Below are 106935 nucleotides of genomic sequence, written 5' to 3'. Positions count from 1 at the left end.
ACATCAGTGCCTGATCCTCCCGGAAGAGAAGGGAAGTTAAAGGCTGGGAATGCAGAAATTGGGCAGATGAGTGGTGTTACACCATCAAATGTGTTTGTGTTGCTGGAGAAGGCATCTGTAGGTGAAGGGATGAGTTGCTGCAGCATTCCGGTTGTGACAGCAAACTTTACACAGACTGTTAATCACCCACTTGGGAAGGAAGGAGCTCGATGCCATCCTGATTCTGATACCAGAAATCAAGAGTAAAACGATTCTGTGTGCTGAAGATGAGAATTATCACAAACCCATGGAACAGCCAAAGAGAAATTATCCCTACTTGCTGTTTAAGGGATTTGTTTTTATTTTGTAGCTAAGTCCTCAAGTGATGTTTTCAGTCTTGTCTCTATTTGTTTAAAAGTGCGTTAGCAGTAAATCAAGGTGCATTTCCCCTGTAGGGTTTCCTGTATGTCAAAGCCATGTTAATTCTCTTTGATTTTCTTCCCCTAGCCCCAGCCATTGCTGCAGATCCTTCCTCTCTTTGTCCCTTCGGACATCAAAGGCTCGCAAGGGGACAGCCCTGGCGGGAAGCTCCTCCCTGCTCATTAGGCTCCATAAAACAGGAACTCACCTTGGCTAGCTGTGCTGGGGTCCCATCCTCATCCCGCTCACTCTTGACACTGGATCTCGGAAGGAAGGGCTTGTGCTTGCTTCAGGAAATCAGACCTGCTTTTGAACTGGACTGTTTTGGCTCCCCTTGTAAGAACTCTGGTGGCTCTCTTGGCCCTGCAAGCTCCTCGACGTCACAGTACATGGAAAGATGCAAGCTTTACCAGGTAAGTGAAGGACTCCTTCTCTTTTCTGCTGCACGGAAAGATCCGAGACTCACGCCAGCAAGGGAGCAGGAGCTCCTGAAGGGCTTCCCAGCATTTACAGAAGAGTGCATGAGGCTGGAGAGGATTTAAAAACTGGTTTTTTCATGGGAGTAGATGAAAAGTTGTGCATTGGAATGTTTTTTGAGAGCCTTAGAAATTCTTTTGTAAGATAGCAGAGATTTGCTCACAACTGTGCCCAAATCTCCCTTACCCACATCACCTTGGGTAGTGTGACCCTTCAGCTGAAGGCTGGAGGTGGTGTTTGTGGATTGTCTGCAAAGGACTGGCTTCTTCAGGTTGAAGGCCACAGAAAGTTTGGAAATATTTGTCATATTTTTAATAACAGGTCTGATTCAAACTCTCTGGTTTGGATTTTTTTTTCCTATTTCCTATTTCCTATGCCCTTTGAAAGCATGAACCCCAGCCAGGCATAGCCGACTCCTTCCAGGTTCACTCAGCACAGGGTTTTTGTGATTTCCTTAGGGTTTCACTGTGTTTTCCTTCAGTCCATCTCACAGCACGCTGTTAATCTCTCCTGTGTGGAGCATGATTGCGTTGGGCGCAGTGACTGAGATGCCTTGGGACACTGAGGGCCAAGGTGCTGCATTTGTCAGTGCAGCTGAACCCTAAATTTACTCTGGGGTTTTACTCTATATCAGAAAAAAATAAAACTTGGACCAGTTTATAGGCACATCAGAGGTGACTGGGCAGTCTCAGCTTCCTTTCTCTTTCTCTGCAAGATGTTGTCTCATTCATGAGCAAAATCCATGTGCAGTGGTTTAGATGATTTCCACCTTTGCTGCTGTTTGGGTTTTTTTGCTGTGTTGATCTGATTCATGCTGATTTCTGCCACATGAATTTTAAGTTGAAAAACAAAAGAGCAGCAATGAAAAAACTATAGATTGCATTATGGTATTATCATGTTAAATATTCCAAATATTGCCGTATTCACCTCATTTTCTTACTGGGTTGCTTCTGGTGTGTTCAGTCCTACAGCAGAAATGTTCCAGGTGATGACTGGATGCACTCAGAGATTAAGCGATTGCATTTGTAGAAACATCATACTTTTGTTATTGCCAAAAAACTTTCTGTATCTGAAAAATGAGGCTCCCTCCAGAGGGTTGGGGTGTTTCTACTGACATTGAGAAGATCAGAGAACGTGGGAGGAGTTTTTTGCTTGTTTGCAAGATGAATTTATTAGAAAGCTTTGTATGTTGATGTGCATTCCTCCCTGGTGGACGCTGGATAGCTGCAAGTGTTGGGCTTCACTTGGATGATAACAGCAACAAATGTAATAAGAACTGATTTTAGTCAAGGTAAACATAGCTTTTTCCTGTATTGGAGTTTTCCCAGTATTGCAAATCCTATCCTACGCATTTTGGAAAGCCTGCAACAAATTTTTCTGACATTTTAACATTGTCTCAGTAATGGAAAGTTAATTGAGGAGCTGCTTTAGGTGAGGCAATTGTCCTCCAGCATCTTCTATCCAGAGATCTTCCTCCTAAAACTATTAAATTGTCTCACATTTGTCCTCCTTTCCTTTCTGTCCCCAAGATGACAATAAGATATGTATGGCTCATTCTAGATACAGTAATGTAGCACAGGCTACTCCTGTTGGTATAAGGACCTTCAAATCAAGCACAGACTTAATGGAAGATCTCTTAATTTTCAATGCCTTTGCCATAGCAGCTTCCTGCCTCTCAGCCTCATCTAGACATAAAGAACGTGTTTCTGAAGGGGCCACGTGTGGTGTTACCAACACAATGAGAATGGGAATATTTTTTAACAAGTAAAACTAGAACTGCTGGAAAAGGTTTAAATCTCTTTTGGATAGTAATGGTTTTAAAACCAAGTTGCTCAGAAGGGGAAGCCATGGACCTACAGCTCACACAAGTTCCATTCAGTGCTTGGACACTCTGCCCAAACCTCTCCGTGCCGTAATTCCAACACTCAGGGATCTTTGTGGGAGGGTGAGTGCATGAGCCCTACCATCAGTTACACAGGCACGAGCTAGGAGGGAAACAAAAATCCAAACAAAATTCACAAACAAAATCCCAAGTGGATCCTACGAATGGATCCATCACTGCAGGGGTGGATCCGACAGCAGCTGGGTGGATCCGTTCACCAGCTCACACCATTGCTGGGCTCCAGGTCCTCGTGCAGACTGTTCATGTCCTGCTTTTCAGCCTCAGCCTGTGCACACAAAACCTGCACGGTAAAAGGCATCAACTACATTTTAAAACCTTAGCTGCAACATTTATTGTCCCTGTCTCCTGCAGCATTGTGCTCCCACAGGTGCGTTGTGGATTCATTTTAGTAAAAAACCAGATTATAACATCTGCCTTTGATTTTTAATTCACTGTTGATTGAACTCCTTTCACTTCAATTCCTCTCGACTTCACTGGAAATCTCCCCTCACTAAAGACTCCTGAGATCTGCCTTGTAGTCTCTTTTAATGGCATTGGAATTTGCTTAAAGAAATGTTAATTCGAAAACTCATTTGGGGAAGAAGTGAGCATCTGTCTAGCTAATCAAAACCTGTTTGCATTTATTTGTGACTGGATGGCTCCTGTGGGAAATCAGCCCAATTTTATTGTAACTCCTTTTGATACATGTGCTGCACTGAGCTACCAAATGCATGTCTCATGGCAGCTTTCATGTCTTTGCAAGAGGATATGGGGGAAGCTTTAGTAAGAAGATGTTAACAGGCTAATCTTGGTGAGCAAACTAGGTGTCACTTCTTGGCCAGTTCATTAATGTTGGATCAAAGCAGAAAAAAGGGTAGAGGATTTTTTTTTAATGCCTAAAGACCTTCACAAACAGACAAAATTACGTTTTAATGTTTTCTTCTTCTTAATCCTGAGGGAAGAACGACTTAGACTTGTATTGGGTTGTTTTGGTGGAAAGATATCACTTTGTGAAAAAAGGTCATTTCTCTGAAAATAGTTGTCTACTTTTTGTGAATGCTCTTTTGAAGGCATTAGTCAGGAGAGCTTTAACAAGGTGAAAATTCCCTTCTTTTTCTGCTATGCTCTGAATAAGATCTGATCAGGTTGAGAGGCAGAAAAATCTGCCTTTTAAACAAGCAGCTGTGCCTGGCTGCTAATGCACCAGCCAGAGGGGTCCTGCTGGCCCTGACCTGCTGCTGTGGGTGCCCTGCAGAGCAGGCTTCTCATCCCTCCTCAGGGCACTGTTCCTAAAGCCCTGCTGGGTCTGAACTCAGCCCACCAGAGCTGTCCTGGCTCACATTCAGACCTGAAATGGAACTTTTCAGTACGGCAGCAGCAATCTTGCCTGCATTGCAATGTTGCTGGGAGCACCTCCTGGAGGTTTTAAGGAGGTTTTTAATCCAAACAGCTGTACAGAGGTGGTTGGTACCGTCAGCACCAAAGGCAGCTCCTCCAGGATGCTGCTCCCTTTCCTCCTCCATGGACCCACAGCTGGTCCTGTGCCTCCAAGAGGAAGAGCACACAGATTGCAGCATTACCATGGTGTGTTACTGAAGAGACACCTTCCACCCCTCTACAGGCTCCTCAGTGGTTCCCATCTGCACTCCCAGTTCAGACCAGCCATTCTCTTTTCAGAACATAGTCTATCCATAGTCTATCTCTGCCACCTCCTTTTCCGGCCTTCCTTACATTTAGGAGTCTTGTCTGTCTCATCTTTGTCTTCCGGGGGGATTTTTCACCTCTGCTACCACCTACTTGCCATTTTTCCTGATTGCCCACTGGTGCTCTTAAAATCTTCCCAGTCCTTTCAGCTTTCATTGTATTCTCTTGATAAATTGTTTTGTGTAACCCCGCTCATACCAGAGCAGTGGATTGTGGCTACCTGCCAGTGTGGGTTTTGTAACCCTGGAATTTAGGTTGAGTTGGTACAACACACAGATCCTTACAAAAGGATCTACCAGCTAAAACCAAACCTGTTGCAAAAGGCTCCCTGCCTCTGAGCCTACTGAGTAACAAAAATCCTTTGAAGAGCAGTACCAGTTTTTAGGAGGTTTGTTGTGGCACAGGCTGCCCAGAGCCGAGGGTCAGTTCCCCCCTGTCTGTCTCATTTCTCCTTCCAGACGTGAAAGCGCCGTGTGAGGCCCTTCCCTCCCCCAGCCTGGAGCCCTTCCCACAGAGCTCCATCGTGGTCACCCTTGAGGACATGGGGCTCTGGATGAAGTTTCACCAGATAGGAACTGAGATGATCATCACCAAATCTGGCAGGTAATGGGCACAGGGCAGCTGCCTTCACACATCAAACCCCTCCAAGCTGTTGTCAAAGTCTCCAGGTGCTCATTTTTCAAATGATGGTCCTTAAAGTGTTTTCTAGCCAGTTACGCTGATCTCCCTGATCCTGTCAGAAGAATTGCACTTTAAGGGTGTCATAGAAGTCCAAACTGTGAAGTGCAAAAGGTCACTTGTGGGGCTGATGTGCTGAGAAAACTCCTGTACCATTATCTCACCACTTAACACTGGTGTCCTCCCTGTCACTTTGAGGTTGCTCTGGGAAGTGCCCTGGGCTCCCTCTGCCTGGGTCACAGGCAGCAGCAGTTGAGCAGTAAATGCTTGGGTTTGAGTCTGTGTTTGCAGACAAGAGTGTGGCCCAGACTGTAACAATCTGTGTGTGCAGACTCCACTGAAGTATAAATGAGTCATGTATTGTGGAGCTTGCAGTGAAAGAAGATGGAATTGTGAAGCTGTAAAGTATTGTGTCAACGCTGCTGTGAGCTGGAATAATCCCTTTGGGTAGGGAGGTAGCTGTCAAAGCTTTTTTGCAGAGTCAGAAGTTAAAAGTAGTGGCAGGGAGTATGGGAACAGAAAGCTGGGTGTGCTCTTAGACGTTTTCTACCCACGCTAAGATTTAATCCATCCTCCAGGGCTGTGAGAGCTGCAGCAGGCCAAGAACTATGTACAACCTCCAAATAGTTCAAGTTTCCCACTGTTGTGTTGGAGGAATTGGAAGAACAAAAGCAGTAACAGCGTCAGGCCCTCAGTGACTGCTGCCCTGTTAGTAGTGTTTATCCCAGCTAAACCCACAGGACTGGACAGTCCATCAGTGAGATGGGCAAATGGTCAGTGGCTGGCTGGAGAAATACTGCTCCCAGCGCTTTGCACAGTAGTGAGTGAATGTGACATGCTCCTTGATCATTAACAGCCACTTTACAGAGAAACCTTTATACTCTGTTTTTCATTTCTCCTTCAGACGAATGTTTCCTCAATGCAAAATCAAAGTCTCTGGCTTAATCCCATATGCCAAGTACCTCATGCTGGTAGATTTTGTGCCAATGGATAACTTCAGGTACAAGGTAAGTACTTTAAATAACAGAATTTATGCCGTCCTTTCATCTTTGTTTGAAATAGATTAATCTTTATGCTTCACTTGTCACACTGATAAATAAATTCTCTTTGGATGAAGTTCAGAAGTAATTGATGGATTTTATGCCTCTCTGGAGTTATTTGTCAGTTTTGCTTGGGGAGCAGCTGGAAAGGTAACTGATTTTCATTGTAAGCAGTACAGTTTTAATCATGATTAATGTCAGACTTTTCTGGCAGCCATTGGGAGAAAGGGAGGAAAAATGAGGCCTAAACTTGGAGCTGATTTGGTAACATGATCATGGCTCGTAAGAGAAAATCTGCTACTTGTGCTTCAGAGGAGTGCACTGAATTGGCAGTGAAGCAAACTTGCTGGGGCTTTTCTGTACTGAAAGCATTTTTTTTCAGCTCCAGAATTGTGTCTTTCCCTTCACAGTGGAATAAAGATCAGTGGGAAGTTGCTGGAAAAGCAGAGCCCCAGCTCCCTTGCCGCACCTATGTCCACCCCGATTCCCCAGCTCCTGGCAGCCACTGGATGAAAGAACCTGTCTCCTTCCAGAAACTGAAGCTCACTAACAACACTCTGGATCAACACGGGCATGTAGGTTGTGCTGTGCTCTCTTGGAATTCACTGCAGACAAACTTTGTGGGAAATAAGCAGGATTTGTGAGAAATTAGATGATGTAAAGATTAAAACATATCCAAGTGTTCTTTCTTCCTCCCTGAGCCCAGCCCTTGTGCCCTCTCGGCTCCCTGCTAGGGAAGGTGTGGGTCTGTGCTGTCACTGCAGGGGCTTGGTGGGGACACCAATGCCAGCAGGAGTCGCTGGTTGAACTGGGTGTGCTGGGAGCCTCCACAGGGGATCTGCAGGGTGCTGGCAGTGGTGGCACATGGAAACCTTGTCCTTTGTCTGTCGCAGATCATCCTGCACTCCATGCACCGCTACAAGCCGCGCTTCCACATCGTGCAGGCAGACGACCTCTTCAGCGTCCGCTGGAGCATCTTCCAGGTGTTCAGCTTCCCTGAGACTGTCTTCATCTCTGTCACTGCCTACCAGAACGAGCAGGTACGGTGTGCAGGCTGCTCCTGGCACGCTGGGAAGTGCACACTGTGAAATTCCTGTGAAGGAAGGTGCCTCCTTCCTATCTGCTTGTCCTGGGCACCTGTGGGGGAGAGTGGGAGGAAATAGGCTCATTGTGGTTCCTGTGGAAAACATCTCTGCCATGAGATGAGTCATGCACTGTGATGGTATTGAGTGCACTGTCAGTGACACAGAACTCTAAATGCAGTAAAAAATATGGCTGCAGGTCCAGATACAGGTCCTCACCCTGTGTATTTCCCTAGTCAGATGAATCCCCAAATCCCTGCTGACCCTGGCAAGATCACTTCTCTCTGTGGATCAGCTCCTGATCAGTGATGGGGGCTGCCGGGAGAGCTGAGATACTGTGGCAAGGCCATGTCCAAAACCCTCACACAGTTTATCTGTTGTGATAAATACTGATGTGAAGGTCTTGGAACAGTGAAGAACCCAACCAGTCATTGTGATGCTGAGTCTTGTTCCTTTCATTTAAAGATTACAAAGCTCAAGATTGACAACAATCCATTTGCTAAAGGTTTCCGTGAACATGGGAAGAACACTCGAAGGTAAACTTTTTCATTTTAATTTCTTTATAGCTTCATTTTAACTTCTTTATAGCTGCAGTTCACTTGTGAATTTTACCCAAGGTCTTTGAGCAGAACTGTACCAGCCTGCTCTGCTGAGCCTGCTGCATTGTGCACACTGCATTTCCCTCTATCTGGGACTGATGTCCCTCTGTGCAGCCTCTTCTCAAGAGACTTGGGGAGTGGGAGGTGACAATTCCTACAGAAATGTGGGAGGTGTGACAAATTTGAGACCTGCACTCCCTTGCACATTGGAGCTAGACTGGAGTCTGACATGTGAATAGCAGTGATAACAGGAGCCCACAGCAGACCATTTGGTCTCTTGGAGATCAGATTGATTCTGACATTTGGAGGCTCCCTTGTCTCCTTTTCCTGTGGGTGGAGAAGTGTCTCTTCCAGTGGGAGATTTTGTCTGCAAGAGGGAAGATGGATACCAGTACCAGTGAGATTCTTCTGCTTGGTCTGAGGGCAGCCAGTGGATGAGATGGAAAATATCTTAAATTGCAACCCCAGACTGGCAATAGAGAAGGAAAAAATGGAGGGTTTTTTCCAAGCAGAAAATGTTACAAAAATATCTGAGATTTTGTTTTGTGTTATTTTATGCCTAAAAAGAAAAAACCTCCTAAAAAAAAATCCTGATGAAAAAAGGCCAAAGCTGACTCTTTTTTACTTAAACTTTAAAAATGCTATCGATTTTCTTTCTTCTCCTAATAGCATCCCTGCCTATATATCTAGGCAAAAATCTTACATCAAAGCTACTCCCACATCTTCTTTCCAGGGAAGGACGAGCCAAATGCCAGAAGTCCAGTCCAGCCAAGAGCCAGAAGAGGAAGCTGCCTGAGGAAAAGGAGCCTGCTGCTGAGGAACGTGGTAATATTGATCCCAACAAACCCAGAGGGTGATATTCAGAAAGTTTTTTAAGCTAAATCATTCCTTGCTCCAGCTCATGGTGCTGCTTGCCAGTAGCACAGCTAAGGAGAGAGGACAGGGCAGGACTGAGCACCACAGTATGTGGGCAGAAAAGAGCTGGCAGGGGCTATTCCCTTGAGACAGAAGGACTGCAGGAGGTGGGAGTGTTTCCTTGCCCCATCCTGTGATTACTGCAACTGCCAATAGACCATGGGGAGCTTTGCCTCCCTCTTCCCCTTTCTCATTCGTTTCCATTCTTTCTTTTCCTTGCTTTGAGTCAGATTTTGAGAAGGATGAGAATGTGGATGTGAAGGAAGAGAGTAACCCTGTGGTGGTGAGCAGTGGATATCCCTTCTGGGGCTCAGAGCAGAGCAGCAGCCAGGCCTTCCCTGCAGCCTCACCAGTGCCTGCTGACCAGAGGGAGGCTCTGCCCAGAGAGCAGCAAGTGCCAACGCCGTCCTACCAAACGTATCGGTGAGTCCTGCCTTCTGCTCCAAAGCCACACTTCAATTGTGGATTCCTCTTCTGCTGCTGGGTATTTCCGAAGAGAAACAGCCAGTTTGGAATAGGAGGAGGATGCCTTTCTGTTGGACATCACATGTGGTTGAGAGATGGTAGATTAGCATGGACATTTCTCTTCTAGTTCAAACCCACTGGTTCTGGGCATGCTTGTGTCTTTGTAATATTCTTTATTTCCCTGTCCCAAAAGGCTCTCCCAGCCAGCTCTGTGTACTACAGAGCTTGCCTGTCCTTTGGAGGAAGTGTGTGAGGAGTGACAAGACTCCAGTGATTTCTCCTTCCTCATTGCAAAACTGGGTGCGAGTGAGCCCAGACCAGAACTTAGCCAGAACTAAGGTAGTCTGGACTCACCTTCTCTGGCATTTCATTTTTCTGTGAGTGTGACAGTGAGGCCTGGCGTAAAATCCACAGTAACAGTAAGATGAAGCAGTAGGCTTCAGTAGCAGGGGAAGAGCTTGCCCTGCCTTTCCCCAGGGCATCTTTGTGGGTTTTCCATGGTTTTTCACTCTGGTAGGTCTGACTCGCTCTTCTCTCTTGGGCCCAGGTTCCACGAAGCTGGGGACAGCCAGCAGCTTCCCAGCCGCGATGCCGCCACCCTGAACGATTTCCGGGCAAGGTGCCACGCCTTGGATCTCGCCATGGTGCCCGAGCACGACTCCAAACAGCTCCCAGAGGGCTTCACCAACCTGCCCCCACTGCCCCCACCTCTGCCTCCTCCCCAGGACTACACGGGAGTGGTGAACATGGCTCTGGACTCTGTGGGGAAAGCCGGGCCGCGGGCGCCCGTGTACGCTCCCTACGGCAGCGAGCAGGGCCTGGGCCAGTGGGTGGTGCCTTCCCACAGCCAGTACAGAGCAATGAGCTACTCGGCCTTCTCCACGGAGTACAACACACAGGGAACTCCAGGACATGCCCACGGCACCGTGGCAGAGTGGAGCCAGTACCCTCTGTTCCCCTACGCCTGCTGGTGAATGGGGAGGACCCTTCCCAGTGAAAAACTGAGAGAAAATTGTAAATGAGATTGAACTTGCTCTGGGGTGTTGGACTTGTGAAGCTTTGCCTACACTAGGCAGAGGTATTGCTGCAAGAAGTAGCATGGGACACCTTCACTTCCCTGTCTCCTTGCACACCAACCCTCACCATATTTCACAAGCAGTGCTTAAACTGGTGGCTGCCCCAGCCTTGTCACTGTGGGTCAGGCTCAATGTGTTCTGCAGTGGTTTTTGTTCCCAGCAGGAGTAGGAAACCACAGGTTTGCAAGAACAGTATTTAAAGAGCTGCTGAACTCACAGTCACAGTGTTGGCACCTCGCATTTGGCAGTTCCAAACATTCCTTCCTCCTGGGACTTGGTGCAAGGAGATAGAGGCTGAGGACTTCCAGTAAGCCATCCATGTGGCCAAAAAGCTGTAGAAAATATTGCAAAGACAAGCGAAGCAAGCAATCCTGGTGAACTTTGAGCAGCTTCCTCAGTTAGTATAGTCAAAGTAAAGCTAGAGTTTTGCCTTTCTTCCAGCAGCAGATGAGAGTAAAATGCACAGCAAGGTGCGTCTGGAGCACAGAAGTGGGTCGTGCAGGAAGGGGAGAGTTTGTTCCATGCAGGAGGAGTAGCAGCAAGGCTGTGTGTGGTGTCTTCCTGTCCCTGTGCCCATCCCTCCTCTGTCAGCCCTAGATTCGAGGTCAGTGAAATGCTCTTCATTCTGTGGAGGTGGAGGGAGGTTGTTCATGGAATGTGGGGGGCTCCTCTGGGGCTTTCCAAGGTTGTCAGAAGCAGGGCCATGAACAGCAGTGTTCCTGTGTCACTTCAGCCTCTTCCTTTAGAGGGAAAGGAAATTTTCCACTGTGAACTTACTCCTTCTCCTGCTCCCTGCCTCCCCTGGAGAATATAATTTATAGTTGTGTTCCTGCTCTGTGAGTGTGTGAAGTCATCTCACCGCTGTTTGGGAGCCTGTAGGGATCTGCCCATGTTCAGTTAGCAGAGTGGTTCCACCTCCCTCCTCTCTGCTCCCATCCTGGGCAGGGGCAGCCTGTGCACTGCCATGCAAGCAGGGATTCTGTTCATCTTCCTAGAAGGGGAAGGCCTCCCTGTTTGCCCAAGTGCAGATGGCCCTGGCTCTGGGGACGTGGTGAACAGACTCATTGCTTCTCAGGGAGGATAGACATGTTCGTAGGTGTTATTTAGGGAATGTTTTCATGTCACACTGATAGCTGCCGTGTGGCCTCTGCAGCCATCAGCAGACACTGGGGTGTGTCATTTAGCCTGTGTGCCAGCTGGTTTTCTGTGGGCACACACGTGTGAGTGTGAGTGTGTATTGTAGCAAGATGTTGTCTCTGAGCAGACCTGGGCAGGTTTGTGCCCAGCGCCTCAGGCCCCCTGTGCAGGGACACTGGGAAAGACTTGCACCACATTTTTGGGGCACCAGCTCCTCACTGTGCATCTGCATAGTGGGTAGGGATCCCACAGTGGGGATGTTGAGCCGTGTTGTTATTGTTAAAATTACTGTGAAAAGTAGCCCTGTAAATTTGTGGACTCAACCACAATGACTGTTTCCTTATTTAAACTGTATATTGCTAACTGCTTTTGTACCACAGTTATGATATGTAGAGAGCATCTGAGTACTTCCCCTGGGCTTCCCAGGATGTGAGGACGTGCAGCATTGAAATAAAGGTCAGGCTTTGCCACAGTACATGTACATAATGCCCTGTGAGCCTCCCTCTGATGGCACCCCGGCCAGCAGTGATTTGTACCTGCTGTGCATGACACACACGTGGATGTGAGCAACTCACTTAAAAAGAAAGCTGGCTGGGAAAATAAAATGTGGACCAAGTTTTTTTTAATGCCAAAATATCGTGATTTCCTGCTGTCCAAATACCAGCTGTGTAAAGGCAGGTCAGCTGTAAGAGACTGTCTCTGGCCATTAGTAGTTAATTTTGCCACCACTGCCCTTCACATCTTGGAAAAGAGATGAGCAGAATGGCTGGGAAGCTGAGTGAGTGCCTTGAGCACCAGGGGCAGGGACCCGAGGGGGTGTTTTGTGCAGGATCACTGCCAGCAGCATGCCCACAGGAGAGAGAATGCATCCCCCACAGGCTACCTGGTTGGATCTGTTTCTTTATCTTTGTAGCTGGGATGTGTTTCCCTGTCACAGAGCGCTAATGAGGATGAAAAGCTGCAGTGAGCACGAGTAACTGAGGACAGCTGGGCAGCACTGGGGAATTCCTGTGAAAATACGAGTGCAATGCTGTTCCTTTCAAACCTCTGCGGTGCCAGTGCAGGTGCTGCTGCCCCCTGGGCCTGTCGGTAGAGCTGGTTTGGCAGACGGCTCTGCGCTGGGATAAAAGATTCAGCCTTGTGCCTAGGACGAGCCATCAATTACTCATCAGCCTTCTGGTGCAGCAGGGCTGCGTGCCCTTCTCCAGTGAATCATCCAGCTTGCTGGAGAACTACCTATCCTTTCCCTCTGATTAGAGGCTGCCTCGGCTCGTTTGGGAAGCCTTTGGAGATTTTGCCTGTAGGTGTGCTCCGGACTCTGCTCCCGCCCCCTCCCTTTGCAGTTCCCACTGCCTTGTTTTCTTCAGCTGTGGCATTTAAAGTCTGTGTGAGCTCGACTGCAATGCTGGTTTTGCACGCATGTGAGATAATGTAATGCCTCTGACAGCTTCAATAAAAGGAAATGAAACGTGTGGAAGTCAGGCCATTAAGACTAATAAAATAAACTCAAAAGTGTAGGTTTTGTGCATCTTTCTCAAGCACAACGTGCTCTGCTTTAGTCATCTTACCTGGGGCCAGTTTGTACATGCATGACACGCTGTTGATCTCAGCAGTCATTGTTCTCCAGCGTGTTCAGTGAGCCTCAGGTTATCTGCTCACACTGCTAGATGTGACTCAGGCTCTTGCACCAATTCTTTGGAGAAAATTGTTTATTTTCTCTGTGATTTCTGCTCCTCTCCTGCAGAGAAGTGACATAAGCAGAAGGGCAAATTGACTATAGATGGGATGTAGGTAGATTTCCTATGAGAAATCAAGATCTTGATTTCTTTTGGTTTCTCCTACTGATTTTTTGCAGCCTTAAGCCCTGTCTGACACTGCTTCAACGCAGATGGGAATGGCAGAAGAATGCTTTCTTGCCGATGGTGCAGTTTTTCGCCAGGCAGCTGCAGGCAGCAGTTTCCCTGCCCACAGCCCTGCGGGTACACGGCGAGCTGCCCCGGCCTGGCCCAGGGCCGGCCTCTGCTCTTGGACCGGCGCTGCCTCTGCAGAAGCAACTTCCCCCTGGTTTCACTAAGAGCTTTTCTCATTTCCAGGAGCTGCAGGGACAAGGATGTGCCGGGCTGGTGCAAACCCAGCTCTGAGACAGCTCCCCAGGCCGAGCGAGCCGCGGCCCCAGCGAGCCCTCAGCGTGTGGGGCGGGGCAGGGCCTGCCCGGCCCGCGGGGCTCCGGGCGGCCCCGGGGGCTCCTCCGGGGATCCCGGGGAGCAGCATTTCCGTGCCCAGCTGGGCCGGGGCTCTTGAAACACCTGGTGCTGGGCTCCGGGCTTGCTTTGGCCTGACCCCACTGCCCCGGTGGGAGCTCTGGTCAGCCTAAGTACGGGCTCATTTAAAGGCGATCCTAGCAAGCTGCGCAAAACCCCTTCCAGGAATAACAACATTCTTTCAAGTCAAATGGGGTTTTATTGCAGAGCTTAAATTCCACTTAATTCCCGAGCCCTAGGGTGGGATCCATGCGGAGCCTCTTAGCAGGGGGCAGGCAGCATTTGCTTGGAGCAACAAGCGGTTCTGGTCACCCGCCGTGAGCAGCCGGAGCGGCTCCGAGCCTCCTCCCCGCCGCCCGGAGCGGCTCCGAGCCTCCTCCCCGCCGCCCGGAGCGGCTCCGAGCCTCCTCCCCGCCGCCCGGAGCGGCTCCGAGCCTCCTCCCCGCCGCCCGGAGCGGCTCCGAGCCTCCTCCCCGCCGCCCGGAGCGGCTCCGAGCCTCCTCCCCGCCGCCCTCCGAGCCTCCTCCCCGCCGCCCGGAGCGGCTCCGAGCCTCCTCCCCGCCGCCCGGAGCGGCTCCGAGCCACAACCCCGCCGCCCGGAGCGGCTCCGAGCCTCCTCCCCGCCGCCCGGAGCGGCTCCGAGCCTCCTCCCCGCCGCCCGGAGCGGCTCCGAGCCTCCTCCCCGCCGCCCGGAGCGGCTCCGAGCCACAACCCCGCCGCCCGGAGCTGGCCGGAGCTGCCCGCGCCGCCGGCCCCTCTGCCCCCTCCTCAGCCGCTACATTTGCGGCTGCCGGTTCTTCATGCACCTGCCTGCCCTCGGCCTCCAGGTACTCAGTGAGTGGCCAAGAGCAAAGAGAGAGGGATTAAACTGTGCCGGGCCGGCTGGGGAATGGAGGCCCTTCTCTGAGGTGGTGGAGGTGGCCTGCTCTGTGTCCCTCAGCCGCCCTGGGCACAGCCGTTCTCAGAGACAGGACCTTGCTGCAGTCGGTGGCTGCGAGCGGGGCCTGTGCTGTCCCCGGGCTCTGTTCCCAGCCCTCTGCTGCTGGCCTGGCTCCCCCCTCCTCCAGGGTAAGCTGCTTTTTACTCTTCTGCCTTGCAGAGCTGTAGTGAGGCCTGAATGTTCTTTCTGGACATTACAGCAGGAGGAACAGGGAGAGGCTTACAGGACACAGTGAAGGAAGTGGGAAGGGTGTTTCTCCCCCACAGCACGACACGCACATCCCAGAACAAACCCAGAAGAGTTCTTGAGATCTGGGCCTGAGCAGAGGTGTCAGACAAAATTTTAACCGAGGGTGAAGCAAACCTTTGATGCAGGGTTGAGAAGAGGTGCTGCAGCTGTGCTGAGCAATGTTGCTGTTCAGCTTAGTTTAGTGTTATTCCTTTTTTGTTTTTCCAAGTCGTGTGAGTTTGTTTTATGACCTGAAGCACTTTGCTGTGGGGTGCTGGATTGCCTCTGACACTTCTCTAATACTCAATTTCTTTTCTTTGAACATGCAGGTGTACAACTACTGTGTTCCTGCCCAGACAGCGCCCTGCTTGGTGAGTGTAATGGATAGATTTAATTTTAATCTCCTACAGTTCTTTGGGGACATGCTGAGATTTCTATTTCCTCCTCCTCCTCTTATTTTTACTGAAGAGGGTAAATTATGTGCCTCCCTAAAGCAGAGTGGGCAGCCAGGACGGGCACTCCCATCAGTCATGCACCAGGCATAAAGCACTGCTCACTCTCAGTATCTCTGCTCCTGCTGTACAAATATCACTGTACATGTGAAACAGCAGCTGCTCACAGGAGAGACTCCCTGAGTGCTGGCACTGCCACTCCAGCTGCCACCTGTGGGGTGGCAGGGCACGGGCACCTGTGATCCCTGTGACATCCTTGCTGGGAGATGGTGCATTAAGGGTAATCTGCAGGGAAGTGCTGTGCACAGGAGGCAGGGATGAGTCAGGCGTGATTCCTGTCACGCCGCAGGGTCTGTCCCCATGCTGAGCAGCCAGCCCTCTGCTCGCCCACAATCTGCTTTGGGCTCTGCTTTGCCGTCCAGAAGGGGCTCAGTGGAGACGGAGCTCTCCAGAGCAGCTCAGGCTCTGCCCAGCAGCATTTGGGTGAGGAGGAAATGGAATTGCTTCAGTAAGCTGTCAGCCCTCCAGGGATGAAGGCAGTGAACTAGAGCAGTGGAGGGGATGTGATCAAACCCACTGTTCACCAAAAGGATGTGCTGAGCACTGCACTGACACAGGCTGAGTGACGCTAATGCGCTCCCTATAGAGCCCCTGGGGACAGCAGGGCATTTTGTGGATCCTGGATGAGAAAGCTGGGCCAGGACAGCGGTGTTCTGCCCCCCAGGCTGGGCTGGCGCTCCTGGGGCTGCCGCATGTTCCCCATCCTGCCCGTATGGCTGTTAATGGCCTTGTCCTGCCTCCATCCTCAGGGAATAATTGCCTCACACTTGAGCAAATGTGCTCGGTGTTTGAAAGGAGTCTATCGATTTGTGCGTATTCCTGAAAGCCTCCCAGGGCCCTGTTCCCTTTGAAGTGTAAAAGCATCTGTCTGTCTCTGCTTCTCCAGCAGTCTCCCGCTCCATTTGCATCTCCTCTCTGCTGCCCAGGAATCCATCCCTGGCCCCATGCCGTGCTCCGGTTTGGGCTGCTGGGAGGGCTCCCTGCCACGGGAAGACGGGACTTGGACACAAAGGTGCAAAGCTTCAGTCTAGCGAGGGGGTTGAGCTCAGCCTGCAGCTGGGGTACTCAGGATGGAGCTGTTCCTGGAGGCCACTTTCCAGTAGCCAAACTGGGAATGTTCTTGTCGGGTATTCATCTGTGGTGGGTGTGTAAATTAGGAAGGAGAGGAAGTAGCACTTCCCTTCCCATGCCAGACAGCACTGGTTGGTAAGGAAGAAGGTCAGACCTGGACTGCCTTGGATAATTCACCATGTGGGAGCTGAATTGCACACGAATGACCAGAACCCTTGATGGTTCTCTGATGTGCATTTGAACAAATAGTATTGAAAAGTCCCTGGTCTGTGTGTGGGAATTCAGCCTGTGATTCTCCCCGTCCCACCTCCCCTGGACGATGGGACTGGCCCTGGATGGGCTGCTTGTCCCTGCCAGGGCATTTTCATGGAGACACAACCTTACAGGGGTAGCTGTATTTCTGGAGCTAGGACTCAGAGCTCTGACACTCCTTGGTGGTGAGAGCACAGTGCAGATAACTCCGGGCTGGAATTGCAGGGGCTGCCTGTAGCCCTGCCATGCAGCACCTCCCAGATGGTGTGCTGGGTTTCCTATTTCAAGGGGGCCCCAGCGGAGCAGCCATGGCACCTCGCTGCTGGAGGCAGTAAATGGGCTCCCATCTGGTTTTAATGATCAGTAGCACTTTGGTGCTTGTTTATTCCCATGTTTTATGCTTCAGCAATAAAATACTGCTTCAGTTTGTTCAATCCATCCTGGTGCTGGATGCAGATGAGTTCACAGCCTCTGACAAAGAGGTCCCAGCAGTATACAGGATGTTGTCTGTTTTGGGGTTTTTTTTAGACAGCTGGCCAGAATCAGATGATGTAGTGGGTCTTGAAATACAAACATCAGTGGACAGTACAGAAGGCGGGGCATACAGTTCATCATGTCTAGCAAAGAAATTATGTCCTTAGATTAAAGGTTCTGGAGCTGGAACTGTCTGCTGTTCTAACAGCCACAGAGCTCTGGTGTGGAGACTGAATAAGTTAGTCCCAACTTTAAACTGGGTACTCAAGGAGATTTTAGTCCCAAAGGCTGCCTGTGGCAGTCACTGAGTTGCAGCACTGTGCTTTAGCCATCCCACCACAACCCTGCTGTGGCTGAAGCACTGGCAGGGCACATCTCACCATGGGCACACACCAGCTCTGTGACAGGTTCCTGGTGCCACCATGCTTGGGGCAGCTACTAGCTGGGAGCTGTACAAAATTCTCAATGCAGTCATCTATTAAATTAATCTAAGGGGGCAACTGTCTGTGAGGGGCTGTGGGGCTTCTTCCTGTCCCCAGCACACACATGTTCCCTGGCTGCTGTGCCCAGGAGTGGGGAGCAGTCTGCCGGCAGCTCTGGCCCTGAGGGGATTGTTCTCTGAAGGGACAGGCTGTAACACCCAGCACATCTCTGGCACTCAGTTTCTGGGGTCCTGAATCAGTTCTGCTAAAGCCAGTTACAGCTTTTCAGCACCTCTGTTGCAGGGGAGGTGGGGACACTAAGGTAAAGAGATTAAAGACAGTAAACCACAAGGGGAGAAATGGGCTTTTTGTCTCCCTTCTGACTTTCATGGAGACTTGGAAATATTTTGCTTTCCCATCTAACATTCATCTTCTACCCTAATGGTGGAGAAACAGTCTTCTCCACTTTATTTCCCGACTGTATGCTCCTTGGAGGATCTTTAACTCTTACCTCCAAAGAGCATTGATTTTCTGCAGAGACCCTTTTTCCCAACTGTTTGTCAAGGCTTGGAGATTTAGGTGGCAACTAAAGAGAGAAGGATTTTAACAAACTAATTAACCTCCCTCCAAGTCATTCAGGGTCTGTTCCCTTGGTGCCACTGATGTTGCATTTGTGCTAATTTCCCTTGGAAGGTCTAATGTAGGGGGAGCGATTAAAGGAGGCTTTTCTTGGGCAGTTTTTACACAGCAGGAAGAGGGAAGGTGGCAGTGGCTGCTCTGTTTGGTTATTGCTGTCCCCAGGGTCATCCACGCAGCCCCTGCTGGAGGCAGAGCCCAGCTCCCTGCTCTAGGAGCACTTGGAGTGCACCACCAAAACTGGCCAGGCCCAGCAAGGCAGAGCAGTGCCTCAAACCTCACCAGTACCCTCTGAAATGGGGCTCTGCTTACACCAAATGTGTCACCCCAGCTTCCCAAACAACATGGGCTGTCAGTGTAGAGGGGAGGATCTTCCACAGAGCTGAGAGGGTTTTGCCATCACAGTGTCAGAAGGGCTCTCTGCTCCTCCGGCTTTCAACTGCAAATGAAGCAAATGGCAAAGCATTGACAAAGGACCTCCCTGGCCCCTGCCCTGGCCCAGAGCTGGGTCCAGCCTCACGGCCCTGGACACGTGCTGATGGTGTCAGATCTCCTGGAATCAGGGCAGAGCTGTGTCATGGTGCCCTGGAAAAAGGAAACCCTGATTCTTACAGATGCTCCTAAGAGCCTTGTGCTGCTGGAATCAGGTGAGGCTCTGGGTGGCAGGAGACAAGCAAAAGCAGGCGTGGGGGCACCGTGCTCATCCTCATGCTGCTCCCAGGCTGAAAGTGGGGATGATGTGGAGAAATAACGCTGTGATTCCTGGGATGTATGACTGGGACAGCTTGTGACCTGTGGCACGAACTCCTCGAGTCCAGACTATAAAGCACTTCACAGGCCTGTCCCAATTGCCTGGCCTATTAGTTTTATGGAGGGGCCTATTGTAAGGATGCAGTTGGTCTCCTTTTGCCACGGTAATGAAAATACAACCACGGTGGGGAGAGAGAGACCCTGGCAGGGAGGCAGCAGGGAGCTTCCCTGTGTTTGGGCGTTGGGCTCACAACCCTGTGGGCTCCCAGGGTCCCCGGGTATCTGTCGGTGCCACCGTGGGTGCACTTTGGCAAGGAGAGCCTTTGACCCCTGGCCCAGCCGGGCCTTCCTCGGGGCACCCCGAGCAGAGGAGGAGGCTGGAGCCGGGCATGCACAGGCAGGGGCACAGTGCCACCCAGTGACTGCGTGTGACCTGCGAGGGGACAGCCAGGGCAGCCTGCAGGGGGGATGCTGCAAAGGTGCTGAGGCCTGGAAGCTGCAGCAAGGGTATCCCAGGGCAGGGTGGAGAACAGAAAGCCAAGAAACCATCTACGTTGTTGCTTTGTGGTTGCAGTGCACAAAGGGCAAAGCTCTGGGGCTGCTGTGCTGTGTCTGGAATGAGGGTTCTGCATGATTTACTCAGCTGCTGACAGATGCCAAGTGTTGGGCAAGTTGGGGCTGAAGCAGTTCACGTTTTAGGAGGGACTTGGCAGCAAAACAAGGGGAGGAGAGGTGGTTACCTGGGACGAGCTGCTCTCCATGGGGAGGATGTGTCTGCTTTGAGAAGTGCAGGTGGCTCTGGGGCAGCACTTCTGGTCCCAGAGAGACAAGGCTGTGGCAGGGACTGCCTTGGAGCCCCTCAGCCTCTGCCAGGAAGGGACCCCTTGTGCCTTGAGCAGCAGGTGGCAGCCACGTGTGGTGGATTTGTGAGGGTAATGCAAGACCTTTCCTCCCTTCTGCCCAAACCCTGCCTGCATTCCTTGCTAGGTCAAGCCCTGTGTCTTGTGTTCCCAGGCTGGAACAAGCATCACCAGGCAGCCTGAATGGTGGGGGAGAGGGAAAGGAGCCAGGCACAACGGGACACGGTGCCGGCATCTCCCGAGGTGGCTCCTCAGGAAATCACTGGCCCAAGCAATGCCCTGGTCTGCTTCCAGCAGGGACTGTCTCTTGGAGAGGCACAGCCTGGCTCTATTCTGGGTGATGACTGCAGAGCACTTGGAGAATTTGGCAGCAGGGAAGGGTGTTAAATCAGCCTGTCCTTCTCCAGGTACATCGTCTCCACCCCCTCCATTTTCCACAGCTGTTCCAATGTTGCGATGCCATGGGGCTGCGGGGCTGCAGCGTGGGCTGAAATCAGGGCACTGCAGCCAGGCAGGCGTGAGCCCTGCATGGCTGATGGATGCAAGCCCCACATCTTTACTGGCCTGCACGCACTTTCTGTTCCTAGGCTGCTCTCCAATTTGTCTTTATTTTTGTCTATTTAAATTTGCCAGTGTTGATCCCACAAACACCACTGTAGAGGTCTGTGGGCTTCTGCTGCTGTACAGCACAAAGCCTTGATGGAAATCCAGCACCAGCTGGAGAGCTGTTTCCACCCCATCACCCACCTCTGCCTTGATCAGATGGTCACTAGTATGGTGAGGGTGGATCACTGAGCCTCATACAGGCAGGAGCTGCTACTTGGAGGAACCTTTCTGTCACTGCTGGCATACATCTTGCAGTTTGGGATGGTTTTGGCCAGAGATTTCCAGTGGTGCTGCTTATTCTGCATGTGGTGGTCAGAGCTGTGTTAGTGCATCCAGCAGAATCCCAGACCTGAGTTAATTTTAGCTTTTCTGTTTCAGACTCCTGCTGATGTGTCCCGTGTCCAGGCCAAGGTGCTATTTCTTGCAGGGAAATGATCTTTGTTAATTTTAGATCTCGTTCTCCAAAGTGCCGAGTAGGCACAGCTATTCCAGGTAGTCGGGCACAGCGGGAGCTGTTCGGTCTTTGTGGGATGTGGCTCTTCCTTACACAACGAGGGCCAAGCCTGATGAATTACATTTCCTTTGTGCCCTGCAGAGCAGGAGGCTGATGCTCAGCAGGGATCCAGCCCAGAGCTGTGTATCGGTCGTCACTGCAGACTCAGAGCCAGAGCACCAGCTGCGATACCTGGAAAGAGAAAAGCTCTTTCTCTCCAAGGTCAGTGGATTAATTGTATCACTGGCCACAAGAAGAGGGGAAAAGAACAGTCTAACATAACAGAAATGGATTCAGCAGGTAGGTGTCCCCATGACAGCCCCTGAACCACATAATCCTGATCAAGGTAGTAAAGTAGCAGAATACATTAAAACTGTGGTAATTGAGTCTAGAAATTCAGGGGGTCATTACTTCCTAGTAATGAAAAATAGGCAAGTTTGATTTTTATATTTTTTATGACAAGGATAGCAGCAGTGCACTCGTAAGGCCTGGTTGGGTTTGTCACTTCTGTCAGGAGCATCCCTGGGGATCTCCAGGTTGGCTGCTGACTGGTGGTGGGCTGAACAGGAGTTGAGTGCCAAGAGTTTCAAACCAGCTCCTGTTGTTCACTTATGTCAGTCCCTTCTGTCTGTTCAAACCAGCATCCTCTCCTTGGACTTGCCACTCCCCCCAGATCAGTTAGATTTTGGGTGCAGGGGCAGCTGGGGGAAGGCAAAGCAGCATGTCCAGCACCGCCCTTGTACCCCTGCTGCCCTCTGACAGCCCAGCGAGGGCTGCTCCTGCCTGAGGCTCTGGAGAGGATTCTGGATAGCCCACACTGGGAATCAGTGCAGTGGAGGGGGATTAACAGTCCCTTGGGATCCACACTTTCACCTCAGCTTTAGTGGTAAGTTTCTAGACCGAATGCTAGTACCAGATTCCTCAGCGCTGACTTTCAGCTGCCCTTTGTTGGACCAGCCAGGACGAAGCAGGAGCCATTTCCCCGCGGATAGCCCAGATTTAGCTCTGATCCCAATTGTCTGCTGTGCCAGCGGCGGGTTAGACTAATAACTCGTGCAGGGAGGGTTCTGGTTACAAAATGCCTGGAATGAAGCAAGCAGGTGCTGGGAAGGTTAACTGAGGGGAGCACTGCGGTAATTCCCCATTGCCTCCCATTGCCTCGGCAGCAGTGGGATGGATCTTCCGCAGGTGAGGCTGCAGCGAGGGGCTGCCGGTCCCCGGTGAGCACCGGCACAGCACGGAGCAGGGGTGGCTCAGATTTTAGCTCCCGAGGTTGGGGCAGCCTGGTCAGGAGCCCCGTGAAGCACACGGGCTCAGGCACGGCGGTGGGCGCTGGGTGCCCAGGCTGCTGCCGGGGAGGGCGGGCAGCGGGAGCAGTGCGGGCAGAGCCCGACTCAGGGTGGGCACACAGCACTCGGTGTTAGTGAATCACAACCATCGGTGCCGCTGCGGCTCTCGGCAAGCCCTCAGGGCCTGCATTTCAGAGCAGGAGCTCACTCTGGGACAGCTGTGATGGTTTCTCTCCCGCTGCCGGCCCGTCCCGCCGGGACAGCGGCCCCGCTGCGCAGGGCTCAGCTGTTGGCACAGCGACCGCCGGTCTGCAGCTCGGGGGATGGAGGCTTCTGAAATTGGAACTGCTTTACCTTCCCCTGCTGAGCTGGGACTGGTGGTTCAACAGCTGCTACAGGAGCAGCTGACCTGTGCTCTAAAAAAAAGGCAGAGGGGACAATAGGGGGGGATAAAAATCAGTACGGTTGCTCCAAGGTGAGTGTGGACCTCAGGAGCTTTCATCTGCACAGTCCACACAATGGAGAATCATGTAGAAACAGAACAGTGTTCTGCTGTGGCTGCAGTTTTGGTGTATTTCCAACTGGTGTAAGCTCCAACACACACCTCTGGGTATGTCTAAATGGGGGTTTGTCATCATACTGGTTTAGAAATAAAACCTCTTAAGTAAATGAGTGACAAACTGATGAACCCACCAGACCCCAGCTTGCACTGAAAACTGGAGGCCTGTTGTTGGGACTGAAGGAACTGAACGACTTCAGATTTGCACTGGTGAAAGCCTGAATGCAGGTAAGACAAAATAAACCCACCTTGAGTTACTGCTTGCTTCTTGCTACCTTTTACTTTTTGCCTTTTAGCCCAAAACAGGATTACCAAGCCCACTGAATGTATCTGACCTATTCTCACCTTTAAAACACAACTGGTTTTCTCCAAAACATAACTTGCCAAATGTGACTATTTGATGATAAGACACTGTGTAGAGTTGACTATGAATGTTTATTAACATCACATGGAGATCTGTACTCCAGAGAAGACAAACACGAGGCTGTTACCATTTCTACAGAGTCCAGGGAAGCAATGTAAGCTTTGTAGGCTTCTCCTTTGCAGCAGTTGGGTGCCTGATGTTCTTCTCAAGTTTTCCTCCTACACAGGATCAGCTCAAGCATCAACACCTTGTTAATGATTTAACTGAAAACACCCTTTAAGTTTAGTTAGGTTACTATTGACCTGGATTGACTAAAAAGGCAGAAGATGACCAGGATGGGGGTTCTGACTTCCAGTCACAGACGGTTCTGATGTTCTGCACCAGCCCCTCGTGGCAGGGGCCAGAGCTGCAGTCCCTGCTCTCCAGTGCCTGCAGCACAGGTCGCACCTTAGTTACTCAACCAATAAGTGAAATTCAAACCATTGCATAAACCAGTCATTCTTACAAGCACAGTCAAGAGCATCACAGTAAACAAAGGTCACGATTTCCAGAGATCCTCAGAAGCCTGGGCCAAAGAGCACAATAAATGCAGTGGTGGAAGAGCACGGACGTGTCGGGCATCAGGGCAGAGGAGACAGCAGTGATCTGTATCACTGGAGATGCATCGTTTCATGTGAACCTCCAGAGCAGCATGGTCTGAGAAGAGGCACGAGGATGGAACAGGAGAGTATCACTCAGCCTGGCAACAGCGTTTTCTCCTGCTTAATTCTTTCTTTGATTCTGGCAAACTTCAGTTGACACTCTCTGTTCACCCACAGACCGGGGCACTGTAAGGACAGGGTAAGGGCTTCAACACTCTGCTGTTACTGTCAAGGTTTTCAGACTAAAGATGACAAATAATACTGTAAGTTGAGGCAAGTTTTATTTATACTGTACAAACAGGGCATTGGGGAAAAAACACAGTGGCTTGATGTTGGGACCAGTTCTATGAATTAAGTGGAGTAAGAAATTAAAAAGGCACTAATCTTAAGAAAAGACACTCCGTATCTTCTAAGAATATAATTCATTTAATACTGTTAATCTTATAGCACAAAAAATAAAACAAGCTATGATCCCCAAAATAAATTTTAAAAGCTTACACTTAATATTATTGCCTGAAGATCATGGTCTTTAAATTACATATTGTGTTTAAAAGTTTACACAGTGAAGACTGTCTCAAATACAAGGCCACCTTTCCCACTGTGATAATTGTATCCTTGTCCCAAAATACACTTTAACACAAATAAACAGAAAATGACAACTATACAGGAACACTTTCACTGGTCCCAAAAGGCAGTCTTTTAGGCAGGTCACGCTTTCAAATGCAGGTATCAAGGAAAATGCTTGAAAACTGGACTAGAAAACAAAGGCAGCCCACTCATTCCCAGGATGTTAATACAATATAAAAAATTACAGGCACATGAAATGGCACAAAGAATGCTGTTTTTCCCTTTACAAAAATAACACTCAGGCTCTTCAGAGCCTCAACCCAAACAGGATATTCCCTTTTGTTTATTCTTTCCCAATTTGTAAACAATCATGAATTAAATAAGCGCTTATCCAGTGATGGACACTGATTAAAACAGTTTTCATTTAAACTTTCAGACTGGTCAGAGGCTTCAATGTCTATATACACATGTACACAGCAGGAGGAAGCCAAGCCTTTCGTGATCGTTGACTGTGGCACCAGGTCATTACCCCAGCTCCTAGTTCCAAAGCAAGGACAACTTTAATGGTGCATAGATTGAAGCCATCACTTGTAGGCTCTCATGCTTCGTGTCAGGTTACCTTACACGCCCAAGAACATTTACATTGATAGATTATCACTCAGATTCAAGAGGTTTCATAAAACGACAGCACACGTGTAAGCAAGCGACAAGCGACTGAGAATCCAGAGTCCTTCAAAGAGAAACACACACTGATCCAATGCCAGTGGGCAGCAGTCTTTATATGAAAATACTTGTCTCATAGTAAAATAGCCAAGACACGTTTTGAAGCAAGGTTACAATCAGCTTAGGCTGGTCAGTGTGCTACATTGAAGCCACATTTTACATACCTGAACCACATCACTGCTACTTGGAGAAACACTGCTCATTCACCGCCTAAAACCAGGTTCACAGAAACTCCAGAATTCTCGTCTTGGCATCAGATACCACTACACACAAATTTTGCATAGTTTTGAAGGTAAAATACTTTGCTTTTCTGCAGTATTGGAACATAATTAAACCTAAAACAACGTTTGTGTTCAAAGCGTAGACATTATTCAATGAGGGGATGAGTCAAGATGTTTATTTCAGTAAAAAAAAACAGGTTAAAAGTTATGTTCAAGATCTCAAATGTCACAGTATTTATTTACCACGCAAAGGAAGAATTCTACAATCAGTCTTCTGAAGAGCTGCCTGTAACTAGGTCAGGACTGAAATAAGATTTCTCTGCAGCAGACTGAGTTAGTGCAGTTTGTATTCAGAAGATGACTTTCAGTAGTACAATCTGTGTAGTAAATGTGCAGGTATTGTTGGGGCACAGGAAAAGCATGACCTTCTTTAGTTAAGAGAACTGCATAGCTTTTCTTTGCAAAACAAAATGTCAATGCCTATTGTCAAGAATTACAGCACCAAACACTTCAGTCAATGCTACTCTACTTCACAGTTAATTTGGTAGTAAAATGCTGTACAAGAACTTCCAGACTGTCAGCCACTTGATCAATACGACAGAAAACAGTTAATAGATGAACAGAGAGACTTCTTTAAAACCTGGCATTTTGAATGTCTGCTTGAGAATGCCATTTCTGCAGTTCTTCAGTGCCTTCCAACTCAGGATCTCATGGCACTCCCACATGAACTACTAACAACGTGCTTTTATTAGGATCAAGCAACACAAATCAACAAGAAAACATGCTGGAACTTAAGACAATGGTTATATCATTAGACATTTGTAAGATCTGATGACATTCTGCAGGTGTTTGAAGTTTCTTGTTTTGCTACAACCAAGAGCCTTCCGAAGTTGAAAAATGGGAGCTGCTGTTTTCCTGCCAGCTTCCACACTGGACATCTGCCTTACCCAGGCTGTCTGAAAAGGGAAGTTTTGTAGCTGTATCTTTGCAGACATGTATCCTGTTAATTCAGCATTCCATCATTTTGAAAAGAGCATTCCAGTTCACCTACAGCACGCACTTGAAGAAGGTGGCCCAGGACTGCACTGTGCCTGCGCTTTCCTGTGCTGCCCCCGGCTGAGGCTCAGCACGGCGGGGCAGGAGCGGCGCTCGCTCCCTGCTGCAGCCACACCCCGGCAGGACAGGACGGGGACAGCAGGAGAGAGGAGCTGCACTGACCACACTCCTCTGTGCCTCCTGCAGCCCCAGCACACGGGAACCCAGGCAGCTGCACCAATTGACATTTTCTAGAGGATAACGGGAGAGGGAGGGAGCTGGGTCACACATAAACCACAGCCAATGCCTTAGGAAGGGTAAAAAAAAAGATGGCAGCATGCAGAGGACTTGGGATACAAGCAAGGAAAAGGAATGGAGGGGAAAAAGAAGATGAAAGCAGCTCTGGCAGAGAAGCACAGCAATCCAGACATCTGGTAAACAGGTAATGTGTTTGAAAAGGAGCTTTATGAGCTGGGGCTGGCATGGCTAGGAAACTTTGGAGAGAGCAGGGAGCCTGCAGAGAAATGGATATAAAAGGTCTTTAAATGTTTAAATAAGAGGATTTTATCAGGATTTACCAAGTTCTGCTGTCCCACTCCTGCCTCTCATGGCAATCTGACCTATCTACCAAGTAACAGCTTGATGACAAGCACTTCTGTATTAGTAAAACCACACTTTCAACACTGCATAAGAGCAGTATGCAGACCAGGCCAAAGTGTTTCCCCTTAAAGCTCACTTTCTACAGTTAGTACTTGCAAAAATCAACAGAAATGCATTAAATATGTCAAAACCAAGTTACAAGTATCAACCCCTCCTAGGTTTCCTTATAAATAAATGCATCAGGTTCGATGCACCTCAATCAATGGTTATTTGCATTTAACACACACTGTTTCAGGAAGGTCAACAACAAGCTTAAGAGTAACAGAAAAGAGCAGTGTCTAATACAACTGCCTAGAATACATAAGCTCCAATTATTGTCCTTTACAGAAACCATCATTTAAAATGTACTACCTTAGGACAGGTTGCTTCAAAACTAAAACTTCTTCAGTTCTAAAATTGCATTTTTGTTGTTGCTTTTTGTTGGACAGTAACAGACAAGTTGCATGTTTGACCTAAGATTAGGGCTCTTCCTACAGAGCAAACCAGAAAAAGTCCACAGAAGTCTCAATGGGAAAGGTTTTTTCCCAGACCTCTCTGCTATATTCCGGTTCAGTCTTCTCCAGCTTAAGGCCCAATAAAGTTTTAGAAGTGAAACTAAATTCTGGATGACGCAACTACGGTCTGAAGGTCAGGCAGTGACTTCAGTTGTACGTATTCCAAATGTATAGTAACAGAACTGTCAAACTGCAGCAAGCTGGAAAATGGGCAATGCTAGCAATGTGCCATTAAGTCATCTTCCCACCTCAAACAATGCTAATGATAGCCAGGAAAATGAAGCAGCAGTGTAAATCGGGCAGAGGGAGTCACTCGTTCTCATCTGGGTTTTGAGGGTCAAATATTTTGACATGTGTGAAGGGGAAGAGCCCTTTTCGACCGTTGACTTCTCCTTCCCACTGACCGTTTATATTCATCCTTGTGACCTTCACAATATCTCCAACCTGTGGAATTAGAAACAAAAACAGCCTTATCACACACAGGATTCTCACCTCTGATATAAACACAAATCAAATGAGGAACAACACAAACAAGCCCATCATAGGGAAAGAAATCTTGCCCTCTTCTTGGCAGAAGGCTTAACTGAAAAGTTACTTTTAGTGAACTACAATACCAACACTTTATTGCTAAACATAATAATGTTGTCTGTGCCCTGGGACTCTTAATTACAGACATATTTATAAAGATGACTGAATGACACCTCTTTTTACAGGAGAGCTTACAGCTTCATGCAACAGTATCTTTAACTTAGATATAAATTCACATCAGTAAAGCTACCATCGGTGATGAGTCACAACATCCTTTCCAAACAGCACAGTAGTGGGACTGGTTTTAGCAGCAGCTGACTTAAAAGAAATGTACTTTTATAATGAGAGATTCCTAAGGTAAAGAAACCATTACTTGAAGCTCTAATTCTGATGATCACAGTCTAAGATCTAATCACTTCTGTAATTTCTAAAACAATGGTACACTTCCAAAGTTGGGAAATGCTATCTCAAACTTTTTTCTTTCATAGTAGATGTAGATTCTAAGTTTATTTGTGGTTTTCACATCCACTTCCTGTCCAAGCATTTGAAGCAGGAATGATGACAGGTCAGGCCTTTCCTACCATAACTGTTCTCTTCCTATCTGGCACTGAAAAATGAGAAAAGTCTAAAATATGATCAAGCAAGAAACAACAGCCCAAATGATGATAAATTATACTCTCACCGCTCAACACCTGTATTTAATGCGGATTAGCACAATTTACAAAGTGAAATATCCAAATTGACAAGAAGCATTCAAGACAAGCTAAATTCTCCTTCTCCCTGAGATGCTTCTGGAGAGCTGAGCACGTGGTCTGTTACAGCAGCTCTAACTCTCCCCCTCCCTTCCTGTTTTCTTATTTGACTCTATGTGGTAACTACAGTAAATATTAGAAAAGTGACATTAGCAGCTAAAAACTAATTTCACAAAAAGTAGAACCAGCCTATGACCAATGCCCAACAGCTCATAAGCTTCTTTCCCAAACTAGGTCCAAGCTCTTTGTAGCTGAGTCTAAGTTATTAAACTATTGCTGTGAAATGCAAAGAAAACTAGCTTTAATCTTTTTTAAGGAAAAACCAGACATTGATACAGAATGTAAAGCTATTTGTCTACATTTTCTAAATAGGATTAAAATACAGACCAGATGCAGATAGGCCCTTGGCAAACATCCTTAAACAGGTGAGACCTGTGTATTTATGTTAAAGAAAACCAGAGTTTTCCTGAGTTTACAAAATGATGTGCAAGTCACTAGATGATCTGAAGCCCATTTAAACCAGTTACCATTACTGTAACAGATATTTTTGAAGATCACACAGAAGCAAGAGCCTTAAAAGTGAAATTTAAGATATTATAATAAACTCATTAACAGTTAGTCACTCAGTGTTATGTCTCTTAAAATAAAATTCGTCAAACTTTGAAACTATTCTCAGAAATTTAAGCCTTATGTGTTGCTGTCTTCCCTACTTTTCTGCACCACTTTGGTTGTCTGTGTCCTGTCTGCTGCCCATATTTGAGACTGTCTCACTTGGAACAATTGTAACCTTCTGCTTTTGAGAGAGGAGAAACCCCTTTGAACTCCCTTAAGTTCTCAGGATGTAACTGAGACCATCTTACTTTCTTAAATGGACATTTTTATATGTGCTGTTCCTAAGCTCAAACATGAAGGCAGCACACAGAGTGAAGCAGTTAAACCCTGCATGTACACACAGCATCCACCCGACTGCTCTTCATCTCTCCAGGGCCTGCTGCAGCATGCTCTAATTGTGTATTTGCTAAAAAGCACAATTTGTCAGACTTCTCACTTAAGAAAGCTTTAAATAGTAACAAGATGACCTAAACAGGAACCTGGCAAATGTCTCTTTAGGAAAAGGCTGATAACATCTATAAATACTCAGTGTTACACTGTTACATTTAAATAACTCTTGAAGACAGATCTAAGTTCCAAATTCTAGACCCAGCTTGAGGAAGCTGCAGCCAACGTCACAGCAGCTTAAAGCTAATAAGTTTCATTTTCACTCCACCACAAACCAAACCCACTCTCAAACCCTTTAATCTTAAAAACTCCTTTGACTCAAAAACATGGACCTGCATTTTTTCAGAGTTTGATACTGCAATTCTGTTCATGTGCTGTAGAGATGAATCCATGATTCATTCTGAAGCTCTGGAACAGATAATTCTTCAACTTGGTTCTGAAAGACCTCATAATGTGAATAGGTTTGGAAATCTTGCTTCAGCTGAGTGAAAAGAATATTTAAAATATGTCTCCTGTTGCATTGCAACAAACTACACTGTAGATGATGGATGCAAAATGTCCTTTATGCTGCTGGGTGGGCAAAGCATCTGCCACTAAAGGGAGCTGGCTGACAGAAGCTACTAAAACATATCCCATATGCCAAGAACCACTGGAATTGTAAAATAATCTGCAATAACTTTCTAATATTTTTGAGAGGGCTTTATTTTAAATGAAAGCTGCTGAATATCCTCTTGTGCTACATTATTTTAAAAATGTAGTTTCCCTGAGAAGACTAAATTAAACAACATGTTGAAATAAGAGTTTTGGTGCAGGAACCTTGATTTCATGCTAGACTAACACATGGATCTTATCTTAAAGACCTTAATTTCAAAAATGTCTACAAAAACCTGGTCAACTAGTCCCTCTATGTATTTTTCCCCCAAGTAAAAGCATTATTTCATAAATGCCTTTTAAAGCACATATAACATGGTCAGCTGAGGTGCAATCTCCCACTAAAACTATTTAACACACTATTTTTTTCAGAGAATGTTTTAAGCCAGTCAGAAGAATTGTCTTATGATTTGGCACAGGACAGAGTCAGGAGACCTGGTTCCATTCTCATCTCTGCCTCAAACTTCCTGCATGACTCTGGACAGCTCATAGCCCTTATCTACGGATGAGGAGAACACTTCCTTACACTCAGCATCTCTCAGATAAGTGAATTCAGTTGTGAAGCACACCAGCATGGCTGGAATGAAGTATCACTGCTGAAATGAGTAATACTTCTGAAATGCAGCCATTTGGTTACACCCAAATGATAAAAATCAGAATGTATTTTAGATAGCATCTTTCATTATATCCTTGTTAGAGCATGAATTCAAAGCCCTGGGGAAACACAAGCTATGGAACATGCCAGTCAGAAAGTTACTTCATTCACTCTAGACTTTTCCATACCTGTCTTCCATTTGAAGCTGATTCATACTCTGCAAAATGTTTCCTGCAAGCCATTTTAGTCAGCCAATTCAATGAGTTTTACAGATATTCCAATTGTATGTTAATAGTTCTATGGCTGATAAAGTTCTGTAATATAGGTTTAAGGAGATAAAAATGCATTAAAATTCTAAATCATCGTTTTAGCCCACTGGGTCAGTGCTATAGAAAACACTGCTCTCTGGAATCTACAGGGTGTTGAATCTCAGTCATTATCCTAATTAATGCCAGCTCACCTTCTCTGGCAACACTAACATTAATACCAAAACCAAAGCAGTTGTTCAGGCCAGCTGCCTGTCTGGAGAGGAACAGACAAGGTCCAACACTGAGAAAATGCCTGATACCCCACTGTCCCCAAAGTGAGGATACACAGGAGAGGCAGAGCTCAGCCACTCCACAAACAGGACAAAAGGACACTGAGGGAGCTGGTGCTGGATGTATTGGAAGATCCAGGAAAGCACCAGGCTGAAAGCTCAGCTTCATTATCCTTCACTTCTGATGTGCTGGGCCAGAACACAGCTGATGCCCAAACCAGAGAATCAAACAGTTCAGAGGAAAAGCCTCATCCATTCTTGAGGCATGAAAGGAGCTTCAAGGGCAACACAGAAATGTGGAAGTGCTGGATGCAACTAATCTGGCCTCACCTAGGAACAGAGTAAAACAAAGGAACTTTGCATTTCACCAAGAGCCAGGGTAGGGGCTGCAGCACCAAAAAAGTGCTGCTTGTCATTACATGGTGGTAGCCTGTCCCCTTCAGATTCAGCCTCTGTCATGACTGTACAGGATTTGGAGAGTTCACTTTCAGTTCAACAGTTATAGCATCTAAAGATAAAGATCCCTGATCAACAACTCACACTACACAAATACAGGATCAATACTTTGCTTAAAATCCAGACTTTGTGGGTTAGATGCATTTTAATGTTTAACACAGCAAGGCTAAGTTTCCTTGGCTTAAGAAAAACACAATGCTTGTTGTCTACTGAAAGAAGTAGCCTACTTTCCTAATTAAGAAAGTTCTACTTCTAGCACATTTTGGCCTACTTGTCTCAACTTTCCTTTGAAGAGGGAAAAAGTTAACTGTAACCTAATTGTAACAAGCTCAAGAGAAATACTGTAAGTCAGTTATATAATTATGGTGGATGGATATTTATTTCACCAAAACATTTCAGTGACAGGTTAACTCTGTACTAGCAAACATACACATGTATGATTGCTACATCACAAAAAGATAAACTACTTAACACTATGATGCTGGCACGAGTTTATAAAAAGCCAACACTAGAATAAAAACTTTTAAAAATATAGTGCAATTCTTGTTTAAAAAGAAAAAATGAATCTTTGATTCTATAGCACTGTCAAGTTAAGTCTGGAGACAAACTCTAGAACCACTGCTGCTTCAAAATTAACTGTGACACTGATTAGGGCACTGGTGATATATGTAACAATCATTTTTTAAACACAACAGGTATAAATCTGGTGGCTGCTGCTGGTCTCCCATTGTCTGGGTCTTTACCCTATTTCATTTAGAAGTGAATATAGAATTTGTTGTTCATGTCCTGGTTAGAGCTTGTCAGTTTGAAACAAGGCCTCATTAGCACACTATTGCTAACAGACTGGCTGTAGATTTACCACGAGGTTTTAAAGACTGGGAAAATTTCAGGTAGACTTTGCTGCTCTGTATCACAGTAACAGTGCCAAAGAGTCTCTGCTCTTATCAAATCCATCACCTTCTTAAAGTGTAAGTCCTTTGACCACGGGCTTGCCCTCCTATTTTCCCACAGTAATCAGCAGGATTGAAGAGTGAACAGCAATGCCTGGCCCTGTGGTGCAGAGTTTTGGTCCCAACAAGCACAGGACACTGTAACCCTGTCCTTCATAGCCTTCCTCTGCAGCACAGAAAGGAAGGAAATCGCTTCTTGGCTGGAGGTACACAAATAAAGAAACAGACCTGGTTGTTCAGCCTGTCGGTTAAGGGTTGGGTTTGGTGGTTTTTATTTTCTAGCTTGCTTGTTTAGTGGTTTGGGGTTGTTAAGGCACTAGGCATAAAATTCTACACGTATTAGTAATGAAGTTAGTTGTAGTGAGAAGCTACGGAGTTCCATCTGTAGAATTTAATGTTCATTAAAAACATTAAATCTGAACTGCCAAAGTAACTCAACAGACAAGAGCATATGTAAATCTTAGAAATACATGTAATTTATTGTCAGCTTTACAACCTGTTCCCTGCTGCAGGGAGATGCACAAAATTACATGTACCACCAGCTGTAAGCTTTGAGATAGTGTGTATACTTGCAACTACCATTTTAGCCTATAAATGGATTATAATTTAATTTTTTATTTTAAAGAATAAAGGTGGAGTATATAAGCAATAGGACTGAGTCAACACTTATGCATTAGTAACTTCAATAACACAAATATAGTTACCCAGAGAGGTTGTTAACTCCCCTGGATCCCTGGCAGTGTCCAAGGCCACGTCTGACAGGGCTTGGAGCAACCTGGGGTAGTGGAAGGTGGCCCATGGCAGGGGGTGGAATGAGATGAGCTCTAAGGTCCTTTCCAAACAAACCATTCTATGATTCTATATAATGCTAAACAAACTTAGTCCAGCAAATATAAATGCCCTATTGACTAGTGTCCTACAGAAATAAAATTGTAGTTGCTCTTAAATTGTCACACTTTTAAATTCACCAGTTGAACCCTTCATCTTTATCCAACCTCTCAGATCTTGCTTCAGATTTTCTATAGAAGAGTCACTTGGTCACTTACATTTTTCATGTAAGAAATTAAAAAAACAAAACAAATAAACTTGCTTACAAAACAAACATCTCTGTAACAGGCTATAAATTTTTACCTTTTCTTAAAGAAAAATTCTGTCAGCTTCTATAAACAATAGAGTACAGTGGAAACACTGGGCTTGCAGGCAGGGAGCTTGTCCCATTTACAAGCTGAACCAAGAAGAATGACATTGCTCCACTTAAAAGGAAGTCGAGCAGATTACTATGCCATGGCTTTATTTACTCCAGATGCTATTCTCTTCCTTTTAAGTCCTGTCTGTGTGCTGACCACACAAGGCTACAGCAGCAAACAGATATTTTGCTTTCATGTTGCTTTATCAGTTTAAAAGAGGTTGCACAATCATAAACCATGTAATTACACTCACAAGGTGTTTTACCTGTACACACTGAACTGCCACTTAGGGTACACCTATATTGAGGTGGGGAACAGTCAAATAATATTTTTATGAAAGACCACCATTAACTTTCTTCCCCAAAACAATCCCATAACCTGTTTTTTGTCTAACACTACTTTCAGTGGTCTTACAAAACAGAAGTTTCAAATGGTTCTGTTTATTTAGTACAGCCCTCACAAGGGTGGGATTAAATATTTTATCAGGGTCCTGCAGGTGTTTGGCCAACTAAAGGAAAGTCATTAAAAGAAGTTGAATCATTTTTTCCTTTAAGAATAGCCCATGTGACCAAAAAATACTGCTCTAATGAAGTTGCCAAAGTTCCCTATGCGTGGATAGATAGGGAGAAGCTGCAGTCTCTGATTTCAATGAAAATGTAGAGCAGTCCCCAGAATTCTGCTTCTAAAGCCTCTTGAGAAGCCACAGCGTGGATGAGGTACACTTGAAAAGAAAACAGACTGCATGGGCAGACAGAATATGCCAGTGCTGAGAGACACAAAAACACGAGGCAGTAAGTGCTTAGAGCATGAGAAGAATCTCTCAAACAAAACTTCAGCAATTTGGAGGTTCAAACCAAGTCAAACCTGTTTGTTGGCCAGAGAATTAATCCTCCTGGTATCCTAGAGCAGCTGAACTGATGGGGTTAACTAGGTCACTTAAAGGGCAACTCAGAAAAGTCTGTATGTAAGGACCAAACCTTCCAAGTGGTTCTGCTACCCTGCAGCAATGCAAGCTCCCTGAAGTAATGCCATGACACATTGGTAACATAACAAAATCAATCGCTTGCCTCGCTTTGCTTTCAGAAGCATGAGCAGTTTTGGCAGGAATCTTCTGTACAGTGCAGTTGGCAGTGAATTTGCACTTTGTTCTATGATAATTTTCACACACTGTTCACAAATAACAAGCTGCTGGATTTCACAAGACAAAGAAATTCCAGTGATTCACATTTGACTTTTAACCCTGGAAGAGTAACACCTGTAGGAGTCTTACAAATACAGGAGTAAAACCATTAGGGTGAACACTCTGAATAATGGGAAGTCACAAATATAACCTTCCAAATCTCAGTCAAAAGTATCAGCCATGGGTAACAGCTTTAAATGGCAAAGTAACTGAGCAAAAACAACAGGAAATGTTCGAAAGTATTTTAAAAACCTTTATTATTTTACTTGCTAAAATGTTATTGCTTCCTATGCTTGTTTGCTTGCATTTGTTCCTGGAAGTATTGCAGCATGCTCAAATTTCACTTTTTCCAGGTGAGACATTTTCGAATTACAGGTTAACTATCCTTCAGTATCATCTAAATGTAAAAAAAAAGAAAATCTTAGTCTTCTAGATACAGCTTTGACAAACTTCTTCCAATCAATCACTTACTCCAGTTAAACTAGAAGTATCATATGAATTCTTTACTATGTACAGAATAATGCTCTAAAGTTTTATAAGAATAAAATTAAAAATGCAATAACAAGCACAGGAACTTGCAGCACTTTAGAGGTTACACTACACTTCTCACCCTCAAGTTTTGGTGTTCTCAAATTCCACTTCTGAAAACCAAAGTAAAAGAGACTAGAGATATTTCTGATATATTCTGCCCAGATTTCAGCTCTCACCACAAGATCTTCAAGTGCATCTCACAGCTGAAGATGAGAAACACTAGGTGTTATCAGCCAGCAATCTTTACCTTTCTCTGAAGGATGCCACTGCCAGTTCTTAGCCTGGAACTCTACAATGATTAATGAAACATCTCTTTCCTTCCTCAAGATTAGGTGGAGAAGCAAAGCCATCCTCTCACTAGCATGTACACTCTGCTACCCTTGTAATATTTGCACAGTTGAACAAGCAAGAGGGGCAGGAAAACACAGGTCCTAAAGTTACTTACTAGCTTTCTTTTCTCAAAGGAAGTGGTGTAGATGAAGCAATTCTTGTGGATGTTTCTTCAGAATGTAACCTAACTTCTCAGTCCCTTGACATAAACAAGCAGACTCCACATGAAGTCATCCACACCAAGTTCATAACAATTTTTAGTTTCTTCTTTCACAAGGCAATTGAAAAGTCTGAGACTGAGGAAAAACTTACCTCTAATGCCAGCGCAGTCTTGTCATAAGCACAGGGTACTCTCTTTTGGATAGCTTTGGCATAGACTGGTCCATTCTGTGTGGATGGCAGAGGGCTGATCACTGCTCCAGGCGTGCTGGATACTGAGGGAAGGGGAGTTGCGGTCTGAGGCTGAGCGTAAGCATGGGCAGGCTCTGGAATCCCGTAACTGTTGGAATTCCTGTTTCCATGCTTGCCAACAGAAGATCTGACTACCTTTTCTACGTAAGGAACAGGAATCATCCCAATCCGACCTTCCTTGTTTCTGGCACTCCACCACTGTTCTTCTGGCTTCTCTACAATCACCAGGATCTCGCCCTTTTTAAACGGAAGATCCTCGGCATCGTTGCCAGGGAAGTCATAGAGAGTCCGGACGTACTCCGCGTTTTCATCTGCACTGGACAGGGCAGGGGCAGGCCCAGATCCCATCGGTGGGCTTGGATACCTGGGATTGGACAGAAGTAAGAGCTGTTGGTTTGTATTTCCAGGAACAAAGCTAAGTACCACGTTTGCAGCAGCAACATGAATTAGAGAAGAGTTACTGACTTGGATTTGTAACAAAAGTATTGGCTTGGTAGCACTGTGAGGCATTTCATGAGTAACTGACACACTCAAATAATTACTTAAATATCCAGAGTAGCATCCCCAGAAACCCAAAATAATCTATCATGGGATGCAGAAAACTGAGAAGAATAATGCAAAATCTTCATCCACCTGTTCTGGATTGTTGTGAAGATCTTAGAGTCAAATTAATTCTATAGCCTAAGTTTTTACAGTAATACTACAGAAAACCAAACTATTTGGGTGATTGAGGTGGAAGGGCAAGACATAAAAATGTAGCTGTGAATCTCTCCAAGAGTCCCCCACCACCTCTACAGTCATCCAAATAATTTTGTTTATAATTTCAGCATCCACTTCTAAAGAATTTGTAACTAAATGCTAGACTTGAAACACTGTAGACAAAAAAGGGAACAAAAGTAAGACGGTATGACATCTTCATAAAGACAGGATGAAATACTTGCATCCACTGATAAGAAGGAACTAAGTGGGGGGGGGAAACAAACCTTCTAGAAATATTCCTTTGCCTATTAACCATATTATCTTTAATGTATTTACAGAATTGTTTGTTATTATGTCCATCATTTGACAAATACAGTCACTTTGTTGTCTGTGACAATATATAAGATTGTCCATCAAATGAGAATGCTTTCAGTATTTTCATCATAAATATTACACATTTTGTTCACAGCAGCTGTCAAAAATCCTTAATGGATATAGGCCACAGCAGATACTTATTACCTAAGCTATGAGAGCAAGAATGCATGTCATTAGCCTACTTCAATCCTCTTTTGCTACTTGCAAAATACGATGGAAGTCAAATCCCTGTGATTTTTGCAAGACATACCAGAAGAAGAGAAAGCAGCAGGTTAGGTCCCATCTGTCTCTGTGCTGAGAGAACAATATGCAACCAAAACCTTGAAATAAAGTAGTACTAAAATGTTCACAGAACATTTCACACAGAACTCCTAACAAATAGCAAATGTGCAAGTGCACTCAGCTCTGAGTTCTCAAGTGTTTTGAGAAAGCCAAGTCAGTCATAAATGATAAAGAACAAGTTTTTGCATCCCAAAAGGTTCAAGAGTATCCAGGTTGGAGAACAGAGATAAGCATGAAGATTGCTTCAGCATAAGACTTTTTTTCTTCCCAACCCTCCACAAGTTTAAGCATGCACATAACACTGGGCAGCTCCATCTAAGCATTCCTGCAATGGTGAAAACCATTTTTTGTTCATCTACCCATCTCTCTAGCCACAATCACTCCCAAAAAGACTGCCAGCAGCTCGATGAGCTCCTGAAGGTTGTGCTTTCTGTCACATCCTGTCCATCACTTGACAGTTTTTCAGAATGACTTTTGAGCAATAGAGTTTTTCAACTTGACAAGCTGTTGTCAATCTCTGACAAGTGACTGACTGTCATTAAGTACTGGTCTATGCCAAGGTTCAGTTGTGATTATAAACCTCAAAGTTATTCTTCCCTCCTAAGCACTTGCTAATCTGCAAAACATAATAAGATATTGAAATGAAGAATTCATTAGTGAACCAATTTATATATTTTTTTCATTTGTCACTACTTTTCTCTTATGTAATTTCATTTCATTCTATCCAGGAAGCCCAAAAGCTTTGACAAAAGATACTGAGAAAGGCTTTATTAATTAGAAGGAATATGTTCTAGGGTTCTTCATGAGCAGTTCACTGATGCATGTTGCAGGTACGTCCCATGCTGGGACCAGGACAAAGAAGGAGTTCATAGCCAAGTCACATTTTCCCATCCTCCTAGAACAGCATTTCTCAGTAAAGTGTATGGTATATGCAGATACAGATGAACAGTGACATCAGCAAAGCGTGAGAAATAAGTGGTTTACTTTTTTTTTTTGGTGCAGAAATGCCACTCTAGAACTCAGGAAAATGCTGCCCTAGAATGTATTAATGCTGACTTAAGGGGAAGCAGTCTAATCACATAAAAGGCAGTTCTGTTGTAATCAGTGTGGGTGCAGGGTAGACAGCAAACTAAGCTCAGAGGCTGTACTTCAAACACGGAGAAGACTGATGAACCAGCTTCCCAACCATCCTCGGAACGGAGAGACAATACCAGAGGAAAAGGGTAACACAAAAAGGGTGACGTGCGACCACACCCTCTTGCAAGGCAGCTACAGCCCGTGGTAGAGGTACATGAGATCTTCACACACAAGGTCAGCACAGGGACCGTGGATGACCTGACTGGAAGAGCAACACTTTCAATTGCCAGAGAGACCCACAGCGTTAAGGAGGCCCAGAGTTAGAAACGAATGTTTCCTTAGTGTTTCCTAATGATTCATAGCATCTACATCCACTGCCAGGCTCCCGGAGCCGCCCGGCTGCACTGTGACACCTTTACGAGTCTCACCCCCCGCGCACTCGGAGCAAAGGTGGCGGTGGGTGTGGCGGGGGCGGGGGCCACTCACCTGGGCGCGGGCTCGATCAGCGTGGTGGTGTCCAGGTAGTGGATCTTGTAGAACTCCAGCAGCGCGGGCAGGTGCTCGAACTCCTGGTCGCCGATCTTAAAGCGGCGGTTGGGCAGGGAGTTGATGATGTAGTGGGAGACGCGGGAGTTCTCGGACACCGACAGGACGTAGTCCCCCGGGCAGGTGGACGAGTCCCGCACCAGGAACATGCCGTGCCGCTGGCCCTGCAGCCGCGTCTGCGCCTCCGCCCGGGACACCGGGCCCACGTACCAGCTGGAGCGGTCCGACGAATCGAAACGAGCGGCGGAGGACATGGCTCCGGGCGGGGAAGGAAAGGGAGGAAGGAAGGTGAGGAGCCCGAAGGCCCAGGCGGAGGAAGAGACCCGGAGAAGAGGAGGCCTGGGCAGAGAGGCCTGGGAGGCGCAGCGGGCTGGGGGCGAGGGGGAAGCGGCTCGTGCCTACTCCAGGAGAAAGGAAACCCAGGAAAAGGGGGATAAGGGAGAAGGAAGCTCTGTGCCGCTGGACGCGAAGGGCCGAGCAGCGGCTGGGGTGGGGCTGGCCAGACGCGGCGCGCAGGGCCCCCGAGTCTCCCTCAGCGGCGGGGTGTGCAGGGCATCCTTCCCGCCTCTCTCAGGCCTGCGGCGGGCCCGGCCAGGCGGGTGACGAAGAGCAGCGGCGGCCGGCACGGACGGGCGGCCCGAGGAAGCGGCGAGCGGAGCCGGCTCGGGGCGGGACGGGCGGCAGAAGCGCGGGCGCCGCGTCCTCCCGCGGGTTCCTCCCCTCGCGAGCAGCGCTCCAAAATGGCCGCCGCCGGGCCGCGCGAGCGCTCCCGACACCGCCCCGCGCACGCGCCATGGCGGCGGCGGCAGCGCGCGCCCGCGCCCGCCTCAGGGGCCGGGCAGAGGCGGCGGCGGGTCTGGGCCTGGGCCGGGTGTGCGTGCCCCGGTGTCCCGGTGTCCCGGTGCCCCGGTGTCCCTCCCGGTGCCCCGTCCTGGCGTCCAGGGGAGCGGGAGAGCCGCCCTTTCCCCATTTCTCCGCGAGAGTCACTCAAGCCGTCCCCGGCGCACCCCGCTCGGTGCGGTGAGTGAGTCAGGGGGCGCCTGCCGCATCCCCTCACAGCGTAGGGCTGCCTCGCTGCTGCAGGCGCGCTTTGACGCGAGTCACCCCCCCAGAAACTCCCCAGCCCTTGGCCTTAAGGTGTCTGAGGGGGACCTTCCATCTTCTCCCCGTTCCTCTCGGCACGTTCTCCCTCCTGGGTGCCGCCCACCCCCAGGCTTTGCCCCCCGGTGCCCCGGGACTGCCCCGGGCCGCTCTCACTGCTCCTGGATCTGAGGAGCGCCAGCACCCTCACCCCAGGCGGTTTGCACACAGACACCACCTCCCCTGAGGTTTTGCTGGTTTTTACTAGTTAATTAATTTTCTTTTAAGGAACAAAACGCCCCGCTGTGATAATCATCTCTGATCTCGAGATAACTTCCTACGTGCTCTAAGGGGCCGTTTCCTGCCTCTTCATAGCCTGGCTCCCAGATAACGGGGTCAAAGCCCTGGCTGGCCCAGGCGGGAGGGACGATGGTGTCGCAGCCGCTGAGGAGGAAGGAAGCCCCGGAAAGGACTGAGCAGGGCTCGGGGGCAGCGCTTGGCACATGGTGCGGATGAGCTGTTTGAATTTGAGAGGGATGTTGGCGCCCAGACAGGCACCGAGCCGTGACTCACGTCCCGGGCCGGCAGCGGCCCTCGGCCTGCCCAGCCGCGGCGGGCAAGGGCGCGGCACAATAACTGCGCTGGCTCCCCGGACGTGCTAGAAACCCCTGCAAACGGTGTGATTTTAGCTCGGACTAGTGACTTTCTTTAATTTGTGCTTTTGCTTTTTATTTTGCTTCAGGGCTGGCAACGTGAAATGAAGCAGCGCTTGAAAGAAAAAGAAAAAAAAAAGGCCAGTTCAAATGGAGAAATAGATTTAAGATGTCTGTCTTGAAGCGCTTAACTGGACTGTTGTGCAGTGTTATTCCAGCTTTGCTGTCGTTCTTTCATGCTCTGCCTTTTCCAAAGGCTCAGTCATTACACAGTCATCTTTTTCCTCTTTGTTCCTTATCCTGGGTTGGCAGCCAGTGCCAGCTGAGGTGTCTGGATTGGAACACACGGGCTGTGTCTCTGCAGACATTCAGCAGAGTTCAGACCGTCTTAAATGAAAGATTTCTCCAGTTTTAGGCAAAATCATCCAGGAAAAGTCTCATCATTAAGATGAAAGTATCTTAAAGCAGTCCCTGAATCTATGCACAGGTATCATTTTACCAGCTGCTGACATACAGCCATCTCCTGGGTGGAAAACAACAGCTGTTAGTCATGTACAGCATCACTGGCAAAACAGTGACCTAGAGATGAATAATTACATCTGAAAATTCCATCCATGCAAAAAAAAAAAATCATCCATTACTAGGAAAGCTTACTTAGCTGTACCTCTGATCCATTCCTACTGGTTTAAGTGCTTGTATCTGCCAATAAGAGCCACTTTTAAACACCTGTACACAGGCTACAATAGAATATAAAGGTTTTGATGTTTTCTTGTGTCATTTGAACAGTTCTGGCTTGTTTTCTGTTTGACCATGGCCAAAATACAGATTAAAAGATAGCACTTGGACTTGCAATAGCATGCTAAATAACATTTAAAAATAATTACAAAAGCTGTAAGTTAGCAGCAGATTTAGTAACATATAGTATATAAAAATGAAATTAAAATTCCTGCTGCTTCATTTGATTGAATTACAATTTTTGTTAAAAATCAAATATACATAGTGATTTTACCTCCATTTTGTACAGATAATACTAGAATATTGAAAGAGTTGGAACATGTCAGAAATAAGTAGTATTGATTATAAACCAGTTTTTGTGCAGTGCTGCATGGGGCTGGGCTGCTGCTGGAGAGACAACACACCCATCTTCCCATCCAGACAGGATCCTAAGGCATGGAGAGGTTTTCAGTTTGGAAGGAACTTTCAGATTAGGTGTTCTGAACTTGTATCTCTGCAGGCTGTGTGCATCCTTCAAGTCATTCCCTCCTCAGTTTTGGTAACTGTGGTTAAACTGAACCACATATTTTAGGAAAAAGATCCCTTTTCATCATCAATGTTTGCTGATAAGACTGGGCTTCATCTTCCTAGACTACAGAAAATCATCTCAGGTTTATTACATCCCTACAAATGCATTTGGTTTAGGAAGAATGGATGAATGTTTGGTACCACTTTACCTTTTTAGTACCTATAAATCTCTTTATGGTCTGACTTTACCTGTTGCCAGCTGACACCCTCAGAGCATGGCCAGCTGCAACACAGTGGAGGAGTGGGGAGCTCAAAAGTGCATCAGCTGCCCATGAAATAAAAACTCAGTTGGCAGAATATTCCCTTGAGAAGGCCCTGGTGCCTCTTTCCCTGTGCCCAGATGTTCCTTCTTCCTTTCACCAGAAGCTTTTGATCTCATCAGCTGGGCTGAGTGCCAAATAAATTGTACATGTAGCTCATCCCTAAGCAAGGAGAAGTAAATTTCTGTCAAGGGTACAGAATAAGAATCCTTATTTTGTTTCCAATCAAGTACTGGGTATGCTTCCAATGCAAAATTAATGACCCTAATTTAAACTATGAGGAAAATGAGAAAGGATATGTTGGATTTGGAAGGAGGCAGCTGGAGAAGAAATACAGTAGTGAAAGCAAAACTGAAGCAATCACAATCACTTCTGCAAATGGGGAAGCCTGAAATACTGCAGGATACAAGTCCACTAATTACAAATCTGGCAAATATGCCTGTACAGCTTTACCTCTGTGCTGGCAGGAAATAGGAAAATAGATCATCAAGAAACCTAATTACTATTCTTCTGGACTTCCTAATGAATCAGCAGTTTAAGTGTTGGTATTTTGATCACTCAGTTCTGGAAGAGCTGTTTGATTGTTCTCTCACAGACCAGAAATAACTTAAAACTTTCTTAGTTCATTGTCCATCTGTCCACAATGTCTTGTTTTATACTGGCTCAGAGAGCTTAATGTAAAGAAAAAAAAAAAAAAGCCTTTTACTGTCAGATACAAGACTGAAATATTTAGGACACCAGAGAATTTATAAATTAAAAAAAATACAGAATCAGCTAGAAATCCCTATGAGTACGTGTTTCTCTTGAGGTAACAAAGCTTAAGTGGGCTCGTGAAAGTTCAGTTCCTGAAGCATCATTCTTGATAGGAAAAACAATAATAATTAATTATTGTATCAACCTGTAATTCCTGTAATTTGTTTACATAGGTAACAGTAGTGAACAAGAAGTGCTTTATGTCTGCTGAGTAAGAGAAAATTGGCATTTTTAAAGTGAAGCAATTTTATTATTATTTAGCCTGTGTGCTGGTTTGAAAAAATGACCTGGTCTGGCCTAAAATGAGCTCCTGCTAAAAAAATTATTATGATGGTTTGAGCTAAACTCTGTGATTTTTTAGCTAAATGAAATACATGCAAGTAAGACAGTGCATTCTGTAACTTCTAACAGTCACATTTTGCTCAAATGTAAAGAAATTTTGGGGCTGAAACAAATAAGTTTTATCTTTATCAAATGTTACCTGCCCTTAAGCTTAGTTCTTGTAACTTAGGGTTATTATACCAATAAGTAAAAAAGGAGAAAAATAATGTAGTGCTAAGGTAGATGATCATCTGCTTTAAGTAATTTCCTTGCAACTGCATTCTAAGCTTTATATTCATCAGCTTTGCACAGCATCCAACTGCAACATCTAGTGAATAATGCAATCACAAAATTGCATATGCTGATAAATGGAATAATGGATGAGCTCTCTAGAAATCAGTATTCAAACACAGGAGTGACAGGTAGAAACTGGAGCCCCCCAAAATTTTTTCTCAAGATGTTTTTTTGGCTCATTAATTACTCATGCATGTCTCCTATTCTCCTATGTAATCTAAGAATTAGCCTCTCATGTTGGTTATTTGTAACAGTGAGTAATACCCTCTAGTGGTACACATAGGAAAAGGAGCTAGACAAAGAATGAGGATTTATTTTTCATTGTTTAAGAGGCTAAGTAAGATTTCCTCTAAATAACATTAATAACCCTATATCTTTGCATAACACGGCATCACTGGTCTGTCTAGAGGTGCTGGTTAAAATGGAAAATGCACTGCACTGAGTTAGATGTCTGTTAGTTAGAAACAGCTGTTTCTTTGCAGAGGAAACAAATTGGAAGTCTGGAAGGAGTGGTTCTAGTGATACCCAAGCCAGAGAGGTATATCCTTACATCTGAAGGCTACATTTCATTCCTACACATTACAAGTTACTCTGTAGGCAAAAAAGGAATATTTATCAGTGTCTAGTATTGCAGTGTAATAAAGTCTGTATTTCCAGACCCTGTGTGCAGTCCAGAGTTCACTATCAAAAAATCTTTTCGGAAAAAGCGCATTATCAGGGTTTCCTGCAGGTACTGTCTTTTGTTTTATTTGCCAGTTGGCAAAGATTCAGAGATGTTAAAATTGACAGTGCTGAAGAATAAATTCCAGCAAATGCTCCTCTTACCAAGAAAAAGCTATTGAACTTACTCAAACAAATGTGCAAATACTCTTGAATCTTTTTCCAGAAGCCCAGTCTACTAGAGCAGAGTAATCTAGTTCTGTTTTGAAATCATCTGTGCCTCCATAAACAGAATATGCCCAAGTAGGGGGAATATGCAGGAACTTGCTGAATTTCTCTGAAGCAGCACATCCATGTGCAGTATTTGTCACAATGTCACTTGACTAGTCCCATGTCATTCTGTCACTGGGTTTGCCTTTCTGCAACCCCGTTATTTCTGTAAGATTTAAAAGCTTTTGGTAGTTTTTCAGGATTTTCTGGTGGCACTGATTATTCCACCCTTCCAAGAGGAAGGATCTCTCACTGTTCAGCATCACACTGGTTCAGATTTTAAATCAGCTTCTAACCTGATGATAAGCAAGGTGGTAATCAGGAACCAATTATTTTATGGCCCCATGAAGGAAGGATTTATTGTGCCTTATCTTTCTCAGCTGTAGTTCCTGGCATTAGTTCAGCTACTGCAGGGTCTTGGACCAGTGTAATCTTCTATACTTCTTGTTATCTCATTATTTTTTTTCTCTTGCCAATCTCTGTTCTCTTTATTCTCTTCTAAAGCATCTAATAAAAGAATGAAAAAGCTGCCCATCTCCCAGGCTGGAGTAACTCTGCCAATACTGCTATAGGATATAATGAACATTTCAGCCACCACATCACTGTTAATAAAACAGAGACAGCAGTTAAAAAAGTTCTGACAAGAATTTATTAATTTATGTTTGAGAACAAATGTGTCTGACAGTGGAACGATGAGATTGCCATATTCTGTACAGAGAGATTTTTCTAGAAATCTTCTTTCCACTGTGTTGACAGAGCTTGCAGTATAGAAGTTCAGGAGTGGGTGTCAATTCACAGACTCTCAGCCAGTTACAAGGATGGCTGCATGCCCAGATGAGATGAAGGTTCAGACTTGCTACTGTTCCTGTTTCTGTATGTTCACTCTTGCTGAAAAACTAATCAAGCTGTCTGACACCTGGCACAGGAGGGCAGCACTAGGTGTTACCTTCCTGTATTGAGCTGGCTAAGAAGTTTTATTACCGAAAAGAAAAGGAAAAAAAAATCTCAACAAGCTATTTCGAGCTAAAAGCTGGAAGGAAAGAAGCTAGTCAAGCTGAGCCTTCTGTGCTTTTTTTCTGTCCATGCTGAAGGCTGAGAAAAGCCTCCTTCAAAGTACAAGAACCTCTATACAACTGGGGGAAATGGCAGTTGTGTGGTTACTTTAAAAACGCTGCTTTTGGCAGGTGGGCAGGGACTGGCTGTAAGTGCATTTTGTGCACAACACTTGCAGATGGGTAGATATTGACTGTGAATGGCATTTTGTGCGGAACACTTATTTTTAAAACCTTTAAATACTTTTATGTATATAAGAAAGACATATAAAATCTCTCTAGTACTTTCCCCAAGCCTTAATTTCCTCATCCACTGGCAAAAAAGAAATAAAATAAAGTTTTCTAATCTTCACTCGAGTTGTCAAATTCCTCCCAGTCTGATACGCTCATAACTTCTGACGGAAAGTCAAGATGATGCTTCATTCTGTCTGCGTGCCATTCTGAGAGCCACTTCTCTGTCTCCATTAAAATAGCCCTGGGCAACGTGAGGACACAGGCAGCCATCCCAGAAATGTCATCCTCCAGCTGGGGTCCCTCCTCCCAGCAGTCTCTCTCTGCATCATAAATGTGGACGTAGTCCATGCGGATTCCCCTGTTGTGGGATCTGCCTCCCAAGACGTAGATCCTGTTGTCTAAGACCGCGATGCCTGGCTCGCCGTGTCCTGCAGGAAGTGGACAGACATTTGTCCACTGATCAGTGCTTGGCTTGTAGCAGGCAACCTGTAAGCAAAAAGGAAAAGAGAGAAGCCAAAGCTAAACTTGTATCCTAGTGACACAGTCTGGCCATAACGTAAACTGTTTAGGAAGGAATATCATCAGTCTCTTGACAGTGTGTTGATAATGGAGACAGCATATGACGATCTAATACAACTACAGTGCTCAGCAGAAAATTGTCCATAGCTGCCACATAGCTTTGAAATCACAAGTCCTGACCCTGCTGCTGGAGTAACAGCTGTATGTCATTCCAAAAATGTATACAAAACTGAAAGAGATGGGGACACGTGCTAATATTAGCCCAGACATAATGCACCTGTTTGCACTAGAGAAAAATGCTGCAACATACAAATACGACAGATCTGCTAGGCTGCCTCTGTGCCATATGTTGAAGAGTTTTAGATTTCATTGGGTACCTACTTGGCTAACTGCTTTCATTTGTAGGCACCTTCTTAACATTCAGATACACTCTTCAGCTAGATTTAATTCTGCCATCTCCACTGGCTCTATAAAAACAGTTACATTTTGTGTCTTCTTTTCAAGTTTCTAGCAGTTCTAGGAGCTGGAATAAGGTTCAAGAGAATTCTCTCCAGATGATCCTTACCATCAGATACTGTACATTTTAATTGCATTATACAGTTGCCATCCAGCATATCCTTAACAGCTCTGCCCTGCAATTACACATTGGTAATTCAAAAGTTCTCCACTTAGAAAAAATGCATGTAAAGACAGCATAAAGTAAATTTAACTGATGTGCTACTTACTGGGCATACACATGCCAATAGAGTTATCCATCAGAGATGTTTCAAAATTGGTAAGAATTCCAAGTGTTTTAAAGCTTTGTGGGCGAGACAAAGTGTTCAAGACAGACAACAGTAAATAAATCATTGCCAGTTCTGCAGGCAAGTGGGGAGAGCTCATCCAGCAGCCACTGCTGGGCAGTTTGATTTGCATAGCAGGAGAAAGACACGACATCACAGTGCCAGCGTCCATAAGGAACCAAGGAAGGACGGAGGTGTGGCGTGGTCTCACCTGGTGAACGTCCCTCCTGTAGCCAGAGTCGTTGTTGCTCCCCCCGATGACGTAGAGCTGTCCCAGCAGTGCGGCCATGCCGTGCCACGCCCGTCGCACCGGGCCATCGGCCAGCACGTCCCAGCGGTCAGTCCTGGGGTCGTAGCACTGCAGCTCCTTCAGGTAATCCTCTCCTCTCCTCCCACACGTGATGTACATCTTCCCGTCCAGCGCCGCGCCCGCGTGCGCGTACACCTGCACACCACACCGGCCGCAAAGCAACAGCCTGAGCTCGGGGTTTGGGTGTCTCTCCCAGTTTGGAAGCAGGGAATAGACATGAAGGGAGTGACATGCTTCATGGGTTATGCAGAGATCAAAATCAGAAAGGATTTTCTTATGGACAGTTCTTTCTGAGATATTAAAATTGTGAATTTCTGAATGAAACACACTACAATGTCTAAAGCTTCCAGAACTGCAGCATTCTCTGTCTTTATTGTTCCTGGATTAGAAGATCATTCATACTATAACTTTACTGCTTAATCTACTTGGAAGCCTTTTTACTGGTGATTTTTCTTATACAAGCAGTGTTATCAGGAATGCAAATTATTCTACTTAGTAGCAGTCAATTCAGGCTTTTTATATTTTCAGCACTGACACACATTTATTATTTGTTTTAATAATAGTTTTAAAGATTAACACAATAAAGGCAAAATCAGCAAGAAACTGGAAAAATAAGCATTTAACTGGAAAATGTGATTTACATATGCTATTATTTTATTTTCTTGTCATCCATTTAATTCATATAGAGACTTTACTGCTTTCCATCTGAATATCAGCAAATTAAAAGTTACACCAGCAAAAAACATCTAGCAAGGTTAAATCAGGAATTGGGGAACTGTAGCAGTGTGTGTGTGGCTAATGCACTCCTTACCTCCTTCTTCAGAGGTGTCACATATTCCCAAGTGTTGGTTTTAGGGTCATACCTCTCCACTTCCCTCAGGTCTTCATGGTAATCTCGGCCTGCCACGGCATAAATATAGTTGTCCACGACACAAACACTGAGGTCAGCGTGCTCCTGCTGCAGGGACTGGATCTGGAACCATCTGTTGTGTCGTGGGTCATACCTTGGAAAAGAATGTAAAAGAAATGGGATCAAAGAGAGTTACTCCTCCAGCCACAGTCACTGCTGGAATACCAGGCAGCTCCATGGGTGTGGGTTACTGCACTGTCTTCAGCTGAAATTGAGCTAATCTGTAAGTGATGTGAAATTTGGCTCTGTCAGCATTTTATTATCAGCAAAGATGTTATATTATATTTATAGAAGGCGTACTTTAGCTGACACAATCATGCCATAAAAGCCTAGGTTTTCCATTATCTTGTACACTGCTCTCGGGTTACATATCACAATCTCTGTTTGCACAAAGCCATTCTACAAGATAACACCGTCTAAAAATAGCACAAAGACTGAATCTGGGTTTTCAAGAATACAAGAAGGGCATAAATATGTGCTGGGTTCTTTGATTCCTGTCCCCAAATATCTGCTGCTCAAAGTGAATCTCATGATTCACTTTCATGTCAAACTACCTCTCTCATCTGGAAATTTTAGTTACAGAGAAAACTGGTTGAGAATTCAAACTATGCATGCCATACAATAAGAGCAACTCAGCTAAGATTGTAAAAATGAGGACAAAATGAAAGCAAAAGGGTTTATATCTGTTTTTGCAATGTAATGGGCATGAAACCTGATCCTTCCTCCTCCTGTTTCTCCTGTCACACAGTAATATAAAAGGATTCTGGAATGCTACTATTGTGCACACAGATTTTTGAAAATCTGTTGATAATAGCATTTTATTTAAAATCCTTTTCTATTGGAACAAAAACTACACATAGAAGACTTCAGAAAATGCTAGTTAGAGAACATAGATAACCTAGAGTTCAGGCTCATTACTGCTTCCCACACCTTTAATACTTCCCTCCTCCAACAAAGCAGAAAGTAGCACGAGTAATACTCTTGAATGAGCAGCTGTTTCTGCACTGTCAGGCTTGGCTTGGTCTCCTAAGCACTGCTGGGAGCTTCCTGTAACTATGAAGCTCATTTCTTGAGTTTTCTTTCAATGAGACTCCTGCTCAGTTCCTCATCTTTTGGCTGGCAAGTGTACAGACTGTACTGGCTTACTGACTCAGAAATGGACAACAGGGTGGCAATAAAATTAATAGCAGGATTATCCTTATCTTACCTCCAACACCTTGACTCTGCTCGAAAACCACTTACATTGTTGTCTCCACCAATTAAATATACAAAATTATTGAGAACAGCAATCCCTTGGTTGGACATTCTGGGGGCTAGTGCAGCAGTAAAGTGCCTCCACTCCCCCAACAAGGGGTTCAGGTACTTGGCTTGATCACTGAGGACAATGGATGGAGTAGAATGCATCCCTCCAAATCCCACCACACACTTGAACTCTGATCTCAGCTGTGTCTGGGAGCTCTGAAGCATTGGCTGAAGACATTCATTCTTGTGGTACATTAATGCATCTGCAACTGTATCTTTTAAAGGACATGGACTTAATTTGTCATGAAGCCTTTGCAGGATCTGGGGTTCCATCAGAGGAAAACGAACTGTCTCAAGTAGCTTAAGGGGCTCCATCAGGGAGACCTGATCTGTCTCCAGTTCCTCTGGAGAATAGTGATAAAAAAGTGCTCCATCATAGACTTCAAACTCATAGTTAACCTCCAAACGGTTGCTGCTGAGAAGGGAGTAGACCTTCTGCAGGGGTAGCTGTCGGTACACTTGTGTCCTTGAAAAAGCTGTAAAGTTCTTCAAAATGTACGAGTCCAGCTGCTCACTCAAATGCCTCAGGTCATAGTGGTCAGCCAGTCTGTACACGTCAAGGATGTTCTCTTCATCTACCCAGGACATGAGGAAATCACAACAGAACTTAATGACTTCTGGAATCTGCAAGAGAGAGATTTTTCATTTCAGACACTGCCTGCCCCACACTTGAGAGACAGGGGACTGAACCTGGGATGACTGTAAGGAAATTGTCCACGAAATGGCTGCTCTCCTCACAGTCTGACCAGGGTCACTTCTGCCCTATTCACATTTCCCCAGAGAAAGAGAACTCAGTGTGGCTGTGTAGATGAATACAGTACAGCTCTTCTAGCCATGCTGTACTGCAGGACTGAGTTTGGCTTTAGGTGCAGCACAAGACACTTGGGACACTGGGCAGCCAGGTTGCCTGCTCTGCAGCCTGCCCAGGAGCAGCCAGAAAAACAGAGGACATGCTGATTACAGTCACTCTGTGTTTGTTTTTTCAGAGCACTAGAGACATACTATATATATCAAAGATTGTAACAAATACATCACTCAGGAGCATAGAAAGCCATCGGAAAGATGAATATTTAATATTGCCTTCTGAACACAATTTGAAGTTGTATCTAGCAGGAGGAACTGCTGGCAAACAAAGAACAAAGTGCTGTCCAGGAGCCCCTCTGCTAATAAAGTGTGGAAAAACCAACCAAAGCAAGCACTCACAAAGTTTAAGGTTTAGTACTAAAGCCTTGTGCAGCAGTTAGCTGAGGGGAAATTAGAGAAACAAACTTGTCTTAAAAGCACATGAACCCTGCACTTAGTGCAAACCATAGTGGCAGGATTTCCTGTAGTGACGGGGTCAGGAGAGGTCATGTGCCTGTGGATTCGCTTGGGGAAGACCCTGAGCAGCACAACAATTTCTGAGCAGCAAACCCTATTCTTTACTGTAGGCCAGGGATATTCTGCTTCAGGGAAGCTTTCATTAGCAGAAACTTAGTTTCATTAGCATCAGTGAAACTCAATGTCACATAAAATACTCCTCTAGATGAAATGGGTAATGTTTTAAGTAATGAAACCACTGGCACAAATGAGATGTGCAAGTATCCATTCATTGTTCTTACCCTTCCACAGTTCCAAAGGATACAGCATCCCAGAAATCCTTCTTATCATGCCCGTGCTCCTGCTCACCTCTTAACCCTCCCTCTAACCAGATATCCATGTTTTCTGTTTCTTTCATCGTTGCTTTTGTTTCTTGTTTCTTTTTTGTCACTTCTCCCAGTATCTCACCTGAAGTTGACAGGCTGCAGCTAAGGTTTCCTGTACAGTGTTCACACTGAGTTCCAGCTCAGAAGTGTAAATGAAGTTCAAGATTTTACACATTGCATTGTAGGAGATGCCATGAATATGAACTTCTTCTTGTTCCATCTCTCTCAATCCTCCTGCAAACATTCCTCTGCAAAACAGACAATGGCACATGCTATGGCAGATTTGCATTGAAGCTATTTCCAGTTTGCTCATCTTATGTTGTCCTGGGAACATAAAAAATACTCAGAAATACAAAAAACCTAGCTAGACACTTTTATATTATTATCTCTTCTCCAAGTTAAGAGTACAGGCCTTCAGGACCTACAAAAGTAACTCTTTATTGTGTAGGAAAACAGTAGGGACAACCTAGAAGGCACAGTTCATAGGTGGACTTAAATACAGACCCAGTACATACGGATTGTCAATGGTCAAAGGCAGATACTCTGGGTCTGGGCAAAGAGGAAACACAGAGGAACTTGGGCCAGTGGGAATTTTTTTCAAAGGCAGAGCAGTTCTTCCTTCAGTTAGAAGTTTGTCTGGATTGACTTGGGTGTTTGCTCTATGCAAACAAAGAAAGTGCTAATCAAAGTGGCTGGGGACTGCCTGGTTTAATGGCCAGCGAGTCACCCTACAGGCACACAACAGTGACCCACCTCCAGAGAGCTTTTGTGCATTATGAAATGATCACCACAACAGGCAAAGTCTTACAATGCTAAGAATATATGAAAAGCCACTTAGAGTGCACTTAAGCTGAAGACACCAGTTCAGATAGTCTCTCCTCTTTATAAACCTCCAAGTACCACAGTGACTTTAGTGGAGGTAAGCTCAGTGTGCAGGAACAAGAGCTTTATTTCTGCAGAAAAACAACAGAGAGATGAATAAAGCCACAGTCAGTATTTTGAAACAGCCTCAGCTCCATCTTACAGGTCTGATTTTAGACTCAGGAGTATGCCCAGCCAGAAGATGTGGGTGTCACAGTTTTGCCTGAGAGTGAGACAGTGCTTGTGTCTGAGGTTACCTGAAGTAGTCGCAGGACGCGGCCAGAAGGATGCGATGAGCCTCGATGGGTTTGTCCTCCACTACCAGAACCACATCGAAGAGGATGCTGCTGTCCCGGAGAGACAGCAGGCCGCTGAGCAGCGCCTGCGAGTGCTCTGCACTGCGGTAAGTGTTGCTGCTGCGCTGCTGCACGGACGGCTCCAGGGGGGCTTTGTGTGCCTGAGTCAGCTCCTGATCCTCCGCCATCCCAGGCAGAAATGCTCAGCCACCACTGCAGCAGAATGAAATCTGTGAGGCAACAGAATCGGCAAAGGTTTGTGCCTTTTGCTTTACAAACGCTCCTCTGACCCTTGCCTGTCACAGAAATAAAGCAGCTCTTCAGTCAGTGGAGAGACAGCTCTATCCTGAACAAATTATTCCAAATTATACTGAAAACAGACAATGGACATCAGCACACCAAAGTGGCAGAACAAGGATTTTCAAAAAAACAGTTATTGTGACTCCTGGGTTTTCAGACTAGTATCAGAGTACGTGTCACATGGGTATTTTTTTTCTTAGCAAGAGTTTCACTTCCCAATCCATTACCAACCCCCTCGTTTCTTTTGTATTTCCATTCTGCGTCATCTGCAACAAAAAATGGAGCAAATTTTTGCCAAATTCCAAATTGCCTAATATTCTCAGGTAACTTTTCTGCAATGTAAACTGCACCTTCCATCTTTCTCTTAATATTTTACCACAGAATCAGAAAGCTCTCCCCTCTCCCTGTGTTTGCTTTTTCCATTTTCTGTAGCTGAGCACATTTCCAACCGTAATTGTGCACAATACTGTATGAAACTGCAGGCTTCAAAGTGAGTTTCTTTATTTTGGCAACTTCAAGCTAGCATGGACAACTACTTCCACTCCCCTGTGAGTCCCTGCAGAGGAGGAATTTCCTCCAGAATGGGCACTGTCCAAGGCTATCCTGTACCTTTTTCTGGGGCTGCCACTGACACATGGGGAAGGTCCCCTATGGCCCACTGGGAAGCACCTGTAAAAAGCTATCTGGAAGTGATTGTGTTTCATATCTATGGTTAAGCAATCAAAATGTGATGAGTCTTCTTCTACCATCCTGTAATTTATCCTGTCCATTGTCTTTGAAGAATGTCAGAAGTTGTAGCAGTCAGAGCTTATAGACTCAATCCAGCTGTCAGAGCACATTAAGAAAACACCCCCCATTAGCAAAAGGAAGTAAGTGGGCTGACATGGCTGCTAACACATTTGTAAGATCCTCTCTTCAGCAGCCTGGGAAACAGCTTAGTGCCACAAGGGACAGTCACAAGGGGTTAGCAGCAGTCAGGGAAGCAAAAGAGAACAAACCCAGTGCATCCAAGCAAACAGGGAAGAAATGGAACCACTGTTTAATTGTGCCAGCCATAGACAGTGAGTGCAGCACTGGAGAGCTCTCAGAACACTGCAGGTTTTCTGGGTATGGGCAGCAAGGAAGGAACTACCCAGATTACACCAAGAAATATGAAAATCTTTATTGTTCTGCCCGAGGAGGTTACCCTACACTGTCCAAAACAAAAGGAAGGCAGTGTTGAATGGTGAATGGGATGGAAAAAAACCCTGAGAAAGTGTATTAGTGTTTATCTGCTCTTTGCCAGCTAAACTAAGCAGCTCAGAAGAGGAGCTCTGACAAGACAGCCTTCTGGGGAGCACTGAGGTTGATTAGAGAGGGAAAACTATCCATCATCTACTGAAGAGATGAATAATGGGTTATTTTGCATGACAGGTTGATGCTTTTCCTAGAAATCAAATGAAAGCAGACAAAACATTACTGTATCATTGCATTTGCTCCTGGGGAATACTAAGAGTGATGGATTGAGGCAAGGGAAATAATATAGTAAGAAAGGCAAGTGAAACAGTGAGTGCTACATGATGTTGATCAGAAATTTCCCATTTCACTAAAAGGAAATAAATGCAGCAAAACCAAAGCAGGGTGACATATGGTCCAAATGAGGAGCTGATTAAGATTAATTCTGTTAATGTGGTTTTATGTGGTTAAAGCTCCGAAACAGGTTACAGCTTTTCCTCTTCTTAGAGAGTCATATCAAAAGAAGTCCCTATATAAAATCACTGTATCAAAAAACAGAAGTAAAAGCAACACATTAACTATTTTCTGACTCCAATGACATTTCAGGAGTAGGGAAAACAGCATGACCTGTGATACAATCCTACATTGTATCATATACTGCAGTCACTGGTGGGAGTGGAGCCAAGGGAAGATAAGTGAGAGATAAAACCACACAGGCCACTGAACCCCTGTAACAAGTGTTAGCAAAGAAATGTATTATAGGAGAAGCAGGTTACAGAGAGAGAAATCCATGCAGGGTAGAGTGGGAAATCCATATAATAATGCAAGCCTTTATTTATTTAATTTTAATTATTATGACTGTAGATACTTATTGTTCAGAATACATTCTCTATCCAAATAATCTTAAAAAGTAACAGAAAGGGGATGAAGCTTCAAGCAAGTAAAGCCCCAGAAGAGATCTGATCTTACAAATGTGGTAACTGGAACCAGGAAGATTAAATGGTATTATGAAAGAGAGGAAATAGAAATAAATTAAAATGATAGATCATTCAATGGTTCTGTAGCCAGTATGAGCATTAGTGTATGAATAACTCTCAGTGACAGTGGGGGCTGTCTTGGAGATCTGCAAAGAGTTTATCTCACAGTTTGAGGAGCTACAGGCTTGAATTATGCCCCAACTATTACCAAGAACTGAACAAACCAGCTCTGTCGTGACCACCCAGTGTGGTCAAAAAGAGATGTTGGGAGTGCAGCTGAACCATCCTGCACAGCTGATTTTTGGCAGGTTAACAGCTGAACCTACAGATATTTTGCTATGCTCTACTTTCTGAATTCCAGCAGTCCTGACCTTTTGTTTCCAACTTCTGCCCCTGGGTTGTACCTTGGCTGTCACTGCTGAGCTGGACTGTCCCCCAGGGTGGTCACTCATGCTTGTACATCATTCTAATGAACTGCTCCCTGCCTATAAAATTAAAGGTGAGCATTTGTACTATTTTTCTATAAAGTCTGATTGACATATGTGGTTGAGTCTTCCTTGAGCCAAAAGCCAAGGAAAGCCTCCTAACTCCTGTCTTGGTAGTTTCAGGAGCTGTTAGAAAAGAAATGTGAGACCAAGGAGGGAACCACGGTGTGGCTGTGGCCAGCAGGACTCCCCCAGCACAGCGTGCTCAGCTCTGAGCGGCCGCACCGGGAGCAGCCGGGCTCCAGGGCAGGGCGGCTGCTGAGGCAGGGCTGGTGGGGCTGCTGGGGCAAGAGAAGTCGGGTGGATTTGGTATTTGAGTTTTCTGGATTAAATGCAGCATGTTTGGTGAGCTGATTGATCATTTTGTATTTTTTTGGGTATTGTTCTAAATGCTGATTACAAATCTGCTGAGGGATATTGCTGTTAGCACAGCACCCTGCTTCTCAAACTCTGTGGTGTAACTGAGCAGTGTGCTTTGTGCATTTGTTGCTGTCTAAAAATCTTTTTGCTTAATTTTTTTAAGAAAAAAAACCAAACAACCCAAAGCTGCCTAAATGTAGTGTAAGCAGGACAGTTCTGGATGGAAACAGAACAGGTCTGCTCCCTCTATCCTGAGCTTCTCTACTGTCAGCTTCTTCTTGTAGGGTGTTCCTGAGGCCTCACTGCTCTCTTACTTCTTCTGTTGTGGAAACAGGTCTGTGACTGAGACAAGTCCTTAGAAATCTGAGTAGTGTGTTTTCTTTCCCTTCTCTTGAGGAAGTTTCTCAGTGCTGGTCAGCTGTTAGCAGTGCGCTTCAGTGGCTGAGCACTGCAGAACTCACCCTGCAGGTAGAAAAGATGAGCTGGAAAAGATGAAGAATTCTTTGAGTTCACTGTGCTTCTTTAACAGTAGCAAAGATAAGAAGCATTGTCTCGTGCTGTGGGATGTGGTCTGCAGAAACAGGGGAAGGGAAGACCTTGTTCCAACCACTTTGAAATTGCAGAGAAAATCAGGCTGGGCATTTGCTTTGCAGGCTGCACAATGCATTTGATCCTGCAGTTATGTTAGTTTGTATTTGTCTTTTGGAGGATGTGGGTTAATGTAGTGATTAATTTTAAGGTATTAAAGGTGAGTGTCCAGTACATAAAGAAGAAAGCGTATGGGATCGGTAATTGTATGTGCATGTCTATAGGCAAGTGTAGGAAAATGTTGACTGTTTGGTCACTTTGAATCAAGGAGATAAAAAAACCAAAAAAAAACCAAACTACAACAGGCAAAAAAAAAATCCCCGTAAATGGCAAAACTCTCAGGGGTACCAGAAACACAAGACTGCTCCTTCTCAGGAGACTGAAATCTTCTGCAGTCTGTGCCTGGATTCCATCTGAGAACCAAGAGAAAGCAGCCATGCCTTGCAATGGAGAGAGCACAAAAGAACTTGAGTACTTCCTTCTCTTTCCTGTATTATATACAAGTTCACTGTATCACTGATGGTGCCTTGTAATAAGCTAAGGACACGGTGAAAGCTACAATGGCTCAGTGACTTGCAGATAACTCTGGTGGTCGTTGTGGTTGTCTTGTGTTCAAATTCCACTTCTACATCTGCAGATTTACTGGCATGAAGAAAAGTAGAGGTCTTGGGCTTCTGCTAATTCAACTGAAATAATTTGTTACCTACCCATGAAGAGTCGCAGTAATTTTTTAAAAACAAAATCCCCTCTCTGATCAACAACAGAATACTTGCTTTCATAATAAAGGTATGTGGCTCATGACTGAGGAAGTTGTCACTGGGACAGGAGGAATTTAGGGAACGCACTGTAGTTTGATCCATGGCAAAATGGAGAGAAACTGGTATGCGGGGTTGCTCTTTTGTTCAGTGAAAATTCTTATCCTTTTAAGAACACAAGGTCTAGGAATGGAGTAACTACAAGCAGAGGGGAAGGGAAAAGTTAAAGGCATGGCAAAATAGATACGGTAGAGGAGTGTGCAGTGTCTGTCCTAATGACATTTTTCAACACAGATCAATTGTCACACCGTGGTGTTCCTGTGCTGCCATTACAGCTAACACAGCCTCTATTTTCTAGTGCTTTAACGTGGTGTAGATCATTTACAGTGCTGAAGGTTGTAGTTGGTGTTGTGTGGTATGATCCACACCTGGCCAAGTATTCACCCCTTGTAGGACCAGCATCCAGGTCAGAGAGGTGCTCTTAAGGCGAGGTGCATGTGTGGGTTTGGAGGTGTCTTTTTGTAAAGTTGTGCTGAGAGCCTTGATTCTCTGCTGTAGAGAAATGGCTGGGTGCAGGAAGGATTAACCAAGTTAGTTTCTATGGAAACTCAGACATTTTTATATTCAGGAGCTCGTGGCTGTCAGTTACATCACTACAAAGAGGTGTTTTACGCAGATAGTGATATTTTCTTATGCATCAGCTGTGCCCAAAATAAACTCGAGCTTACTGGTGTCGGGTATCCAAATCTGTTTAGCTTACTGTCATATGGACAGGTGGCTCGAGCTTGGTGGGGGTCCCATGCTTTCTTAGGAGTGTGGAATAATTTAGACTGGAAAGAAACTTGGGTGGTCTCTAGTCCAATCTGTGCTCAAAGCAGGGAAACCTTCAAAATCAGGTCAGGATGTGGAGAGCCTTGTCTAGTCAAGTGCAAAATCTCCATCTTTGTCGGTAGTCAGAAAACTGATTGTTTAACCACCAAATTCGTTTTCTTCTTTAGCTTCTTTAGTCTGAATTGTTTTCCTGCAATTTGTGACACTTGCCTCTCATCCCTGGCATGGTGTACCACAAAGGAGAGTTGGGCTCTACATTGTCCTGTGCCCATGAAGTAGCTTAAAAATGGCAGCTGGCTCTGTCCTTATTCTTTTTGCTCTGTACTGAACAAATCCAGTGTCCTTGCCTTGTAGGTGCTTCTGTCTTCTTGTATGTGCTCCTGCCCTGTATGGTTCCTCCACTGAATTCTCAGGTTTTTCTTTCAGTAGAGAGCTCAAAACTGGGCACAGTATTCCAAATTTTTGGGATTACGAGTGCTCAACAGAGTGGGAAATATTAATTTCACATGGCCTACTGGCTGTGCTCTTGCTAATACAGCCCAGTATGAAGCTGGATGCCACTGGAGAAATCATATTCAACTATCTGCTCATCAGGACCCCAGGGTCTCTTCTTCCTTGCAGCCAGGCTTGTCCCCTACCTGCTGTGATAGCTGAGTTACTCTTACCCAGCATGACTTTGCTTTTGCTGTTAAAAATGCTGTAGTTCCTCTTGGTCTCCTCTTAGAGCTTGCTGTCCTCTTTCTTGCAGAGCTTTTCCCTGACACAGAACAACCAGTGTGGTGTGCTGGTTGGGATCCAAACCATTAGGCCCTTAAAAGTCTTAATTCATTGGAGGAATTTGAAAATCTGTGCCCTAAGGCTTCCCACACCTTCATCTCTCCCTAGGGAGTAACAAGGATTAGGATTTAAACCAGCTGCAAGCCTGACAGGACAAGATACAGGGCTGGAGCAAAGTGCTAGCTCTGCTGAGTGCTGGGGGCTGCAGATGCCAGCAGGCAGAACCTGGCTGTGCACCAGAACTTCAACAGGGCAGGGGACACAAACAAACACATCAGGGAGTGTGCAGAAAGGGGAGGCAGCTGGGAGCCTGCCAAAATAGTTGGGAAAACAAATGTGATGCCACAAACAATGTAAAATGAAAAGAAAAACTATTGTTCATTCTGACTGGACTGCAAATACCAATATAATTCATCAACTCTGTGCTAATTTGTGATGGGCATTTGTGAGACTGAAACATAGAAGACAACTGAGTTCATGTTATGTGTAGACAAGACTTAAACCAGCTCCATGCTCTTTCAAGGAAAAGGGAAGAAAGGTAAATGGAAAGCAGAAGCTTTTGTCAGTAATTTTTTTTCAGAATCCCTCTATGCACTCACAACTGTGCAAAAATAAGTATTCTAAAATATTCCATTTTAGGAACCTTCTACAAATACAAGAAACAACCCAACCAACTCCTTTTGACCGAGGTCCTTGCAAAAAGAAAGAAAGAAAGAAAGAAAGGAGGCTATCTGGTATTATATAATATCTCAGCATTATTTTTGAACACTCAAATGGTGACATGCTTTTGCCTGCTCTGTACAGACAGTCTTCCCTTATGTCACTAATAGAAATAGGCAGAAACACCCTCTGAATTGACTTTCTGAGCCATTTTCAGTTTCTAGCATTAGTAGTATACTTGAAGTGTGGGAGGAAACCAAAAGGCGTGGCTTAGGAAACAGCTTCTGCAAACTGTGCTGTCTCACAGACGTTGGCATTTATTTCTTTCAGCAAACACCTGGGGGGTTTTGCTTATTTCTTCCCCCCAAGCACATTACAAGTTATTTCTAAGACATATCCAGAATAAAACACCTCATTTAAAATGTATGTGACAACACCACCATGAAGTATATCTATATTTGAATAAATGGAGATTTAAAAATATTTTTCCTCCCATGAATAGTAGTCTAACCTACAGTATGAGCGTTCTAATTTTGCCTTATTTGTCACAGATTTGCAACTTACCCACATTCATAGAACTGTAATTCTTGTGTAATTTTTTGTGTAATTTATCAATTAGCCAATATGCTCAAAGAATTTTGAGAAACTCAGGTAGCTGCCAAGACTTGAACCTGATTTATTGAATTGCCTAGATCATATCATGACTTTTTAAGTATTCTAAAAAACAAGGAGGAAAAAAATTAGAAAGTAATTATTTCTATGCCAAAGACAACACTTAAATGACCTGGCAGAGAGCAAGAGCCTCTTCCAGCACTTTCCAGCTCCAGCTTCTCATGAACATGAATTTTTTCATATTATTCACCACATTAATTTTGTTCTGGCAGGCGTCTTTGGGGTTCTAACCCAAGACTCAGACATTTCTCATCAGTGACAGAGCACGAGCAGTTTTCTGTGCAGGGGAAGGTGACCTGGAATCGCCCAGCACTGGGTGAGGCAGCCTGGCTCTAGGGCAGCCCGTGACGAGGAGGTCACAGCCAGGTCAAGCACAGTCGGGTTTTACTTTCTCTCGCGGGGCTCTGCAGGTGCTGACCCCGCTGGGGCCGCCCGGTCCCGCCCGCTGCGGGCAGCCCTGCACGGTGCGCGGGGCCGGCCCCACCTGCCGGCCGCCCTCAGCGCCTTCGCTCCGGCCGGGGCCGGGGCCGGGGCCCGGGCGGGACGCGGCGCCGGCAGACGCTGCCCCGCACCTGCCACCGCCCCCGGCGCCTGCCCCGGCCGTGGCACGGCCCTCCCGTCCCCCCGCGGTGCCCCGGGCAGCCCTGCGGCGAGCGGGGCGGCGGGACACGGCCTCGGCCCGCGGGGTCGGGCCGGGACACGCTCCCACGCGCGGCCCCGGGCTCCGCGGCGCCCCCGCCGAACGGCAGCGCCGGTGCCGGCAGGGGAGCACCGGGCAGCCCGGCCGGGGCCCGCGCTCCCTCGCCCCCGCGGCGGCACCTACCGAGAGCGGCGGCGGCGCCTCCGCCTTCATGTGCGACCCGGAACCCACCGGGCGAGGGAGGGGCGGCGGCGGCCGGAACCGGGGAGGGCGACGTGGGCGGCCCCAGCACCGCCCGGGCAAGCGCTGCGGCTGTGCCCGGTGAGTGCCGGGCCGGTCACCGCCGCGGGAGCCCGGGGCTGCCGCGGCCGCGACCCCCGGGGCCAGTGCGGGGCGCGCCCGGGCCGCCACCGACGGGTAGCGCTCCGGGACCGGACTACATTTCCCAGCGAGCCTCGCAGAGAGCGCGCAGATCCCGCGAGAGGTGGCGGGGTTGGCGGCGGGACTTCATTTCCCGCGATCCCTCGCGCGCCGGAAGTGGCGGCGCGGCGGTTCCGCGGCGGAGGCCCAGGGCAGCGGCGGCGGCGGCGGGAGGCGCTCCCGGAGGCGGCCATGGACGTGACCGGGCCCGAGACGGACTGGCGCAGCACCAACTTCCGCCAGAAGCTCGTCAGCCAGATGTGAGTGAGAGCCGCGGGCTCGGTGCTGGGTAGGCCGCGCGCGGGCCTCGGCTCCTGCCGCCCCCGGCGCCGCCCGCGGGGCCGTGTCCCGCCCGTGCCCGTGTCCCGCCCGTGCCCGCTCCTCTGGGCCTTTCCGGCCCTCCCCGGCTGGGTTCGTGCCCGGTCCCCGGTGTTTCCTCTCCTAAGGGGGCCCCTTTCCTGAGGGGGCCTCGTTGCCAGGATTTGCTCAGACCCTGTGCGGGGGTCACCGGGACTGTTCTTTGATTTAATTTTTCCGATCCTCCTCCTCTTTCACTTTCCTTTTCTCCAGCAATATCGGCTTCCTACCCTGCTTGACACTGTCTGGTTTAGGGCTTGGATTTTGCCAGTGTCCACGAAGATGTGAAATTTGGCATATTCAGCCCTATGGAAATCACTGTTACGGGCTCGCGTCTGACTTTGGGGGGCAAATATGAAATAAAAATGCTGGTGATTTAATGTGAAGTTCAACTTGTTGCCTGTTCAGTTTTCCTTTTGAAACAGTTGCTTTCCTTGAATTACTTGGCTGCTCCGCAGGCTTTTTATGTTTTTGGAAGGCTCTTCTACCCTGTGCAAGGTGGTGAGCACAGAAGTGAAAGCTCTTTTCATGGTTTATAAAGCAATGTTGGAGTGCTAGTTCATGTATACTTGGAAAACTTGTTACTCCCCTGTTAATTTTAACAATCAGTATCTGGAACTGGACTTTTTTTTATGACATATAAGTAGTTTGAGTGTTTGTGGGTTTACTACAATTAGGGTGCTGTTCTAGAATTCAGCAGTTGCAGTATTTATTGAAGAAGTATGATGGTGTTTGTCTATCAGAGCCATACAGACTTTGGTATGCTCACAGCTGATGTTTCACTTTCTAAACTTTCTGTGAAGTCATTAATCTCGTTAGATTAATCCCTTTCTTCTTCTGTTCTACTGCTTCGTCAAACAAGCAAACAAAAGTGCCCTTGAATGCTCTGTAGCTTTGAGGAAATAAACATGAGTAAGCACATACAAACCTAACAATAGAACTTTGAGTTGGTATTTGCCCTGCAAACTGTAATGTTTTTCTCTGAGCAGCAAACAATGCTCCTAAATGTTTCAAAGGAAGTGTACAACAAGGGTTTAAAAATTGCTACTACTGACCAAAAAACCTGTAAGGTTAATGCCAAATGAAGAGATGACAGTAATCCTAAATTTGTAATAAATGGCCTCCATTTATTTTCTTTCACACAGTTGCACAGATGTCTCTGTATGATTTGTGTGCTTTTTCTTATAGATGTGGTGACAGTCTGTTTTTATCACTTCCTTGCGCTCCATCCAGTTTTACAGTATGGATCAGATATTTGTGTTCGTGGCCTTGTTTAAAAAGCAAGCACATCTGTGACTGGGATGAGTTGTTACAGTGACTGCAGCAGATTTTTTAAGCAATTACTGTGTTTTAGATACCTGAAAACAGCCTGGCCTGGTTTCATGTGGCACTTGGAATAAGATGAAGCTGGCCAGAAGCAGAGTTTGTTGAATGAGAAATAAAAGCAATGCACTTGCTAAAAAGCTCGAGCTCTCTGTACAACAAATTCCTATTTCTTTCCAGAAGCTCCCAGCTTTGTCATTAGAGGCTGACATAGTAGGTGGAAGGGGGAGGTAATTAAATATCTGGTGAATCATCTGAAAGTTTTTGTAATCTGTGGGAAGGTTATTCCAAGCAGGTAGGGAAATACAGTCCTAAATGTGTGTGTATCTTCCAGTTCATCCTGCAAACAAGAGGTAATACTTGTCAAGATAAATGTTAACACTTGGTCTTGACCATTAGAGGCATGAAACCATTCATGTAACTCATTCTGAGTGCCTCTTTATAGCTGCTGCATATAGGTGTCTCAATTTGTTACAATTCCAGACTTCATTTCATTACAACCCTGAGTTTAGGTTTTCTGGGTTCTGGCTTTGTTTTTCAGGAGTGCTGTTGTGTGAGTGAGCAGTGTGGGCAGTGCTGAGGGACGTGTCAGTGCTCTGTGATTTGGCTGTGGACATTTGAGGGAAAAGTGCTTTTGCTGTCCTGAGGAGCCTCTTCCAGTGCAGGGTTCTGTGTGACTGCAGGCGTAAGCAGCACTGCCAGGCTGCTGCAGGACTGAGGGAGCCTGAGCTCCAGAGGCTGAGGCTGAGAAGCAGCTCTGGCCTCTCCCAGGGTGTTCAGGAGCAGCAGTGATGTAGGAGTGTGGATACACACATTTGCTTGCAGGGCACCACTTTATTCTGGCCCTTACAGGGAGCCAGTACACACTGGAGCCTTGGGAGTCTCCTTTCTGAAGGCCTTTCCTCAATATGTTTTTAGGTGTTGTATTCCTGAAGGACAGAGCTGCTCTGGGCTGTGTCCAGTCCCTGCCCTGAGCTGCTGCTCGGCTGTGTGAGAAGGGAATTGTGCTGAGTGTGGCAATGGGATGTAACTCACGTTTTGTGTTCTCCCTGAAACTCCTTTGCTTGGTGTTTCCCTGTAGCAACTGATTCACAGAGTCGTGGTGTGGATGGGGTAGGAGCTGGGGCAGTTTTGAAGGAGAACATGTTCTGCAGGATTTTTCTGTTAGACCAGCTAGCCTGAGTGAGAGGTTGCACATATTTGGGCTGGAAACAAACTTCTTGAGAGTGGAGGGGGAATTCCTGAAGCTGGTGTTCGTGCTGAACGCTTCATCCTGTGAAACCACAACTCTGAGTGTTCTGCATGCAGTCAGGAAGGCAGAATTTTAGTGCACATCTACACATGTACTAATGAAACATTTACTAAGTGCTTACAAGGCAGATGAAGGCTGAATTGGTTGATACCATCTAGTTCCCAAAGTTTTGTAGAGTTGGGTGTCCTGCAAGGAATGTGCTGTGTGCTGAAGCTATGACTCTTTTTTAGCTGACTTCCCTAGTATTTTAATGTAACTATTTTTATGTTGATGGTAGTTAAATATGTGAACAAGGAACAAGTTGTGTGGTTTTGTTTCTTCCTAGACTAAACTTTTCTTGGAATGCTAACACATAGGACTTGGAGAGCTTGGAGTGGCATTTTCAGTAATGTAGATGTAGTCACAATAACACATCTTTCATGTTTTATACTGTCAAGAGAAAATGATCCATATAAAAGCAGATCATTTCTTTCCTGTGGATTTTTTTTGAGTTCCTGATACCTGATTGATCACTGTTTCTATCACATCCTCTAAGTGCTACTTATATATTACTTTCTTTACTTGTTCTGTGCAATCTTTTCTTCTCTTTTTGTCTGCTCAGTTTTCAGTGCCCTCAACATGAAAGGCATTGTCATTGTAGTGGGAGTGCAAAGGAGGATTCAGAGTAGTGTGGATTTAGAGGCAGCCTTTTTAAAAGGGAAAGTGTGAATAAAAGGACTTGTTAATAGAGAATTGGATATAGCTTCTTCCTCCACAGCAGAGCTCCTTTATGAGCAGTTTCACTTCAAGGCTTGTTTGCCCATGGAGGAATTGTTCCCCTGCATTATGGTCAGATTCTGCTTCAGTTTAAGGAAGTTCCATATATAAGCAGCTTTGTTTTGGTGGCTGCCAGACCCCACATAGAGGTTCCCACAGGAGCCTTCTAGCAGGTACAAGGTTCCACTGTGTTCAAGACTGTGTGAGCTGCTGGTTTGCCAGGTAAGGGTGTGAGTTTTGGCAGCCTAAGCTCCTGCATTTTAAGGCTGTAGCATCTGCCCTCCTCTTCTTAGACTGTCATTGAGTTAATTCACAAAGCTGAACCCATTTATTTCTTGTGCAAGCACCATTCCTGCTGCATGGAAGGTCACAGAAATTCAGGGGAAAGAAAAGAGTAGTGCCTCTTCAGAGTGGCTGAAACTTGTAGGGGTCACTGCTGTGAATGTAGGGTAGCTGCTCATGCAGTGGAGAAATAACTTTCTGATATGTTAGTTACAAAGTGAAAGTATTTCCTGATCACTTGTTTGTGGAATTTAGACTGTAACTGCCAGGCTGCTTTAAAAAAGGTTTTGCAGGGAAGTTTCTGAGAGTGACAATGCCTAGAGGATTGGAATAGGGCTTCACCTGGCTGCAATCCTTGTTTTAGGATGTCTTTCTGTGCATGTTCCATAGTTGAATTGGCTCTTTGATGTACTGAGAATGCCCCTTCTTTTCCCCTCATGTTGCCTCCCACCCTGGCCATCGCTGCTCCTCTGCCCTTCCCTGGCCCTGCTCGTGCTCCCACTCACCGTCCTCACTCACTGGTTAAGCCTCTGTGCCTTCAGGCAACCTTGGTTTGTTTTGTTTTATTCTTCCACCTTATGTTTAGAGAATTCTTTTGGAAAATCCCGATGCTAGGAGGCTCAATCTCATTGTTTGCCAAAGGTGGATTACACTAATCCTGTCATTCAGCTTTCCTCAAATAAGCAAGTCCTGGTATTTTGTCAAAATAATACATCAGGCAGTAAAATAATGACTTGTTTAGCAGTTGGTCTTGGATTTCTGCAAAGAATATTTGTGTTGCCTTTTAGAAATTAGTTGGCTTTTCTCCATTATTTGAAGAAACTTTAAAGGTTGGCAGTTTTAGGTAATATGTGGTACTGGTTTGGTTTGGGGTTTTTTCTGTGGTGAGGATTTGGGGTTTTGTTTGTTTTGAACCTATAAATGAGAGAGGGGTAAAAAGTTGTTTCACAGACCTTTCTAACTACAGTGAGTATTTTGCAATACCCTCAATTAATACCCAGCCTTGTTTTTTTCCTCTTTTTTTTCAGTGATGAAGCTATGAGAAAAGCTGGTGTTGCCCATAATAAATCCAGCAAAGACATGGAGAGCCATGTGTTTATGAAGGCAAAAACAAGGGTAAATCTCTGTTTTCTCCCAGACGTTGTTGGGTGTCAAAAGAAGTTAGTAACAAATTGCAGAAACAGCAAAGCCAGTGCACTTAATACAGAGTTGTTTGAAATTTTAATTTATATGTGCTGCTTCATTTACCTTGAGGTGATCAAACTGGACTTAGTGCAAGACAGCTTTGCTGATGTTGCAGTGTTTCATGCAAGTGTGGAACAACCCTTTTCTTACCTGAACAGTGAATTGCTTGGAATTTCCTTTATCTACAATGTAGCACCAGTCCAGCTGGGGGATCAGAAAAACCTAGGATATCAATGAAAAGGCTCTGTCAATATAACCCCAATGGAAGAGCCAAAATCTGGCTATAATGTAAAAATTTGCACTCTTATCAAATCATAAACTTCTTCCCTGGAACTGTGTTATGAGAGATTGGATACTGTTGCTGTCTCCAAACGAGCTGTGTTTGAAATAGAGCTTGTCTTGGTGAAAATGTTACAATGCTCGTGTCACAAATCTGCACCCAGTGTTGGCATCCTCCCTGGTGAGTTGTTTCATGGGCAGGAAGGTGTCCAGCCCTCTGCAGCTTCCTGCAAATTCTGAAGCACACGAAGAAAATATTTTGAAGAATATTTGTTTTCACTTCTGACACTTCTGTCATGTTAGTTTTCCAAGTTATTGACTTGTATTTGTAATATGAATTTAGCTTTAGAAAGAGTTACTGTAGTGTAAATGTGACATAATTCAAGGACTTAAATAATTCAGTGTGCCAAGTAAGCAGGTACTGTCCTTATAAAAAAGGAATTATAGTGGATAAGAAGCAGAAAATCCGTGTTGGTTTCTAATGTTTGCATGTTGTGGTCCTGTTAAATGTGGCTGTCAGGGAGGTTCTTTACTGTGAATTTTGTGGTTTCTTGGTGTTCTTGTACCATAACCACAATGACGTATTAGTAAAAATATTCCTAGTTAATAAACAGACTGTTTCTTGGAAGTGGACTGTTCTGAAAAGCCCACACACACTGTAAAGTAAAATCCAGTATGTTGAGGAAGAACACTGAAGAACCAGAAAGTAATGGTTATTCTGTTTTCATCTCTTATGCTAAAATACTCATTTTTCACCTCTAGGAGGAATATCTTTCTCTTGTGGCCAGACTTATTATCCATTTCCGAGATATTCGTAAGTAATTTTTTAGTTTTCTTCTCAATCTTGGTTACTCATTGAATCCTCATTAAAAAAAAGTGGAAATGTTAGGGCTTCTATGTGTGATTCTGCATGTGATTCTTAACAAGTTGCTTTAAAAATCTTCCTGTAGTAGGCATGCCTAATTTATAAATACTATCTCTTTTACAGATCCTCTGTAATTGAAAAGCATTTGAGAAATTATTTTAACTTGGTACTTTTCCTCCTTTCTAATTTTTCCTGTATATTTGCCTTCTTTCCATTTTTTATATCATTCTGATTACCAAATTGGCTTAGGGTAACGTACTTTATTAGAGCTATAGTAGGTAGTGGATTTTTTTTATTTTTTAAATTGTGATGTGTATATATTTCTTGTAGAGTGTATATCCAAAGGGTCAATGTGACAATATTAGCAAAGATGATGAATTGTTTTTTTTTTCTTTGCAGACAATAAGAAATCTCAAGCTTCAGTCAGTGGTAAGAGTTCCTTTGTTGTTGTTTTCTTCCTTCCCCCATACTCTCCATTTCCAAATAGAGCAGCTCAGGAATCTGGGCTGTGGTGTAGAATAAAGCATCTGTGTATCCCTGGCTGGGGTATGAAATGCTGCTGGAGGGAAGGAAGGGGAGCAGGACAGTCTTGGGTTGTTCAGTGATGGGGGTGACAGGCTTGGCCAGCGCTTTGGGTGTCCCCCTCAGACCTGTTTGTCCTTTTGTTAGCTCACAGCACTGAGACTGATGAAAGCACAAGGCTGATTGAAAACAATCTGCTGAGCAGCCCAGGTTCCTGCCTGTGGCCAGCTGTGGCACCAGAGGCAGAGGATTTGTGGGGCCATATGGTGAGCTTAGAGCTGATCCTGGCGTCTGCCTCTGTGCTAGTTCTCACTGCAGTGGATGTTGGAGACATAGTGTGGTCCTGTGGTTCTATCCCTCTGTAGGGCAAATATGCAATTTGTAATTGATCAACATGCAGTCTAGACTGCTGGGAATTCTTTTATAAGTATTCTTAAGAAAGAGGTGGTGTGTGTTCTGTACCTGGTTAATACTGCTTCTGCACCTTGTGTTGTGTTTTGACCTCTTGAATTGTCTTTCGCTCTTTAGCTTCACTTTTCTGTGTGCCCAGGATTCAGGTTATGAAGTCTCTTGAAAGGCATTGAATTTATTCAATGTATAATAACAGTGATGTTAGAGGGGGTACTGTATAGCAAAGTACATCCTGCTCTGGTCTGAGCATTGCATCTCTGACTTGACGAGGAAGATCCACAGTGAGAGTCACTTGGTTTTTGAGGTTAAAATCTTTACATCCTCATGGAGTTTTGTTGGCAGCTTGTTTTGACTTGTTTATTAATTTCAAAGTGGCTAGTAAGTTCCTTTTCTCTGATGTATTAAGATCTGTGTGGAACTTCACAACTGGAGCACTGTAAATCATCTCTACTCTCGTTACAGAGAGGCAAAGATGTGCTGGAAGCCTTTTCTCACAGGCAGGGCAGTGAATCTGAGTTTGTCAGGGTGTTGGGTCTGGTCATGGTCTGATTGCCAGATCAGAGGGTGGATGCTGGAGGGCAGAGGATTCTGGAGAAGCAGTTGCATGGCTGGCTGCATGTCAGTGTGAGTTTCCTTTGCAGATCCGATGAACGCCCTGCAGAACCTGACCGGGGGTCCCGCGGCGGGGGCGCCCGGGATGGCCATGGCCTCCCGAGCCCAGGGAGCACCCATGAGTGGGATGGCAGGCCTTGGCCCCATGGCACAGCAGATGAGTCTCCCCGGGCAGCAGCAGCCTCCTGGAGCCTCGGGAATGGCCCCTCATGGCATGCCTGGTGTCTCCACAGCCACTCAGCAGAGTAAGTGTTCATTTTGCTTCAGCCCCTGAAGCTGTTAGATCAGCTGTTCAGTAATGAGCCCTTTCCTGAAGGAAAAGGTGCTGAGGAGATGTCATACTGCTGGCTAAATCAGCCAATCAGGGGGAAAGAATTGATTTCAAGTACTGCTACCCAATTGGATAAATGTCTTCCTTGGTATAGCCAACAGCAGTGTAGCTGTTGAATGAACAAATTCTTCTTTCATCATGTCAACTTCAGCACTGTTTCTGTAGAGCTCATCTGTTTTCCATGTTACGCTGCTTCCTGCTGGTGCACATTTCTCCCTGCACATTTTTACTCTTGCTGACTCAATGGAGGCAGAGTGAATTACAAGCTGGTAGTACAAAGTGTAATTAATTCTGCTGTTAATGTGCCCCATCCATTTGAGGAAGCAAAAGTATATACTGCTAAGGAGGGACATTAATTAATCTCACATTATTTGGGTGTTGTGTTCTAAGTACAGTCTGTCTTCTCTTTAGCCCAGCTTCAGCTTCAGCAGATAGCTCAGCAGCAGCAGCAGCAGCAGCAGCAATTCCAGCAGCAGCAGGTGGCCCTGCAGCAGCAGCAGCAGTTCCAGGCCCAGCAGTCAGCCATGCAGCAGCAGTTCCAGGTGCAGCAGCAGCAGGCGGCGGCCGCTGCGGTGGCGCAGCAGCAGCAGCAGCAACAGCAGCAGCTGCAGGCTGTGCAGCAGCAGCAGCAGCACATGCTCAAACTGCAGATGCAGCAGCAGCAAAACCAACAGCAGGTGATGACAAACAGCTACAATGGCAAGTGTGGTGATCAGTGTGCTGGTTTGAAAGCAGTGGGAGACCCCGGGTCAGAGCTACAATTTAATAGAAAAATTAAAATAAAATGCAGTAGTGCAAAAACACTGACAGAGTCAGAATACAACCTGACACTCTGTTGGTCAGGGATTTGGGGCAGTCCAATTAAATGGTGGCTGCAGTCCTGCTGGAGTGACAAATGTGGTTCTGTTGAAGCAATGATCCTGTAGAAGGGTGCAGTTTTCCTCTGAAGGTGCAGTGGTGGTGTGGATGGGTCTGGTCTTCCTCTGGGAATGCAGTGAAACAGGCTGACTTTGATGTCCCAATTCTCAGCTTTTATCCAGGTGGGAATGCTGGGCTCCTCCCCTGGGTGGAGCATCTCCCAATGGATGATGGAATTCCATCAGCCATGCAGTGAGCCTTGATGGCCCATTAACAGAAGATATCCCCTGGAGGGAGGATGGGTCCTGGAAGGGATAAAAAGCACTTCTCCACCTGGTTTTAACAGTTGCTAATAGAATACAGACTGCTGGTTACATCTTGCATTGCAATCCAAGACAATCAGTTACTTGTCAAGGCTTGCCTTGTGTGGAACTATCAGCTCTGCCTGTTCATAACAATTCCCACTTTAGGGCAGGGCTTCAGGTTAGATTGGCAAGTTAATTGGCAGCAGTATGTTAACAGCTAGAGGAAAGGCTTTACAGATGTTTTGTTGCTTTCTTCTGTCATAGCAATAGGGAATTAAAATCTTTGTCTCTTTATAAATGTCAGGATAGTCTTTCATTCTGACAGACCTAGGGAAAGAACACTTGAATTACTCCAGCAATAGTGGCTGTTTTGTCATTGTGTGACTAATGTGTTGCCACTTTAAAAATGTGTATGTATATATATATACATCGTCCTTAGGCACAAAAGCAGATGAGGAAACTTCAGCTGCCATATTCTTTGGTAAAGGGTGATTACATTTGAAAAACTATCTGAGCCCGTTTGTACTGAGGAAGCTGATGGACTTCACCTTTGCTTTTAAAAGTTACAGGGAAGCTTGTAATGTGGAAACACAGGCTATGGAACCATGCAGGGTTGAGATATTCGAGGGATGAGTGGATAAAAAGGTTGGGCTTTCCCTTTGGGCTTAAACATCAATCTGGTGTGCTAGGATTCTGTTTGCTTTTGGTTTATGCTACAGAAGTCTGCTGAGGCATTGCTGGAAGCTCCAGCATCCTGGCTTTTCCTGCTTTTCAGATGCAACAGCAGCAGCAGCAGCAGCAGCTGCAGAGGATTGCTCAAATGCAGCAGCTGCAGGCAGCACAGGTCATGCAGGCACAGCAGCAGCAGCAACAGCAGCAGCAGCAGCAACAGCAGCAAATACCACAGCAACAGATACAGCAGCAGCCACCTCAGCAAGTCATGCAACAGCAGATGCAACAGATGCAGCAGCAACAACAGCAGCAACAGCAGCAGCAACAGCAACAACAACAGGTGGCTCAGGCACAACAGCCTCAACTTCCACCACAGTCCCAGCCTCAGCCCCAGCCCATGGTATCTCAGCCTCAGGCAATCTCAGGACAGATTCCCAGTCAGGTTATGCCTGTCACTCTCACACCACAGCAGTTAAAAGCTATGCAGGTAAGGGCTCGTGACCAGCTGATTGTTGATTTGTTATGACCATCCAGAGAAATAAAAAATATATCTGACTTTTGCTAATAATGGGGTAGGAAAACTATAACCTGTTAAGAGCTCTGCAGTTAGCAGGGTATGAATACTGGGTGTTTAAAGGTTTTTATCCGGGCCTGCCAGTAGAGAACAGTTTTGTACCCAAAGGTAGGAGTTCTGGAAATCTGTGAAAACCATTCATGCAGCTAATATTTGAAAAACAGTTTCTTGTCTCACTCTTGAATAGTCAAGTGAAAAAAAGAAAAAGAAGCATACTCTGGTTAAAAAAAGTTACCTCTGTGCCGTTTGCTTTTCTAGAACATGAGCAAGTACTTTGCTGTGTTCTAGACTGCAGCCAGTGTTAGCTCTCTGCCATGCTGGCTTTGCTTCTGCTGCCATGTTGGGAGATTTGGGTCACAGTTCAATATTCAGCCTGCCTATTATTACTATTATTTAATTCCTGCATTGAAGAGAAGGGGGAAAAGACAATAGTTTTACTCTGTTAAATCTCTTGCTGGGTCATCCTCTTAATGGTGCAGCTTTTTGAAGTGTTACACTCATTTTTATTTGGGCTGTATAGGTTGAGACAAAGCTCAAACCTGTTTTTCTTTGGGCCTTACTGGGGGGGAGTGTCAGCCACTCTTCAGAAATTGATGAGTTGATACCAGCAAAGCTAGGAGTGGTTAAATGTCATGATTGTCACACTGACAGATGTAATGGATTTATAAACATTTGAAATGCTGCTCATTGGTAGGCTTGCCAGAAAGTTAAGTCTCTCTTATTGTATATAAGACCTGATAGTACAGGTAAGAAGTTGCAAGAAGTTGTTGAATTGAGTGTGCACTCTGTGGGAAAACTATTCTAAATGTTTTAAATATGGGAACTTTTTTTCACAAAAAACCCTCCAAACTTTAGTTTGTGAGGCTGGTCTTGTCTCCATACCCTTTTTAATGAGCATAGTCAATGCAGTGGAAACAGAAGTGTCATTCCCCACTCAGGAATGTCTGTTTACTGTGGGTTTTGTTCTCATGCTCCAGGTAAGAGCTCAGCTGGTGCAGCAGCAGCAGCAGGCAGCAGCAGCAGTGCAAGCAGCTCAGGCCCAGGCTGCTCAGATGGGAGCTTCAGGGCAGGTAAGGGCCCAGGGCCAGTGTCACAGGCCACAGGGCTGTGGCAAGTGCATGCTAGAGATGAGCATGGAGTTGGGTTTCTGGTGGTTTCTGGTGAGGGTCTGATTTGGTTATCCTCTGTATAAAGGGGATGTGGTCTTCTCTGCTGATTCTCCTTTGCCTGGAGTCAGAGGCAGGATTTCATTGCCCACCTCTCTGTGCATGCTCTCTGTCCCAAGTAGGTCCCAGTGTTGCCTGTACTGACACAGGAATGCACATGAGTGAGAAGCCTCCTGTGGGCACACTACAAGTCTGACTGTTGGTACCTGGAGTGTATCACCTCTTCTTTCATTCAACTCTCTTAGGTGACTGCTTTGTTGTGTAAACTGATTTCTGTACTGTGAATCTTTGCCTGCTATCTTTAATTACGTGTGATCTACCTTCCATCTTCATGTATTGACTATAAAAAAATAGTGTAGATGATGAAATGTCTCTGCACTCCCCTTCCAGTCCTTTCATCTTTCATTCTTCTTCTGAGTGAAATGGGCAGTAGATCTAGATGCTCTTGTTCTGGGTGTGAATTGTGAGGAACAAATGGCGTGTGGCACAAGTGCAGAGTTACATTACAAAAAGAAAAGTGCTGGGTGAAAGCTTGTTGTCTAACGTGGGTTTTTTTTATCCTGCAATACACCTGCAGCCCCAGTGGTTGTTTCTTGATGTGTGTCTGGTATGATGGGGAAAAAAATGGGGAATGGCTTGAAGCTGAACCTCTTATCCCATTTTCCACAAGAATATAAAAGTCTTTTATGGCTTACCTCTGTAGTGTTTCATATTGAGGCATTTTACAGACATGGGTAAGTACAAATATCACCACTCTGTAGATGAAGAGAGAGGCAGATGTGAAATGAGGCTGACTAGGACTAATGGCAGAATTCTTTTTGTATACCCAGACATTCTATGCGTTTCAAGCACCATTTTCTGTTCAGTGCACAAGTAATTTTATAGGTTGAGTAAGAAGCTTTGGATATGGACTGTGACAGCAATTGCTTCTTCAGTGTCCATCCCCCAGGCTTGTGTCAGGGGTAGTGTCTTGTGCCATGGTAACTCTGACGTGGCCACATCCTTGTTGGTGTGGCCGAGTTCTGTTTGTGACTTTGTCAGTGTCACACAGGATGTAGGAGCTGAGCACTGGTAAGTACAGTTGGGACAGTACTGGCAGCAATGCAGGATTCTCTTCCAGCAGCTGAAATGTCAATTAAAACTTGTTTGTTCCTTAAATAATTTCCAGGTGGGAGCTGCAGGGACTTAGTCTGACTGGAAGGAGACACTGACTTTTTGTCCTGTTACTAACTTTAATGGTGCTCTTTTCAACTCTGAAGCAGATGGATTGTGTTCATGTGGAGTCACCCTAATTCTTGCCCTTTAGTGACTTCATGTGCCAGTGGCTTAACAGCACAGTGCATTTGAAAGGCTTTGGGTGCTAACATGGTTGACAGACAGTTTTGTATTGCAGCTTTATCCATTCCTGTGTAGTGAACTTGGGGATTGCTCTTTATCTACCACATATGGAGTTTGGAATATTCCACAGATGGGCTTTATCCACTTATGGTCATGCCATTGCAAGATGAGTCTGCTAAAATTCACCTACCACTGTGAAGTCCAATAACTAAGTGGGTTTCTTGTCTGATTATTTTCTGTATATAATAGTTTTAAGATTGTGGCTGTATATAATATTACAATGCAGCTTCAGTGTTGAGAGTTGATAAGGATTTTCTTTACTTTATAAGAAATCTCTTTTAAGATTAGATTTTTGTTTTCTATTTAGTAGATTTTTCAGTAGCATCAGCATTTTTAATAAATCTGCCTTGATTTCTTTATGTGGTTCAGGGGAGCTTTCCTTATAAACAAATCCTATCCTACTCTTTGTTTGTTACATTTATACTTAGACTTTAAGGGCTTTCAAACTGGGAATTTTGCTTGCTGTCTCTGCATGTTTCCTTTTCCATGAAGTTTCTGTAAATTCTTCCTACATAAAAGTAAAAGCAGTCCCAGGTTTAAATATGGATTAATGTGAGAAGTTTTTCTCTGAAGTTACAAAGCCACCACCCAGGTCACACCACACCTGCCCTAGTCCTGCATGCAGCTCACAGGGAAGCTCACACAGTGGTGCCCTAACAACCAGAGACCTACACAAAAACCTCGTAGCACCAAGGAAAAAGATCTGTAATCAGCTGCAGCTGAGTATGAGTAAAGTCACATCCCTGTTCTGGTGCAATTCCTTCAGGTGCTCAGAATGCAGACTGAAAATCTGAGCTGCCTTTAGTGCAGTGCCACTGTCTGTACCTGTGCTCACCAGAGGCTGTGTATTTATGGGATGCTGAATGTTTGGGTGTTAGATAAAAGGAAGTTACAGGTTCTGGATTCTATTTGTTCTGTTCCACGTCATTTTTATTAAATAATGGGAAGGGAGATCCTCTTCTTGCTCTCTGATTCATCTCAATTTACAGGGTCTGAAATTTTACCTTGTAAGAATCAGTTTCACTTGTGAAGGAAGATGTGTGTTCAGTTAAAATGTTTTTCAAAAATGCTTGCACATTTCTGGTTGTGTTCTTATTTCATGAGAAGAGTAACTCCTTTATGGACATGCTGCTTTGGAACCCCCTTTCCTGACTCCCTTGTCAAAGGGTCATGGATTTTGTAACTATACATGAACGGGAGAATGGGGAAAAATAGATTACTTTTGTTAAGAGAGTGGAATTGGTGTCATTTTAGATATGTATTTTCTTTCCAATGCACACATTTCAAAAACTACAAAACCCCTTAACCCAAAATTGTGTGCTTGTGCACTTGTTTGACCAACCACAGTACTGCAAACAGCTGAAACCTTTGAATTGGAGTTTGTCATGCTGGTGTTCAGTGATTTGCCAGACACCTAACCTGTGAATATTCCTCTAATTTCCTTTGCCTCAGTGGAAATAATGTAAATCTTCACACTTTGGTGGTGTGGCTTCAGAAGCGTGGCCAAGCTGGGACATGTGGGTCACCATCACATGCCTGGGGTTCCACACGCTCCAGGGATCTGTGTGCATTCACCAGGGTCTCAGATGGGGTGATGGTGCCTGAAAGGATATATTCCTCCCCCCTCGGCAATTTCCCCTTTTTTTTTTGGTTTTGTTAGGGTTATGTTGCTTCACCAGCTCTCATGTTGATACTGTAGCTCTCCACTGCACTTGGTAGCATCCAGCCGTGCTTTGTGGCAGCGCTGGGTTTGTTTGCTCGTGCAGCTGCTGCATGCTGTGTGTGCACGTGTGCATGTGTGTGTGATGGCTGAGCTCTCCTCCCTTCCCCTCTGAAATCCTGTCTCTGACCATCCCTCTGTGCCTGGATGGAAAGGGACTGCATTGCTCTGCTGTTGTGAACTAACGGCTGTGCTGAATTTGACACTGTTTTCTTTATCGGTTATTGCTTTCCTTTTTCAGTCTTGCTATGTTGTATTTAATTTTATTTATTTTTAACAATTGTAAGCACATGCATTCTTTGACTCTGTAGAGATGTGTTGCTGGCTGCTTCAGTCCATTTACATCAACACCAAGCAGGAGTGCCCCAAACCATTTACAGGAAGGAGACTGCATTATCCCTTAGGTTAGTTAGGATTGTGGAGGTTTCTTGGTAACATGTAAGCTAGAAAAAAAGGTAGCCCAGAGAACTTTACTGTAGATCTTTGAAGTCCCAAACAGAACCTCTTTTACTGATAAATGAATCTGCCAAAGCTACCTGAGTACTACCTCAAATATATGCTCTATTTGTTATAAATTCTCAATATGTGCTGTAATATCAAATTTTAAGTAGCAGAGGGCTATGCAGATAGAAAAAATTAAATCTGTGTGGCTCATGCAGGCTGATGGTTCTGAAAGAAACTTTTAGACACTGCAGAGCATCACAGTCCTAATACTATTTCAAAATAAAAAATTATTCTAATGCTAACCTTTATCATTTACCCTAAATGACTGTACTCTAGGATGTGCTCACTCTGTACAGCTGGAGAATGAAAAGGCATGAATAGGCTTGAGGAAGATCATGGACTCAGAATAACTTAGCATGCCTTAGTAGTAGAGGAATAGGTATTTGTCAAAATTATGGTAATTAGAAAGGTATACTTAACTTATTGTGTGGGTTATAAAAGAAAGGAAATAGATCTTTTCAAACCTTGAAGTCCTTTTTGTTGTCTTTGGCAATTGTTAGACTGGCATAGGTTAGGCTGGTGTGGAATTTGCTCACTGTGGAGCTTGTACTGACAGCTGCTGTTGAACAAAATCTCCTGGAACAGAGGGGGCAGTGACCAACACTGCCAAAGCCTCGGAGTCCACAGTGGGGCAAAGCACATCAGAAACCTGTGGCATTATAGAGCTTCCTATATGGAGCATTCCCAACAGCAATCTGAGAGTACTTAGAGTACTTCCAAGACTTTAGAACTTCAAGATATCAGGAAAAGTGCAGGAAAGGCCCTTCATGGAAATGACAGGATAGTCAGCCCTTGACCCACGAATCTGAGCCTGCATCTCAGCTCCCTCAGGATGCCAGGAGCTCATTAGGTGCTCTCTGGAAATGGATAGAAGGAGTAAGAAAGGAGTTTGATTTCCAAGCCAGCACATCAGGTTAACCTTTAGAGAAAAGCTCACTAACCTTCCCTTCCTGCTCCCCCTCCCCAGTCCCTGGAGGCTGCATGTGCTTCTCATCCTGCCAGTGCACTGCATTTCTTGTTTTGCGATTACTTTTGTCTGTGTCCCTCTGTCCTCAAAGATGATCAGCGCACCCATGGCCCGAGGTGGGATGCAAATCAGACCACGGTTCCCGCCTACCCCCGCGGTGCCTGCTGCTCCTCCAAGCTCCGTGCCCTTGGGCGGACAGCCAATGCCACAGGTATTTACTGGGTCACAGCACACAGAGCTGCAGGTATTTACTGGGTCACAGCACTCAGAGCTGCAGGTATTTACTGGGTCACAGCACTCAGAGCTGCAGGTATTTACTGGGTCACAGCACACAGAGCTGCAGGTATTTACTGGGTCACAGCACTCAGAGCTGCAGGTATTTACTGGGTCACAGCACTCAGAGCTGCAGGTATTTACTGGGTCACAGCACTCAGAGCTGCAGGTATTTACTGGGTCACAGCACTCAGAGCTGCCTGGCTCTGGCGCTGCCTCTCCAGCGAGGGGACACTCACTTGGCATCAAACAATGAACTTGCTGCTGTTACTCAGGGTGTTGGTCTGCTTAGGATGTGTTTTGTATGGATCCTTTTTAAGTAGTAGGCTTTCTGAGAGTTTGGGATATCAAAGAAAGCGTTTGTAAAGTGGGATGGATCTTTATTTTAACATTTAAAGCTTTTCCATGCTCAGAATTGATTCAAGTTAAAGGTCCACACTCCATGAGTGTGCATTTCTGGGCATTACAAGTCAGCACTGCAGCATACCTGGCTGGGTCCAGGACCTTGCCTGGTGTGTGTTCATGCTCTGTACAGGTGCTTCTTGTGTTGTTAGTGAACTTGGCTCGTTTCACTTTGAGCAGCTTCTTGGCATGGTACCAGAGACCCAGAAAATTGGAGCTGTTCTTTTGTCCCATGGTTGCGTAGGAGGAACTGCCAGGGGGATTCCACTTGTCCCTGCATCAGAGAAGAACCTGTGCAGGCAGGCTGGCAGCTCCTGTCCAGGTGTTGCTGGAAAATGCCTGAGGTCAGAGCACTTCATTTCTTCTCAGGAGTTTGCAAAGGTAGTGACGGTGACCAGAAAGATTCTGCAGTCCTAGGCAAACACATCTGTTGTCATTTCTGGTTGAGGATGGATGGTCATTTCCATCCAGGACAGGGTGGAAATGTTAATTGACACAAAGCCCAGCCATAGCTGTGGAGTCAGAGGGGAGTTTACTTTGTCCTTTGCTCACTGTAGCAGTAGATACTGAGATAATCATCTCCCATTTGAAATATCCACAATATTTGAGGCTTTCCCATGGATATTTAAGTACTAGTTTTGCTTATATTTAGTATTTGACTCATAGCAAAAGACTTGAAGCATTCAGTGTCACAGGGTGATCTTTCAGCACTGTCACTGAGGAGCTTTGATTTGTGACTCAAGTGAACTGCTCATCAGAAGTGTTCTCAGTAGCATGCCCAGGATTGTGGAAGGATGTAAAAGGCTGAACAATTGGTCAAAGCAGCAGAAGAAAAGTTTTCCATGAGCAGTGATTGCAGTGAAAATGGCTCTGAAGCAGGTGCTAGAGGATGTGTGAGTTACTGTTTGCTCATGGTTTACTGGTGGCTGGGAACATGTTTGGAAGGCAGCCTGACCTGCCATATCCTGGACAGCTCTGGACCAGCATGAATCTCTAGTACTGTCTGCCAAAACATTTTGTTCAGGTTCTAGGTAGATTAGAAATTAGAAATGTTGTCTTTTACACCTCTTAATCTAACAAGATTCTAAACTGCTGTTGTCTGTTGGGTATAACTTCTTTGTAATCACAGCCCTTCAGCTGTTCACAATAGGAGTAAAGGGCTTTAGCAGATATGTGGTTATTAATCACTCATTTAAAAGCATGTCCTCTCCCTGACTGTAGTATCCAAATCCATTTAGATGTGGTGATAGGCAATTCAGGGTGTATTTTCTCTTTGGAAAAGAATCCTGGTGTTGCACTGAGGAATGCTTTTCAACAGAAGGACCAGATGTGATACCAATACATTGTGGCTATTTATTTTTATCCCGTATGACAACACATTCTGTCCTTTTCTATCACAAGGCTCATTTGATTCTCCAGTGAGCTTATTTGTTTGGTTGGGGTTTTTTTGCTTATTACAGTCTTTTCAAACAAAACAAACCAAAAATTATTAATATGATGATATATTCCTCAATCACCTGGTGTTTTGATTTGCAAGAGAGCACTGAGAGCCCTTAGCAGCCTCCTGAGTGCTGCTCTGTGTCTGAGACTCAGCAAACTGGAGACAGAACCCACAGCTGGGTTTATCTTCCAGGACAGTGTGCTCTGAGCACCAAGAATAGCTTGGATTTAATGGATGTGAATGCAAACTTTTATCATGCAGGTCTGGACACCTTTTGGGCAAGACTTCAGGAAATTGGAGTATGGTGTCATGATCGGGTCTCTGTAGGGTCACAGAGCAATTCGTGCTCAGTGGGCTGTAGTAGCTGTCCATGGAGATGCTTTTATGTGCAGAAATTCATGTACCTCAGTGAAAAAATGTGTAGTTGGATTTCCTTGTATCTGCTGAAGATGCAGGGTATACAAATGATCAGTAACCATGGAGTGACTCTGGAGCTGAATTAATTCAGTGGAGCTAAAACTCCAGAGAGGAGGGGTTTTTGTCTTTTCATAGCTACTCGTACTTTGTGGTGTGTCTGTTTGGGTTTTTTTTTAAGCCTTCTTTTTATTCAGAGTCAGCTGCAAAGAGCATTCCCTAGAAATTGAAATTTCATTAAATCGTTACAATCTTAATCCATATCCTGCAAACAATGCAGAAAGCTAAATCTGAAATAATCTTTAAATCTGTTCTATAGAAAGACTTCTGAAATTATGTAGCAAATGAACTGTCAAAGAAAACCAAGGCAGAACTGCACAATTCTGAGTGCATGTTTTTGAAAATGTCACAATTTTGCTCACTGTTAGACGTTTGCCTTTGCTGTTCTCAAATGAAGCTGGCAGAGAGCAAACCTGGGAGGGAGGAAATCTGTTTGCCTGTGCAAGTATTTGAATCAGGAGGGGTAGTGCACAAACATTCAGTCCATCCAGGGCTTATGAGCACAGTAAATACTGCACATCCTTTTCTTCACTTTTCTGCAGCATTTATAAATTAATGGTAATAATGTCCTTCATCCTGAATTACACACACAAACTTAAATCTGGCAGAAAACATAATGAAATCTTTCTCCTTCCTTCCCAAAACACAAAGATTTAAGTGTTCAGAAGTCCGTTTTTGTAACCAACTTGAGACACTTAACGGGGGCCTGATTTTCAGGAATTGATGAACCACTCCTTGTGGTCTTAGTCTGACGTGCTGAGAAAGGGGTGCAGCATCCATAGGAGTAAGTTCTAAATCCCTTGCTGTGCAACAGCACATTCAGTGGACTTGTGAAGATTCAGGGAATGCTTTTTGCAGTGTCCATCCCAGCTTCCTTCCAAACGTGGTGAGCTCCTGCAGGAGGCAAACTGTGCTTTTCCATCTCAGAAAGGCTTTTCCAGCTGTTGAGGATGCTCCTCCTTTGGAAAGCAGTAAGCACAGGCTCACTGTTGTTATTATGGAGAAAGGGAAGGTGTTGCATCATTTCAGCCTCACTTGTTGTCTGTATTACCTTTGTGGGAGAGGTTGCAAAGGCACTGGGGCTATTGAAGATTAAAAAAGTCACAGTATGTGAGGCTGCATTTGGTTTTGAGCTGTTCTGTACTGGATGATGAACTAGTATCTTCAAGTTTGGCACTGAGCTGGGGATTGTTTGTGTCTTTTTTGGGGGGAATTATGACCTTTTGTATAACTGCAGTGTGCTAGTCCAAGCAAAGCATTTCCTGTTGTAGTCTGTGTGTCCATGCAAAAGCAGACAGTGCAGTACTTTTCAGTGTGCTAAATGTCATGTCCTCTGGATACAGCTGGATTGTTTAGATGGATATTTAACAAGAGAGTGAAGGGCAACACCAATTTGCAGTGCCTGTGATGTGCCTGGGACTTGTGGATTTACTGGAACCTTCACTTAAAAATAGTTTTGACTGAGAGTTGTTAATTCCAAGATGCTAATCAATGACTTACAGAATGGACACGTTGGTTAATAAGCCACAATATATTGCCTCTGCAAGCTAATTCCATTTATTTTTGTATGTATTTATTTATAGCCTCAAGTCATAAGAACTCTGCATGTACCTTAAACAAATCACTTAATATCTGCATTACTGTCCCATGCCTCTGCCATTGCACAGGTTTTCTCGTTTGGTTTTAAGTGATTGAGAGGAAAAATGTGCATTAGAACACGTGAGAAGTTGCACAAATTTTAGTTTATCTGGCTCTGGCACTGCAGAGTGCACAGAATAAACTTAGTTGTTACCCAGAGTTTGGTGCTGTTCTGGAAATGCTCTTATTTGCCTTTTTGTCCTTTAGGCACACCACATCATCCTCCAAAGGTCAGAAAAGCTGAAAGCTGCTTCATTTTTTTTCCACCCAGCCGTTCAGTTTGGAGTTTCTATCTCCACCCAGATTTTCAGAACTCAATATTTAAACAAGGCTTTGGTGATTTGGCTTACTTATTTTTTTTTCTTCCTTCTTCCTAAAGAAAACCAGTTGAGAAGCTGCAGTTGGGTCTGACAGACCTTTGAAGACTGTAATTAAAATGTCTAAATAAGGAGGGGATTTTGACTCTTAATTGTGAAGTGGGAAATGTCTTCTCTTCCTGCTCTTTTAATAAAGTACAGGTTTTTTTCACATGGCACTTGCAACATTTTAATTGCAACATGATGGTTTGGGCAGTGAAAAATAATTATTATACAGTTAATTCAAGCTGGGTGCAGTTTTAATGATCATTTCTACTGAACTTGGTAAGATTTACTGCCCTGAGAGCTTCAAGAGTGACACAGGTGGGAGTGTCCCTGTGGGGGAGAAAGGAAACTAATGCTTTCATTTCTTGTAGGCCTGAGGATACCCTTCTCTCCACAGGTAAAGCCTTTTAGGTAGGTTCCCCTCCTGTGCTCCCTCCTGCTGTTCCTGATGTTGTCCTTTCCCACTGCAGGTCAGCCAGAACAACATGCCCATGATGTCATCCCCGTCCCCAGTGCAGCAAGCCCCCACGCCGCAGTCGATGCCGCCGCCGCCGCAGCCGCAGCCGTCCCCGCAGCCGGGCCAGCCAACGTCCCAGCCAAACTCCAACGTCAGGTGAGGCTCTGCAGCTGCTGAGCACTGCTGTGCGTGCCATGAGCCTGAGATTTACACAGACATTCAGTAATCTTACTCTGTTTCCACTGAAGTGGATGAATTTTAATAGCAACTCCACTGGGAGCACGGGCGAGACTGTGTTGAACTCGCTCTGAAAAGTCACATTGTACATCAGGAATCTGTGTATGAAATCTCAGCGAGGCAGAACCACAGACTGCCAGGATGCTGCTTACTAAAATCACATCTGCTTACAGCTGATGATCCTTCCTTGTCAGATTCTGGCAGGTTTAATGTTATGCTTATTTCACAGCTCTGGCCCTGCTCCATCACCCAGCAGCTTTCTCCCCAGTCCCTCTCCACAGCCATCGCAGAGCCCAGCAGCTGCACGAACACCTCAGAACTTCAGTGTCCCATCCCCAGGTCCTTTAAACACTCCAGGTAAAGGAACTGAGAGCTGTGCTGCACACCGAGGGTTGGACTATGGTTTGGTGACTGTAATAATCCCTGGGAAATCTGGTATTTTTGGCACAGTGTAAATTCCAAGAGCTCTACGTAGTAGCTGGCGTTGCAGGTAGTGAACGTGTCACATACACCACATAACACAACAGCTTGGATTCCCAGATCAAAATCCATCAAAACCTCATTCCTCATCACTCAACTATGTAATGGGCTTTCCTAACTTCCCCAGTCTTTGAAATAAAGAATGATACTTAATTTAATGGAGCAACTTTATGGAGGCATAATGATTCCTTAGTTCCAACAGGAAAGAACCCTTAGTGATACTGTGCAGTTGTGCAGGACATAACCACTGAATCCCAGGCAGCAGTTAAGTCAGTCCCAGGCAGCAGTTAGTTAGTGAGTCCCGGTCAGCAGTTAGTTAGTTAGTCCCAGGCAGCAGTTAGTTAGTGAGTCCCGGTCAGCAGTTAGTTAGTTAGTCCCAGGCAGCAGTTAGTTAGTTAGTCCCGGGCAGCAGTTAGTTAGTTAGTCCCGGGCAGCAGTTAGTTAGTTAGTCCCAGGCAGCAGTTAGTTAGTTAGTCCCGGGCAGCAGTTAGTTAGTTAGTCCCGGGCAGCAGTTAGTTAGTTAGTGCCAGGCAGCAGTTAATCCTGGGCAGCAGTTAGTTAGTTAGTCCCAGGCAGCAGTTAATTAGTTAGTCCCGGGCAGCAGTTAGTTAGTTAGTCCCGGGCAGCAGTTAGTTAGTTAGTGCCAGGCAGCAGTTAATCCTGGGCAGCAGTTAGTTAGTTAGTCTCAGGCTGCAGTTAGTTAGTTAGTCCCAGGCAGCAGTTAGTTAGTTAGTCCCGGGCAGCAGTTAGTTAGTTAGTGCCAGGCAGCAGTTAATCCTGGGCAGCAGTTAGTTAGTTAGTCTCAGGCTGCAGTTAATTAGTTAGTCCCAGGCTGCAGTTAGTTAGTTAGTCCCAGGCAGCAGTTAGTTAGTTAGTTAGTTAGTCCCAGGCAGCAGTTAGTTAGTTAGTGCCAGGCAGCAGTTAGTTAGTTAGTCCCAGGCAGCAGTTAGTTAGTTAGTTAGTTAGTCCCAGGCAGCAGTTAGTTAGTTAGTCCCGGGCAGCAGTTAGTTAGTTAGTGCCAGGCAGCAGTTAATCCTGGGCAGCAGTTAGTTAGTTAGTCCCAGGCAGCAGTTAGTTAGTTAGTCCCGGGCAGCAGTTAGTTAGTTAGTGCCAGGCAGCAGTTAATCCTGGGCAGCAGTTAGTTAGTTAGTCCCAGGCAGCAGTTAGTTAGTTAGTTAGTTAGTCCCAGGCAGCAGTTAGTTAGTTAGTCCCGGGCAGCAGTTAGTTAGTTAGTGCCAGGCAGCAGTTAATCCTGGGCAGCAGTTAGTTAGTTAGTCTCAGGCTGCAGTTAGTTAGTTAGTGCCAGGCAGCAGTTAATTCCAGGCAGCAGTTAGTTAGTTAGTCCCAGGCTGCAGTTAGTTAGTCCCAGGCAGCAGTTAGTTAGTTAGTCCCAGGCAGCAGTTAGTTAGTTAGTGCCGGGCAGCAGTTAGTTAGTTAGTCCCAGGCAGCAGTTAGTTAGTTAGTCCCAGGCAGCAGTTAATTCCAGGCAGCAGTTAGTTAGTTAGTCCCAGGCTGCAGTTAGTTAGTCCCAGGCTGCAGTTAGTTAGTCCCAGGCTGCAGTTAGTTAGTTAGTCCCAGGCTGCAGTTAGTTAGTTAGTCCCAGGCTGCAGTTAGTTAGTCCCAGGCAGCAGTTAGTTAGTTAGTGCCAGGCTGCAGTTAGTTAGTTAATCCCAGGCTGCAGTTAGTTAGTTAATCCCAGGCTGCAGTTAGTTAGTTAGTCCCAGGCAGCAGTTAGTTAGTTAGTCCCAGGCTGCAGTTAGTTAGTTAATCCCAGGCTGCAGTTAGTTAGTTAGTCCCAGGCAGCAGTTAGTTAGTTAGTCCCAGGCTGCAGTTAGTTAGTTAATCCCAGGCTGCAGTTAGTTAGTTAGTCCCAGGCAGCAGTTAGTTAGTTAATCCCAGGCTGCAGTTAGTTAGTTAGTCCCAGGCTGCAGTTAGTTAGTCCCAGGCTGCAGTTAGTTAGTCCCAGGCTGCAGTTAGTTAGTTAATCCCAGGCTGCAGGCTGCTTTGCTCCAGAACACCTTCCCAGGTGTTCTCTGGCACTTTGCACTTCCCCACCAGACAGAATAAGCAGTTTGTAATCCTGAATGGAGGTAACATACTGGCTGCTTCTCATACCAGTGTTGTGTGCTCTGCACATAGGAAAGGACTCATTTAACAAAAACTGTGTGAATTTATTGTGTTTATTTTGTGTTAAAAGCATCAGAGAAAGGTAAAATAAAGACCTAGAAAATGGGTATATGGAACTTTGGTACTTTGCAGGGATTGAGAATTGCTGTTCTGGCCATAGAACATGTTATTTCTACACAAAGACTAGAGGGTGGGCAAGCACTTAAACTATGCAGGGCATCCAGTTGTGGATTTGGGTATTTGACAGGAGCTGCACTATGAGAGTGCCACATTTCAGATCAAGATTCTGAAATGTGAGAATAATGTTCTGCAGTGTTTTTTATCACCCTTGACATGCAGTCTTCCTTTTTGCCAGGAAATCCAAATTCTGTCATGAGTCCAGCCAGTTCTGGTCAGTCAGAGGAGCAACAGTATCTGGAAAAACTCAAACAACTATCCAAATACATTGAGCCACTCCGGAGGATGATCAATAAAATAGACAAAAATGAAGGTGAGGTTTCCTCTATTTGGCCATGCATTTATCTGTGTCAGCTCTCTTATCTGCTGAAAGAAGCAATACTTTGTCTTTTGTGGTGACTTCCTTTCCAGAGATTAAAAATATCAGAGAAAGTTAGCTGTTCTTTCTTGCTTCTAACTAAAGGTTTTAGTGTGAGGAGTGGGCAAAACCCATATCCTTAAATTTTCTTTTTTTTTCACTTCTGATGTTTTTGAAACATGTAGAGTTTATGCTTTGAATATACTCAGGATTAGATGAAAGGTCTTTAATCCTCACTAGCTTCTTTAGTATTGGCTCCTGTTTTCATTGCTGACAGTGCTGTGTTTGTGTGCAAGAACAGAAGCTCTTCTTGTAGTCCATGTTTGTGTTTCTCGTCCTGTTTCAGATCGGAAGAAGGACCTGAGTAAAATGAAAAGTCTCTTGGATATCCTGACCGACCCTTCCAAACGGTAACTTCTCCTGCCAGTTTCCCACTATTCCAGCAGTCTGCTGTTCAGCCCAGCTGCCACTGAGGCTGTCCCTGGGGCTCGGCTGGCAGAAACACTTCAGCTTTGGGGGTGATGTGGATGAAATTTCTGCTCTTCCACAGGTGCCCCCTGAAGACGCTGCAGAAATGTGAAATTGCTCTGGAGAAGCTGAAAAATGATATGGCTGTGGTATGTAATGCTTTGTGCCAGCACAGATAAGCAGCTCATTCCAAAAAGTCTTAAGACTTGGCAGAATCATTTTTGCAGTTTTTATTACTCATGCTGTTAAAACTTGAAGTAAGGTTGGACAAAATAAGAAAACAGGAAAAGATGGACTTCATGTTTGTCACCTGTATGTTTAACTGAACTTTCAATTTCTTGTGCTCTGTGCCAAGACTTGAATAATTCTTTCTTTGGACTGTGGCTGATTCCAGGACAGCCTTCCTAAACCAAAACTGCATGGTTTTGGTTTTTTGCTTTACTTCCTCCCTTAATGTTACTATATAGAGTTCTGAGAATCATTCGCATTTCATGCCTTGGAAGCTTTGTGCTATAAAATTTTTCAGAATCAATAGTAGATATTTCTATTTTTGGTGATGAAAGGGGGCTTCTGTTGTGTTTCAGCCTACTCCACCACCTCCCCCCGTGCCCCCTACCAAGCAGCAGTACCTGTGCCAGCCCCTGCTGGACGCTGTCCTGGCCAACATCCGCTCGCCCGTGTTCAACCACTCCCTGTACCGCACCTTCATGCCGGCCATGACCGCCATCCACGGGCAGCCCATCACGTACGTACCACAGCCCCTGCCTGCCTGAGCTCCTCAGCTGAGGAAAACCTTCCCCTGGGAGTTGTTCAGAGAACAGATGGGTTTATGGATGAGGGTCACCTGTAGCTTTTCTTTTTTCCTGTGAATATTGAACGAGTGCAACGTTTGCACCTTTTCACCTGCTCCTTCTGCGGTGTCTTACGCAGGGCCCCCATTGCCTCCCCTCGGAAGCGGAAATACGAAGAGGATGAAAGACAGACCATACCCAATGTCTTACAAGGGGAAGTTGCAAGATTAAATCCTAAATTCCTGGTGAACCTGGACCCTTCACACTGCAGTAATAACGGCACAGTTCATCTCATATGCAAGCTAGGTAAGGAGAAAGGGGGACATGTCTGGTGTTCTTTGGTTCTTTGCTAGAAATCAAACTCAATTTTGCACAAAAAGCCTCCTGTCTGGCAAGAAATGCTCTGCTCTGATGGAGTGTGTTTGCCTTTTAGATGACAAGAATCTTCCAAATGTGCCTCCACTCCAGCTGAGTGTTCCAGCAGACTATCCAGACCAGAGCCCTCTGTGGATAAAGAACCCCAGGCAGTATGGTATGAAGATGCTGCCTTGGCATTTGTTGGGCATGTGCATGTGGCAGCAGTGGGGAAGTGTGAACACCTGATGTTGCTCTTTCACTTTAATGCTTTTAATACAACTTTTATGACAACTTCTTTAACTGTTCTCCCTTTTTTCTCCAGCAGCCAATCCCTTTTTGCAGTCAGTGTATCGATACATGACTTCCAAGCTCCTGCAGCTCCCAGACAAGCACTCGGTCACAGCCCTCCTGAACACGTGGGCACAGAGCATTCGGCAGGCCTGTCTCTCTGCTGCCTGAGTCACCTCTGCAATCGTGCAGCAGCTGCCTCTCCCACGAGCCACTGGAACAGCCCCCTGTGGGGAGGTTATTCAGAAGAAGAAGCCTGATGTTGTTCTGTTTCTAGGTTGTCAGGTTCGGTAGAGAACCTGATGATAGACTTAGCTTTCATGCTTTCTGTCTTCTGCCTCTGTGGACTTTTGCCAGCATTTTCAGATATACAAAATGTGTATATATGGTTCTCAAGACTGTATTTAGGATGAGTTTTTATTGTCTTCTTAGAGAAGAAATTATTTGTGGACTTCCATCAGGGAGTCTGGTATAAAAGGGGTAGGGAAAAATGTCCTAATTTGCTTCAAAATTTGCTCAGTGCCAGTATTTCTTTCACACTGTTTGTTTTGTAACCTGATACTGCCCCAGAAATAAATGAGCTGCAACTCAAATGTGCTTGAAACTTCCCAGTGGGTGCAGGAAATTTGACTATTAGCTTTGCCCAGAGATGAGATAAAGCACATGTCTCAAATATGTGAGATAAATCTGAATAATTACACTTGGGGGTGGAAATGTGGAACTAAACAGAACAAAAAAAGGTTTTATTTTATAAAACCTTTTATAGCTTATTTTAAATGCAACTTTGTGTAAACGGCTTTTGGTTAGCAAAAGAGTAAGGTTGATGAGAAAAAAGAGATACCAATGTGTACACTAACTTCCTCTGTAAATTCAGTAAATGTGTACAGAAAGATGGGGGGAAACCAACAGTACAAAGGCCAAGTGATCAAATCAGTCCAGCAGGTTTGTAGCTACATTTCTTCTTTTAAGAGTCTTTCTGAGGCATCTGGCTTCCAATGGGAGTTAATTCAGTGCTCTGAAAATCTTTTTATACTACTTCAGTTTGTTTCAACAAAAAAGGAAAAAAACATCTCAGGAGTAGAACTGACAACTAATCCATTGTGCCTTGAACAGTGATGGGCACTCAGGTCACTCATCAGCTGCCCTATTGGCACTTTGAATGAAAACATTCACCACAAGGAACTCTAGTTTAATGATTTTTTCATATTTCCCCATCTGTCTGAGTTGCTCCTTCTTAAGTTCTGGTGCAGGAGAATTTCAAGTATCAGATGTTCCAATAATGTCCTGCCCCATCTCTCTCTGTGCTGTGCAGCAAACCTGAAGCGTAGCTGGGCTCTCTTACAGAAGTGTCAAGAAATTGCTCTGAGCTCTGTAAATCCACGTGGTGTCATCACTTTTAGGATGTTTTGGAATGTGGGTATTTGGTAAGCACTGACTGAGGCAGCAGAATGCTGTCAGGATTTTGTACATGAGCTAATGCAGTATCTGTTTGTTTCTACTGTAATAAATTTATTATTATTCCTGTGTTGGACATTGCACTGCTCTGCTCCTGTTAAGACACCGTGACATGAGGGTTCCTGTGTTCTGTGCTAAGTGAGAACTCACTGGGGCTTTGAAGGGTTAGGGGACAAATCATAAATGGCTCTGTCCCTCATGCACCACATCCCTCCTGTCCTTAGTGAACTGGAAGAACTGGTCAAGAGGTTAGGGATGGGATCTACCTGCAGTTGTATAAATACTCATGGCTCATTCTTCCCCCCTCAAAAAAAAACCAAACCAAACAACATATTCACTAGAGTCTACAGGAACACATTTATAAAAATAAAATTTACATTGATTTTCTCTACAAGGCCACATCAATGTTTATAAAACTCCATTAGCTTTAGTATTAAAAATATTTTACGAAGATCTGATATAGTTAAAACATTTTAGTCGTGGAATCCCAGGCTCATCCTTACAAGATTTATTTTTATAGGCCCGGAAGAGGAAACTAGTGTTCATGTGGTTTCCAGCCTTCAAAGAAGAAAGTCATTATTACAGCATAAAGAAAATATCCAATTAGGATAAGGAACGTGCAGCCAACTGGCCCAACATAAAACCAGGATGCAAGGAAGTAGATCATCAGCAAAGAAATCAGAGTCCTGTAGCTGGCCAGAAACCTCAGACTGATCCTGGGTCCCCAGTTGTGGCTCGTTCTGTCCCTCACCACGGGGCTGTACCTGATTTTCTGCACGAGCTGGGGGTTGGTCAGATGGTAGCGACACAGTCTGCCAACAAAATCGTCCCTGGAGCAAAGCACTTCCATCTGATCTGCAAACTGAGGGAAGATGCATTTAAAAGTTAGTGTCCTCCTGCAAATTCTGTCATAAAGGAACTTATTTTATGGTTTTCTTCATCTAGAGAATGAGGGTTAGAGGAAATGGGATCAAACTGCACTGTTAAACAGCAGAACTGTCTTAGTGCAGGCTTGCCTTGTGTTTTCATACCTAAGAAAAGCAAATTCTTTTCCTGTTTAGAAGCATTCATTCTGAATGTCAGTCCACTATCCATCAACCATGAGTCCCTTAATTAATCACACTTAATCACAATGTTTTGTGTAGGAAAAGCAGAATTACAGGTAGAGAAGCAGGCAGTACTACCAGGAAATGCATCCCAGTGGAGAACAATGAAGCAGAGGCAGTAAGAACAGATGAAGTGTCCCACAGTGCAGGGGCGGTGCAGGGGCGGTGCAGGGGCGGTGCAGGACAGGAGGTGCAGGGGCAGGGCAGTGCAGGAGGTGCAGGGGCAGGGCAGGACAGGAGGTGCAGGGGCAGGGCAGTGCAGGAGGTGCAGGGGCAGGGCAGGACAGGAGGTGCAGGGGCAGGGCAGTGCAGGAGGTGCAGGGGCAGGGCAGTGCAGGAGGTGCAGGGGCAGGGCAGGACAGGAGGTGCAGGGGCAGGGCAGTGCAGGAGGTGCAGGGGCAGGGCAGGACAGGAGGGTGCAGGGGCAGGGCAGGACAGGAGAGTGCAGGGGGGCAGGGCAGTGCAGGAGGTGCAGGTGCAGTGCAGGACAGGAGGTGCAGGGGCGGTGCAGGACAGGAGGGTGCAGGGGCAGGGCAGGACAGAGGGGTGCAGGGGCAGGGCAGGACAGGAGGTGCAGGGGCGGTGCAGGACAGGAGGTGCAGGGGCAGGGCAGGACAGGAGGGTGCAGGGGCAGGGCAGGACAGGAGGTGCAGGGGCAGGGCAGGACAGGAGGTGCAGGGGCGGTGCAGTACAGGAGGGTGCAGGGGCAGGGCAGTGCAGGAGGTGCAGGGGCAGGGCAGGACAGGAGGGTGCAGGGACACCGTGGGAGGCAGGGCTGTGCTCACCCTTTGGTTGAGCACCGAGGACAGGCGGAACAGGAGCCGCACCAGAGCCGCGTTCTCGTAGCTGCGGATGGGCTGCAGCTCAGCATCCCCCTGGTACTGCAGCTCGAACCTCCGTAAGCCATTTATGATCTAGAAAGGAGAATAAACACCTCAGCAGGCTGCTCCACCTGAAACACCTTCTTACTGGCACCTCCCTTAGCCCCAGATAAGCTGCATTTCTCTTCATCATAGAAGGAGAACTTGTTTCTTCACAAACAACCTAGGCAGTGATATGGAAGGGTTTTTCTCTCACCTGGTACCTGCCAAGGGGTGTCAGAATGAGGCCATTCTCACTGGCAATGCAGTCTGGAAGCTGCTTCTTTCCATTCTCATCTTGAGCTGTCCCACACTTCATCATCATCTGGGTCAGCTGGGCTTCACTCAGCTACAAGAGTAAGACAGTGCTAAAGCAGGTGTTTGATCCACCCCCTATTTAATTTATTTCTCACTTAACAAACTCATTAGCATTGGAAGTCCTTGACAGCCAGCTCAGATACCAAGAACTGCTTAAAAGCACCTCAGACATTAAATTGAGAGAAAGCTCTCCAGATTTGTCTGTGCTTGTCAAATTCTAGAGGAGTGCCCTGGTTTAGATCTCCATTAGCTCCCAAGGAGTATCAAAGAGCTGTCTCCTAGGGCAGTTCTGTACAAGGGAGTGTGGCTGCAGAGAAATTAATCTGTTATTTTTATGTTTAACAGTTTGTCCATAGCTGCAGCTGTATTTTTACAGCTCTGCGTTTAGAAGATACTGGAGAGTTCTTTAAATTGCCTATTTGGAAACATGAGGACAGGCTTGGTGTAATCAGGTTGGGTATAAATTATACAGTCCAAAAGAGTAATCACTTAAAGTCAGTTAGAAATTCAGAACACCTAATTCCATCTACATTGAAAACGGTTTTGAAGCAGGTAAGGTTGAGCAGATGTTAGAATTTATTAGGAAGATCTCTGGCCAGCTTTGTGACTCCACAAAGTAGAAGAGACACAGATGCACATTTGACAAATCCTGATTCTTGTTCTCGCTGCACAAGTCCTTAGAAAGATGTTACTTACCTTAAAGATCTGGCACAAATATTCCAGTGCCTTCTCTAAATATTCATCTGTTTTTTTGATGCTGTCCTGCCCAATTTCATCGAGGTCATTGCCTGTGTAGGAACCATTCACCTCAGATGGTGTGAATCTAAACCACGAGAAGAAGGACTGGCTGGCCAGCGTCTCTGCAGAATGGTCTGATATGGACTTTGCTGTCTGCTGTGCCTGACAAATTAACTGGGCCAGTTTCAAAACCTGAAACAAAAACACAAAACAAAAATTGTGTGGGACAAAGATAAAGGACTACTAAGCATCAATACATGGATAAAACAGTGCCTTGATAGCTGAAAGTGAGAGCAATCCCAGCAAACCCACTCCCTTAGTGCATATGAATTGTGCTGACTGTGAGCTGCATTTCCAGCAGGGCAGAGGCAGTTCTGTTGAAGCATTTAAGAAACCTCAGTGCTGCTCAGATTCTTCAGGTGCTTTTTTTTCTTTTTCCTGCTGCTTTTGTGTGACTTGCTGGTAGGTACTGATCAATCAGAAGATCACGGTAAGCATGTTTGAGAGGAAATACCATATACTGCTCCAAGGCAGCAAGTGTTACATTAACTTATTACTTAGCAAAAAAGAAGCAGATTTCTACAGCTGTGCTGGACTGAGACTCCTCAGGGTCCAGAAGTCACTGTCAGCAAACGAAATTATTCAATAATGCAGGGTGTGAAGTTTTCCACTCTTAACCTCTCCTACTATGGATGCTCAGCAGTGAAAACATCTGTCACAGTAGAAAGGCAGGTGACAAGGAGCTTGCTGCTTACCAAATTCCTGACTTCTGCACCAAACATCTGTTTATACTGGAAGTCCTGTCCTTCCAGGCTGTAAACATGACTCTTCACCTTAAATGAGGCATCTGTAACAGCTGGAGACCGTGATGACAAAAAACTCCCCCCAAGAGTGGGGCTCATGAAAAGCCGGTGCTGACGGTGGGGAATAACAAGTTCTGGCTCCAGGAACAACTGTTCTCCTGGAATGTGAAAAAAGCAGTGAAGGTGGTTACACAATGCTGGTCCTGCTGGGGAAGGTCCAGCTGCCCTAAGGCTGCTGGGGAACTTTATTTAGAGAGGGAGTTCTAAGGGGAAGGAGGCCTTCATCACTGTTTGTGTTTTACTTCTCTCTGCCCAGAGCAGAAAATGTCAGCGTGCATTTAATGCAGACCACACACAGCAGCATTTTAAGTTCATAACAATTTTCAACAAAAAGGCAGTGGAGGAACACACTTCAGACATTGATACTTGTCAAATCTCATCACTCCCAAATCCACCATATCCTCATTATCCTGAAATGCATGCATGACTCTTTTACTAAGTATAGAGACTTTTGGAGATACATAAAGTTTAAATCCTAAAATATATAATGAAGTAATACAAGTGTAAGAAAAGCTGACAATTGTAATTGAGTTCTTTAAAGAAAAATTGTGGAATGCAATCTATGGTGATTAGAGAACTACAGACCTTTAAATGGTAAAATAACATGAAAAATGGGAGAGAAGTCCATTCACTTCAGTGCTTCTGAGATGAGATACAACTGTTGTGAAGAAAGATTGACACAGGACAACAAAAGATATCAAAATATCCTTTTACCTTTCAGGATCATTTCAGCTAGATTGGGCTGAGCAAAGACCTTAGCTACTCGGAACACCATGAGGGCATTTTTTGGACTGACCAAGTCTGTTCGAAGAGCTCTGTTCAGAAATCCCACAAACAGCTTGGTATACATAAGCAGGTTTTCTTGAATGAAGGAAGCCCTGTCGAAGTGAGTACAGGATTTGTGAGTACAGTTATTTAAAGAACTGTTATTTTATCTTCTACCAAATAAGCCACTAAATGAATATTTTATACTGTCTCTGGAAAGATGGTCAATTTTCACTGAGACAAAAAATACTCTCAAAACAAAAACTGGTGTCCTAAGAAATCATTCTCTAGTCTTATACAGGAATTTAATTCAGGTGGGTGCTCCTGCAATCCTGTTTTACTCAGGATGTCCTGGGGGTTTGGCCCCTGCTCACCATTTCTCCGAGACGCTGCGAGGCAAAGGCTCAGTGCTCTGCGGGGGCTTTTCGGGCGCGTACCTCCAGGGCTGCAGGTAACTGAGCCACATCTCCAGGACCTGGGCAAGACCACACAAACACACATGAGTGCCAATCCCTGCTTGGAAAGGAAGGCAGCAAGGGGGGATTGAGGTGGGTTTTTTGGTTTGTGTTTTGTTTTTTGTGGTTTTTTTTTTCTTTTTTTTTCTTTTTTTTTTCTTTTTCTTTTTGTTTTGTTTTGGTTTTTTGTGTTATATAAAGAATTTCACTGGTCTAGAAAAGAAAGATGTAAAGACCAAGAAAGAGATGCTAAACAGCAATAACTAATAATGAATTCTAATAATTAACAGCTAGTTCTAATAACTAGTTCTGTTGAGTACAGACTTAGGTGGATAAGCAGGTACATACTGCTCTGAAAGAGGCATCCAGAGGCCAGTGGCCAAAGCAGTGTTGCAGGAAGATATAAAGCTTCTCCTGGACAAACCGAGGAATCACAACCCTGCAAAAAGTTTCAAAGACATTCACGTGTATAAACTGGCAGCACATTTTAAAAACAAAACACCCAGCCCTACCAACCAAAAATCCAACACACTTTCACAAAAGCAAATAGAGAAAGAATTGAACAAAATTTGTTCTTTAACTGAAACTACTTCAAGCCATTGAATTTCAACTCAAATTTTTAAATACCAGATACTAAACTAACCTTGGCCAGAATCCTCTGGTAGCATTTGCTTTTCCCTACAGACTAGTGCAATAGCTGCTGCTGAAGCTGCCCCTCCTCAGAGGCTCTCCTGTACTTTTAATAATGTACTTCTGTTATTAGCATCAAAACAGAACAATTCAACCTCTCAGAGAAAGGTGAGATTTTTATGGAGAAAGCTCAGCTTTTCAGTTCTATACATTTCAGAGCCATGCTCACACACCAACCTTTTAAACTCCTCCAGCGGGCTGGCTGTGTGGGAGTGGGCTGAAGGGGAGAGAGGCTCTGGTTTCAGGCTGTTGCTGAAAGCATGCAGATGTTTCACCAGCAGTCTTACCACCAGCACATGCTCTTCTGTGGGCTTGAATGACTCCTAGATTCAAAGCAAAAGACAAGCAACTAAGGAGTGTAACTTGCCAAATGTTATGGGAATTCAGGACAATTATATTCTCAGATTGAAATACAGGAAATGGTCTCTTTCTTCTAGGTTCTTCACCATAGTTTGGTGCCACCTGATTTTGGACAGGTTTGCTCCCCAGGACAAGCTGCATCAATCTTCTGCCACCAGTTCACTAAGAAACAGCAGCATATTTGGATTGTAAGAAAAATTATCTACTGTACTCTAATGCACTGAATTTTGTACTAGCTTTAAAGAACACAACAACATGTAGCTTTTGACTTACCCCTTTCTGAAAAAAGAATATTCAGCCTTTCATTGTGGCTGTAAGTTCATTGCTGCAGAAGCACAGCAGGTCCTTTGGTTATGCTCATGGCTGGCTTTACTGAGTTCTCCTTCCTATGCTGGTACTCATCAGCCTCACAGGAGAGAATAATCCTAGACAGTTACAGTCACAACAAGAACTGTTCCCAGGCCTGTGAGATCCTGTTGGTTCTGACATCCTCAGGGGCAGAGGTGGCCTGAGTGGGAGCAGCACAAGGGAGTGTTTGATACAGCAGGGAGGTGAAGGAGGCAAAGACCTGCTGGTTCTCCTGCTGAATGTGCACCCAAAGCACACACTCCTCTGCCACAACTGTGAACTAATCTCAATCCACCACTGAAGGCAGATTTTGAGATTTGTATTGTTTTACAGAAGTTGAGAAGAACAATGTACACAAAATATAAGTTACAGCTGCAAATACAATGGGAAGTGCTGGAAAGATGTATTGGATTAGCTGCAAGAAGTTTCCAGTGCTTGAGGCAGGGAGGGAGTGTGTGTCTATGTCTTTATGTCCTTTCTCAGCAATGCCTGAGGCAAAGCAGATGTCTTTGTACACTCCTTAGGATTTTGCATACACTGTGACATTCACTCCAGGCTCAATGACAGCCCTGTAGTGCAGCTGGACCCCAGACTCTGCTAAGAGAGGGATAAATCTTTACCAGTTCTAATGAAGGCTGGGCTTGTTTTTGTCAGCTCCAACTTGTACCAGCATGCTTTCTACAGTCCTGATGAGTTTATGCAAGAAGGTAGAACTCCAAGAAGTTGTGTGGTCCACTGGGTCTGGACCAGGATCTCCCCAGCAATTAGAGAGGCTGAGTACCCTGCTGCAGGCCTTGAAAGGTTGTAATTTTAAAAATCCCAAGCCCCCTTGAAGGTACCTATGGAATTTACAAACCCACCCTATTTCAATACATCATTTTGGGTGATGGTAGTAGTTTTTCCACATAGCAGTTCTTACAATTTCCTCTTAGCTGGATCACCACCATTATGAATGTCACTGGTTTAAAAACTACTTTTCCCCACAAGTGTTTTTGTTGTCAAACCTTTTTGTACAGGATGGATGTGTGCCATTCTCAATTCTTAATACAGTAATTAAATAAATGTAACAGTAAAAAAGATTTCAAGTAGTACGTTCTATGTTCCTTTCTAAACAGCACCTTGAGATATTATAGCACTTAATTAAAACAAAACAAAACAAAAAGATTAAAGAGCAGGGAAATGCCATGTAGTGCTAAAGAGCTTTATAGTACATAAGCTAGGCCCTCCCATGCCCAAAATGAAGACCCAATGAATAAAGGACTGAAGTAAGGAAAGAGGAATCAGCAATCTGTTCCAACAGGAATGTTTTTGCATGCACATTTCCTGAACAATCTGCAAATGTACCACTTGTGCTTTTGCAAAAGCGGACAGTCAAGTTGACATTGCCAACACAAATTTAGTATTATCCAATGACATTTCCTTGGCTAAAAACCCCCAGATGTTACCTACCTTAATCTGGGTGACAGCCATGCAAATTCTGATCTTTTCCTCCACGCAAGGTTTGCATAAATGACTACTGTGTGAGAGGCAGAAATCTGCCCTTGGTGAAGACAGCTTTGGTGCCAAAAAACAGCATAGCTGGTAAATCTTACACTGCAAGAATGCATTTCTAGAAACAGAGTTTCCAATTAGTCCTCATAACATGCCAGAGTTTAACTCTTTTCTCCATGACCATAACATGCCAGAGTTTAACTCTTTTCTCCAGGACCTTTGCTAATACCTCTCAGTATCTGTTTCACTGAACAATTTGGTGAATTTCAGTGCAGTGCTCTCAAATTATAAAACCACACCTTGGCAGAAGAAGCTGCTGTACAGCCAGCACCAATACACTTCGCAGATTATATGATGGAACAAGATTTTTAAAAAGGAAACAAAATGAAAAGATGGCAATACTTGGTATGCGTGGAGGGCCTGGTAGCTGGATTGGGCAGGACTACCGTGGTGTTTACTGGAGATACTGAGTCGGTAGTGGAGAACCTCCAGCTGAGACAACAGAAACAAAAAGGAAGGGGGGAGGGAAAAAAGGAGAGAAGAGAGCAAGAGAAAAAAAAAGTGAGAATGAGCCCAAGGAAGAAGGGTGGGGGGAAAAATGAACATCACAAATACAGTCAGGGACAACATATCACAATAACAACTGCAGCCACAGTATCCTCTTTTTTCTGGTGTTCAGTAGTTTGATTCCACAATATTTCTTACCCTTTATCCACTTGGAAATACAACTGGGAACAGGTGTCAAAAAAGTGGCTGCTCTTTTTGCTGCACTCAGAGCAAGGACTTGTGGGGGCTATGGAGCTTTTGCCAAATAATTTCCCCATTTCAGAAGTGAATTGAACTGCAGCAACAAGGGTTTACACACTGCTGCAGTGTTTTATTAAAAATTGAGTAAGAGAGCAATATTCTGCAAGGTTTTTTACATTTATTTTGAAAACTTTGCCCTGTGTTCCTGTTCTGCTGGAAAAGCACAACTTGTATGCAGAAGAAGTTCCAATTGGACTTTCCTGTCCAGAGAAATCTGTCTTCTCTCTGCTTAAAGTCTCTTTGGGAACGCTGCAGATCTTGTGAATTTCCCCAAAAGAGGAAATTATTTTTGTTGTTAGGGGAACATTACACATCTAAAAAGGCACAGACATACCTAGCAGAGTGCTAAATGCTGAAGCAAAAGGCATCTTGCCATAACACTGAAGCCTCTGCAAGCCTCAGCCAGATCCCTTCCTGGAGGAAGAACCTGACCAGTATTTTCTGACTTTGATAGTGAAGAGGATACTGTAGCAACAGTGACACATATGAATGAAATTAATGAAAAAAACATAAAACAAAAAATGTACACTACACAGACCCCAATGAGTGTTGTCAGGCATCTAAACTAACTCTCCAGATCACACCTCTGCTGTCTTTAAACAGCCTCTACCCCATCTCCTCCACTGTCAGCTTGGCAGCTTTTGGTTTCACGCCCTTGCAGTGGCAGGGTTGTTACTGCTCCCAAACCGACTGCCCTGCCACAGGAACCTGCAACCCCCTGGGTTTTAATGGGTGTTCCACATGCAGTGCTGGGGGCTGAACACCTGGCATTGGAAGGTCAGGAAGCATGACAAAGTTTTATCAAACTACTTCTTTTTAGGCATTTCTTGTGGTAACAGCAGAAGGGAATAGGAAAAAAGATGCTGCACACTTGGACTCTAGATCATCAGAGAGAGAAAAAACAAACAGACAAAAGAATTGGAAAATAGTTGAATTAAAAGGAAAAACAGTGACAGCATAGCAAATAGCATCAACCTCAGGTTCCCAGCAGACCCAAAAAGAATTCAAAGTTGTAATGTGTATCTTCTCAAAAGAAATTATTTACTCTTCATTCCCATTCCACTGCCTTCTACTTACAAAGGGAAGACTGTGATGACATTACCAAGGTTTATGGAAAAATCTATGATTCTCCTTCTCAAGAAAGTTACTTATTTGAGACCTGTCTTAGCCCATGAAAGCAAACTAATCTGGCTGCTGGACAAAGAGCAAGTTCTGCAGAACCTCATGCCACCTTCCAATTCAGACATGCAGCCATTTCAAGCCACTGCTGGGCAAACAGCTCAGGATCCAGGAATGGTCACTAACTGCCCTTCCTCCAAACACACAGGAGGCGAAACAGAATCAAGGGAACTGCATCATTATCAATAATTTTAAGAATAAGGTACAGAGCCATCTTGGGTTTCCAGTCAAGGTCTTTATGCTTGTGTGAAAACAGAGCTTACACTTCTGGATGTTCTACTTGCTCATGTGAGGAACTACAAGGCAGACTGTTCTCCTTCAGCCCACCCAGTCTCCAAAGTTCAGTTTAAGCATCACAGGCTAATGAACAGTCCTGCCCCTAACTGATCTAGAACCTTTCCTCAGCCCTGCAGGAGAGATCCTTCATCCATTTATGTATCTCCTGGGGAATTCCAGTGCCCCATTCTACTCTTCCACACCCCCCCAAAAGGAAGACCTCCTATTTTACATGTTCATGATTACTTCCCATCAAAGATGAAACTAAAATACCATTGGGGAGTTATGGCCTCAGGCTGTGGCCCAACACACCTTGTGGAGGATCCTGAAGTGCTGATTTCAGGGAACTGTAAGCTCTACCTAGGCCCTACTCCACCATAACGTGGAGAGCCACTGTCTGCAACTGCTGCTCCCTAGTGCTAGAAGAGAGCATCTGAAATACAGAGGGTGAACAGAGGAGAGAAGTTTAAAGCAATCATCATTTCTGGCCTAAGCACAGCGCTTGATGCACAGAGACTGGACAGACAGACAGACCAAAGGTACTTCAAGCAAAGCCTTTCCATCACAGGTGCACAGCCATGCTGCTGGGAGTCCCAAGTGGAGACTTTGCAACATTAGTGAGTTTGCATTTTGACCTCAACTTTGAGAATGAAAGACAAAACCCATCACATTTCAGCTCTCCAATGTTTTTCCCTAGCAAAATATAAATGTGTTTTATTTCATATCCTGTGGACTGAAGGATTAGATTTTTTCAATCAACTCTTCATATTGCACTTCCACACAGGAATAAATCCTGAGTAGCTTTTATTATTTTCTCTCCCCTTCTAAGAAAGTCCCACTGTGACCCAGAGGGAATTCAGAGGATCAACATTTTCTCCTTCAAATTCCCTTTACATTTATAATGCCTTTAATCTTAGCCTCCCCAACATTGACTTACTCCTTACATGCAGTAGTTTGTTACTGAACAGGCCACCACAAACTGCTTACAACAGTGCATTATCTGAGCAAGAACTTGTCAGATAATCCAAATTCATAGCTGCAGAACTGCTTCTGACACCATTATGGTGAAAAGCATATTTTGGAACATGAAACAATAAACGGCAGTTAAGTAAGATTTGTTTTTTAATTTGGATTTAGGCTGAAAAATGGTTACAGATGTTAGAAATTACTAATTGGTATTTCAGTAACAGTTGCTATCTCTGCTAGAAATCAATTTTAGCTATTTTTACAGTCATGTAGCCCCAGTGGGATTTAACACAATGGTTTTATAGTAGCATCTTCTCAATCATTAGTACTTTGGTATTGATGTTCAGATTGTTGTGACCATCCCACAAACTCATCTTGAACAAAAAAAAGGAACAAAAACCAGAACAAAACTCACACAACTTCTGCAATGAAGGCAAATCTGGATGACACACTTAATCACAACATTCTTTGTAACTGAATTATCAACTCTGGCACACTTATGTCAATACTGTGATAAGTTACTTCTTTCCTTTGGACCAATATACATAAAAAAGTTCTGCACAGAACAGGAGATTTACCCCAAGGTAGGAGCTCAAGCACCAGGTGATGTTCACGAGTGCAGTACAAACTATTACCTTGACATGAGGGGACTGCATTTTCTGATACATTTCCAGTGAATAATGATGAAGCCACATTTCAACAAAGATCTGCAAAACAAATATTTGCTCAGCTGAGGAAAGAAAAATAATCCCACACCCTCAGTCAGAAGATAAGTGTAAAGAAGACCACAGTATGTGACTTGAAAAGTGGTGCTGGTAAATAGACAGCACCTCTTCAAGATGTGTCAGGTTATCATGCCAATGGCTGAGATGACAAATGCTTAGCACTTGCCAGGCATCAATTAGCTCAGCAACAAGGTGAGAACTTGTTTCAGAATAACTGCTAAATCCAGGTACTCTTCTCCTTCCCTTGATAACAAACAAAATCAACTTGGCTGTATTTAACCTTTGCCTTGATATGAAGCACCTTGCTCAGCTATAACTCAACAGCTTCACAGTGGTTCTTTGTTGCATTAACAGGAAGCAACAGCTGCACCGCTTAATTCCAAAACCAAGCTAAAGCAAACAAATTCCCTCAGAGAGCAGAAAAAAACACTGCAGGGCATTTTCTTCCTTAAATACAATGTACCTGAAGCAGTGTTTCTGATCTCCAGATCTCCTGGGAGGCTGGGTCGGCGTTCACAGAGGGTTGGTGAGCAATGTGGCGTTTCAGCAGGCTGGTGTGGTGCATGCCATAGGAGGAGAAAGGCACTGCTGGGGACCTTCGAGGACAAACGCAGGGAAATACAGAAGTCAGGAAGGCTTGGTGCAGTACAGGGCCATGTAGGGATGTAGCATTGCTTTTAATCAGTATTTTATAAAATCAGTATTTTATAAAATCAGTATTTTATAAAAAAATCAGTATTTTATAAAAAAATCAGTATTTTATACACTTTAAAAGAGTCCTTCAAACTGCATAACTGATTACACATTTCAAACTTCTGCAACTTCCTGTCATTACTAATCACTTCAATTATGATTATAACCAACCACTATTCCTATGTAATAAAGATGGAAGTATGGAGGCATTTCCTACTTGTTTGATTTTGTTCCAACAAGCCATACTTTGTCTGCACTGTTCCCACAGTTTGCCCCTGACACTGCAGCCATTACCTGGGAGTTGGGGAAGGGATAGCTCCCCCAGGATTTGAAGAAGGTGGGGGAAGGACACTCCCTTCTGTGGGCAGGAAACACTTGAGGTACGTGTCCACCAAGATGAAGTAAGCACTGTTGGAAGGGCTGACATGATGGGTGGCAGGTGAGTTCTGTAACAGACACACAGGATATACCTGGGGTTAAACACTGCTGCTTTAAGCCAGTGCTGGCAGTGAGGGCACAGCCCCTCAGCATAAAAAAGAGGAGTGGTTAGAAAGGGTGAACTGGCAGCAAAGACCCCTTGGAGCACAGGAAAATGAGCTGTAAGAGAAGGGCTGCTGCAGCAATGACTGTAACCAGGCAGAAGAGAGGTAACAACAGGCAGAGGAACCAAGTAACCACACTCCACAGCACAAGGTGTGGTTCTGACTGTACAGAAGCCCTTATTGTATACAGGGCAGGGAAACCATGTGGAATCCATTGCCTGCTCCTTGTTAGCATGAGACTGCTTACTGGTGTGCCCAAGGTGGGTATTTTGTTTATTATCCAGTCTTGGATCATCAAATGAAGCAAAGCAACAATAAACTCCACCAGAACAGATGAAACTCCTGCTAATTTGACTACACAGCACCCCAGCAGGCTCTTAGAGCATTATGGAGAAAGGCCAACACAATTTTAAGGGAAAAAATGTGAAAGGCACTCACCTTCTGTGTAATCAAACTAATTGCAAAGTAAAACATGTAATATTCAAATGGATCTGGAAGAACAGAGTTAAGGATCACATAATAAAAACCAGGTACAGCTGTTAGATATTGGGAGATGCTGAACAGACACCACACTTGTACTTAGTCTAAAGTACCTTGCTAAAACTTTTGAGCAAGTTTAGCCTTGGCTTCTTCCTTTCCAGACAACTGAAACATTGGTAACTGAGGTGCCCTCTGTGTGACAAAGGGTTTGTGCTACTCTTGGCACATCTGACTGCTTCAAACTGAAACCAGCACAGCTACAGCTACACTGCTTCCAAAAGTACTCTAGCTGCAAAGTGAACATGCCCTTTTCCTACCATATTGCATAAACTACAAGTACTTACAAAAACCAAAATTGTGAAATACAGGCTCTACTGAGAAACACTGGGAATTTTGTGGTTGACTTGATTAAGGCCAGAAATTCCTCCACAATGGGTTTACAGGAGGACACGTTTATTTTAAATTGTAATCTAAACATTTCTGATCAGCCCAAACTCTTCAGCATGAACATGATTTACCCTACGTACATAATAAATGTAGAACAGAAACACTCATGATGTCTCAGTTTTAGATACTTAAAAAATTAGATACCCAACGATTAAAAGGATACTAAGAGCCAAATTCAAACCTAAACCACCAGACGAAGGAAACTGGACTTTGTTGTGGTATAAAGAGCATTCTGGCAGGACTTGCTCTTGTATTGAAGCCTTCACAGGGCCCTGAAAGACAGAGCAACAAAATATTATCTGGCTACTCAGCACAGTGCAAAGTATGTTTTCAGACAGTGAGATTCTGCATTCCAGCGTTTTGGGATGATCTATACATTCAGCTCAGTGGGATTTTATTTTGCATTTTTTTATTTTATTACATTGCAGTAGTTCCGTGTCCAAATGCAGGGTCTTTAGAGAACTCTTAACTTTCTCTCTGAAAATGAGTATGCAGAATATTTTTCATTTAAATTCAGTATTTTTGACAAAACCCTTCACTGTGACTTTTCCAATTGGAGCGGGAGCAGCAGAGCATTGGTGTTTGGCTGCTGGTTTTGTCCAGGTAATTGAGCTGTGAAGCAGCAATTAACGTGTATTTAAATGAGGTTTCCTTTTGTTAAAGACTGTAGGACTACCCAAACCAATTTCTAGAGAGCATGTAGGTGGAAGCAATGGAAGAAACTCAGTGAAACAGCTCTGCAGATGAACACTTTTGCTGGAAATGTGACACTCCATACCCAGGATAGCAGACTACAAACACACGGGCACACAGCACAGGCAGGGAAGGCACTGCTCTGTGGCAAGTTTAGAAAGCTACTCCCAATCCTGCAACTACCAATAACCACACAACTCCTCTGGGGACAGAGTAAGAATCCCAGTGCAGTTTTCTTGGCTGAACACACATATCCAGCTGCTAAGAACCACAATCTCCCAGAGGTTTTATGGCTGGGAACTCTCCTTCTCCAGGAGCCATTTCAAGAAATGGGTCTGCTCTAAACCTGGAGCGCTGAGGCTACACCTTGGCCTATACTGAAATGTAGGCATAAAGTGCATGCAAAGTTCCAACAACTACATTCCCTTCTTCCAAACTATTCAGTTACTCACTGGAAGATATGAGACAGGAAAATCATATCTGTACTCTTCTGCTTGGAGCTTGTAAACCAGCTTCATCATCGGGCCACTGCAAACAACATCAGAAAGTGAATCCCATGGTAAACACCCTCTGCTGCCTCACTTCTGTGAACGTAGGTTTGCACCACGGAGAAAGGTCAAACGCTGGTGATTTCTTCACCAATTCATTTCTTAATCTATGCTGAAATGAATGAGTTTACCTGGGATCCAGGAAATCCAAAGCCACAGAATATTCATTAGGATTGGTTCTTCCCTGCAAGCAGCGAAGATTCCAGCCCACGATGATGCCATCCAGGCTGCCAAAAATGCTCTCCACCAGCCACTGGAAGATGCCATGCAGCTCCTTCAGGGAAAACACAAAGAACTAATGTGTGCAGTTCCTCCCTTGGACAATCTCTGCTGCATGTACTAGAACACAGAGACATGTCTGCCATTAATTTATAGCTGTGTCTGGATTATCACGGGCAAATCATTCATTCAAAGCATTGCATTAGAACATGGCAATCATGGGAGACCTATCCTGACTTCTGATCCTACTGAAGTTGCAGCAATGCTCATCAGCATCACTTGCAGTTATTTGCCATATTTTAAAAACAAGTTTTCTTTGTAAACTGAGGCTGAAAGGCATTAATGAAGGGCGATGAAATGAAACAATGACTAGAAAAGGTTCTTAATTCTTGGCAACACCAGATTTCCACTGCTTCACTGGAGGCCCCAAAACTCAGAATCACACAATCAGGCTGGCAAAGAGCTGAGATCATCGAGCCCATCCTGTGAGCAGACACCACCGTGTCAGCCAGACCACGGCACTGAGTGCCACATCCAGCCCCCCCTGAACCCTTTCACGTGGCTCCACCACTGCCCTGGGCAGCCCCTTCCAGACAGTTTGTCTTGGTAAGACAAAGAGGAACAAAGAAAACAGTACCATAAAAAACCAACCCCCCCAAACTCGCCAAGCAGCGAGGTTCTGAACATCAGAGACTGCTCACCTTGGCAGGCAGCTCCTCGATGATGGTCTCCAGATCGTGGCACCTCTGCGCAAACGGTTTGTTGACACAATCCGCCTTCAGCGTGGCCTGCGACAAACCACAAGGGAAACCCGCTCACAGCCCGAAATTCCCCGCCAGCGCCGCCGCCCCGGCGCAGCACTCCTGCCCACACCCGAGCTGCACGGCCCGAGCCGTGCCTTCACAGGCACAGCACCCCTGTACCGAGACACCGCTCCGCTGCCCGCCCGGCCCGGCCCGGCCCAGCCCGGCCCGTCCCGCGGGCTCGCCCCGCGGCAGGAGGAGGCCGCACACGGCTGTCCCCGCACCCACCAGCAGGAAGCTGGGCTGCTGCAGGTGCGGCCCGGCCATGCCGCCGCTCCCGCTCCGCTCCCGTCCCTCAGAGCCCTCAGCGCGCCCCCGCCCGCGCGCCCCTTCCGCGTCACGGCCCGCGCGGATGACGTCACGGCGGCGTTGCCGTGGAGACGGCCCCGCGCTGAGGGAGGGCGGCGCTGAGGGAGGGCGGCGCTGAGGGAGGGCGGCGCTGAGGGAGGGCGGCGCTGAGGGAGGGCGGCGCTGAGGGAGGGCGGCGCTGAGGGAGGGCGGCGCTGAGGGAGGGCGGCGCTGAGGGAGGGCGGCGCTGAGGGAGGGCGGCGCTGAGGGAGGGCGGCGGGACCCGGCGCCTTCGCGGAGCCGCGGAGTGTCCGGAGCTGGAAGCGAC

General features: G+C 45.3%; 5 protein-coding genes across 12 annotated transcripts; 2 read left to right on the top strand and 3 right to left on the bottom strand.

Annotated features, from left to right (window-relative positions):
* Positions 1-494: 494 nt before the first annotated feature.
* On the top strand, positions 495-12932 carry LOC134560125 (T-box-containing protein TBX6L). The gene is made up of 9 exons (XM_063415764.1): positions 495-812; positions 4921-5065; positions 6045-6147; positions 6591-6755; positions 7074-7220; positions 7728-7798; positions 8595-8686; positions 9007-9199; positions 9789-12932. The coding sequence occupies exons 1-9, from the start codon at positions 797-799 to the stop codon at positions 10213-10215; spliced, it is 1359 nt and encodes a 452-aa protein (XP_063271834.1). The 5' UTR covers positions 495-796; the 3' UTR covers positions 10216-12932.
* An 11142-nt stretch (positions 12933-24074) lies between these two features.
* On the bottom strand, positions 24075-39894 carry CRKL (CRK like proto-oncogene, adaptor protein). Of its 2 annotated transcripts, none has more exons than XM_063415660.1 (3): positions 39540-39894; positions 36522-36984; positions 24075-27956 (listed from the first exon to the last, which is right to left on the bottom strand). In XM_063415660.1, the coding sequence occupies exons 1-3, from the start codon at positions 39851-39853 to the stop codon at positions 27822-27824; spliced, it is 912 nt and encodes a 303-aa protein (XP_063271730.1). In that variant the 5' UTR covers positions 39854-39894; the 3' UTR covers positions 24075-27821. The 2 variants fall into 2 exon arrangements, with proteins under 2 accessions (XP_063271730.1, XP_063271731.1); XM_063415661.1 differs by lacking the exon at positions 24075-27956 and adding an exon at positions 35587-35745.
* A 5924-nt stretch (positions 39895-45818) lies between these two features.
* On the bottom strand, positions 45819-61725 carry KLHL22 (kelch like family member 22). 4 transcript variants are annotated; one of them, XM_063415659.1, is made up of 8 exons: positions 61587-61693; positions 56040-56120; positions 53105-53356; positions 52069-52234; positions 50207-50925; positions 48901-49093; positions 47991-48224; positions 45819-46964 (listed from the first exon to the last, which is right to left on the bottom strand). In XM_063415659.1, the coding sequence occupies exons 3-8, from the start codon at positions 53329-53331 to the stop codon at positions 46587-46589; spliced, it is 1917 nt and encodes a 638-aa protein (XP_063271729.1). In that variant the 5' UTR covers positions 53332-53356; positions 56040-56120; positions 61587-61693; the 3' UTR covers positions 45819-46586. The 4 variants fall into 4 exon arrangements, with proteins under 4 accessions (XP_063271729.1, XP_063271726.1, XP_063271727.1 ...); XM_063415656.1 differs by lacking the exon at positions 56040-56120 and having other exon boundaries at positions 61587-61725; XM_063415657.1 differs by lacking the exon at positions 56040-56120 and having other exon boundaries at positions 53105-53373; positions 61587-61724.
* A 223-nt stretch (positions 61726-61948) lies between these two features.
* On the top strand, positions 61949-90018 carry MED15 (mediator complex subunit 15). 3 transcript variants are annotated; one of them, XM_063415650.1, is made up of 18 exons: positions 61949-62083; positions 66822-66909; positions 68020-68071; positions 68522-68551; positions 69697-69912; positions 70410-70675; positions 71937-72320; positions 73385-73477; positions 78254-78373; positions 83223-83365; positions 83676-83803; positions 86409-86543; positions 86935-86998; positions 87139-87205; positions 87641-87801; positions 87987-88153; positions 88281-88379; positions 88530-90018. In XM_063415650.1, exons 1-18 carry the CDS (start codon positions 62016-62018, stop codon positions 88661-88663), a joined length of 2415 nt encoding a protein of 804 aa, XP_063271720.1. In that variant the 5' UTR covers positions 61949-62015; the 3' UTR covers positions 88664-90018. The 3 variants fall into 3 exon arrangements, with proteins under 3 accessions (XP_063271720.1, XP_063271722.1, XP_063271721.1); XM_063415652.1 differs by having other exon boundaries at positions 88527-90018; XM_063415651.1 differs by lacking the exon at positions 78254-78373 and having other exon boundaries at positions 88527-90018.
* A 262-nt stretch (positions 90019-90280) lies between these two features.
* Positions 90281-106705, bottom strand: SMPD4 (sphingomyelin phosphodiesterase 4). Of its 2 annotated transcripts, XM_063415653.1 has the most exons (19): positions 106548-106705; positions 106218-106304; positions 105429-105571; positions 105202-105277; positions 104220-104328; positions 103568-103620; positions 102882-103033; positions 102358-102490; positions 101805-101876; positions 98344-98433; positions 95920-96065; positions 95401-95491; positions 94972-95072; positions 94547-94710; positions 93725-93930; positions 92928-93161; positions 92131-92262; positions 91839-91967; positions 90281-90809 (listed from the first exon to the last, which is right to left on the bottom strand). In XM_063415653.1, exons 1-19 carry the CDS (start codon positions 106584-106586, stop codon positions 90483-90485), a joined length of 2484 nt encoding a protein of 827 aa, XP_063271723.1. In that variant the 5' UTR covers positions 106587-106705; the 3' UTR covers positions 90281-90482. The 2 variants fall into 2 exon arrangements, with proteins under 2 accessions (XP_063271723.1, XP_063271724.1); XM_063415654.1 differs by lacking the exon at positions 98344-98433.
* Positions 106706-106935: the final 230 nt, after the last annotated feature.

The sequence above is a fragment of the Prinia subflava genome, chromosome 19 (assembly GCF_021018805.1).
Source record: "Prinia subflava isolate CZ2003 ecotype Zambia chromosome 19, Cam_Psub_1.2, whole genome shotgun sequence".
NCBI lineage: Eukaryota > Metazoa > Chordata > Aves > Passeriformes > Cisticolidae > Prinia > Prinia subflava.
This window is presented reverse-complemented; position numbering and strand designations above follow the sequence as displayed.

Bases quoted from the DNA above. Each gene is read 5' to 3' on its own strand.
- LOC134560125 (XM_063415764.1), top strand. The intron at 6,756-7,073 runs GTAGGTTGTGCT...TGTCTGTCGCAG, and splicing joins CTCTGGATCAACACGGGCAT to ATCATCCTGCACTCCATGCA. The intron at 9,200-9,788 runs GTGAGTCCTGCC...TCTTGGGCCCAG, and splicing joins CCGTCCTACCAAACGTATCG to GTTCCACGAAGCTGGGGACA.
- CRKL (XM_063415660.1), bottom strand. From the start codon at position 39,853: ATGTCCTCCGCCGCTCGTTTCGATTCGTCGGACCGCTCCAGCTGGTAC. The intron at 36,985-39,539 runs GTGAGTGGCCCC...GTCCAATCCCAG, and splicing joins CTGATCGAGCCCGCGCCCAG to GTATCCAAGCCCACCGATGG. The intron at 27,957-36,521 runs GTAAGTTTTTCC...CTAATTCCACAG, and splicing joins AGACTGCGCTGGCATTAGAG to GTTGGAGATATTGTGAAGGT.
- KLHL22 (XM_063415656.1), bottom strand. From the start codon at position 53,331: ATGGCGGAGGATCAGGAGCTGACTCAGGCACACAAAGCCCCCCTGGAG. The intron at 52,235-53,104 runs GTAACCTCAGAC...TCTGTTTTGCAG, and splicing joins GCGTCCTGCGACTACTTCAG to AGGAATGTTTGCAGGAGGAT. The intron at 46,965-47,990 runs GTGAGACCACGC...TTTTGCTTACAG, and splicing joins ACAGGAGGGACGTTCACCAG to GTTGCCTGCTACAAGCCAAG.
- MED15 (XM_063415652.1), top strand. From the start codon at position 62,016: ATGGACGTGACCGGGCCCGAGACGGACTGGCGCAGCACCAACTTCCGC. The intron at 69,913-70,409 runs GTAAGTGTTCAT...TCTTCTCTTTAG, and splicing joins CTCCACAGCCACTCAGCAGA to CCCAGCTTCAGCTTCAGCAG. The intron at 72,321-73,384 runs GTAAGGGCTCGT...CTCATGCTCCAG, and splicing joins AGCAGTTAAAAGCTATGCAG to GTAAGAGCTCAGCTGGTGCA.
- SMPD4 (XM_063415653.1), bottom strand. From the start codon at position 106,586: ATGGCCGGGCCGCACCTGCAGCAGCCCAGCTTCCTGCTG. The intron at 106,305-106,547 runs GTGGGTGCGGGG...GGTTTGTCGCAG, and splicing joins AGCAGCCCAGCTTCCTGCTG to GCCACGCTGAAGGCGGATTG. The intron at 91,968-92,130 runs GTGAGAGAAAAA...TCTCCTTTCTAG, and splicing joins CACCCCTTGGCAGGTACCAG to ATCATAAATGGCTTACGGAG.